The 140,545-nt window shown below is 48.1% G+C and overlaps 3 protein-coding genes across 4 annotated transcripts; 2 read left to right on the forward strand and 1 right to left on the reverse strand.

Moving 5' to 3' along the window:
* Positions 1-20,098: 20,098 nt before the first annotated feature.
* DOCK5 (dedicator of cytokinesis 5) lies at positions 20,099-88,972 on the forward strand (the record flags this gene model as incomplete). The annotated part of the gene is made up of 52 exons (XM_082298251.1): positions 20,099-20,141; positions 35,838-35,921; positions 41,482-41,522; positions 42,396-42,451; positions 43,226-43,322; positions 46,137-46,285; positions 46,970-47,105; positions 47,264-47,421; positions 48,069-48,150; positions 48,572-48,701; positions 49,504-49,576; positions 50,992-51,134; positions 51,732-51,857; positions 52,387-52,511; positions 52,603-52,701; positions 52,848-52,920; positions 53,730-53,833; positions 54,116-54,308; positions 55,057-55,154; positions 56,143-56,232; positions 56,597-56,697; positions 57,522-57,656; positions 58,359-58,470; positions 58,749-58,819; positions 59,860-59,966; positions 60,558-60,694; positions 61,392-61,487; positions 62,558-62,656; positions 64,823-64,917; positions 65,452-65,530; positions 65,740-65,840; positions 66,640-66,698; positions 67,157-67,311; positions 68,640-68,725; positions 69,231-69,387; positions 69,876-69,916; positions 70,020-70,110; positions 70,827-70,946; positions 71,964-72,053; positions 72,820-72,924; positions 74,244-74,385; positions 76,758-76,839; positions 77,014-77,098; positions 77,491-77,577; positions 78,003-78,179; positions 80,459-80,542; positions 81,409-81,546; positions 82,472-82,638; positions 83,337-83,514; positions 85,716-85,851; positions 86,846-86,943; positions 88,871-88,972. 52 exons carry the CDS (start codon positions 20,099-20,101, stop codon positions 88,970-88,972), a joined length of 5,613 nt encoding a protein of 1,870 aa, XP_082154377.1.
* Positions 88,973-98,387: 9,415 nt separating this feature from the next.
* KCTD9 (potassium channel tetramerization domain containing 9) lies at positions 98,388-105,968 on the reverse strand. 2 transcript variants are annotated; one of them, XM_082298432.1, is made up of 12 exons: positions 105,885-105,968; positions 104,761-104,882; positions 104,100-104,143; positions 103,833-103,929; positions 103,587-103,645; positions 102,830-102,958; positions 102,321-102,388; positions 102,135-102,230; positions 101,351-101,500; positions 100,995-101,100; positions 100,607-100,740; positions 98,388-100,423 (listed from the first exon to the last, which is right to left on the reverse strand). In XM_082298432.1, exons 1-12 carry the CDS (start codon positions 105,930-105,932, stop codon positions 100,307-100,309), a joined length of 1,170 nt encoding a protein of 389 aa, XP_082154558.1. In that variant the 5' UTR covers positions 105,933-105,968; the 3' UTR covers positions 98,388-100,306. The 2 variants fall into 2 exon arrangements, with proteins under 2 accessions (XP_082154558.1, XP_082154559.1); XM_082298433.1 differs by lacking the exon at positions 102,830-102,958.
* A 1,382-nt stretch (positions 105,969-107,350) lies between these two features.
* On the forward strand, positions 107,351-116,939 carry CDCA2 (cell division cycle associated 2; the record flags this gene model as incomplete). Its single annotated transcript, XM_082298290.1, is given in 16 exon segments — positions 107,351-107,861; positions 108,438-108,568; positions 109,161-109,278; positions 109,824-110,020; positions 110,235-110,313; positions 110,690-110,925; positions 111,522-111,609; positions 112,127-112,338; positions 112,746-112,824; positions 113,430-113,482; positions 114,118-114,258; positions 114,748-114,922; positions 115,431-115,642; positions 116,089-116,775; positions 116,777-116,830; positions 116,832-116,939. Coding segments are annotated over 16 exon segments (3,081 nt in total).
* Between the last annotated feature and the right edge of the window lie 23,606 nt (positions 116,940-140,545).

Here is a 140,545-nt window from a genome sequence, read left to right on the forward strand (position 1 = left end):
AAGGGCCAGCACATCCATTATTCCTGGGGACCAGGGGATGGGGCCTGGGCGAGGGACAGACGTGAGATGTGATGGATATTCCTGATTACGGCCCCAACAATGGCTGAGCAGAGGGATCCTGCTGGGCTTGGGCTCACCCTGAATTTAATGAGGCTCATCTGCCACCTCTGCACCCTGGCAGGGATGGGAAGGAGCAGGGTAAGGCCCGGTGTTGGATACTGGGGCACTGTCAGGGCACAGTTGTGCTGCTGTCCCTGAGAGGGGCAGAGCCACCAGCCCTGCCCGGGCTCCTGAACTGCCCCAGGGAGGGAGGCACCTCTGGGGCTCTGCAGTGACAGCTCCACACCTGGAAAAAACCCATCAGGTGTCCTTGGCTTCCAGCTCTCTTCCCCCACACAGGCCCTTCCTGCCCAGAGAGCAAAACATAAACTGTTCTGAGGCTGCTCTAATTAATCCTGACCTCCCAAAAGATGGGAATGAAATCAGATTTTATTCAGAATTTTTAGATAATTCAGGGGTTTTTTTACCAGCAGATGCACATTCCAGCCCAGAGAGCAAAACATAAACTGCTCTGGGGCTCCTCTAATTAATCCTTACCTCCCCAAAACTGGGAGTAAAATCCAGATTTATTGAGATTTTTTAGATAATTTAGGCTTTTTTACCAGCACACCCACTTTCCAGCTATTTGATGAGACATTTTCCTCCAAATGCTTTTTATTGGAGTGTTTCAGGCCTGTTCAGAGCCCTGACCTTGCTTTGCTTTTCAGAGCTGTTCTGTTGCTCCCATTATATTTTCCTGGTTTAGGGCTAAACCCCAGCGTGCCTCCAGAGGATAAATAATGTATGGAAGCAAGCAGGAAGCTGTCTAGAAGATAATTGCCTGTGGTCCAGTCATTTGGAGTCCCATTTCAGGTCACATTTCACTCCTGGAGGCCAATCCCACCAGCAGTGCTCGTGCCCAGGAGCTCTTTGGGATCAGGTCATTGCTGCTGCTCCCCTGTCCACCTTTTGGTCCATTGATCGCATGTGCAGCTGCAGGCCCCAATCAATCAATCAATCAATCAACCAATCAATCAATCAATCGGATCAGGCCCTGCAGCTGATCAATGGCTGCGTTTAAAAGCCTGCAGATTATGTTACAAGGGCACCTGCTCCTGTGGGCTCAGCAGATGTGGCTGCAGGCTGGGATTTGGCAGGCTGGAAATGGGATTAAAGATGGGCCAGGCTCTCCTGCACCCTGCCCTGCTCACTTCGCTGGCAGGGGGCTGTTCAAACCCCTTTTGGTGCCCTTCTGGCACAACCTGAAATTTGTTTGGGTTTTTTTTCCTTCTGTTCTGCTCTTTGCACAAAGCAAAAGGAATTTCCCATCGGAGAAGCTGCCCCAGCCCTGCCCTCGCTGATCAATATCACACACACAGTGACTAAACATCCACTGGGAAAGCAATTAACTCCCATTATTTTCCCTGAATCCCATCCTGGAGGTCCCAAGCAGTGCTGAGGAAGTGCAGCTGCGATGGAGCTGAGCAGTTCAGGGGATCTCTTACCAGCCACGACCAGGATTTATTTCCTTCCATTGGATGTGCAAAAATGTGCATTTTATTTTTGTCGATCAGCTGCTCTTTTGTCACTTTTGCACATGCTCATACGTGACATTTTGACATATTAATCATCTGCTGGAGGCTCATCCCAGTGGGAAGATGATATTAAAAAGCTGAGAATGAAATATGCACGTTTGTGGGAGTTTTGGAGGAGAACTCTACAAGCAGAGATTCCCCCTGAGATATTGGGAATTTATAAGGCAAGTAAACAATGGAAGATTTGCCCAAACTGACACAAAGCAGTGAGGAAGAGCAATAGGAACGTGGATGTTATTCCCAGTTATCCACTAATCACTGTCCCTCCTGAAATCCCACATAAAACCAGAGGAAATTCCACATAATTCTGTACAGGAGAACAACTCCAGCTGTGATCTCACCCATCAAGTGCTTCTCTCCCTCTTTACCCACAGCGTGCCCCAGTAAATCCCTACATCCTAAAGCACCTGAAGAAATTGGGACTCCTGAATTCTCTGGACTTTTAATTAGGGGCCTGACTTTAACTAGGGCCACAAACCTGCCTGAGTCTCTTACAATTCCATCCAGTTCAGGAGAATATTTTTGCTCCTGATTTCTCAAGCCAGCAGCAGTTTTCTGTGGAACAGGAACAGCCCTGTGCACCCCCATCTCCTCTGGGAGGGGCAGAAATGAAGAGAAACTTTTGGGGTTTTATGCCAAGTGCTTTTAATTCAGTAACAGCCATGACTGAGCCCCACAGACATTAAAATACCCTAAAAATCTGTTTGTTTCACACCATGTTTCAGCTCGGGGATCCTTTTCCCTCCAAACCCCAGTGCCTCACGCTGTTCCACAGCTGATGCTCCCTCCAGATCCTTCTTTCCCATTCATAACAAATTTGTTCTTTCGAAATGCAGAACAGTGGCAGGAACTGTGGTGGGGGGAGAATCCTGAGTCTGCCGCTGTGAGGAATCCTTATTTTCATAACGGGGGCTTCACGAACATGAAGGGGAAAGGAGGAGGGGGTTGGCTTTTCCTTACCAGGCTGCTGATAATTCCTATTCTCATCCATAACTGCCTGGAGCCCTCCCACTCCAGTGTCCATTGAATTCCAGCCTGATTTTTATAGATCCTGGGATTAAAGGAAGGGAATATCAGACCCAGGACCACAGGAACACTGCGAGTAAAGCTATAAAATGTTACAGGAAAAATCAAGGATTATGGAATCCTGGAATGGTTGGGGTGGGAAGGGACCTTAAAGCCCACCCAGTGCCACCCCTGCCATGGGCAGGGACACCTCCCACTGTCCCAGGCTGCTCCAACCTGGCCTTGGGCACTGCCAGGGATCCAGGGGCAGCCACAGCTGCTCTGGGAATTCCATCCCAGCCCCTCCCCGCCCTCCCAGGGAAGAATTTCTTCTAATATAAGAACCCTCATACGATTTGAATTTTTGTTACCAGGTGCCAAATCCTGCTTATTTTGCTTCTATTTTAGCCAAAAGGGTGTTGTGTGAGGAGACATTCAGGATGGATTTTGCCTTTTATCCTTCCCAAGACCATTTTTGCCCAGGCTGGCTGGCACAGCTGCACAGTGACGGCGCCTGAGCTGCCTGGAGATCGCCAGTGACAGCAGAACATGACACAGATAACAGCAAACAAACTGACCTCGTGTATCCCGTGTGCCACTGCACCAAACCACTCTGTTCTGCTGGAAACAGCTGCTTTCTTTCCCTGCTTTTCCCCCCCACTAGTCTTTAAATCCTTTATTCCTCTCTGAAAGACTCCCAGCAAAGGTGATTTATTCTGTGCAGTGTAAATTCACTCTTTCCCTACCACGCTCTGTTCCATCCTTGTCCTGTGTGCCCCACACTCCCTGTTCCAGCCACCTCAGGATCCTGACCTCATCCAGTCCCCACTTTAAATTAAATTACATCATGCCATGAAGTTTCTTTGGCAATTTTTTCTGGTTTGCTCCTTTGGGCATCGTAAGGCCCCAGTGAGGCCACGCCAAAGCTTCTCCTCTCCAGGCTGGACAATCCCAGCTCTCGCAGCCTTTCCTCCCACCAGAGCTGCTCCATCCCTCTGCTCATCCTGGAGCCTCCTCTGGGCTCTCTGCAGCAGCTCCCGTGCTGGGCTCAGGGCTGGGGCAGCTCTGCAGGTGGGGCCTCACCTGAGGGGCAGAATTTGGGGAATATTTCTGTGATTACTCTGCCCTGACTGGGACACTCCTGCAGGAGCCCCAGTCCCACCACCCCCTGAGCTCCACTGTCCCCCCAGCCTGACTCAGCAGGGACAGCCAGGCTCACCCATGGAGCCGAAAACCCGACCAAAACCCCCTGACAGGTTTTTATTTGTGCTGCTGGAGCTCCAGGAGTTGCTGTGAACACAACAGAGCCCGGTTTCCTGCACCAGGCTCCTGAGCCTGCCGTGTGCTGGAGGGCTCAGTGCCGCTCCTGCCTCTTCCCAGGGCATTCGCTTCGCTCCTTCCCTCTCCAGCTGGGGATGTTTCACCTCTCCCCTCACCCTGCTCTGCATTTCCCCCTGGTTTCGCCCTCCCGCAGCCCCAGGCTGTGAGCAGCAGGGCTGGCAGGGCTCTGGGTGTGCATCCTGCTCCTGTCCCTGCTGCAGAGGCGTTCACAAGCCCAGAGCTTCCTCAGCTGGGACTGCCCTTCACAGGGCAGTGAGGATAATGCTGCTCTGGCTCTTCCCAGATCCAAATCGGTTCTGACCTCGGGGGCTGCTCTAATTTATTGCCTGTGGCAGCTCTTGTACACCAGTGACAGATCAGGAGTAGGGAGCTGCAGAATCTCCTGTCCAGGTTTCCTCAGATCCTTGCACTGGGCTTTATCCAAGGAAGAGCAGCAATCCAGTGTGGGATAGATGGGTTTATTTGGTGATCTGACACAGATTCTTATCCTGAAAGAAATTCAGGTCAGTTGTGAAATTAGAAGTCAAAGACATTCCTTTAGGAGATGTTTCTCTGACTAACTTCAGCAAAGTTCCACTTTTCCTTCATCCTTGTGGTGAAAAGTATTTTCCGAAGCAGAACTGAATATACAAATAGCTGATTTTTCACCAAAAGCAAGGCCTGTGAGAGAGCTGGTGTGGAGCCTGTGCCTCGGTTTACCAGGTAAAGCAGCTGGGCTTGGGAAAACTGCAGAGTCATTCCTGCCTTGCAGTGGAGCTTTGCAGTGAGGATGCAGGAACTCGGCTTCCCAGGCAGGCGTTTCAAAGCCTGCAGCAAGGAGGCAAAAACAACAAACAAAAATATCCTTTCCATGCCCACATGCACATAAATATCTCTTGAAACTTTGTTTGGAGGAGAGGGGCAGTTACAGAGAACACAGGCCACTGCTATCTGGAGTTTCTGCCTCAAACCCTGCAGCTTTTCTGCTTTTTTTTTTTTTTTTTTTTTTTTTTTTTGAGGCAGTTTGCCCTGAAAAGAGTTAAGCTCTGGGTTTGACGCCAGCATTGCAGCAAGGGGATGAGCAAAGCTGAAGGGCAGCAGGGATGGATGTGCTGCATCTTCAACTGGGTGTGCCCAGCCACTTGCTGCAGTCTCTGCTGCAGTGAGGGCTCTGCTGCCTCATTAACCCTCTTCGGTTAATGAGAATTGCAGGTGATGTCACACTCAGACAGAGAATCTGTCTGGAGGTTGATGAGAAACAACAATTAGCCCGTGAAGGGTGGGAAACCTCCCCCAGCACATCCCCCAGCTCTGCCAACACCCAGCCCAGGGAAACTGCCCCTGATCCTGTGCGTTAGGGAGTTAAAAGGCACTGCTGGGCACAAAAAGGAGCCAGGCAGAGATTTCAGCACCCACAGCATCTTGCCCTGCTAGAACTCACACGGTCATCAAACATTTTCTGCAGAGTCTGCTGGATTTGGCACTTCCAAGGAGATTACTGGGCTGCTGAGTTTCCTTTGGGTTTTTAACACTCCCTTGAACTCATCTGATGTGTGGACATGAAAGGTGCTGCTTCTAAAAGTCCTGAGAAGCAGCTTTTAGAGGATTAGGAGAGAAATTATTTTGAAATTCTGTGTTACGCCTTCACAACTGCAGTGGCTGCTGGGCTGGGCTGGGCTGGGCTGGACTGGGCTGGACTGGGCTGGGCTGGACTGGGCTGGACTGGACTGGACTGAGCTGGGCTGGACTGGGCAGCCACTGGTGCTGTGAGGGTTGGTGATCCAAAGCTTTCCATGGGATGGTTTGGTGACCCAAAGGTTTCCATGGGGTGGTTTGGTGACCCAAAGGTTTCCATGGGATGGTTTGGTGATCCAAAGCTTTCCTCAGTCTCCTGAGGGCTCGTTCTCTTTCGATAAAAGCAGCCATCTGTGACAGAAATATCATATTAAAATCCCGGGGAATTTGTTTATTCTAAACCCGGGAGACAGCGTTTGCAGGTATTTTTAGACATCTCCTCAGCACACCTGGTAATTCCTTGCTGCTCAGACACCAGCGCTGCTCTCAGAACAATCCCAATGTCACCAGCTGCACTCTCTGCTCCAAATCTCATCCTTTTTTTAATTGAGGTTTTGATCACAATATGCATCTGAGACTTGATCTTCCCTCTGAGAAGCTGGAGATGGGTTTTTTTTAACCTAAATCCTAAAGTGATACTTAACCACAATAAAACTATAATTTAGTTGCTGCTTTAATAGCAGCCTGCACGCTCTCACACTCACGCCTGGGGCTCATGGGTATGCATGAGCTCCTGCAGGATGTGTGGGATCCAGACAAACCCCCCTGCTCCCGGGAAGGGCTGACTGCAGCATCAATCCCTGCAATTAGGGCAGGGCAGACGCCACCCCTGCCGCCTGTGAGGTGCTCGCTGTACTTTTGGCACTGGGAATGGGAGAAGTTGTTCCTCTCCCTCTGATGCTGTGAAAATTCACAATTCTGAAGCCCCGTGGAGACTTCAGAGGGGGCTGCAGGAAGCAGAGACGTTTCACTCAGCATTAGACAGCACTGACATTTCCAAAGGGATCGCAGAGCCAGGATCGGGGCGGGGTGGAACAGAGCGAACCGTTCCGGACCCCAGCGAGCACCAGGGTGAAATAAATGCTGCTGATTCATCCGTGCCTTCCCTTCCCTCGGACGAGCTCTGGTGCCACCAAGTGCCAGTTCCCCAGCCAGGAACCAGCCCTGCCTGCCTGACACACGCTCCCAGCTGATCCTTCCCGGTCTGTGTGGGATCGGAGCTAAAATAACCCTGAAACAGCACTAGGAAGGCTTGAAGTGGGGATTTACACCATGGATTCTTCCAGAGCCTTAAACCTGATTGCAAATCAGCTGTTAATAAGTTTTTATTAACGTTTATTAAGATTTAGGCACGTTCTGAGCTTAAATGTGACTGAAATGGCAGAAACAACAACTCAGGAGTTGACACAGCAGATCCTGCAGCACAGTTTAGACCCAAAAAAGTGCCAAATGCTTCATTGCTGACCGTGTCCTTCTCCTCCCAGCCAGAGCCTGGGCAGGTTACTCAGCAGAAATGTGCAGGGGTGGCCTGAGAGCCAACGGGGAGGGCGGTGCTGGGCTGGGTTTTGCATCCAGGCAAAGAGCTGGAAAGGATCATTCTCTTGGCCCCCAAAATCCAAATCGAAACAGAAAAGGAGGGAAGGTACAGCCTGAGATCGTGGCAGCTTTGAAGCACCGGTGGGTGAGACAATGCCACATCCCGGGGATGCACTGATCTTATGTAATGTCAGATGCAAGAGTGCCAGGACTGACGTCAACAGGGAGCTGGGACATTTTTAGGTGTTCGCTCCTGAGTCTCAAGTGGACTGGCTCTGCCAGCACTCTCTGTGCTGCTTGGCTTTGTTTCTCCACCCCTCAAGGTGATCCAGGCTTGTCCTGCATTCCTTCTGCTGTGCTCTGGGAAGGGAACAATGCCTGCGGTTCAGAGCTCAGGTAATACATAAATATGAACTCCTGCTGCTCCCTTCCCGTCAGCAGAGCTTTGCTGGATCGCACCATCTCCAGCAGTTGTGCCTTTCTTTAGCCCTTGATTCCTTTTGAACAAAATGTGGAATACTTTACACCGGCTCATGGTGGTGTGATATTACTACAGCAGTGCTGCTAATAAGACTGGATTGCTTTTGTATGAAATTAAACCAGTGTTAGCAGACAGCTCTGAGAGTTTGCAGCACATCCCTGCTGGAATGGGCACTTCAGTGGAGAATTTTTCCCCACAGTGGATTTTCTAATCACTGTTTTCACTGGCAGCTCCCACGTCAGTGAAGACTGGAAGCACCCACAGGACAGATAAGGCTCTCTGAATTTTCCTTTTCTGCTGTAGAAGAAAGGACAGAGTCCCTCAGACTTGGCAGAGTGGATCACGAACCTCCCCAGGAGCTCAGCCTGCTCCTGCAGTGCTGAACAAAACCTTTGCATGTTCACAGGGCTGGGGATCATAAAGTGACAGCTCCGCTCTGCTCTGCCTCTGCCTTCCCTGCCCTGAACCCATCCATTGTTGTGCCTGAGCCATCCCCCCAGCTGGGGCTCGCTGGGAGCTGAATCACGGCCCTGAACTGAGTCAGAGCGGGGCTGCAAGGGATGGGTTTGTGTCTTGTGAGGAACATTCAGAGGTGGGAGAGGTGTCAGTGCAGGCAGAGGGTGGGGCTGATTTACAGCAGCTCAGCTCCTCCACTCTCCTTCGCTTTCCAGTGCACGCTTTGGACCAGTAATTAGGGGCTGATGGAAGAAATGTGCATATTTAATGCAAGAAATCTGCTTGTTTTCTCTTAGCACAAAAGGCTCCATCCTCTCTGTGCAGTTTTGGGGGTTTTCCCCCATTTCTTAAGCAGTGTGTCTCTAATTCATGTCTGAAACCTGAGTTAATATCCCAGGCTGGAGGCTCTCATGTCTCTGCTTCTCTCACCACACAGGCTTGTTGAAGAAGCTGCCTGGATCTGGAATCTCACAGAGATTCTCTGAAAGCTGCTCCTGGGTCGGGCACTTTGCCTGACACTGACCAGAGACCTTGATTAATAAAGCAATGATATAATCAAGCCTTCCTGCCTCTCTCTGCAGCGTTGGTGAAATTAGGCTGCTGTGTCAGAGATAACTCTTATTTGGGCTGAGTTACTGGGGCAGGCTATTGACAAGCTGTTCATCTTCCATATCTCCACTAAACTCAATAATTAAAATCCCAACAAACAGGAAGACACGGAGAAGCTTTTCCTCACCCACTACAGCGAGTTCCAAGTTACCAGCAAGAAATTCTATTTTCTTTTCCTTGTTCCAGGCAGTGGGAACAGCTCTGAACGCCTGGCAACAGTGAGCTGACGTCAGCCCAGCACTCCTGAGCCTCAGAAGCTTTGTTAGGAATTCTCCTTGGAGAGAGCCACATCCAGCTCCTGCAGGGACTGCGCGGGTCTCATTCCCTGGGAGCAGAGGGGTGGGAACAGCTGCTGGGTCTGGCTGGATGGGGGTGATTAATTGGTGCTGGTGCTGGGCTGGAACAGCAAGAGCTGCTTCCCTGCAGGAGAAAGTCCCTTCTGGTCACACAATGACCCCTCCTGTGCGTGGCAGAGCCGCTGCTCTCACTAGCCCGTGCCAGCCAGTGCTTCCCAGTCTCTCCCAGTTCTGTAGGACCTGTGGAGTGAGCGACGCCTCGCCCAGCTGGCAGTGCCCTCTCCCAGTGCCTCCTGCCCTGCTGGGCTCCCACAGTGACTCAGAACGGGCGATTTTACTAAAAAAAACCCCAATTAATATTCGTGTCTGACATCCTCGAACCGAGGCGGGCTGGGTCTGGAGGGGAGCGCGCCGGGGGGATTTGTCACAGGGCTGGGAAGCTTGGGGGTTAAAACCCAGATGCTTTGTCACTGCTAAAGCTTCAGACGGCAGCTAAAGGCTTGGAAAAGTGAAGGTGTGGGCGTTGTACTCGATGTCCTCAGCGCTAAGGGATCGTGACTCTGCAGATGCACGGGAGGATGGGATCATTTTCCATCCCACCTCGTGTCCCTGTGCTGCAAGAGCTGGATTTTCATGCAGGAGAACATTAAACCTCTGCTCGCTCTTGCTGTTTGCCGCAGAAACCTCTGAGGCGAGCAGAGCCTTCAGAAATCCCTGCCGGCACCGAAGCACCGCTCGCTGCCCACAAACCGCTCATTTCCCAGGGATTTATGGAGCTGCTCCCGTCCCTCTCGCGGTGCTGCCGGCAGGGAACCGGCCCATGGCTCCCCAGCATCCCAGACCGGGCTGGGGCTGTGCCAGCCCCGCTCGGGGCTGCTCCCGCTGTGCGGAGCATCCTCTGCCCCAGGCTGGGCTCCGCCCCGCCGGCTCCGGGCTGCTCCTGCCTGCGCCGATCTCGTGGTGGCATCTGGCGTTCGACACCGGCAATAGCGGCTCCTCCCGGCCCTGGGGCAGCAGGAATTCCTAAAATAAAGCGCTTTCGGTCTCTTCGTGTGGAGAATATCCAGCCCCGGGCGCGGGCTGGAGGCTCAGACCTCTTAAAAGCAGCTGTAGGATAAGGGGGAATGGCCCAAAGCTGAAGGAGGGGAGGACTAGACGGGATGTAACGGAGAAATTCTTCCCTGTGAGGGTGAGGAGGGGCTGGGATGGAATTCCCAGAGGAGCTGTGGCTGCCCCTGGATCCCTGGAAGTGCCCAAGGCCAGGTTGGACGGGACTTGGAGCAGCCTGGGACAGTGGGAGGTGTCCCTGCCCATGGCAGGGGTGGCACTGGAGGGGATTTAAGGTCCCTCCCAATCCAAACCATTCCCTGATTCTGTGATTTCCAATTCTCTGCTCCTCCCTACATCCTTTGATTTTGGTATTTAGTGAGTCCTTTCTTAAATTTTGATCACTGATTCTCACCCTTGAGGCTTTGGGATCTCCACTGCCCTCAGCTCTGCTCTCCCTGGCCCCACAGCAGAGATTTTTCCTGCCTGGTGCAGCTGTAAAATTTTGCAAGCAGGGAGCACCAACATCACCCAGTATCACGCAGTATCACCCAGTATCACCCAGTATCACCCAGTATCACCCAAACCTGGATTTCGGGAATGGAGGAGTTCCCAGGAGAATCCATCCTCTGGAGAAACAAACCTGACTGCGCTTTTACAATCAATTTCCTTTAAAAATTAAAGCCTTTTCCAAGCCAGAGGGAACTGATTCATAGAGGACATTGAAAGCTCTCAAGTCTCTTATCAGCAGCACTGCAAGCAGCAGTAGCCTGGAAAAGAGGTTATTGTGCTGCTTTTGTTTCTCAGTTTTGGTTCTCTGCATTGGGAATGTGTCTCTTTCCTCTTCCTCAATGGGACAAAAGGGAAATAAAGTTAAATTAAAAAAAAATAGAAAGATGAAACTCATAAAAGGGGCCAGCATTGGATGAATGGAGAAATTCTTGGGGCTCTGAATGTATCATTGGTGTGCTCATTCATTCCTACACAAATGCAGCTGAGTCATAAAAAGCAGACAGACTTGATTTTTTTAAATTCTAAAATGTGCTTCTGCTTTTTCAGAGCATTTCTTACAAAGATCTCTAAGCTGCTTATGCAAATAAACCAAACCCTGCAAGCAAACACAGACAACTTGTGTTTACAGAGGATGCAAAGAAGATGCTGTCCTTGAGCTGTAAATTATTACTTCTGAAGAATTGCACAGAACCACTCATTATCTGCAGCAAAATCAGGCCCATCTGAGCTCCGTAGCTCCATCCTAAGTGGAGATCAGTCTGAGCCACAAAATCTGGGTTTTGTGTGGTTTTTTTGGGTCCTTTATTGTCTGTGATTAGGTTTAAAAACCACCTGAGCTCATCAGCTCTAAAATGTGGATTTTATTTTTCTTTTTAGCAGCATGGATTTGTTACTGAAGCAATAAATAAATGTGACAGCAGAGACCAGGAAGCAGCAAATCCTGGGAGAACACTCAGGTCCTTCCCTGCTGCTGCTCTCTGTCCATCACAATCCACAATTCCCATCCCAAACCAAAACCTGTGACCTTCCTTTAAAAAACAACCCCTAAACCAAGGCTGAACAATCATTTTTTTGGTATAAAATGCATTGGAATTCCTCAAGAAAAACACTTTACTCCCACAAGGAGCTGGAAAGGGACTTTGGGGTGCATGGCACGGGTGGCACTGGATGGTCTTTGAGGTCCCTTCAGACCATTCCATGATCCCAAGCACAATTCCGGTATAAATATGTGATTTTGGCTCTCTGCCCTCCTGACTGCCAAAATCAGAGGCTTCATTTTAAAGAAACACTTTTCACACAAACCTCCCAGGAGCACAGGGAAAAATAAAATAAAATAAAATAAAATAAAATAAAATAAAATAAAATAAAATAAAATAAAATAAAATAAAATAAAATAAAATAAAATATTACTGCTTTTAAAAAAGAGAATTATTGATTGCTATCCGATGAAGACAAGTCCCAAGAATTATTGGGAGCTCATTTCCAGCCTGGGAAATGTTGATTAAATCTGACCACACCACCCCCCTGCTGAGGACACTTTCGGGAACAAGGCATTAAAGATGTAAGAGCTGCATTAAATATAAAATAATCGATACCCAGGTCCCAGCTGTGATGGATGGACACCACGGGCACTGCAGGAGGCTCCTCCTCCCAGGCACTTCGGAATTAGCCAGGGCTTCTTAATGAAATCCTGCCAGCACTTCCTCCTTTTAATCTTCCCCATGGTCCAGGAAAAGGAGGGAGGGAGGAGCAGAATTACTGGCACAGGAGGTAAAATGTGAATTCAGAGTTTGGAATTCTCGTGGCACCCCAGGGTTTGGGGCAGTTGTGTCCCCGTGGCTCTGGTTGAGGGTACAGAGGTGCAGGAATAAGGAGAGGACTGGAAAAACTCCACCTGGACTCACACTGGTGTAAAAAAGCAGAGTTTCTCCCTAAGATGCCAAAAACTTCACTGAAATTTCATCTTAGTGGCCCAACCATCACTCCCAAGGACCATCTCAGCTCCTCAAGTGTTGGCCAAACACCTTTTTGTTCTCAGTGCTAAACCCAAACCCACCCCAGCTCTCCTTGCTGTGCAGGAATTAGGAATTCCCTCATCTTTTCCTCCATCCTTCAGCCTTTTTTCCAGGGAAACTCCTCCCCCAGGTCGGTGAGAAACACCAGGAGAGCAGAGTTTATTCTCCCATCAGGCAGCGAACTGAGCTCTGTCCTGTGGCTCTGATTACAAACTCAGTTTAGGTTCCAAGGTAAATGGGAACAATAGACCAGAAGAAGCCCCAGAGAACCTCAGCACAGAAATTCAGGATTTTATCAGGAATACATTCCCACCGAACATTTCTGTCCCCAGTAATTACTGAGGCTGAGGGCACAGGGGAGCCCAGGCACATTCTCAGTGTCATAAACCTCATCTTGCCCTAGGGACACTTCTGCTGTTCCAAATCCAGCAGAATTCCCTGCTCCCTTTGCACAGTTCCAAACCATCCATGGAGCTGCTCTGTGGGATTCCCTGCACAGAAACCAGTATTAGATAACACATGAATGTGGGGTTTTTTATATGGTTGGAAACAAGGAGCCAAACCCAACCCTGTGACATTTTAGTTGTGTAGAAATCAAGAGCTGGAGAAGAAAAGGAAAAGGAAAGGGAAAGGGAAAGGAAAAGGAAAAGGAAAAGGAAAAGGAAAAGGAAAAGGAAAAGGAAAAGGAAAAGGAAAAGGAAAAGGATCTTTATCTCCAAACATTTCATAATAAAAGCTGGGAGTAATAAAAGTCCATTTCTACCAGGCTTGTTCACTCTTTTATTTCCTAGAAATAGTCACAACTTCCAGCCCAAGAGTTTTGATGATGAGATTTTACCCAAGGCCACTGACTTGCAGAACCTCTCATCACACTCTCAGCAGCTTTCCAGACAGAGGGAACTGCAGCACAACCTTCTGCCAGCCTGGCTATGGGCTGCTCACGAGCAAAATGAAACAGTGCTTCTGTAGGGAACGATCCTGGCATCACGACTTCAAATGCACCAGTCAGGCGGAATTCATGTCACAGCCCTCCCTGGCACTGCTGAGACCAAGGTTTGGTGTGTGCAGTGTGAAGAGAAGGCAAAATAATTCCTGTCAGTGGAGCTGTGCTGATTCCACCCCGAGTGAGCCCCTGATCTGAGGAGCAAAGTCTGGCTTCCAGCAGGAGCTCAGTCAGGAGCCCTTTGCTGCTGCCCAGGAGGCTCTTCCCCAGCGCAGGGGGCAGAAATAAACGGAGAAAATTCCCAGGTGAGATCTCTGCATGCTCCACCACCTGGGGTATCGTTTCCCAACATGTTTCTCTTCAGGAATATCGGATTTGGGACTTCACACCTTGCTCCTGTAGCTGCTGGTGGCTTCCTCTCCCGGAGCTAGTGCAGATAAGGGAATTCCGGCGTTTATCTGGCATTGGCAGCACGGGACAGGCTCTGAAGCGCTGCACGTGTGCCGGGGCACCCTGCAAACATTGCCCTGAGCTTTGCTCCTAAAGCAAACGCTGATTTGTGTGATCGAGGCTTTGATTTGCATGGACAAAGGGAAATCACCATCTGGGGAAAGTGCTGACTGGCTGGGAAGGTTCTTCTGCCTTTCCTTAGAAAGAAGGGAAGGGAGGAGGGGCAGGGAAGCCACGCTTTGAAATTTTAATAAACTCAGCCATAAAAATACAAAGCGATTAAAATGGAAAGGCCAAGTGAAGGTTCCTCAGGAGCTGCTGCTCTGGCTGCCGGATGCATCAAGGCAGAGCCTTCCCCAGCTGCCCGAGGCTTGCTCAGCCCCCACTCCCGTGAAAGTGAGCGCGAGTCGGGTTCCACGAGTCAGGTGGCTTTGAAAATGTTTGCACGGAATCACGGACCGGCAAAGATGACATTTCAGGGAATATTCCTCTGGAGAAAAAGCCATGAACCTGTCTGACAATTCATTGCCCTGCTCAGCTCCGTGCAACCCCAATTTAACAGGGGCAAAAATGTCCTGAATCAACAGCTCTGCCCCACTGGGGCTGAGGGAATGCAGGGCTGGCTGCGAACCCAGGGAACTCCGTGGCACTGGGGCAGAATTCCAGGCCAGGTCCTGCTGATAAAGGGAATTAAAACCCTCTGGACCTCACAAAAAGTCTGTGCCTATTGTTGGAATGCCCATCCTGAAGTCACCAAAACTGGCAGGGTCCGGACTGTGCCGAGCCCAGCCTGAGGAGCCGCTGCTGGAGGCTCCAGCCCCGAAGTGTCCAAAGGAGGGGTGGGATTTGGGGATGTGCTGGGCACAGTGGGACGGGCTGAAGGTTGGGCTGGATGATCTTGGAGGTCTCTCCCAACCTCAGAGGTCTTTCCCAGCCTCAGTGATTCCGTGCCGGTGTCTCTGCAGCTCCCGGGTTGGAGCTGTGAGTGCTGGGGACGTGCAAAGCCAGGTCATCCTTAACTCAGACGCGCGCTAACAAACCCAGACCCCAAATTTACTGTTCCCGGATTCATTTCAGCAGGAATCTGAGGTACTTTTGAATTCCTACACGGCACCTTTCAGCATCATTAAGCACCTAAGCACCTTTACAGCTCTGTCCCCAGGAAATCTCCTGTCCACATCCTGCAATTTTTGGTGGTTTCACACAAAGGCGACAACTTTTTCAGAAGCACAAATCCCATTTCCAGCCGAGGAACAGGCAGAGGATGGTGTAACCCACAGGAGCTCATTTGCTGCAAGGTTTCTGTCTCCTGCAAACCCATGTCAGTGTGTTCCACCTTCCGGCAGGGATGGGAAGAAATCATTTCTTCACTGGAAGAAACAACAATTTTTTCTCTCCCCTGTCCAGCTGCAGATGGGAACAAGTTTGTCACACCGTGACTCCATCAGAGCTGGGTTGTGGTGCCTGTAAATTCAGTTTAATTAATGAATCTCTGCCCTGTCTCACAGCTCTGCTGGCCCCGGGGGAGCTGGTGGCAGGTAAAGAGTGGCTTTGCTGAAAAAACGTTTTGAAATATCCCTGTCACCTCAACAGAACACAACAGGAACTGCCGGGAGGGCACTGCAAACCAAGGGACAGAACGAACACTCAGACACTCGGGGTAACAAAATGTGCAGTGGAATATTCAGACAGAACAAATCTGGGCAATGAGATCGTCAGATAATATCTTAAACATCGTTCCATGATAAAACATGTCCAGGCAGATGGATGAACCCTCTGCTTTCTCCTACTTGTGGGGTATTTGCATATTTAATTGCTTATCTGCCCTACTCTGCTGCTTTCTCTGCATGGTTTCTGCTGGGGATTGAAAATTAACAGTTCGGTTCTTATCAGACCTGATCATCCATCTTCGAGAGGGGCTGACTTATTAAATTAATGAACAGATGGCTTTTGTTAAATTTTTTCATTGGCTTTATTTTATTTTTTCTCCAGTTTCCACATCCTTTCTCTGGCTCTAATACAAACTGGTTTATCCGAGGGCCCTCTTTGCTGTTTGTACATGCACAGAACCTGGCCCGAGAGGATCCAGGCTGATCCAGGAGAGTTCTCAAACGTTATCCCAGCAAAAAAACTTTTTTTCCCTTCCTTTCCCCATCGTTTTAGTGACACTTTACCCACTGTAGTTTTGATCTGGACACAGGAGGGCACCAGAATTCCATTCCTTAAACTTCAGCTGCGCCACAAAAAGCAGGGAGCATTTCAGCGAAGTCTGTAGGAACGGGGCTCCTTTGTAATGATTTAACTTCACATTTAGAAACTTAGGCACATTTAGAAATTTAGAGAAATGCTTTTATTTTGCAGCCTGATCGTTTGCAAATGTACTGCTCTTTCAGCTGTAAAGGACCCAGGAGTAAAATGACTTTTTCAGAGCACTAAAAATGAGGATGAACCTCAGTCACCCAAATTCTCCCCTGCTCTGATCTGTCCCGTGACCTCAGAATCGGGGCTTTGATGTGGTTGGGAGTTAATTTCTGCTGTAGCCTCAATTAGGATTTAATTATTTATCCTGTTCCTGCTCGGGGCAGAGCAGAACAGGCTCCCCATCAACAGCCCTGTGAAAGAACAGAGAAATAGAGAAGGAAAACATTGATTTGGTGATAAAAAATGAAATAAAAGGCTTTCTGAAAGAACCCCTCCTTTCAGTGAGGGCTGAGCTCGCTTCCTGACATTTGCAAATCCTCATATTTAATGGAACATTCCCCAGCTTCCCCCACTGGGGTAAAACCAGCCACTCCAGTTGCTACTTGCCTGCCTTTCATGCTTTGCTCTGGTTTTCATTTGCTGCCAAGAATTTGTTTCACCTGGACTGGAAAAACACTGGCACAGCTCAGGCAGCTTATCTAAAAATCAGAGATCTTACAGTAAAATCAGGGTCTGGGCTGTCAGCTCTGCTCCTGAGCAGAGAATTGGCAGCCAGAATTCAGGAGGGCTCGGAAAAGACTCAATGTCTCTATGAAAACTTTTCTTCTTTAATGACCTGGCCCCAGATCTCAGCACATTCCCCAGTCCCCTCCAGGACACCTCTCATGGAGCTGCTTCTCTTCTTTTTTGGGGTGCTGCTGCAGAAATCCACGCCCAGGCCAAGCAAAATGAAAGAAAGACAGAAAGACAGAAAAGACAGAAAGAAACAGAAGGAGACAGAAAGAGACAGAAAGAGACAGAAAGAGACAGAAAAAAACAGAAAAAAACAGAAAAACCAGAAAAAACCAGAAAAAACCAGAAAAAACCAGAAAAAACCAGAAAAAAACAGAAAAAAACAGAAAAAAACAGAAAAAAACAGAAAAAAACAGAAAGAGAAAGCAAGCTGCCTTTCCCAGGAAAGAAACAGCCGGTTTTGCCCTGCTGAGGAAAAGTGTTTTAACTGGGTTTAGGCGTTAGCACACACAGGGCACCTTGAATTCCAGCAAGGAATATTCAATTGAAAGCACTGAAACTTTTACATGATTTAACCCTTCGTGTGCTGCTCCAGCAGCCCTGGAGGGGTGGGTGGGTGTTGGACGGAGCGTTCCCAGGATGGAAGGGGATGCAGAGTGATCCAAAAACCCATTCTCCTCTGCATCTCTTGTTGCCACACACTGCAAAAAGGCCACAGAAAAGCCACATCCCAATCGCAGCAGGGAGTATTTTGGAATGCAGGTGGCCCAAGATCAGACCTAGAATATCCAATTTAATTGTCTTGATACCCCAGTGACATTGCTCTTCATGCGAAGGCCTCAAAGCCCTTTGCAATATTAAGTTTCCACTTATAACTCTTGGGTGAATCTTTCAGAGCAACAGGATTTGCAAACCATGGAAATATTTTCTCTTCACAAAGCTGGGATGCCCCATCCCACCGGGAGGGGACCTGGCAGGGCCTGAGCTCTCTGTGAGCCCCCAGCTCCAGGGAAACACAAGGATTGTGTTTAGTGGCACCCCTCAATCTTTAACCAGCAGAACTGGAGCTTTCTCTGCATGAGAACAATGATTTTATGTGCCAGAACAACATCTGAGCGTGGCTGGCTGTGCTGAGTTCGTGATTTATAAATAACAAATCAGTTAAGCAGCTCCAGCTTGCCAATCTTGTCTCCTTTTCCTGCTGTCCCTCCCTGCCACGCTCTGTGCTGAGGCCGCAGGTGCTGCTGGAGTTCCGCAGGAGCACCCTGAGCCCCTGGGCTGCCATGCCCAGGAGCACCCAGGGAGCAGATCCAGGAGCATCTCCTACGAGCAGCCCTCGGGACCAGATCCAAACATCATTTCAGGGAAGGGTTTGGCTGCCTGCTGCTGCCTGGGTGTGACACAACTGCACATGGCGCGTGAGTAACGCTCTGCGTGTGTGACGAACCCAGCTCCGTTCTCGGGAGGTGACAGATCAGCTCCATCGGTACAAAAACCAGTGCGTGGTGCAGTGAGACTGTGGCTAAGAGGGACATCGAGTGTCCTGTGTGCAGCTTTCTGCTGCCAAAGGACAGCTTTATTTGTTAGAGCAAATTGCTCATAATGAATTCTTATTTATGCTGCTCTGCCCCTTACAGGCGCCAGTGAAGAGGAAGGAAAAGTGAACTTACTGGAAACACAGGTGGGAGAGGAGGGAGTATGGAAAACTCCTCCTGAACACACCAGGCTGGAATCAGAGAGACCCAGAGTGATCTGCCCAGGGCACCCCGAGAGCTGGGCAATTACTCTGCCCTGGGGCCTCTCACTTGCAGTGAAAAATAATCAAAAATGTGATGATATCTCCAGCTCTTCACACTTTAGTGCAATTTAAAAAGTGGTCACGTGTTAAAACATTCTGAATTATCACTGTTCTCTTTGATGAGAGACAGAGGCGTCCTGTCCATGGCAGGGGGGTGGAAGGAGGTAAGATTTAAAGTCCCTTTCAGCCCCACTATTCCCTGATTCCATGGACTCCACAGGCACTAATACAGACCAGATCCAGCTGCTACAGCCCTGGAGAGATGGGGAGAACCTGGATCTGCTCTGTTTGGCCCTAAGGCTGGGGGAACAGTGTGATTTAACACCTCTCCAGGTGTTACCGAGCACCCCCGTCCCGGGCACTTTGCCAGCACAGCCCACACACCTGCAGCATCCAGCTAGCCCGGTTCTGGCCCCGCAGGACCCAGTTCGTGCTCAGCTGGTCCCCGTGTCCCCAGCTCGAGGTCCTTTAACTCAAACCCTCTCTGAAGTGGCAGCTCCCGGCCCTGGAGTGGAGCTTTAGGTCACCGAGTGCCGAGCCAATCTCTAGAACATCGCGTCTCCCGTGAAGTGCAGCCCTGTGACCATTTCCCAGATGCCCGGAGTGCTTCAGAGAAATCTCTTTGTTTTCTTACCTATTAATGAGTTACTTTTAACAGCGCAGCAGCCTTGGAGCAGCCTGGGCTGGTGGAAGGGGTTGGGACGAGATGGGCACCAAGGTCCCTTCCAACCCAAACCATCCCGTGATTCTGCAGGATCACAGAATGTCCTGAGTGGGAAGGAACCCACAGGGATCCTCGATCCAGCTCCTGGCCCTGCACAGACCCCCCAGCAATCCCACCCTGGGCATCCCTGGCAGCGCTGTCCAAACGCTCCTGGAGCAGCCTCGGGGCCGTGCCCATTCCCTGGGGAGCCCGGGCAGTGCCCAGCACCCTCTGGCACCCTCGGGGGGGAGAACCTTTCCCTGCTCTCCAGCCTTGCCCTGGTCTCCACGCTGTGACTGACTCAGTGAAACCCTACACTCACAGTGACAGCGGAGCCATTTCCGCACGCTCACCCCCCAAACCTTTTAAGCAGCAACATCGAAACCACGAACCGCCTCACCCGCGGCTCCGGCCGTGTCCGCTCCCAGGGAGGGGCCGGGCGGGGCAGGTGATGCCGGCGGGGCGGGGAGAGCCGCAACCTCCTCCTCCTCCTCTCCTTCCTTCTCTTTCTCCTCCTTCTCCTCCTCCTCCTCCTCCTCTCCTCCTCTCCTCCTCCCGCTCCTGCGCTCGGCGCGCTGGGGGCGGCTGCAAAGTTGGGCGTGTGCTGGGGAGTTTTTGGAGCGAGTTTTGGGGCAAGTTTGGGATCGCGTTTGGGAGCCAGGACCGGAGCATGGCTGAGCTGCCCGGGGCGCCCGGCCCGCGGCTCCAGCGCGGGGCTACGGCGGGCGAGGGGCCGCGCTGAGCGAACCCCCCGAGCCCCCTGAGACCCCCGGACCCGCCGGCATGGCCCGCTGGATCCCCACCAAGCGCGAGAAGTACGGGGTCGGTGAGTGAGTGCCAGCCGGGATGCTCCGGACCCGTGCGCCCTTTCCCTTCCCTTGCCTTGCCTTCCCTTCTCTCCCACCCCATCCCATCCCCTCCCATCTTCTCCCTTCCTTTCCCTCCAGTTCCATCCCTTCCCGGAGCCTTCCCCGCGCTCCCCGCGCCTCTCGGGCGGTTTCGTTCCCGGTCTGGGCATCGCTTTTCGGCTTCTTTCCCATTTCCAGTTCGCGCTGTGCCGCTCGCAGGTCCGGCAGTGTCCGCTCCCTGCACCCCTCGGGGTGGATGGAGGCGGTGGTGTGTGTCCAGCGCTGGCTTCCAGGAATCCCTCAAAGTTCAGGGCTGACTTTTATAATTTTGCCTCTCCAGTGTGTTTTACACTGAAAAAAAAGCTCTAACACAGCAGAAAAGGTTTGTCTACTGCTGTGGATGGAAGGAGATGTGGTTGGGAAAGGATAAGGAGGGTGTCATGGGCAAACTGAGGGCTCTGGGTGTCTTTGTCAGGGGCTGGAAATCGTGATTTAGGGTGAGGGATGGGGAAAGCTTGACTGGACGTGGCCCAGGCCAGGCTGGACGGGGCTTGGAGCAGCCTGGGATAGTGGAAGGTGTCCCTGCCCGTGTCAGAAGTGAAACTGGGTGAGCTGTAAGGTCCTTCCAGCCCAAATCATTCCCTGATTCTTTGACTGACACCTTGTACCCCCTGCCCTGCCCTCTGATTGAAAGGGTTTTGCTGAGCCTGGCTCACTTGTCTCTAACAGGAACAGAACAGCGGTGTTGCTGATAAAATTGTGCTTTGCTTGAGAGTATAAAACCCACAGGTTTGAGGTTGCTTGTGAGAATCGGGCAGGGAACAATTGTCAGGAAGCCACTAATGACACACGGAGCTCATGATAATTTATTTTACTGGAGAGTGATCTTCTGTGCTGCTGGTGCTCAGCAGTGGACTTCTCAACGTGAGAAAAGATTACTGATTTCATGCTTGCAAAGTGTTCATTGCCCCAGCTCCCATGGGGGTGTTCAGCCTGCGAGGTTGAAGGTGAAAAAACCTCACCGTGCTCGATTTTCACAGCGAATTTGTGCTGGGTGACCCCTCCACCCCTGGGAGGCCTTGCAGGGAAGCAGCTCAGCTGCTCTCAGGACTGCGGCTGGAGACATTTCCCTCAGCACAGCCTTATCTGGTTTCTCCAGGTAACTGGAAGGGTGTGGAGTGTTGAGCACCCTGAACTTTGTTTCTTGTCTCGTGGGGAGCAGCCCGCACTGTTTATCCGTGGCAGTGCGTGCTCAGCCCGCTGAGAGCGCTGCGGGCAGCCGTAATTCCCAAACTTCGGTGGGTAATCAGATAACCCATATCCTGCCGGGGCCATTGGCTGTGCTGGTGTTTTCTGAGCACACCTTGGAGCGAGGCTGTTCCACAGCCCAGAATGGCCTTGGGCAGCAGATGAATCAGAGGCACTCCTCTGGCTTCCTTTTATTTATTACCTTCCGGGGTGAGTTTCCGTGCTGGCCTCAGCCAGCTGCTCCCTGTGACAGCTCCTCTCCCAGGAAGGGCACTGGCTTGTGTGCAAGAGGGGTGGAGGGCAAAAAATGCCTCTTCCTGCGTGTTTCCACTCAAAAAGTGTGTGGTGGGATGTGCCCTGTGACTCCCGGGTGGTCAGCTGGGTGAAAAAGGTGCTTTTTGGGTGCACACAGACACCCAAGTGATACAGGGGCTGTCGTGCTGCAGCTCTGGGGTTTCATTTGCAGCCAGGGCTGATAAGGTTGACCCACAGGCAGTGACAGAATTATTCAGGCACTGCCTGGCTTTGTTTGACACACTTGCAATGGTAATTTTGTCAATTTGGTGTTTGCAGATTTGATGAGTTTCTTATCTGCAAGTGTGTCCCGTGCCGTGCTTGAGGGCCCCATTCTCGCTGGTTTGGAGGGGCTGGTGAGGATTGGGAGGGAGGCTTGAGCTGCTTGGGCTGGGACTGTGCCAGTGCTGAAGTGGCTGCAAGGAGGGGAATGCCCCGGTCTGTGCACGGTGGTGTCAGGTGGGACCTGTAAAGACACAACTTTTGTTCAGCGAGAAAAGACTGAGAGGAGATCTCCTCAATCCACATAAACCTCTCCAGAGGGTGTCAGGATGGTGCCAGACCCTACCCAGTGATGGCCATAAAACAAAACACAAGTTCCACCTCACCACGAGGAAGAACTTTTTCCATGGAGGTGGCAGAGCCCTGGAACAGCTCCAGGGAGGGCCTGGAGTCTCTCTCTCTGGTGACATCCCAAACCCACCTGGATGATTCCTGCTCCAGGTGACCCTGCCTGGGCAGAGGCTTGGACTGGATGAACTCCAGAGGTCCCTTCCACCCCTAAATATTCTGGGGTTCTATGAAAGGACGCCCAAATCATGGCTTTGGTGATCTCTGCTTTGGAAACTGCTGCAGAACTTCTTGGATTTATTTTAAACACGATCCTGGATGCCACGGCAATGGAGTGGGAAATTCCAGGAAGTCAGCAGTGTGATTCAGTGTCACTTGTCTGATTTCTGCCCTTCAGGAGGGTTTCTGTCCTGGGTTATATTTGACAGATCCATGGATTGTGAGTTCAAATGGGTTTGCTGGGTTTCAGTTTTGTCCTGAACTGGTTAAAGCTGGGGAGGGCTCCCTTCCCACAGATGGCAAAGGGCTGAGTTTGGAATGGCAGCAGGGAGTGCAAAACTGGGAATTGCACTGTTTTTCGGGAAGCAAACGTGAGAGACAGGCAGCTTGCAGCTCTTGGAGCTTCTCACTCGCAGTGAATTCTCAACCAAGCACCAGATGGGATTTGGGAAGGGACAGAAATGCTGTGGATCAGCTCCTGGGCAGCATCTCCTCCCTGAGCAACAGGGGCTTCTGGGTCTTACAGAGCCCCCTTGTGACAGGCTTCACCTCGGATTTAGGACTGAAGGAGCATCTTCTTGGGAAGCTGATCAGTTTTTGGGCCAGACTGAACAAAAGAACCTATTCTGCTCATGTGCTTCTCTCAAAAAGGAGTTGTCATTTGCAGAAATCCTTTCACAGAGACTCTTTTCAGTCAAAGAAACCTGTGCTCTGAGGGACAGAACACCTGAATGACTTCACAAGATTTTTAACTTTTATTATCTGTTTGTTTTAAAATTAACTTCGAGCATAAGGAACCAGTGATGTGATCACTTTCTTTTTCTGCTGGCAGTAACGTGGATTTGCACTGACTTTAGCTCCAGAGCTACACCTGGGTTGTAAAAGCAATTCTGTCATTACTCAGCTGTTCCTCACTCTGCGGGCTGAAGCCTGTTAATGGAATGAGAGAACCTGGAGTCTGTGGAATCCTAAATTAGTCTATAATAAATCCATTCTAAACAAGCAACCAGATCCCTTTTCCTGGCTCCTTCCTGCTGGAGTGGCCGAGTGCTGGGCCAGGGCAGGGAGCTGACCCAGCTCCAGAGCAGTTCAGGGGTGGCAGAGCTGGGTTTGTGTCCAGGGGGTTTCCAGGTGCCTGCAGTGATGATGGGTCAGGCACACGAGGTTCTTGTGGAACCTCTGACTATGAACCAACACGATGTGAAGTGTTTCTTCATCCTGTGCAGCCTGAATGGAAAATGCACCAATTGTTTGGTGAATACACAAATCTGAACTTCCAGGATCAGGAATTACTAACTCAGGTTTGGTTGGAAGAGCTCTGAGATGTGAAAACCAGAATAGTTTGAATGTTGGTGAAGGTGGTGGCTTGCACCTGGATGCACTGGCAGGGCTAGGGGGGATTCCACTGCCCTGAGGGAGGGGCTGGAGCTCTGTGCCAGGGGGGTTTTGGTTGGATTGTAGGAAAAGGCTCTTCCCCCGGGAAATGGGCACGGGCTGAGGCTGCCAGAGCTCCTCAAGGCTGCCAGAGCTCCAGGAGCGATTGGACACCACTGCCAGGGATGCACAGGGTGGGATTTTGGGGTGTCTGGGCAGGGACAGGGAGGGGGCTCTGATCCCTGTGGGTCCCTTCCAGCCCAGGACATTCCATGATTCCATGACCCTCATTTTTGGGGCAGTGGGGCTGTTCCACAGATTTGTTGTAGTGGGACTGGGGGGGGACCTGGCAGATATCCTGCAATTACCAGGAATTCCCTGTGCCTGGTTTTGGTGGCCTCTCACACACCCATGACACTCGTCCTGGCTGGCAGGAACAGAGCTCTGGGCTGCTTTTTTGGGAATAACCATTGAAGTCTTTCCTTTGTCAGATCCCACGAGGTGTTTGGGTTCCAGTCGGCTCCGTCACGGCTCAGGAATGGCAGCAATTCCTCAAACATGAGCCAGGGCCTGCCAGCCCCTGGGTGATGGATGGGAGCAGGGATGCAGGGGGTCAGGAGGGAGGGAGCTGCGGCAGGACCAGGTTTTCTCACTGATGGTTTGGTTTGTGGTGACTCCCGGGGTGCTGGGCCAGCAGCCCTGGCTCCCTGTCCCCATTCCAGGCACCTGCAGAGTTCTCTGCCCAGTCTGGGATCAAAGCACTCCCACAGTACCTGGAGTCAAATCATGTCAAATTAGGGCAAAATTTGTATTTGTCTCAACTTGCTCCTTGCTTTTTCCCTGCTGTTCCTGTTCTGAGCTGGAATCATGTCCACTGTTGTGCCTCTGGCTCCTGGCAGGGGCTCCAGAAGGATGGAAAAGCCTCTTCCCCCCATTCCTGCTGCAGAACTGACCACCTCCCTTCCTATCGATGCAAACACTGCTCATTTCCCCTGCCTTTTGCTTTATAATGATTTAGGGCTAAAAATTGTCTGATGGAGATGCCAACAAAATTCCCAACAGGGAAAAGCAAAACCTTGGCATTGTTAACAGCAAAAAAGGGAATCTTCACAGCAGATGAGACTTCATTTCTGATCTCGCTTCCCAGTTTTCATTGCTGTCTGCAGTTGATTTGATGTGAAATTTGGCTTGCTGCTTCTTGCTTCCACTGTCCTTTCTATTTTCTTTTTAATCCATATTAGCCAGGGCCTCTCTTCTCTTATTTTTGGAGATTTCTGCTCTGTTCTTTAAGTCATTCTGCATGAAATTAGTCCTGTGGACTTCAAAGGCATCAGTGCCATGAACAAGACTTGTAAATGTTCCATATCTTGCTCTTACTTTGAAAAGAAATATTTCCCCAAGTGTTTGTGACTTGTGGGTGCTTCAGTTCATGACCAGCATCCCCCTGGTGTTCAGGAGCTGTCCCACAGTTCATCTTTTTAACAATTAAATCCCTTCATGGGGCTCTGAAGGGGCATCTAGAACTGCTGGGTGCTTCTGGAGCTTGGGCTGAGCTCTCTCCTGCTGATTAAATGTGGTTTAATTGTTCTGAGGTGTCAGGAGATCGTAAGAACCAACTTCCCCCAGAGCTGGGTGTGGGACCAGGGCTGAATTTCACACCAATTCTTGATTATTCTGATGGTTCTTCCTCTGGCATGGGGGTTGTATTTGCCAACACAACTGAAAATGGGAGTTATGGGGAGGAAAAGCAAAATAAACACTGAGGAACAGAGAAAAACTTAAATATATTGGTCAAGAAACAGTGACTGTGTAATAATGGGTAACATTCTTTATCATAATGTGTAATACTCTTTAGCATTCGGATGTTGAAAAATGCACATCCCTCCTACCTGCAAACTGATTGAAAATCTACATTTTTTGCTTTTCAGCTTGCACTTTACTTGACTGGTAGGACATTTCTCTCCACTACTGCTTTTAGGGAAAAAAAGCCTGATTTCTGCCATTAAAGACACAACCACGGCCAAGCTTAAAACCACCTCAGGCCAAAGCCATAAACACCGTTTAAAAAGCCATTTACCCCCTTGCTGCCAGAGCTGAGGGGATGTTTCAGGTCCAGTGCATTTAACTGCTGATGGAATGCCTGAAATCCTGGAATGCCTGAAATCCTGCAGTGAATTTGGGTGCCTTTGCCAGCAAACCTGTGCTAATAAAACCAGCCCATAAATACAAGTTACTGAACAGTTTCTGGGCTGGCAGTCCGTGGCTGCCTTCATAAAGTGATGACGCTGCAGAGTTTTAGTTGGAGCGGTTGCTAAAATGATAAAAAAATGTCTTTTTGGTGCAGTACAGGCTGTTCTTCCCAGGGAGATCTCCCTGGGACTGAGGGGGAAGCACCAGGAAAGGATTCATTCCTCTGGCAGATGATGTCTGGCACATCATCACAGAGTGTAGCTAAACCCAGCAGTGGTTGTGCTGTGGGGAGGATTCTTTGCTCGCTGACACTGAATTTTGGGAGGTGTCAGCGAGCAAAGTGCAATCCAAGTGCCCCTCGTCCTGGGAAGTGCTGAACCTGAGCCAGAAGTTCATTAGGGTGCAGTGGAGATAATGATTCCTGCTCTTGGGAAGTTTGGAACTTTGATCCTCCATGGCAATAAAACCATTTGCGGCTTCAGCTCCAAAGTTCTGAGTGGCTCAGAATGTCACAAGCAAGTCGTGGCCAGGGTTTTTTTTATTAAAAGTGATTTTTTTTCCTGCTTTTTTAGCTTATTCCAGATCTGATTCTTGCAGCACTTCCATTCTCCTGCTCTGACAATGCCATGGGGGCTTCAAGCTGCAGAGAGATGGAGCTTGGTGTGAAGGAATAAAGTCGGGAAGGCTTCAGTGGTTAATTCTTCATCTCCTGGCGTCTCAAGCAGTTTAATTAAAGCTTATTGCAAATTTAGGAGTTGTTTGTTCTTCATTCTTCATGACAACAAAGGGATCAATATTCTTGTTTGGCTTTTTCCTTCCAGTGTAAGCCCTCCCTCCCCATGGCCAGCCAAGATTTCTGCTCCTCATTTTAATAGTATTCCATTCCTTGTTACCTGGGATAGATGGCAAGGGAAAAATACCTTGGAATTCTCATTTCTCTGGGAATGAGAAGCTGTGAACCAGTTTGGGCCGTGCCAGTTCAGTGCCAGGGCTGTTCTGCAGACAGGGATCAGTGACCCACAGGCCATTCAGGGAGGGTGAATCTGACCCAAAGCCCACCCTGAGTGAGCAGGACTGGAGGTGCAGAATTTACATCCCAATGCTCTGCGTGTTAGAAATTCTCTTTGTGTGACCCCTGCCAGCTCCAGAGAGCTCCAGGGTTTCCATAAAGGCGTTTCCCAGCGGAGCTAAAAACCTCCTTGGCGCTGAACCCCAAATTTCTCCAAACTGCAAACTTTGCCCTTTCACCTCAGCTCTGGCAGCAGGAGTGGAAATGTGTTCATGGCTTTGGGCTGAGGTGGTTTTAAGCTTGGCTGTGGTTGTGCCCGGAATGGCAGAAATCGGACTTTTTTCCCCTAAAAGCACGGGTTGAGAGAAATGTCCTGAGTCAAGTAGAGTGCAAGTTGAAGATCAAAAAATACTGATTTTCACTCAAAGTTTGCAGGAATTTGCAGTTTGGGCTGAGCCATGCTATGAATTCTTTCCTCAAACTGGAGCTGCTGTGTCGCCTCCCGAGCCCCTGGCTGGGAAGGGGAAGGTGTTGGAGCCCGTGGTACAAACTCCCAGCTGTGATTCAGGTGGGCTTTGTTGGCACAGGGGGTTCCTGAGCTTCTGCCTGGGGTTGGTGTTGGTTGGTTGATGGTTGTGATGCCAGCAAGGGACAGCGCTGGGATTTTAACTCGGGGACCCTTCTGGGGAAGTTTAGCCCAGAGGCACAGTTGGACCCTGTGCCCAAATGTTTCACTCCTTAAACGCCCCCAGCTCTGCCCCTCCCTGGCCCTGGAATGATGTGAACCGCAGAGCTCGGGATGGGAGCGCTCCCAGCACTGTGCAGTGGCACCTCCAAGTGTTCCTCCTCCTCCTTTGATGTTCTGCCCAGTGAGAACTGGGACAGTAATTTCAAGCCAGTGGCAATTCAGTTAATTCTTTTGAAAGTGCCACATGCTTTCAAGTTGGAAACGAGCTGAGTATCCAATTTATGGAGTGGTGGGGTCTTGCTTTTATGAAATTGCCTGACAATTTCATTGAAACAGTTATTTTTGTACTTACAGTATCCAAGCACAAATTGAACGTTTGGCTCGGAGGAAAAAAGGTAATTACAGAGTGACTTGGTGAAATCCAGTTGCAGTTGTGTGGGTGGTGTAAACAAACATCTGCATCTTCACTGGCCGTAAAAATGGAGATGAAATCAGAGGTTGCTTTTGTGGAAATGGATTTCAGAGCCCTGCTAGGGGTGTGCGGTTATTAAATCAGAGTTAGTGCCACAGTCCTGTGGGGTGTAAACCCCTTCTTGTGGAGGGGACAGCCCCAAGAACGGCTTTGTGTTCCAAGACTCTTTCTCCAAAGGAACAAAGGAAAGCTGCAATATTTGAAGTGTTCTGAGCTGCAGTGATGCCAGTGGGCTGCGCTGAACACAAACCGGGTTCTGCCCCCTTGTTTATTCTGTGGTCACGTTGGGACAATTTCATGGGGTCGGGGCGATTACTTTACAGAACAGGACAATGTTTTAATGTGTTTTTGGGAGAATACTGATCCTTCAGACTGGATGTTGGTGCTGGGATCTCAAAGAGGCAGAACAAAGCTGCAGGGCTTGGAGGAGCAATAACATCAGCACCTTTAACCCTGACAGGATCCCTGGCAGGGATCACCAGACCTGGACCTCTGCAGACAGAGTTCACCAGACTCTGCAGCCGTAAAAACTGTTAATGCTTAGGCTAAACTTCATTATTTATGAATAATGACATTTCCTTTTCATGTTTGGACACCGTTAGGGAGTTTCTGATCTCACTGGGAACAAAAGCTGGGACATTATCCCAAACCACAGCCTGGGGAATCGAAGGATCAGGGAACATCAAGTTGGAGGAGACCTCCAGGATCATCGGACCCAACCTTTCCTGGCCAAACCTCGAAGAGCACCTTAAACAGATCCATCAAACCTGATAAATGTACAGAAGTGTGAAGGGAGGCCAGGCTGTTTTTCCAGCTGTGTCTCTGCAAAGGGGAGCATTTCCTGGTGTTCCAAGGGGACTGGAATTGCAGGTCTGGGTTTTTGGTTGGGTTTTTTTTCTGAAATCAAGCCCTACATCTGGTTGGGTGCTGTAAATTCAGGAGCAGGTTGGCTCCTCCACTGGCAGCAGTGATTTATTTCTTCTCTGGCTCACAGCACTCCCTCTTACTCCAGACAGAAGATGAGACAGCTCATGTAGATTAATTCCTTATCTGAGCTTAAAACCCCCAGGGGCCCTTTGGAGTGAAAATAATAAAGGAAATGGAGAGCCCAGTGGAGAAAATGACACAGCAGAAGGTTTGTGTGTGTGTTCCTTGGTGTAAAATAAACCTGAGTGTCTGGGAGGGTCAGAGCCTGGGAGCAGCTGAAGTTTGGCTCCTTCCACCCCAAGCACACTCAGAGAGATGAAACAGTTTGTGCTGGGCTGAAATTCGTGCTGGTCCCCAAATCTGGGTGTTTAGGGTGTATCTGTGTCCTGGGTGCAGTTTAGGTGCACTCTGAGAACTGAATAGTCTTTCTTTTTACGCAGATACCGGGGTATGAACGCTTTGCAACAAATACTTGAGGGGAAGGTGACTGATGGGAATTCTGCAGACATGAAAACACGAATATGGTCTTTTTTCCCTTATAATCAGGATGTCTCGTGCTTCAGTGGTTCTGAGTCATCTCAGTTTGCCTGATTTGGAACTGAGAAGCTCTAATTAAAATCCAGGGACTCGTTTATCCAGAGTGCTGTTGTGGGGCTGCCTGTGGGTTTGGGGGAGTTTAAAGCTGTAAGAGACCATGGGATCATCCCATGGGAGCCCTCGTGTAACCTTGGGAAAGCCTCCCCATTCCCATGGGCTGGGCTTGGGAAGTTGTTTTTCCTAAAGCAATCCTGGCTTTAGGAGATTAAACCATGGAGCCCAGGATCTGATCCAGCCTCTGATGGGGACAGAGACAGGATTAGCCCAAAGATGATGAGGGCATGGCTGAAACCCTTCGCTGCTCCCAGTTTGGGAATCCGTTTGGTTTGGGCAGGACAGAGTCTGCAAAACCTGCGATTATTTGCCTGTCCCACTCCAAGGTCATCCATTTTCAGAGGAAATCAGGGAAAACTTTCAGACTTTGATCAAGTGTGCATCAATTCCTCGTCCTTCGTGAGCAGGGGACACCCTCATTGGGGTTTGTTTCCTGGAATGGTCTGAGGTTGGAAGGGTTGGAAGCCTCTGGAGGGCAGAGGCTCTTCCTGCTTTTCTCCTGGTTCTCCAGAAAAAGGGATGAATAGAAAACCCAACAGTTACAGCATCCAGATTAGCAAATTCATGTCACACCCTCCTGCAGAGGCAGGTGATGTAATTTCTGAGCCGATTTAATGCTCTTTTTTGAGATAACCAAGTTTAAAATTGTTGAGTGTATTCCTTGTGTGGGGTCAGCCTGGACCAGCGAGTACACAAGGTGTTAGAAGCCATAAAACCACAGAATTCCGGGGAGTTTAGGGTTGGAAAGAACCTTAAAGATCCTCTCATTCATTCCATGGGCAGGGACAGTCCACCTGCAGCTCCTCAGGGGCTGGACTCTGCTGCCTAATGATGGCTGTTAATTGAAGCGTTTCCAGCTGCATAATCCTGTTAATTCTGGATTACTGACGTCCTGAATGCTCAGCACTCACTTGGAACTTCTGGAGCTGATCTGAATGGCAGCATCCACCATCCAGGAGGGGGAACTTTTTCATACCAGTGACTCAGTGTCCATGTTTCCCAGTGCTGAACCATGAATTACTTTTTTTTTGTGAAGCAGAAGAAGTAGCCTGCCATCTAAATCTTAATTATGCTGCTCTCAGTTTGTCAGACACAAATTCCTGGGAAATTACCAGAATGTTTTTGCTCCAAACATCAAAAAGGCTTTGTTCCTCTGAAGAATTAATTCCTTGGGCAGTTCCTTGTTTTTTCAATAAAGCCTCTGTTTTTTGGCTGGATCTTGGCACCGGGGACCATCCCAGGCTCCTCCAAGCAGGGCTGTCCTGCAGAAAGGCCATTCCTGGGTGCTGCAGCAGCAATCAAATCCCTCTGGTTCTGTGCAGTGGGGTTTGGTGTGGGGCTGAGGGGTGGGATGAGCTGCAGCCTGGTTCCTGCAGCAGCCCTGAATGGGATCCTTTGTTCCCGGAGCAGCCCCAGCCCTCTGCTCCCAGAGGGTGGCAGGGGGAGCAGGACGTGGCATTTGGACGGGGTTGTGTCTTTGTGGTGGGTGGGGCAGGGGGGCTCTGAGCCAAGTCAGAGATAATGGATCTTGCAGGGGCTCTGTTTTCCGGGCCAATAATCCACATTTCAAGTGCACTCATTGAGAGAAAGATTCCATTTCCTTCTGATTTGAGTTGCACAGAGATTGTGAGTGACAGTTCCTGCTTTGTTCTCTTTTCATTTTGGGGCATTTTAGCTCAGCTTGGCTTTTAGGGCAGTCTTGAAAATGAGTTAATCTGTGGGAAAAATGGGTCTTGGAGTTAACAGAAACATGGAATCATGGAATGGTTGCGTTGGAAGAGACTTTACAGCTCATCCCATCCCACCCCTGCCATGGGCAGGGACGCTGCCCCTATGCCAGGCTGCTCCCGCCTGGCCTTGGACACTTCCAGGGATCCAGGGGCAGCTGCAGCTCCTCTGGGAATTCTGTCCCTGACCACCCTCAGAGGGAGGAATTCCTTCCCAATATCCCAATCTCACCCTGCCCTGTGGCAGTTTGAAGCCATTCCCCTGAAAATGCCACACCTACCCCTGGTTCCACTGAACCCCAGCTCAGGCTCCATGAGCTGCTCACAAACCTCTTTTAAATTGAGGCTTCTCCTGGGCTCTTGCACAAAGTGAAGCTTTGTGGATTTTTAAAGTGTGTTTGGGGTTTTTTATTTGCACTTTTTGTACTTCTTGTTTTGGGCCCCGTGCATGACATCGAGGCTCTGTTGTGTGTAAGGACCACTGTCAGTGTTCCATGACTCAGGAATATGTGCGGGACTGGCCTGGTGTCCTGGGGCTGTGAGGTGTTCCATGGCTCTGGAATGTGTGCAGGACTGGCCTGGTGTCCTGGGCGCTGTGAGGTGTTCCATGGCTCTGGAATGTGTGCAGGACTGGCCTGGTGTCCTGGGGCTGTGAGGTGTTCCATGGCTCTGGAATGTGTGCAGGACTGGCCTGGTGTCCTGGGCGCTGTGAGGTGTTCCATGGCTCTGGAATGTGTGCAGGACTGGCCTGGTGTCCTGGGCGCTGTGAGGTGTTCCATGGCTCTGGAATGTGTGCAGGACTGGCCTGGTGTCCTGGGGGCTGTGGGGTGTTCCATGGCTCTGGAATGTGTGCGGGACTGGCCTGGTGTCCTGGGGGCTGTGGGGTGTTCCATGGCTCTGGAATGTGTGCGGGACTGGCCTGGTGTCCTGGGGGCAGTGACAGAACTGAACCTGCTCCATAGGTCACCATTCCAAGCCCTGGGGAGCCCAGGCTCTGCCAGGGTTCCTTTGCCACCCGTGCGGTCCCTGTTTGTGGGGTGACTCTGGAGCAGAGCATCCCCCATGGTTGTGCAATGCCCTCACAGTTCCTCCGCCGTCCCTTCCGAGGAATCACGCTCTGCCCTGGAGCACGAGAACTGCTTGCTGCTTATCTTCACCTTCTGGCCCTGGCTGTGCCATAAAACCATCTGCTCACGGGATTAGCTGCTGCCCTTTCTGATCCTGATGGATTCCATAGGCTGGGTGCACGTGGAAAACACATTTCCTCACCCTTTGAACCAAACTGGAGCACTAAACCAAGCACAATGACGCATTGCCTCCAGTTGTGTTCGAAGAAATGATCATTTAACAAACCAAGGCTCGTGTTTTCCACCTCTGCCTCTTTATTTGGATTAAATTTCCTCAATTTTAGCGCTGCTTTTCATCCAGGATGATAAAAGGAGCAGGATCAACACTCTGAAGTGAATTTCAAAGGACAAAATCACAGCTGAAGTTTAGCTCGAAGCAAAAAGACTTAACTTCAGATATTGCTGCAAATTTGAATACAAAAGTCTCTGTATTATTTTTCCTTCTTCCTCTCTCGCTGCTCTGTCAGGATTTAAGCAAAGGGGTTCTATTTTTCCATGCCCATGTTTGTGATGGGAAGCTTCCTTTTCCTTTCAAGTCAGAGAGAGGTCACGGAGGGGGCTCAGCAGCACAAATCCCTGCAGATGGGATGGGTTTGGGACAGCGCTGACTTCCAGCAGCAGGAAGCATCACTTGCAGCCAGGGAAAATATGCCAGCAATTTGTCTTTTCTAATCTTGTACAGAACCGTCAGGGAGGAGGTTCTTCCACAGACAGTGACCCTCTGCTCTGGCTTAGTTCAGTCTGGCAAGGCAAGGAACGACAAAATTGACCTTTTTCTGTTCGTTTGGTTGGGTTTTTTTTGTTTGGTTTTGGTTTTTTTGATGTGGGAGTTCCTCCAGGCTGCACATGCTGCAGGTTGGGATGTGAAACCTGCCTGGTGGAGCAGGGAAGGGGAAGGGAAGGGGAGGGCAGGGTTTCGTTCTGTCTTGCGGCTGCCGTGATCTGTAGGAAGGGGAAGGGAACTGCTGGGTCCTCCCTGGTGCTCTTTGGGCTGAATTCACTCTGTGTTCCAGCAGAAAGGCCGGGCCTGTGTCCACCCACCTTTCCCTGGGCAGCAATTTATGGGAAAAATGCAGCGTGGTGTTTGTATAATGAGTGGTTGTCCCAGAAAAAGCCGGGGCATGCAGGAATTGCGTGTGGGAATCCCTGCGGTGTGACAGCCCTGCAGCACCACACGGAGCCGGGGCACCAGTCCAGAGGGGAACTCGGGGATGCTCCAGGGCTGGAGCCCCTCTGGAGCTGGGCTGGGAGAGCTGGGAATGCTCACCTGGAGAAGGGAAGGCTCCAGGGAGAGCTCCGAGCCCCTTGCAGGGCCTAAAGGGGCTCCAGGAGAGCTGGAGAGGGACTGGGGACAAGGGCTGGAGGGACAGGACCCAGGGAATGGCTTCCCACTGCCAGAGGGCAGGGATGGATGGGATATTGGGAAGGAATTCCTGGCTGTGAGGGTGGTGAAAGGCTGGGATGGAATTCCCAGAGCAGCTGTGGCTGCCCCTGGATCCCTGGAAGTGCCCAAGGCCAGGTTGGAGCAGCCTGGGACAGTGGGAGGTGTCCCTGCTATGGTGGGCCCAGACCATTCCAGGCTTCACATTCACGTTCAGCTTTGGCCAGGAACATTATCCAGATTTTTCTGTTGGAATGGGAATGGAATTTCTACTTCTGCGCCAGTTCTGGGGTCTTTAAGGTGTCTGAGCTGCACACCCAGCTCAGCAATCAGCCTTTAAAATCCTGGTTGACAGCCCCTTTGTGGGGAGGGAGAGGAAAGCGGGTGTGGAAGCAGCTCTTAGGAGCAGAAATGCAGTAAAATTCCTGTAATCCTGTGGAAATCATGGATTCAGTGCACTGTCCATGTGTCTGCGGCATAAACTGGCGCCACTGGGAGTGAACCCTGCCCTGCAGCACAGGAAGATGTCTCTGCCTGGGATCAGGGATCCTGCAGGGATTCTCATCCCTGGCCTGCTTGGTGGGATATTTTTAGCCGCAATGTTTTGAAGAAAGCTCCGATCTGGGAGTGAATTTCCGGCGTGGTGCAACCCCCAGGCTGTGCTGGAGCCTGGCCAGGAGCAAAGCACCTCATCCCCACGGAAATGGGAGGCATTTCATGGGAATTTCCTGGCAGAAGAGCTCTGGTTTTTATTTATTTATTTATTGATTTGATTTCCAGTCCAGAGCTCCTCAAACACAAACCTTGGGAGGTCTGAAGAATTCCCCCCTGAAAATGTTTGGGTGATTTTTTTGCTTTCTTAAAAACAAATGTGGTGCTTATTCACCTTTAAATTTGCTCAGGCAACAGCTTTGGATACATAAATGTGCGGATTTTGTGTGTGAGATTTCACTGCTGCATTTAGGATGCGATCTGTTCTTAAATCAGTGTTTTAAATAAATCAGCTGGTCTGGGTTTGATCTGCTCTGGCTTTGCTGATCAATTCCTGGAACCACAGCCAAGCATTTCACTGATTTTACGTCTTTTTAGTCAGTTTGAAAGCAAATTCAATTTCAGCTTTTTCCTCTGGTCCCCGCGGAGGGCTCTGCTCTGCCCAGAGAAACTCCAGCAAGTCCCAGGGAAAAGGCACTTCAGGAGTGTGAGCTCCTGCACTTAATCCTATTCCCCCTGGAAATCCCATAAGCATCCAGCTTAACTTTGTCTTTGGGAGGGATTAAATTTGCCGAGAATCCCAGGTTTTGGTGTTAAAATTGCTTCTTGGCTGGGCAGAGCCTTTAGCAGCAACAAGTGTGATTTGGGGTTGAAATGAGCGTGTTTTTGTCTGGAATTGGGTGGGTTTTGACGCCCCATTTCTGATGCTTTCTGATGCTGGAGTTACTCCTGTGAAACACAAAAAAATGGTGATTGTGGAACTGATCTGCTTGAGGTGGGGGTGACCTCTGTGGGCAGGATTTTGGCAAAGTGGGAATGTGCAGCTGCTCCAGAAGGTGTCACAGGCCTGTCTGGAAGGTAAAAACCCACCTTTGTTGTCTGTTAATAATATTTCTTCATGATAAAATCTGGAAAGAGGGAAGAATAATAGATGTAAATGATGTCCTTTTCCAGTGTATTCCAAACCCAGGGTGACTTAAATCACTTTATTCCTTTTCCCAAACCCTCCCCTGCCTCTGGAGAGCCCATTCCCAAACCTGATTCCTTCATGGCTCTGTTTTTCCCCTTTTTCTCCTCATTTTTCAGCCATCTACAACTACGAGGCCGCGCAGGACGTGGAGCTATCCCTGCAGGTGGGGGACACCGTTCACATCCTGGAGATGTATGAAGGTAGGTGCAGCTCTCAGGGGGGTTTGAGAGGAAAATAGGAACAAATCAAGTTTATTTTTCACATTTCAGATCTGTATTTTCAACTTCTGATACGCCCCAAAGCACAAATTTGGTGTGTAGTGGTTGCTGCATCCCCTTAATTTTTAAAATAGTGTTAAAAATGCAGAAATGCAGAGGATTTCTCATCTCTGTGCTGTTCCAGGCAGGGTTTATCGAGGTGAGGTTTCACCAATATCTCAAGGCAGCACTAAAAGAGAAAGAAACATTTGATTCTGGCTGTTCACTGCTATTTTCAGCCCACACCTCTTTGCTTTGGCTCCTCTTTGGGCCACGCCAGGCACTTGTGCTCATGGGGTGAACTGATCCCACTGGAAAATAAGAATAATAATTTAAAAAAAAATTCTTTTAACCTGAGTTAGTTTTTGATCTAAGTGGGTGACAGAAAAGGAGAGGGAAGGCCTGATTGTTTCAAAAGTTGTGTTGTTTTGAGCTGTAATATCACATACTGGCGTTCAATGTTCTTAAAATGCTCCAGTTATGGGGCTTCCATGCCCTTTTTAGACTTTTTTCCCCAATCCTTTACTGGGACATTTTTCATAATACCTTAATGTAAACCACAAAGAAAACAGAATTCTTATTTTAAAGATTAAAATGGCACTTGAGTGTTTCAAATCTCCGTATCAAATTTGACTCTTTGACAAAGATTTCAATCTTAGGGCTGGAACAGAGCCATTTAATCACTTTAAGGAATGTTCTGGTCACTGCTTCCCTCTCCAAAACTTAAAGTAGAAATCCAATTATTTTCACAAGCAGCATCGATTTGAAGGAAGATTCCGTGCCCAGGATCAGTGCTGGGAGCAGGGAGCTGCTGCTTCAGCAATTTGTTCTTGGCCAGTTGTTCCCTTTCCATCCTCTGGACCTGGCAGCAGCTCCCAGTTCAGGGAGATTCTGTCATGGCTTTACCCTGTGGTGGGGGGAGAGGGGGAAAAGGGAAATATCGCTGTGGGAAATGCTGATTTATGACCTGGTTCTGCAAAAAGACCCAGGGGAGAGGATAGAAAACTCCCTTGGGAAGAGGAGGCACACTGTACTTCCCAAAATTTGGGGGGGGATTTGCTTCTTTCTCGCTGTATTTTATTTTTTTATCACTGTTTAACCCTATTTCTTGTAATCAGCTCAGCAGAGACGGGAATAGGGAATGAGTACATAAATGGCATTCCTTAGGTGTTTTTTTTTTTTGGCCTGAAATATCCCAGTTTGGAGCTTTGTCAGGAGAAAATTGCCTGTGAACAGTTTGGGAAAGACGTGAATGTTTTCATACGTGAGGGGGAAAGGGGTTGTTCTCATGTGCTGAGCCATCAGTGGGGAACAGAAATCTGTGACCGAGGCACCTCGGAATTCCTGCAGGGCACCAAAAAATCTCTTTTCCCAGAAAGAGCAGCCAGAAATCCGGGCCAGACAGTTGTGAGTGTACAGGAGAAGATGCACAGATGGTGACTCTGCTGTGGGTCTGCCCTAATTCCCCATAAATTCACCTCAAACCTTCCCAACTCTGATACTCTGTCTGCCTGGGAGGAACTTCTCGGTCTTCCCCAGTCTCTTTTTCCGGAGATCGGCTCTCAGCTATGTTCCCAGCTCTCTGTGGGTCTGGTTTTGAGGATAAATGTTCTCACAGGAAGCTTTTTCTGCTCCTTTTCATGCTAATGCTGCCTGCTCACCAATAGAGCTGATAAAACCGGGTTTTGTTCTCTAATCACTGCTCTTATCTGGATACACAAACCTTGACTTAGGAAGAGTTTCCATGTCACCAGGGCGGTGGCTCTGTGGGAAGAACGGCTGGAGATGCCCTGTGGAGTCATTTTCTGGGGCTCGGAGAAGCCTCATGAAGTCATTTTGGGGGCTGGGAAATGCCCTATAAAGTGATTTTTTTGGGGGGCTGGGAGATGCCCTGTGGAGTCATTTTTTGGGGCTGGAAGACGCCCTTTGAAATAATTTTTTGAGTTTGGGAGGTGCCCTGTGGAGTCATTTTTGGGGGTCTGGGAGATGCCCTGTGGAGCCATTTTTGGGGGGCTGGGAGATGCCCTGTGGAGCCATTTTTTGGGGGGCTGGGAGATGCCCTGTGGAGCCATTTTTTGGGTCACTGTCAGTTATCCCTGGCTGAGGGCATTCCGTAGGCTGTCAGCGACATTCCTTAGGGAATTCAGGGGAGTTCTAGGATTGTCCGGGGGTTCTCATGTGGAGGTAGCAGCCCCTGGGAGCACCTTGGTGTCATTCCCCAGCTCGGGGTGCTCAGGAGCATCTCCCACGAGTCCCCACAGTGTCCCCAGGACTGTTCCTTCCCGGCCCTCCGGAGCATTCCTGCCTTTCCCCGTTTGCAGCAGCAGCAGTGGGTTTCTCAGCCAGGTGTCACACGTGGAGCTTTTTGTGCTCGGGGATTTGGCTCTGCCGGCCCTGCAGGGATCCAAGTGCACAGTTCCCTGTGGGGAGGTGGCAATCCCGGGGCTCTGCTGGGATTTGGTGTTAGCAGTAAATGTTATCGGGCTCCCGGGGCTGGGAGACACGGCACTGATAGAGCCGAGCTGCTGCAGGAGCTGGATGAGAGGCAGAGGCAATAAAGGGAATTTTGGGTGCGCTTTGGGGCAGCTGTGGGCTGCACAAACCTCTCCTGAGGTGGCTCCCAAACCCTCCGGGCAGTCCCTGCAGTCGGGAGCTGCTCCTGGGCTGCCTCTCAGTACCAGGAAACCCCTCTGAGTTGCACAATCCTCGCTCGGGTGTGCTGCCACACAGCAGCCTCTTGCAAAGGCTGGGATCACAAAATATCCTGAGGGGAAGTGACCCCCAGGGATCCTCCAGGCCAAGCCCTGGCCCTGCACTCACACCCCAAAATCCCACCCAGATTTGGGCAAGGCTCTGGCGCTGCCCTTCTGTCAGTTAAGTTCTGTTTTCCCCTGTTCTGAGCACACTTTGCCTCATGTTTTCCAAGCCCCAGTTGGGCTGATGCAGTTGGGGTGGATGCTGAGTGCACCAGAGGAGATAAGGGGGTGATAACCCAGGGGGTGATAACACAGAGGGTGATGAATTTTTCTTCCCTGCAGCTCCCCTGTGCCAGGGATCCATCAGGGGGTGACACCCCTGGAAATGCAGCTCCAGCTTGGACAAAGGACATAGGGAAGGACAGAGGGAAACCACAGGCTGAGGAGTTTGAACTGAAGGTTCCAAATATTCCCAGCACAAGCTGATGTCTGTGGAATCATGGAATGGTTTGGGTTGGAAGGAACTTTAAAATCATCCAGTGCCACCCCCTCCCATGGGCAAGGACACCTTCCCCTCTCCCAGGTTGCTCCAGTGTGGCCTTGGACACGTCCAGGGATGGAAAACCTTTCAGGGATGCTTCTCTGTGCCAGACACAATCTGTGTAGGGACACCTGAGAGCTCTCAGATCTTTTCTTGGATCGCTTTCCCTTTAAAGCAAATGCAGCCAAACCCTCTGCAGAGCCCAGGGCTGTTTGTTCAGGTCTCACACTGCAGAGCACATTTTACTCTCTGTGTCCGCAGAAGGGCACGAGGTGTTTGTACAAAATTTCTCCTTCCCCTGATAACAAGACAGGCAGTGCCTGCTCCTCTGCCTGCCAAGGATTCAGCGCTCTGCACGTGCTGCAGAATCCAAGAAAAGAAGGGAAACTTGCTGTCTCCAGGATTTTGGAGGCTGCTCCAGCGCAGGGAGTCTGTCCTTGAGCAGGGAGCTGGGAGGACACTTGGCTGTTGAGGGGAATCTCTCCTAATCCACAGGATTTATCATTATTATCATTAACTGTAGTATTTCAGGGAAGCTGTGGGAAAAGCCGTGCTGTGGGTGGAAGGAATGTGTGCTCGCTGACCCGTGGCAGTGTCTGCTTCTGCTGGAAAGGAGTTTACCTTGAATTGGTTCCTGCTTTCAGGGTGAAGCAATGCCCTGAGTGTGCTGTGGGACAGGACAGGGCCCCGAGGAGGAGGAACAAGGACCCTGTGGTCCAGCACGTGACTTGGGCTTGCATCACCAGGGAGAACTTATCATCGTTTGAGTATTTTCCTTAGATTTTCCTTTTCCGTACTGCATCAAATCCATGTAATGCAAGGTAAAACTGAGGACCTGGTCCGTTAAAAAAACCCCAACAAAACAACAACCCCAGATTTTTCGATATCGCCTTGCAAGTCTGCGTTTTTGTGTGTTTTCACTCAGATTTCGGTCTGAATGTTGTAGCAGCTGAAATTTTCCCTGTCAACGTCAACTGGAAAACCTTTCTCCATTTTTAGCCCATCTCTGCTTGGGGAAAACACTCAAACACTTAAACATTCTCTTGTTCCTCTGAAAATTTAAGCAGACTTGGGGTTTTTTTAAGAAGAAATCATGTAATTAATCGACCACTGCCCAAAGATTGATGTTCCTGTTAAAGTGATGGATCAAGTTATTGAAAATGGGAGCAGAATTCTGATAAAAGTCGCACGAGGTGCTTGCAGGAACAGCTTTGCATAATCAGGCCCAACATGCTTTTATGCAATGATTGCAAAATATTTTACAGGAATGGGGGCAATGCCAAGGGGCCCTCTGAAACAGGAGGAAGTTGTGCTGTCGAAGGGCTGAATGTGTCAAATGGGATTGGAATCACTCCTGATAAATTCCATGAGCTCTGTATCCCACCCTGAGTAATTTGTGCTTTCCCATTCAATTAATGACAGCTTGGATAAAAATAGAACCTAAATCTGCTCATCCCTAATCCAGGACCTCATCCATTGCTCCATGAGCAATGGGTAATCTTGTTTTCCTCCTGTGGAAAGAAATGGAATTTCTTCTTTCCTCCGAACTTATTACTGGATTATTGGAGGTTGTGTGGCTGCGGTTCTTCTAGAGAAAGAGGGACAGAACTGCACTCCAGAAAATAAATAAATGGCAAAACACAACCACATGCATGTAAGAATCCTCAATAAAATACAAATTAAACCATTCTAAGCTCTGATTTATGGTCGAGAAGTGTCAGACCATGGTTCCCTATGGAAACTTCTTTGATAAATACAGCAATATGGGGGGAACGACCACAAAACCACAAAAAAAAAAATTGAAAACAAACCCAAAGAAACCAGCCTCCCCTCCTCTCTTCTGTGCCTGATTATTCCCTTAAAGCTCTTTGCCTTCTTGATGCTGCCACTCAGCTGGACGTAATCTCCTTGGAGGGGCTTTAATGTCCCTCCCAACCCAACCCATTCCATGGAAATCCTCGTTAAACCCCAGGTGCCAAAGAGAGGAGAAATGTTGTCTCAGTGACCTTTGCCCCTGAGGCCTGGGCATCACAATTATTACTTTTATCGTACAGTTTTTAGCTCTTGCCAAGGTAATATTGATAAACAGGATTTGTGCCAGGGCAGGGAGCTCAGCTCCTGCAAACTGAGGTGTCTTCACAGGAGTGGGTCCCAAATGAGAAGATCAATGAATTGATGCTGTAGAAAGGTGGTGAGAATTACAATTTGTATTTAATTGCTGTCAGCAGGGAATAGTTAAATAAAATATCTGTGTTTGCTTTGCCAGGCTGGTACCGAGGATATACACTGCGAAATAAATCCAAGAAGGTACGACCTCACTTTTGGGTGACTCTAAATTTTAATCTCACACCTTTCCAGACCCCATCTGGTGCTGACAACTGCTGTATTTCTTGTCTTGACATCACACAGGACTCCTGGGCACTGTGTTCTTTCCTCTGACAGAAATAAATGGCCTTGAGCTGAAGGTTCAGAGCCATGAGTTGGGTATTCCTCCACTGGAAGCGCAAGGAATGCAGTTGGAACTTCCAAAATTAACTGTTCCCATTTCCATACACGAGTTTATTGCTTTATTATGATGCTCTGTGCACATCCAGCATTAGTTATATTTAATGGGAATATCAGAGTTTTGACTGGAAAGTATTCCAGAATTACACATCCCTGGGTCTGAGCCAAGCTGCTCGAAAAGCTGCTTGGGCTGGAAGCTGCCTGGAAATCCAGGTTTCCCTGGGAATGCTGGCACCTCTCTTGTGGTAGCATCCTCACAGCCTCTGTTTTCAGGGATAGAGAGGAGTAAAAAGCGAACAGAAAAGGATTCCAGCATTCCTGGAAGGTTTCTCTGTAACAACAAAAATTTGAGCATTTCTGCAGATGCCGGTGGTGGGAGCTTTGCTAGGGAGCACAGGGCAGCCTGACAGAGGACTCCAGCAACACGCCGTGGCAATGACTGTGAATTTTCAGGGATTTTCAACATTTCCTGCAGGAAGATGAGGGTTGTTAGGGCAAAACGAGGAATCAGCTTCTCTGAGTTGGCAGTATGGAACCTGCTGCTCCTCCCTGTCCTTTTTTCCTGGCATACTGGGACATTTCTCACTCCTTTCCCCTGCTTTGTATTAAATATATTCTTGTCACATCCTATCCCACAGCAGGATTGATTTATTTCATTTCTCTCTGTATTTTTAGGGCATTTTCCCAGAAACTTATATCCATTTAAAAGAGGCCATCGTGAAGGACCGGGGGTAGGTTGGCACTTCTTTGGCAGCAAAACCGAGGGAATTTCATTCCATTTAAACCCCAAAATAACCAATTTAAGTAGCTGTCGTTGTCACAAACATGAGGTGTACCTCCTGTGCTGGACTAGAGCTGCATAAATTCATTTTCAGAGCACTGACAAACCGGAGCAGTTGGGAGTAGGGGAGCAGGAGATGATTTGCAGAATGAAATGTCTCTGCTGGACAAGTCAGTAGTGGGGAGGGTCAGTCCAGCTCCTCTGGGGTCTCCTGCAAGTCATAACAGACTCCTGCTCGCAGCCAAGGCCCAGCAGGAGCGTGGATTCCTTCCTGTCTTGGAAAACACTGGAGGAAATGACTCCTCCTTGGATTCCTCGAGCTGGGTCTGTGCTCGTTAAGTGAGAGCAAAACAGCGGCTGCAAAGGAAGGAACTTTATAAAACACTTCTTTTTTTAACTTCTATTTTCAAGTGACTGTTACTGTTGCTAGTGGGGATTCTTCCAAACTTAATTTCTGTCTCTTTATCCTGATTTTGGGATGGATCCACTGGGAATAACAGGAGTGAAAGGAGCTTGAAGCATTTTGCATTAAAAATGAATGATGAATGTGGATGTGTGTGTTGAAAACAACTTTGGGGTCTTGACATCATGTGTGAGTGAATTGTGTGAAAATCAACCCCTCTGGTATTTCCATTTATATATTTATAAGAAAAGGGTGTTTTCTGTTAAGTTTTAACTCTGAGCGTGAAACCTTTCTCTGATTTTCTCCTTTTTCTCTCTCCAGGCAACACGAAACAGTGATTCCCAGTGAGCTGCCCCTTGGCCAGGAGCTCACCTCCACGCTGAGGGAGTGGGCAGTGATCTGGCACAAGCTGTACGTGGTGAGTTCTCCTCAGGGGTTGATGTTTTTCCCAGGTGAGCTGAGCTGGGCTCTGTGCAGGGCACTCTGTGCCTCTGGATGGTGCAGAACCAAATGGTAAAATGGGGCTTGAGAGGGGCTCAGAGTGTTCTGCTGGCAGGTGTGGGATCACAGGACTGAGGTGGGGTTCCCTGGGCTCAGAGAGCTGTGGGTGGCAGCCCTGGGGCAGCAGGGACTGGCACAGGTCATACTGGCACCGTGTCAGGGCTGGGTGGGAGTCACAGCTCACCTGGAAAATCCAGGCTCTGGCTTTGCCTGTCCTGTGTCAGCCCTGTGTGAGGGCAGGAAAACCCAGCTGGGCACAGAACTGTGGAGTTTGGGCCCAGCTTTAGGCAGGGCTGAGCTCTGCTGTGCCAGGAATGCTGCAGGTATCTCATGGACTGGCTGATCCCTACCCGGAGTGTCCTGGGCCCAAACAGGGAGCAGGCAAAGGGAGAGAATCGGGGATGTGTTGTGGGGGGAGATGCAACTTGTCAAAAGCCACATCATGGAATGTCCTGGGACCATCAATCCAGCCCCTGGCCCTGCACAGACACCCCAAAATCCCAGCCTGGGCATCCCTGGCAGCGCTGTCCAAACACTCCTGGAGCAGCCTCAGGGCCGTGCCCATTCCCTGGGGAGCCTGGGCAGTGCCCAGCACCCTCTGGGGGGAAGAACCTTTGCCTAAAATCCAAGCTGACCCTCCCTGACCCAGCTCCAGCCCTTCACTAGGTCGTGTCCCTGTCCCAGAGCAGGAGCTGCCTCACAGAAGGAATTTCTTGGCTGCTCCAAGGCCTCCCATGTTTGGAGCTCTCAGTGTCCTAAAGGAGCTCTCATGTCCTAAATCCCTGACCACAGGAGTCACCTCAGCAGTGTCACAAGCCAAGGGAAAATCCTCCAGTAGGTGCTCCTTGCTCAAAGAAATGAGCCCACAGTGAGTTGCCTTATTTTAAAGGTGATTAAGGCAAATTAAAAAGTCAAACTTGATTTTTCTTCAAGCGGTAATGAGTTCAGCCTGTGTAGAATGGGCTCCAGTGCTTTAATTAAGAAGAGAGAGTTTAAATGAGCTCTAATCACTCAGTGCACCCAGAGCAAATTTTCCTATTGGAAATTTCACCAGGCCACAAATACGTTGTGTTTGTGTGCCATGAAACCACAAGAATTTGTTCCACCCTCAATTTAATGAGAAGCTCTACGTGATGGTATTACTATGTAAAAATAGAGTTTTGTTCCCGACATTTTTTGTTTCTGAGTAACTTTCAGATCCCAGCCTCAGAATCTGTTTTTTTAATGAGCAGAAGTCTTTCATGTTCCTGTGCTTAACCAATATAAGTCTTAAAATAGGTTTGGAAAATATTGTGGTTTAAAATGGATTTGAGTTTATTTTATTTTCCCTGCAGTACGTAGTAAAAGAACTTTAAAAGAAGCTAAAGGAGGAAGGAGGCATTTGAGGAGAAAAAGGAAACATGAGGGGATTTTTAATTTTGGCAGCATTTCATTTCACTTCTTTAATTTCTGTGGGTTTCATTGCAGCATTGGCTTTATCTCCACTGCAAAATAAATATAAAAATGGGGAAAGATTTTAATTGCTTTAGTTAATAGGAATTAGCTGTGGAGATAACTCAGGTCAAATTGAGGTCTGCTCTGAAAATTCACACAAATTGCCTTCTCTTGTAGGTATTTTTATGAAAGAACATGTTTTTTCTTTGTTTATTAAATATATCTCTGATATCCTTTCTATGCAGCTAAAAACTCAAGTAGCCCCTGTCAGCAGCTTGGTGTTCACCCAGATCAAAGGGAAGATTGTTGTTGATCCCTTTAAGTGTGGGGGAAATAGGAGTGATTTCTATAATTCATGTTGGGATGAGAATGGGGAAATAACTGAAACTGGCTTCTCTTTGTGCTGTGGGGGAGCAGGGGGGGTTTGCAGTTCACCATTAACAGCTCCAGAGCCCAGTGAGCACCAGCAAAGGGCCACTGGCTGGGGGGAGATGGGCCCCAAACCCTCCCCACGGCATTTTAGAGCTGAACGACCTCATCCTGTCCCAGTAATTCCAAATTTGTGGCACTTCCCTGTGAAAAGAGTCAGAATCCTCCCAGGAACTGCCTCACTGTGGTGGCAGAGAGGGGGTGAGGCCTGGGCTCCCTTTTAATGGTTTAAATTACTTACCTGAAACATCTAAAAGCTTATTTACTTCCCTGAGCACATATTGCCACAAGCAGGGTGGGTTTCCTCACATCCACGTTGGATTACAGCCCTCGAGCTTGGAGGTGCAGGAACAAGGTGTGTGGATGGGACTGATTTTATGAGGGTGCAACCAGGAAAGGGCCTGGGAAGTATTTTCATTGATTAGAGATGATAACAGAAGGGATGGCAGGAGGGAACTCTTCACCAAGCAGGTTTTGATGTCTTGTTCAGAGTCCTAGAACACAGTTGTGAACGTTTAACATCATTTCTCTGTCCCTTTTATAAAAAAAAGCCTCCACTGGAGCAGTCTGGAAGTGCTGGAAAGCACCAGAGGCCTATTTTTAGTGGGTGAGGTTTTTCTGAAATAATGTCCCAGCGAAAGGTGAAGCCCTTAAAGACACTTAAAGATCTTAAAGGCACTTAAACCTTGGCAGTGCCAAGTGCTGCAGAATTTACTGCATGGGCCTGATCTTGTGGTGTCATAAAGGGCCAGGTATTTTTAGTTAAATAAAACTCATGTGCTTCTGGAGCTGCACACATTTTGGAAGGGCTGCTGAGCTGAGGTTTCCAGGTTTGCCTTGCTTAATATTGCCTCTTTTTTGCCTGCAGAACAACAAGACCACTCAGTTCAGGCACGTGCAGCAGCTCACCTACAGCCTGATAGAGTGGAGATCCCAAATCCTCTCCGGGACCCTGCCCAAGGATGAACTGGCTGAGCTCAAGAAGAAAGTCACTGCCAAGATTGACTATGGCAACAGGTGAGCTCCAAACTGTGCCTGGAAGGCAGGGGAGATTCCCAAACCCCACGAGAGGCTCTTAATGCAAAACTAGGCACTGAAGTAGGCTCAAATTTTTCCTTGGGAAGGGTGAAATGCCTGCTTTGAGTCCCCATGACAACGTGGCCACCTGGCAGTTGGTCCTTGATATGCCACGGATCTCTGTGCCTTGGCAGGAATTCTCCTCTCTTAATTCTGCAAAAATCCTGGCACGTGGTGGCCTTTTCCTTGGAGCCCAGTTTGTGCCTGGATTTGGATGGTGGTGAGGAAATACTCTGCTTTATCAGCAGCTGAGGGGCAGGATTCCATAGGAATCCTCGGTGGTTTGCAGTCTCCAGGACTCATTTATTTGCTGTCAGCCTTGGTGCAGGTCCAAGAATAACAATCAGATGCAGGCCATGAGCTTGGTAAATACTCATTCACCTTTGAAACAAAGCCATTTAAGCAGGAATAAGGGAGATGTCACTTTAGGATGGAGTTACCCAACTAATTCCTTCTCCCTTTATTGGGAAAATGGGGGAGAGATGTATTTTGAGCCAGGAAAACCAGCAGTGAGTGAGGTTATTACAAGGAGTGGGGTTGCTGAGCACTGGCAGCCCTGGGCAGTGATTTGATCTTTGCTTCTTACACATTCTGGCATTTTTTTTGTCTCCTGGGGCTGTCCAGGATCCTGGGCCTGGACCTGGTTGTCCGAGATGACAACGGGAACATCCTGGACCCAGATGAAACCAGCACCATCTCCCTCTTCAAGGCCCACGAAACTGCATCCAAGAGGATTGATGAGAGGATCCAGGAGGAGAAGGTACCTCTGGTGTCCCTGATTTGCCCTCTTCAGTCACTGTGCCCACTGTATTTTATATTCCTCTTGATGTTGTGCTCCTTTGGCAGCAGAACCAAATTCTCCTGTGTTTGTTCATCGTGGAAATACAAAATTTAATGGAAATATGAAAATCTTTGCAGTCCCTGCAGCAGAGTTTGGACCTCCGGGGGCAGCCAGTATTCAACTCCACACACACGTACAGCCTCTATGTGAACTTCAAGAACTTTGTCTGCAACATTGGGGAAGATGCAGAGCTGCTGATGAGCCTCTACGACCCTGATCTCTCCAAATTCATCAGGTAGGGGCTTTGTTTTGTAGATTCTTAAGGAATTTAGTCAAGGTGATCATTCTGAAGAAGTCAACAGGGGTTAGAAAGGGAGATCCAGCAGATGTTTCCGAGTTCTGTTAGTTGTTGCCTCAGTTGGGGGAAAATTAGTTCCAATTACTCTGGAATTAGTTTCAGAGAGATAGGAAGTCCAGGCCCTACTTCTTAAAGCTGAGCATTTCTGTGAAACACCAGCCAAAATCCTAGATAGTCTTTATATTCTTAATTATCCCTGCTGGGGTCACAAGCCTTGATGAAGCATCTGATTAACTGTTTCCCAGTAAATCATGGATTTACATGGTGTGTGCTGTCCAGTCAGTGCCAGTTCACATCTAAAGAGCTGGGGAAGATATGAGGAGCTTTATCAGGGAGGCAGTTCCCTGTCAGGAACACTTGTGTGTCCATCGCTGCAGTTATCAGGAGCTGGAATTGTCCAGGCAAGCAGCTGCCAGGGCTCAACCCATCCTGCCTCCAGTAAATGAGTCACTTCCAAGGCATTTTGGGATAAAGGATTTGTCAAATATTCCTAAAAGATCAAAATACTTTGGGGCTTTTGCCAGGAAATGGGGAGTGTCAGGTGTTGATCAATTTAAATTTCTTTTTTCTCCCTTTCTTTGCAGTGAAAATTACCTGGTTCGTTGGGGCAGCAATGGGATGCCTAAAGAAATTGAGAAACTGAATAACCTCCAAGCAGTGTTTACTGTAAGTCCAGAGAATCTCCCAGGATGGGTTGGATTGGGAGGGACCTAAATCCCATCCAGTGCCACCCCTCCCCTGGGCAGGGACACCTCCCACTGTCCCAAGGTGCTCCAACCTGGCCTTGGGCACTGCCAGGGATCCAGGAACAGCCCCAGCTGCTCTGGGAATTCCATCCCAGCCCCTCCCCACCCTCACAGAGAAGGATTCCTTCCCAATATCTGTGTATCCCTGCCCTGTGGCAGTGGGAAACCATTCCCTGTGTCCTGGCACTATGAATGTCTCTCCATCCCCCTCACGGTCTCCTTCCAGATCCAGAAGGCCACAATTGTTACCTGTATATAACCCAACAAAACCTCTCTCTCCCTGCGTCTTCCTTTCCACTCAGAAAGAACACTGATGGAACTTGATTTGAAATCTTTTTTAGGACTTGAGCAGTTCTGACCTGATCAGGCCCAGGATCAGCCTGGTGTGCCAGATCGTGCGGGTGGGGCACATGGAGCTGAAGGACGGCAAGAAGCACACCTGCGGGCTCCGCAGGCCCTTCGGCGTGGCAGGTGGGGCCTCATGCCTGGGGGACACCAGCACGGCCCAGTAAACCCAGGGAGGGACTGGGACAGTGGGCTGGGAGCTGGGAACTGTGTGCTGTAAATGCCAGCACAGCTGGGAGCTGCCAGGGGCAGCATCTCTGCTGCAGAGCGGAGAAATTGTCCCCTGCAGGACCTTCAATGAAGGTTGTAGCCGGAGATCAAACACTGTCACTGCTCACTTTTGTCTCCTCCTACAGAGATAAGGGGCTGCCACGGCAGCAGCAGACTTATCAGGGCCTTATCAGAGAGGGATTTGCTCCTCATGGGATAAAGCTGCGGGTTCTAAAGGACCCAGACTCCCAATTCTTATTTTATTCCTGGGATTTCTTGTGAAGGGACTTGCTCGAAATCAAGGGTGGAAATCAATTTGCAAAGAAGCAGCATTTGAATATAAGTGAAATTTCTTTGCCTTGAAATGCCCCAGTCCCACCTGGTTTTTCTTAGAGGGTGTGTTTTACCAGAGTGTATTCAGGTTATTCACACTCACTGCTGAGGGCTGACCTGCACATCAACAAAAAGTTAAAATGAGAGTGATGCCCTCTCTTGCTGTCACAGAACCCCAGATTTTTTTGGGGGTTGGAAAGAACGTTAAATCCCATCCCGTTCCACCCCTGCCATGGCAGGAACTCCTTCCACTATCCCAGGTCGCTCAGAGCCCTTGTTTTGAGTGACACTGGCCCAAGATAAACCCTTGTTGTTTCTATTCTGAGAGGGGAAAGCTTTCTGTGGGTTCCTGGCAGCTCTGAGCGATGCTCTGGTGTCGTTGCAGTGATGGACATCACTGACATCATCCATGGCAAGGTGGACGACGAGGAAAAGCAGCATTTTATCCCCTTCCAGCAGTGAGTACTGGGCTCCAGAGCTCTCCCCACCTCTGGCTAAAGCAGTTGTCCTTTGGGGAAGGGCAGATTTGTGTGGGAGCCTGGCAGAGCCCCAGGGGCTCTACAAACAGATCAGCTGATAGCAGGAGTCAGCCCTTTGCAGGGGGAGGTTTCTGTCACCCCTCAGGAGCTTTTGTTCCCCTCGGTCTCTGTGACAGACTCAATTGCTTGGGGACTTTGGCAGGGCAGCTGGAATCTCTGTGGGGTGAGGAAGAGGAGCACAGAGCAAAATAATGCTGTGGGGCCTGGGGGATGAGACTTTCAAAATTATTGGGGTGTTGAAGGGCAGGATTTTCAGAGAGACTGAGAGGGACCCAGCTCTTTGTCACTGCTGTGTGGGACCCCTGCGCTGCCCCTCCCCTTCCCACAGTTCCTTCTCAGGGTCAGTCAGTAGGGAAGGGATTTCTCCCTCTTCTTGGGGAAGAAATTCCAGCCCCAATGAGTTCTGCATTTCTGCACTGAGAGTTAGACTCGTGTGTTTGTTCTGCCTGCTCTGACTGCTCACGTTCTTTGGCACGTTGGAGTAATGAAAATGGAGCTTGTTTGGGTAGACTCAGCCTTGTTGTTACAGCCCTAAATATAGCAAAGCATTGGCTGCAGCTATTTGTTATTACAAGGTATTTTCAGGGGAGATTTGGGGTTCTTCCTCTGCCCTTTTAGGGCCTGCAAGGATGGCTTTTCCCTCGAAGATTGATGTTAGTCTGCTACTTTTTTTCTGTGTGTTTGTTTGGTTATTTTTTATTTGTTTAGGGTTTTTTGGTTGGTTTGTTTTTAATTGTTTTGGTTTGGGTTTTTTGTTGGTTTTTTTTTTTTTGCTTGTTTGTTGGATTCGGTTTTTGTTTTGTTGGTTTGGGGTTTTTTCCCATTTTTTTTGTGCTCTAATGAGGCTGAGTTCAGACCCCCAGCTGGACACCAGGATGGGCAGCCTGTGGAGACCTCGTTTGTCCCCCATTATTGATGCTGTGGGTACAGTCAGGGTCAAGATCCAAACCTCAATAGTCTTGTTTGTGACTAGGGATGGGTTCATCACTTAGGTGATCTCACATCAGGCATTAATTTATATTTATTTATATTAATTTACCAGTGGTTAATCTGCATAGGAACAGCTCTGAGGCAAACCTGAAGTCAGGGCTTAAACCCTCAGGTCAGTGTTACTGACCTTAGGCTTGAGGGATAAACTGTGATGCATTTCCTAGTTTGAAGGTTAAGTGGATTTTGCGCAGGTGAAGGAATGCAAATCCCCATGGAATCCTTTAAAAACCCTCACATTTGTTTGGAAAACAAACAAATTTGCTGTTGGCCAACCCTCTCCTTGTATGTGGTTTGTGTCAGTCTATCCTGCTTCCTGATCCCGTTTTTGTGGCCCTCCTGCCCAGGATTGCCATGGAGACCTACATCAGGCAGCGCCAGCTCATCATGTCCCCCCTGATCACCTCCCACGTCATCGGCGAGAACGAGCCCCTCACCTCTGTCTTCAACAAAGTCATCGCTGCCAAGGAGGTCAACCACAAAGGCCAAGGTGTGACCCGGACTGGGGAGGGTTCCCTGCTCTCCAGGGGAATAAATGCGTGGTGAAAGTCCAGGGATCAAGGTTTAGTGGAGCTCAGTCCCTTCCCCGAGCCCAGTGTGTGCTCTGTGCCATGGCTGTCCCTTTGTCACCCCACCACGTGGAGCTCAAATCCAGATAAAACCAGATAAAACTTGCGTGGGAACAGCTCCTCCGGCTCCTCTCTTGCTTGCTAGTAATATGTGTAAGGTCAATATATTTTAACACCTTTAAAATAAAACCGTTTTATGGGCTTGAAATATTGGTAAAATTGGATATTTGTGTATCCCAAATGGTTTTGGGGTTAAATCACATTATTCCAGGTTTTTTTGGTCTTCCTTGGGTCAAAGACACACAATATTAATCTCTGAAAGTTTGGGGTTTACTTCAGAGAATCTTCTTGCCCAGTAAAGTCTTACTCAGCATTAGGGAGGTGGAGAACTGGGCAAGAGAGAACCAGCTGGGGACATGGAGTTCTCATGAAAGCACAGTTTTCTGGAAGCACAGGCTTAAATTTCATGGGCTTGTGACATTTTTTGCAGTAAACAAGTGTTATCTCCCTTTTCTTAGGTCTCTGGGTCTCTCTGAAGCTGCTCCCTGGGGATCTGGCTCAGGTTCAGAAGGATTTTTCCCACCTCGTAGACAGATCCACTGCAGTGGCTCGAAAAATGGGGTTCCCTGAGATCATCCTTCCTGGTAGGTCCCGTGTGCCTCCGCATTCCAGGGAGTGAAAGAGCCACCTGAAATTCTAGAATTCCTGTCACAAAAAGATTTATTAAAAAAAGAAGATTAATTTTTATCTGGAAACTTCTTCTTTTTCTTCAAATTTCCAGATTTTTTTTATTTTTTTGTAACAAGAAGTGAAAACATGAGTTTCCTTTCTTATGGTAAAGTGATGGTTTATGGAGTTTTTGGGAGAAAATTCTCTTTAGTCAAAGGGATTTTTTTGCATATGGCTTTGACCCACCCGTTCAGAGTGGATTTAACCCTACAGGGCTCATTAAGTTAAAAAAATACATAAGGACAGAGGTTTATAAAAAGGAAAATGGTTCTTTTTAAAAGATTTTGTGTAATTTGAGATGGGGATGAAATAATTTTATGTCGGGTGTCGTTAATTAGCAAAAAGTTAAGAAGAAAATGAGGATAACGTGGCAGCCAAGGATGTTAATGTTAACCTGTTGAACTGGGAATGAGAAACCAGCTCGTTGAACACTGGGAATTGCAGGTGATGTTCGGAATGACATCTACGTCACCCTGATCCAGGGGGAGTTTGACAAAGGCAAGAAGAAAACCCCCAAGAACGTCGAGGTCACCATGTCTGTGCACGACGAGGACGGCAACCTGCAGGAGGTAGGACAACCTCTGACACCCTCTGAAGATTTACCATCAAAATGCTCCATTTTTACCTTTCTCCCCCATCCCCTTGTGGTTTTGCCCAAAGAAAGCCATCCACCCTGGTGCTGGCTACGAGGGAGTCTCTGAGTACAAGTCCGTGGTGTATTACCAAGTCAAGCAGCCCTGCTGGTACGAGACCGTCAAGGTACGGCTCTGTCATTTCCTGTGCTCCTGCCTCCGTGTAGAAACCAGGACTCCTTTAGAACCAGCAGCTGCCTCAGCACCAGAACGTGCTGGGGAGTGGCTGGGGACAGGGGAAATGCTGTGTTTTCATCGTGCTCTCCCCTGCAGGTGGCCATTGCCATAGAGGAAGTCAGTCGCTGCCACCTGAGGTTCACGTTCCGTCACCGCTCGTCCCAGGAGTGTGAGTACCAGGGAGGGACACCTGCAGGGTGGCTGTGCTCTTCCCACTCCCACTGAGTGTAGAACTTGCATTGCTGTTCCCAGTGTTGTGGATTTTTTTTTTTTTTTTTTTTGCTGAGTTTACTTAGTCCTGGTTTTGTGGGAAGTAAAAAAAAAAAAAAAGGCATTCAGATTGTTTGTAGCTGAAGTTTGGTGCTGGTCTTCTTCTGAAACTGAAATTTGATAAGGAGCAATATTTTAGCCCCCCAAAAGACAGTTATCAATGTTTGTTACTGCTTTGGCTTCTCAGTGTAGGGTGTTGCTTTCAATTTATTTCACAAAATTCACTGCAAGGCCTGGTGGGCTCCTAATGATCTTCCTATAGGAGGATTTGTAATTAGGTTAATGAAAGGCTGATGAGAGAGTTAGACCCAGAAATTCCATCAGATCACTTCAGAGCCCTGAAACTGGATCAATGATGTGAGACTCAGCCATTGAAAGGCTCTCAAAGGCACCTGGTTATGGAGGCAGTGATGTCCTTCCACATCCACAGCTCACAAACCCAAATCCCAACCAAAATATCCATAGAATTCTGTATCATTGAATTGTTAAGGTTAGAAAAGACCTGGAAGATGAAGGCGTCCAACCATTAATCTGTTCATCTATCAGCACAAAAACCTCTGAAACTGTGTGTGAGATGCTCCAGTGAGGATGTGTTTGTGTAGCTGCAGTTAGCTGTTCAACAGAGCTGCTGATGTGGTTGGAGGGCTGCATCTTGGATTGTAGGATGTGAATAAGACAATTCCTAATGAAGATTTCTCCTGTTGGCAGCCAGGGACAGGTCTGAGAGAGCTTTTGGCGTGGGCTTTGTGAAGCTGATGAACGCAGATGGAACGACACTGCAGGATGGCAAACACAATTTGATTGTGTACAAGGTAACCTGGGCATTTCCAGCCTTGTCTCGTGTTTAACTCATCACAACTCTCTCCTGGCTGATTTTCCAAGCAGTAGAAAGCTGCAAAAGGGGGGGGTGAGGGGGTGGGTGGGAAATCCTCCTAAATTCCACAGCTTTGGAAAGAGCTCAGTTCATCTGAGGTATGGGCACTTTATTCCCTGATATCAGAAATCCAAACACTGATAGAGATTAAAAAGTGCTTAAACCCCATTCTGCTTTTCACTGGGACGTGACCCTTCTCTCTGCTGTGTCCAACCAACAGGGTGACAACAAGAAAATGGAAGATGCCAAGAGTTATTTGACCCTTCCTTGCACCAAAACGGAGATGGAGGAGAAGGAGGCTCCTTCAGGGAAAAACCTGCACCCTCTGGCCAACTTCACCCCCACCAAGGACAGCACAAAGGACAGCTTCCAGATTGCCACGGTCATCTGCTCCACCAAACTCACCCAGAACGGTAGGCCTTGTGCTGGGAGTTGAAATGCACAGGGCATTTTCTTCAGGCAGGTTTTTGTGTGTGGGCAGAGAGCTTCAGCTTCAATTTTGCTGCTCGTGTGTCAGTGGCAGCCCTGTCCCATCAGGCTGCCAGAACAAGCTCCCAGGATGTTTGTGCAGCCTCTGGAAACCATTTCACACAATTATTGGATCCAGACTGCCGGTGTTAAACCCAACAAGTTCGCTGGCACGTGTGGAAATGTCGCCTGTCAGTGATAGTGTTTTGTCAGAATTATAAGTATTGAAGGTTAATTCCCTTCTTTCCTCTGCCTGTTCAGAGAGCAGCAGCTGGGACTGAGCTCCCCAGGTGATGATGTGAATTAACTTTGCCTTGCTGCCAAAGGGCTCAAAATAAAGAGTGATCTGTGAATGAGCCCAGCATGTGCTGGTAAATGATGGGAGATTTCCAGTAGCTCTGGAAGGCTCTTGGGATAAGCCATACACTCTAATAAAATTCCTGGCTGGAGATACCTGCTCTTGAGTCCATAAAAAATGTGTTATCAGATGGCAGCCAGGTTCCCATTTATAGCAGAGCTTCTCTCTCTTGCCAAGACAAAAGAAGCACCTCAAGGTAACATTCTGTACCTCAGGGTGACTTTTCCTTGTGCACTGACTCTAAAAATAACCCCCAGCCTTGCTCTGGGCTGCTGTGCAGCCGTTCAGTCAGCTGGCAGCTGTGATTGCTGACTGCTGCTTTGTGTCCTTGCCAGTTGACCTGCTGGGATTGCTGAACTGGCGCTCCAACTCCCACAACATCGCCCACAACCTCAGGAAGCTCATGGAGGTGGAAGGAGGAGAAATTGTGAAGGTATTCATAGGGATTTGAGCCTCCTTGGTGCACAGACTCCCGTGTGTCAGCCTTTGTTGGACCCAAAAGGTGTCTGGGTAGGCTGGGAGGGCAGTTCTGGGTGCTGCAATGGGAGAATCATCAAAGCATGGAATGGTTTGGCTTGGAAGGGACCTTCAAATCAGCTTTTTCCACCCCCTGCCGTGGGCAGGGACACCTTCCACTATTCCAGGGTGCTCCAACCTGGCCTTGGACACTTCCAGGGATGGGGCAGCCACAGCTGCTCTGGGAACCTGTGCTCCACCTCTCGTTAGTGGAATTCACCAGAATTACAGAACTTAAATATTCCGGGGATCAGGGAGAGGGCGGTGACTTTATTTTCCCCTTTATCCTTATGGAATGACAGATACATCCAAAGGCTAACTTAATTTTCAACTCCTTTGTGATTGAGGAGGGACTTGCTGTGAATCTGGGAACAGAGACAGCCCAAAGATCTCACAGAACACTGCGGGGAATGGACCTGAAATGGGGGGAATTCCCACAGAAAATGGTCTGGCGGAGGAGTCAGGAGGAGGTCTTTACCTGCAGAGAGGGGTTCCAAGAGTGAATGTGCTGGGATTATGCAAGGTCCTGGTTTTATGGAGCAGCTGAACCACTGCAGTTAATGCAGTGTCCCTGCAGACAGGCTGTGTGCAGGGTCCTGCCTCGGGACAGGGTTGGGGCTGGCTGGGAGAGTTCAGGATTTTTATCCTGGGGGATGAAAAGGCGATAGAGCAGCAAAGTGGGGCCATTCAGGGCTGATCAGAAAAGATCTGCCTTGCTATAGAGGTGATCCTGCCAATCATGGCATGAGCACAGGGCTCAGATCCCTTTGTAGATGTTTTCTCATGGACAGGTTTTACAGTCCAGCCGGGCTGGAAGGGGAGAAATGATCCAACTCCTGCTCTTGTGCAGGATGCCAGAGGCAGCTGCCTTTCCCCACCCTTTTACTGCTCCTTTTCCCCTCTAGTTTTTGCCAGACACCCTCGATGCACTTTTCAACATCATGATGGAAATGTCAGAAAATGAAACCTATGATTTCCTGGTGTTCGATGCCCTGGTGAGTGAATCTTCTGTGGGTTCAGAATTTGTTTTCAGCCACATTTCCAGTCTGTTCCTGGTGATTCCTTTAGATGAGCAGTTGGTATTTTGCTCTAGAGATAAGTTATATTTAAACACTTCTTAAGGCTTTTTCAGGACTGAAATGCACTCAGGTTTTTTAGTAACCACAGTGAAAACAGCAATAAATTGCACACACAGAGTATTTAGTGACTGTTAGAACATGAATAACTCTCTGTAGCATTAATGCAGCTGGTAAAACAAAGAAAAACTATAACCCAGCAAAACAAATGGAATTAGAGGTTGTTCTGTTTGAGTTAGACTGTGCAGCTCTGTGCATCTGTTTCCTTCTGGACTTTTGGCAGGTATTTATTATTTCTTTGATTGGAGACATCAAGTTCCAGCATTTCAATGCTGTGCTTGAGACTTACATCTACAAACACTTCAGTGCAACCCTGGCCTATGTGTGAGTATTGGTCCCAGACCTTGGTGTCTCCCAGCAGTGTCACTGAGGGCTTTGGGGATGACATCAGCTCTTGGTGATGTACTTGATTAGGTAATTTTTGATGATGTTAATGTGATAAAGGCAGCAGAGAGCAGACTTCCATCCCTTCTCTGCTTTCAGGAGAGAAAAAGTCCTTCTTGATGCTCTTTTTGCCCTGTAAAAAGTTCTGTTGTGAGAATTTTTCCTGTCAAAACAGACAGAAAAGACACTTCTGTCATGGTTCTTGGCTTTCCAGCCCCTTGATCAAGCACCCCTCAGCCAAAGGTCATCACCCTTGTGGTAACAGAAGTGAAAAGTTAAAACTGAGGCCAAGAGGGAGGGCAAAGCCAGAAACCAAACTGCTTTTCCTCTCTGAAAATCTCCTCTTAATTTTTACTGATCCCCATGAATTCCTGGGTGTCACCCTGAAGGAAACACAATTTGAAGTCCCCATCTCCTGGAATGTTTCTTCCCTGCCCTGCCACACGATCTCTGCTTCCATGGATTTCCTTTCCTCCCTCTGCCCCACACATGGGAATGCTCACACGGGGAGAGGGCATCAGGCCCTCCCCCTGGGGATGGGTTTTCCAGCTTCCTGGACAGCTCCTTTTAGGGAAAAAGAAAAGCAGATCAAGAGGGTGGAATTTGTAGACTTCAGCCCAAGATTTCAGGAGGAAATGGGCTGCGAGGAGGAGCCCCTGTGGTGTTCATGGGGCTGCAGTTCCTCTCTGGGCTAAGGAAGCTGGGCTTGCACAGGAACTGAGCCCTGCCTGGATTGGTTCCCATTTTTTGTTCTATTTCCAAAGGAAACTCACCAAAGTCCTGAACTGCTACGTGGGGAATGCTGAGGACTCCAGCAAGACAGAGCTGCTCTTTGCAGCCCTGAAAGCCCTGAAGTACCTGTTCAGGTTCATCGTGCAGTCACGGGTGCTGTACCTGAGGTGGGTCCAGCCCTTCATCCCTGTGCCTCCTCTGGGAAACCCACTGGAGTTTCTTCCAGTAAACACCACTAAAGGGGATACTCTTCACCAAATCCTTTATGGCTGACTTATTAAGAGGATCTTTCTGCCCTTTGTCTGCAGCTGGAACAAATAAATTGAGCAAAAATTAAAATATCAGATTGGAAGGAGAAAAACCTTTCAGTCCCCCTTAGCATGCAAGGAGCAGCACATAGTAGAGCTGAAAAGGAACCCAATTTTTATTTTTATAAAGTAAAATGTGGAATTTCCTCCTCATTTTCAGAAACTTTAAGAAACAAATACACAAATACTTAAATTGTTAGGTAAGGTGGGGATGGTCCATTCTCCAGCTGGGGTAAAATCAATGACGGTGGTTTAATTGCAGCTTCACATCATCTTTTCAGAGATTCCCAGTGAGGGTTTGAAACCCTTCATTCATGTCCCTTCTGGATTTTTTTTCCTGTTTAATACTTGGAACCCAAGCAGGATTTGCTGCAGTGGCAGCTTAAAAAGTGCAGTTTTCCCCCTATGACAGATTCCAGCAGGAAATGACTGCAAAATCCCCAGTTCCATTTTTACTCCCATGTCTTTGAGGAAGGAGATGGCATTAAGACGTTGTTCCACAGGATGAAATCCTGTTTCAGCTGCTGGATTTCTGTGTGTAACTGGCCCTGTTCTTTGCAGTGTTTATGGGAAAAGCGAGGATGGGAATGAATTCAATGATGCAATTCGCCAGCTCTTCCTCTCCTTCAACGTCCTCATGGACCGGCCCCTGGAGGAGGCTGTCAAGATCAAGGTGAGCAGAATTTCCAGGGAAAAGTAAAAATCTTCAGTTAGATCAACTGGTGCAGTTGGGAAGGGGCTGGGCCAGAAAAAGGAATGAGAGAATTGTCCATGAATCCCTTCTCCTCCACCTTTCCCACTCTGCAGTGCAGCTCTGGGGTGGCTGGAAGGCTCTGTGGATGCATAAATTTGATTTTAAACCAGTTCTCTACAGTTGTTCCCATATTTACTCTTGACAAAAACTGGATTTCCCATGTGTGTTTCATGTCCTTGGTTTTTTTCTTCTTTCAGGGGGCAGCTTTAAAGTATTTGCCAAGCATCATAAATGATGTCAAACTGGTATTTGACCCTGTTGAGCTCAGGTAACTATATTAAGTTTGTTGGTCCTCTAAACTCAGCTCATCTGGTGGGAAGGTTTTTGGAAACTTGGCACTGGATAATTTTAGGGTCCCTTCCCACCCAGATTATTCCAGGATTCTGTGATCCTTACAGGCACCTTGAGATTTTACTGAAAACCAAAATCTGAGGGCAGTGAAGTTGAAATCTTGTGCAAGTTTCCACCAGTTCTTGGTGAATGCTCCTGTAAAGTGTGGCAAAGGCAGAGCCTTGGCTGGGAAAACAGAAGTTGTGTTTATCCAGGAAATTCTCAGCCCTGTGGATTCCTGGTTTTGGTGCTCAGAGCTTTGCCCAGAGCTGCCCAGCCCTGTCTCCTTGTCCTGACACAAATGATTTGCTGGGAAGCAGCAGACAGGCAACAAATGTCCATGGAATTTAATTTAAGGGAATCTCGGGTTGGAGTGAGTCATCTCTCCTGATGAAAGGGGTGTCTGGAAGGAGGATGTGCTTTCACTGCTGTGGATGTTGCAGGTTTCACCAGTGGGCTGCTGAGTCTGTTCCAAATGATCTGTTCAGGCTCCTGTGTTCTCTGTGTGTGACAGCTGCTGTGACTACCCCGTGCTGGCACTGCAGGCCACAGAGCACTGCCTGGTTATGGGGTTTGTGATGTACCTGGTGTGTCCTGGGGTAAAAGCTTCATTGCAAGAGGTTTAAGCCTGCAGCTCCTGAACACTGCTCAGTTTTACTTCAAGTCCTGTGCTAAGCTTCTTGAAAATAAGTCAGGGCTCTGTAGTAATTTGCCTGTTGGATGGAATTCCCAGAGCAGCTGTGGCTGTCCCATCCCTGGAAGTGCCCAAGGCCAGGTTGGAGCAGCCTGGGACAGTGGGAGGTGTCCCTGCCCCTGGCAGGGGTGGCACTGGATGGGATTTAAGTCCCTTCCAACCCAACCCATTCTGGGATTCTGTGATTCCATGGCTGGCCCAGGCAGGGCAGTGTCAGTGTGGGATGGATGGGGTGATGCTGGGTGGGAATGCTGACCCTCTGCTCCCTCTGCTCTGTACCCCAGTGTCCTCTTCAGCAAGTTCATCCAGAGCATTCCTGACAACCAGCTGGTCCGGCAGAAGCTGAACTGCCTGACCAAGATTGTGGAGAGTGACCTGTTCAAACAGGCTGGTGAGTGGCACTTGGAAGGCTCTGGGTTCTGCCAGGGGCCACACACCCTTAAAAACGAGTTCCCCTGGCAGTCATCCACCATTAAACCCATCCCTAGAAACATTCCTTGCCTTGGAAGGGTTTTTGCTGTTCAGGATGTATGCAATGCCCAATATGTGGGATCCTGATCCAGGGTGGTGATTTAGAAAGAGGGAGAAGCTGAGTGTGCTGTTTGATGGAATACACAGAATTTATAAATGAAAGGGCAGGGATGGATGGGATATTGGGATGGAATTCCCAGAGCAGCTGTGGCTGCCCCTGGATGCCTGGAAGTGCCCAAGGCCAGGCTGGAGCAGCCTGGGACAGTGGGAGGCATCCCTGCCCTGGCAGGGGTGGGATGAGATGATCTTTGTGGTCCCTCCCTACCCAACCCAACCCAACCCATTCTGGGATTCCAGGATTCAAAGTACAGATCATTTATGACTCTCTCCAGTCCGTTTGTTGTAACTCCAGTGGCTTTAGGCAAGTTCTGGTGTCCCAGATGAAATTCCTGTGTGGTGCCCATGCCCAGGGCGTGCTGAGGCTCTGCTCTGTCCCCGTGTCACTTTGCAGAGTGCAGAGATGCCCTCCTGCCCCTGCTCATCGATCAGCTGAGTGGGCAGCTGGATGACAACTCCAGCAAGCCCGACCACGAGGCCAGCTCCCAGCTCCTGAGCAGTGTCCTGGAAGTCCTGGACCGCAAAGATGTGGTGAGCACGAGCTCTCAGGGGTGCCAGTTCAGCTCCTTTCTTCTTTTGAGAAGTTACAGTAAAGAAACATCCTTAACTTACACTTTAATGAGTCAGAACTGTGATATTTACAGCAATTGTGGTGCATTGCTGTGCAGTTCTTTGTAGTGGCTCTGTCTGAAATGGAGCCAGGAAAGGTTGAATTTGTTGTTGTCACTACTAGAAGCATTCACTTCCCTTTCTAGGGACCAAAATGTCATCCCAGCTGCTGTGGTGGCTTGTTCAGTAATTTGGAGCAAGTCAAAGAAGTATTACAGAAGTATTAGGAAAGTATTTTATGATATAAAAAGGAGGAGGTTGCTCGTTCTCCCCTCATGAAACAGGGACGATGATCACTGTTCAGCCACCAAAACACACTTCCCCCTCTGGCCATGGGAACTGTTCTGAGTGGCTGTGAGCAGAGGGGTTTGAACTGTGCAGAGAAAACTAATCAAAGCCCCAGAACGAGCTGATGAAGCTGGGACAGATGCATTAAGGGAATCCTCCACCAAGGGAATCCCCGAGTGTTCGAGTTGATCTCTCGTGTGTTTAAATCTCCTTTTTCTGCTTCCCCTAATGACAATTAAGCGCTTCCAGGGCAGTCCTCCCACACAGGGAGCTCTCCCTGAAGGCTGTGCACGAGGAATGGTCTCCAATGTCCCTTGCTGGCTGTCCCCAGGGTGCCACTGCTCTGCACATCCAGCTGATGATGGAGCGGCTGCTGCGCCGGATCAACCGCACGGTGATCGGGATGAGCCGCCAGTCCCCGCACATCGTGAGAGCCTCCCCTGCCTGCCCTGCTCCTCCAGCACCTTTTACAGTGGGATTCCTTCCCCTGGAGCCTTCTCTGCCTGCCCTGCTCCTCCAGCACCCTCTGCCACTGTGATTCCTTCCCCTGGAGCCTTCTCTGCCTGCCCTGCTCCCCCAGCACCCTCTGCCACTGGGGTTCCTTCCCTTGGGAGCCTCCCCTGCCTGCCCTGCTCCCCCAGCACCCTCTGCCACTGGGATTCCTTCCCCTGGGAGCCTCCCCTGCACCCCCAGCACCTTTTACAGTGGTGCATACAGTTTTACATCCCTTCCCCTGGGAGCTTTCAGTGGGCAGCAGTGGGTGATGAACTCGTCTCTCCCTCCCCTGCAGAGCTGCTGTGCCCCCAGCCGTGGCTCCTGGTGGTTTTCTGAGGATTGGGATTCAGGTTTACCCTGCTCCAGTTAGAGCTGGGTCACTGGGGGTGATTTCATGTCCCTTTGGGTCTCTGTGCACAGAATTTGGTGTCACTGCAGTCCCTAACAGGATTTTTGCTGCATTTTGTCACCTGGGCTCAACAGGATGGGGCACCCCCGGGGCATTTCTGACTCCTGTGTGGCACTTGAGGGGTGTAAGCAGCTGGGGTGTTCTAATTTGCCCTGTATTTCCTGTACAGAAGGATGGGAAAGCCAGGAGCTGGGGATTTACCTGATTTTTGCTAACTCTGGGGTCACTTCAGTGTGCCATCCATGAGAATTGCAGCTCCCATGTTAAATCTGAAAATCAGAGTCAGCTTGGAAAAGAGCTTTAAGATCTGATGAAGTGGATCAATATTTATAAAATAAAATTCCCTGTTTGAAGGATGTGTTTCTCTTGTGATCCCCTGGGGAGAAAGAAAGCAACACCCAGATTTCATGCTTGAATTTTAGGAATTCTTACCTGGTTTAGAGGACCAAACAGTCTCAGGTTGATGTCAGGACATAGATAAACAGGATTGTGATCAGTGATACTTGATTAGGTCACACTGACGTGCCACACTTGGAACTTACAGTGCTTAACCCAGGAAAATAACCCAATATTTTATGTTTTTCCCATCCCAGGGTATTTTCGTGGCCTGCATGACGGCCATCCTGAGGCAGATGGAGGATTTCCATTACAGCCATTACATCAACACTTTCAAAACCAGGCAGGACATCATTGTAAGTCAGCCTGGCTGGGGAATTACCTCAGCCCACCCAGCATCACCACGCTCTGCTCTGCAGGGTCATTTCCGTGCTGAGGGTGGGGTGATCAAACCATCAGCAGTGGCTCCTGTGGCACAGTTTCTGGGAATTTATTCGTGTCACCCTTGCTGGGCATCTGGGGGGGGTTGCTGGCTCAGCAGAGCCCAGGAACAGCATTTGTGGCATTGAAGAAAAACGTTTTTAATGAGTTAAAAAAATGTTTGGTTTGAGTCAGGAACCAGAAGAGGGAATGAAGATGGGAAGGAAAAGCATTTCCCCCTCTCTGGCTCTCACTTTGTGCCCCTGTTCTCTTTATCTAAGTCTCTCCCCTCCTCTGGAGTTTGATTAAATGTTTGAATCTTGCTTTAGTGGCAGCAGTGCAGAAAGTTCCCAAAATGTTAGAAATTTACCTCCCCAAAGACTGGTATGAAACCAGGTGAAAATTACATTTCTGAGGGTTTTTTCTGCTTAAAATCAGCAGATTTCCCCCCAAACTCCCCCAAATGGCCCAAACCAGTATTTTAGCAAGTCCCCAGTGCACAGCACGAGAACCTTTGGAGCTTTTTGTCCCTTTGTTCCTTGTTCTGCAATTGGGAAGTGGCTGTTTATTGAAATACCAGCTGGGAAGGACCTGGAGTTGTGTTCTTCCTGTACCCAATCCCAAATGGGTTTGGGATCCCGTTTGGGGAGCCAAGGTGATCTCTTTTCTCCCTGTGCAGTTGGAATTAGAGAATTTCACAGAAATCCCTTGCAAAATCAGCTGTTGCTCCAGCGTGGAGCAACACAGCCATCTACAGGTCACACTCTGTGTGGGTTCAGAGCTGGCTTTATCTTGCTCAAATGATTTGTTGTGAAGGAAGGGAAGAAGAAAAAAAAGCCCTTCAAAAAATGAGGGAGATTCAGGAATTCTGGCAGTGTTCATCCAGTGAGAAGATTTTCAGGAGGGTTATGGAAAATAACAATTTCTAATCTAGTTTTTATTCACACTTCAATCTACAGGAGCAAGCCCCCCTTTGTAGTGGTGTGGTAATTGTTACTACCAACAGAAAATTCTGTTTTACTGCAAGAACTGCTCTTATTTTTGTTGTTCATTATTTGTTTCGTTGGTGCTGCTATTTTCAGCCCTGGCTTGCCATCATTCCCCGGTTGGTTTTGCACTTCTAGGAGTTAATTCGTATCCTCAAGGTGCCCATGTCAAGTCCAACCCTCTCCATCAGGCTCTGATTTAATAATGCCAAAAGGGTTTTTACTGAGGCAGCACCAAGTGCTCCATTTCTCCATCGATATCTTGCCAATTCTTCAGCCCAATCTGTTCAGCTCAACAGATTTTTTTGCTGGTGATCATTTCAAGGGGATGGTTCCTCCTGTGACCTTCTTTGTGTCCCTCTGGTTTTTGAATCTTAATGTGCTGCTGCAGAGAATAGAATTGATTTAAGAGCTCAGAGGTGGCTTTTGTGTCTGCAGAGACCACAAGGAGGAGATCAGTATTCCTGATATTCCCTTCTCTTGCTTATCTCTGTTCTTTCTCCTTTTTATTTTCCCCTCAGTCTGCAATTCAGCCTTGCTTTTTCCAAGTTTGAAGTCTTGTCTGGAGGGGGTTTGTGAAAAAAGTGTCTTTTTTACAATAATGTAGAGTAATTCTAAATCACATTTCTGATGTTATATTCAGTCCCTCTCCTAAACTGTCCTTAAACTGGACCAGGAAAGGTTTAAGTAATTAGTGAGTGAAAATACATTACAGTTTCAGGCTGTCTAGATCACTCTGTTGCACTGTCAGCACGCAGAGATTTGGGAACAAACCCTGCAATATTGGTTTTGCTCTCTAATCCAGGACTCCCTCCAGCACAGCTTAATGCGAAACAGCAAAGACAGATTTAATTAAACAGATCAACATTCTGTGCAATTATTTCTCCTTGTGCAGCTGGATGGATGAGATGTCAGGAGTAATTTCATTATTGGGCCATGCTCACACAATGAGAGACCCCTCTGAGGAGGGGCAGGGCATTGATTGCCAATCAGCATGGTCGTTAATCAATGCAATTGCAAACATTTGCATTTCGTGAGGTCACAGCATCATCTCCCTGTAATTCCATGGACAAAAAACCACCACGTGCAACCTGATGGGTTTTGTTCTTCCAACAGGACTTCCTGATGGAAACGTTCATTATGTTCAAGGATCTGATTGGGAAGAACGTGTATGCGGCTGACTGGATGGTCATGAACATGATGCAGAGCAGGTACAGGGTTAAGCCTGGGTTAAGCCTGGCTTTGGAGCCTCCCTGGGCCTGAAAGGAGGTTGGCTCACACAAGGAGGTTTATTTTCTTCAGCCACTTCAGGCTGATTTAAATCAGATTTCAGCCAGTTTTAGTTCCAGTCCGTTTCCACTGGTGGAACTGGAAACCTTTCTCCCACCCAGAGGAACGTAATCCAACCGTGGGGTCTTTTGGACAACTTAAACCAGAGAAGCCTTTTTGGTCTCAGTTCTGGGGGAACCACATGGAAAACCTAAAGCTAGAACTGGGCAATGCTTAACCTCTCCTCCAGAGAGGAAGTTTTCCCTGAAATCCAACCTGAGCCTCCCCAATGCAACTTGAGGCTGTTACACCAAGGAATAACTTGGAATGTTCCCTGATTTAGAGGAATTCCTGCCTTTTCTGGGAGCATCTCTTGCTGTGTCCTGACCTTGCACGTAGGAGCCATAAACCAAGAGCTGCAGTGTGGTTTATTTTGTTTCAGGAATCACCTTTATTTGATGTTTTTGTCTCTTCAGGGTTTTCCTCCGGGCAGTGAACCAATTCACCTCTGTCCTCAACCGCTTCTTCCTGGATCAAGCAAATTTTGAACTCCAGGTGATTGACCTGTTTTTGCTGGATTTTCTTTTCTGGATTTTCCCTGGATCCAGGGATCCCAGACCTGAAATGCAGGGAGAAAAACTAAATCTCACTGTAGTTCCCCTCCCCTGGAGGGAGCTGTGCATTTGGGACTGGGCAGCTTCTTTTGTGCCTGTTCTTGCTTTTCCTTTTTCTCCTCCCATTTTAATCCCCTTTTTCTTCCCCAGCTCTGGAATAACTATTTCCACTTGGCAGTGGCTTTCCTCACTCACGAGTCCCTCCAGCTGGAGACCTTCTCCCAGGCCAAACGCAACAAAATCATCAAGAAGTGAGTTCACATTTCAGACCTGCCAGGCCCTTTCTGCTGTCAGGAAGCTCCGTTTGGGCTGTTCCAGACACCCCCACGCAGCCCCAGGATGGGAGGAGGTGCCATGGAAATGCTGATAAAGGCAGGGTGATAAGGGGGTGACCAGGACAAGATGTCAGGGCTTTAAATTGTGGCTGTTTTAAGTCTGGTCAGGCAGATCTTGAACTGTTTTAGCTCCTTGCCAGGATTCTGTCCACTGGAAGGTCTGTAATGGAAAGGTTGTCGTGATTCCCAAAATTCCCCGATGCAATTCCTCAGCCTTTATGGAAGGCAGGTAAGAGGAATCCTAAAAGCCTCCAACTTTTTAGTCCCCCACCTTGTATTTTCCTGAAAGCAAGAGCACCTCAGAGGCATTGACAGCCCCAAACCAGCAGTTCTTAATCACTGAGCAGCTTTTACCTCTTCATTTCCTTGGAATCCGGTGCCTGGATATCTCTGAGCATCTGGACACAGACTTTTGTTAGGGTTTGTCCCTTTTTTTCTGCAGAAGTGGCTTGAAGAAGCCAGACAGTGAAATCTTTCTGCATTGCCTTGATGTCAGCAGCCAAAGCTTTAGGGGAAAACACCCAAATCCAACCAGACTGGGGTGGAATTGCAGGAAGCAGCAGGGCTGCAGCTCTCAGGAAATTCTGCTCTCAGGACTCTGCAGTCCCCTCAGAGTGAGCCATTTGTGGCTTTGCCATTCACTTCTCCAACAACATTCCAGGGATCATTTCAATGCTTGGCCTTTGTCATCTCTTCCTTTTACTGCTTTTTCTAGGTATGGGGACATGAGGAAAGAAATTGGCTTCAAAATCAGGGATATGTGGTATAACCTGGGTGAGTTCCAGCTAAGGAATTATCTTTATTCCAGCTCTCAAGCTGGCTTTCAAATCCTTTATTTCTTTACAAAAGCTGCACATGTTTAATGTGGGGAAATGCACCTGAAGTTCAGCTCGTTCAGCACACAAAACCTCTTTTTTCTGTGAATAACTTGGAAAAGCTGATTTTTTCCTCACATCAGCTGCTGAGATAATTTCTTAGATTCCCTCTAAAGGATGTTGTGCCATGTAAAGGATGAGTGGGATTTTTCAGAGAGCCTTTTCTGTGATTCACAATTCAGCTCAATTATTTCCTTGGACTCTTCCTGAATTTTGGAGCTGTAACCTGTTAATTCTGCCTTAAGCAGTAACCACAGAAAATCCACGTTCTGAGCAGTTTGTTCTGTGACTATTGTGCTTCAACACTGGAAACCCAAATGCTGCCACTGGATGTATTTGACTTTAAATTTCTTGCAGGTCCTCACAAAATAAAATTCATCCCAGCAATGGTGGGGCCAATCCTGGAGGTGACCCTGGTCCCAGAGCCTGAGCTGAGGAAAGCAACAATTCCCATCTTTTTTGACATGATGCAGTGTGAGTTCAACTTCAGTGGCAACAGGAACTTCCACAAGGTAAGGGAATGCCTTATATAACCAATATATTTATTATAATACTATGTATTGATATTCAATGCAATATAATGTGAAATATATATATATACAATATGTAAAAAGATACAATACTTTATATAGAATATGGTCTGTATTGTATGTAATCTTACATTCTATATGCATATAAAAATTATATATATATAAATACATTTATACGAATATATGCTACGTGTATTTACAATAGATACACAATAGTGGTATCTTCACTACAAATGTCCCACATTGTCCACTGGACAAAAGAAGAGAATATTTAAACAAAACAAACAAACAAAAAAACCCACCCAAAATTGTGCCAAGCCCCTTGGGAAGTCACCGTGGTTTGTAGGGGTCAGGACTTTGCAGTTCTGTCCCTGACTGGGCCTTTCCATGACTTGGATAATCCCTGAATTCCCCTTTTTTCACCCTTCCCTGCATTTGCAGAGGTGTCAGTGCCCACCTCTAAATTGGGAAACAATTTGAAGACCCTCAGAGGGTCTAAAAAGTAATTTTAGCTATTTATTTACCTTTATAATAACAACATAAATCCCCCCAGGACAGACTTTTAGCTGTCAAGTTACTCCACAGAAAACTGCTGGGCAGTCAAATATTAGGATTATGTGGTTGCTTAATTACACCTGATGCCTTGAGAGGCCACCTAAAACAGAGCCTGGACAGGAGTAAGGAAATAAGGTGGGTATTTATGTGAAAGGCCTCCAAAGGTACCCCTGGGAGCCAGAGGCCACTGCCCAGATGGGCCCCAAGGTGGACCCCAGGTCACGAGTTCTTCACACTTTTATAGGTTTGGTTCTTTGCATAGCAGGGTTAATTCCCCAATTAAAGCTTCAGTTAATGATGGAGTTTCCCCAAGCTCAGCCCCTTCTCAAAGGCTTTTGGTTTACACATTTTGGGCCTAGGACAGTCTGGGTGTCCTTGGAGAGCAGGCCCAGAGAGGCTTTGTTATGTCTGCCCAGCACAGAGAGCAGAAGTGAACAGGCTGCAGGAAACTCCAGAGTTACACAGCAGGCAGTGCAGGGCTTGAAAATATAAAAGCTCAAACCTAAGGCATCACACCAGAGCGTGACTCTGTGGGGTGGGAGAGGGAGGACTTGCATTTCCTTGCTCCAATCTTCTCATTTTGGATTTTTACCCTTTTTATTCCGCCCCAGCACTGAGAACAGCCTGCCCTCAGCCTGTGAACCCAGCGTGTGCTGGTGGGGAGGGTCAGGAACAAACACCCCCAGGGGGTTCTGGTGCCAGCCCCTGCTCCTGAGGGCTGTTCTCTGTTTGATTGGGGGTTTTTGCCTTTCCAGTTTGAAAACGAGCTGATCACCAAGCTGGACCAGGAGGTGGAGGGGGGCCGAGGGGATGAGCAGTACAAGATCCTGCTGGAGAAACTGTGAGTTTTATAAAGCACCTGGAGGCTCTTTTATCTTTTTTTTTTTTTTATGCTTAATTGGGCTGCTTTTTTAATGCAAAGAGGCCCCAATTCATTAATTACTCCAGTGAGCAGGGAGCTGGTGCAGCTGCAGTGATCTCAGTGCTGTGCAGGTGTTCTGGGGCTGATTGCCCAAAAATGAGGGGTTTATTCTGCACTTTTAACTGCCCTAAACTGGAGATGGAATTCAGAATCAGCTGCCAAACTGGGGAGGGCGCTGCAGGTGGAAGAGCAGGCTCAAAGTTAAAGCAAAATCAGAACATTTTAGCAGCAAAACCTCAATTTTTTAGATCAACAAGTGCTGTCCTGCCCTGCCTGAGCTGGGTGTCTCAGGTGTGTGTGTCCAGCACGGAGTGTCCATCCAGGGAAGCACTGGAAATTTGGGGTAATTCACCCCGAAATCCCATTTACCACCACCCAGAGCCACAGCTGAGCCTTCCCCTCTGTCCCTTGGGTGTCCCTGCAGGCTCCTGGAGCACTGCAGGAAGCACAAGTACCTGGCAGCCTCGGGAGAGGTGTTTGCCCTGCTGGTCAGCAGCCTCCTGGAGAACCTGCTGGACTACAGGACCATCATGCACGACGAGAGCAAGGAGAACCGCATGAGCTGCACTGTCAACGTGCTGGTAGGGCCTTGGGACACCTCCCCTGGGCTTCTCTACGCCCCCTTGGAATTATTTTTCATCTGGGGGAGGATTTTAATCAGTTCCTCATGCCATTTTTGGTTAATGATGTGCCCAAATCAGGCTCTGGAGGTGTAAACACAGAAAGATGGCCAGTCCAAAATCAAGTCATTGGCTGATCCTGCTAATCTGGAACCCTGGAACACAGGCAGGAAAGATGCCTGGCTGGTGGTTGGGATCTCTGTTCCCCTGTAAAGAGCCTGTATGACTTCAGACAAGCCATTTCCCTGATCTGGCCCTTTTTTGGAGGTGCTGGTGCCCCCCTGGCATTAAGGGATGGTCTCAGGGGGTGGATCCACCTGAGCAGCCAAAATGACAGCAAATATCCCTGAAATGCCTAAAACTGCTGCTCAGGGTAATTGTCTGGAGAAGATTCTGCAAATCTGTGGTGCTTTACACTGCCAGTGCTTGACTTCTTCTGTTGTTGGCAGAATTTTTACAAGGAGAAGAAGCGAGAGGACATTTACATCAGGTAGGCTGTGTCCCTCCATGAGCCTGGCAAAAGCCTTTATTCCTGGGTGTTCCCTGGGATACAGGAGCCCTTCACACCAAGGAATTGCTTTTCCTTTGCTCAGGTACCTGTACAAACTCAGGGACCTGCACACAGACTGTGAGAACTTCACAGAGGCCGCCTACACCCTGCTCCTGCATGCAGAGCTGCTCCAGGTGTGCCAGGGTTTGGGATTTAAATGAACCACAAACAGCTCAGAATAACCAAATCACTTATTTTTCTATTTTTAATGTGACTTTGAATCATGTAGGTACCAGTGGTCATTAAGGGGCTTCACAATGTTGCAGTTTCTACAGCAAAATAATTACAACTATGAGCTATATATAATAATATAATGGTATATATGAAATGATATAATTATATATATAATTATAATATAATATTATATATATAATATATTATATAATATATATGTAATATAATATTATATATATTATAGATATATTATATTATAATATATTATTATTATATGTATTATATTATTATATATTATGTATTACATATAATATATATTATATATATTGTATATATATATAAATTATATATAAATGATATAATTATATTATATAATGATATTATGGTATATAAATAATGATGTACATGCAATATATAATAATGGTATATTATAAAATATATAAAATAGGTGATATAATTAAATAATAATGATAAAAAAGAATTATTAAAAAATAATTAGTAGCATCAATCTGTACATCCTCCTGCTGCTGCAGTGAGCTGGGAGGAAATGTCTCAGGTTTATATCCCTGCAAAACTTCCTTTGCATTGATGAGGGATTTGTTTTGAATCACCCACTGTAAGGATTTATCTGGAAACGTTCCATTTGTTTCACCTTTGCCTTTTTTCCCTGTCCCAGTGGTCAGAGGAGCCCTGTGTCCCTCACCTGCTGCAGAGGGACACCTACTACGTGTACTCCCAGCAGGAGCTCAAGGAGAAGCTCTACCAGGAGATCATCTCCTTCTTTGACAGGGGCAAAGTGAGTGTCTCACCCTGCTCCTACAGCAGACCTGCCTTGGGAAGTTCCCTTTGGTTTGTGTTTAGTATTTCCTTACTGGTGAACTCCTGGCTCAGTGGTTGTGGCTGGCTGAGGTTGGTTAAAAGGGTAAAAGCAGGTGTGGTTCCACACCAGGCCTGGCTTTTTGGCAGGGATCCCAGTGCTGGCCTGAGCAGGGCCTGTGTTAGTCTGGGGATATTTGATTCCTAATTCTGTGTTGGCCAAAGACTGTCTGGAAGATGAACCTGTTCAGGGGTCTGGGTAGGTGGGGAATCTGCAGGTGTTTTTCTTCCTTCCCCTGGCAGTGGCTCATGTTGGGTTTTGGGGATTGCAGGGAGAGTGGCTCCCCTGGCTGACGCTGACCCTGGGAGCTGCACCTTGGAGAGAGGGTTCTGCCAGGGTGAAATGGCTTTAAGCTGAGACAAGGGAAATTCAGATGGGATACGGGGAAGGGATTGCTCCCTGTGAGGGGCTGGGATGGAATTCCCACAGCAGCTGTGGCTGCCCCTGGATCCCTGGAAGTGCCCAGGGCCAGGCTGGAGCACCCTGGGATGGTGGGAGGTGTCCCTGGGCATGACAGGGCTGGCACTGGGCTTTAAGGTGCCTTCCCACCTGAATTCCATGATGAGACAAACCCAAGGAACCCCTGTCCAAGTGCTGCTGTAGGAGGAGACCACCTGGGCTTCTCTCTCTGCTGTTCAGACCTGTCCTTCCTCCTCGCAGTGCTCAGTTTGCCCTGGCAGGATCACAAGGGAGACCTGGCTTTGTAAATCACTTTCAGATCTCCAGATCACAAGATCTGTATGACTGCAATAATCCCTGCAAAAAAAATGCACAGCACAGAGTCTGAGAGAAACCTGGCAGAGCATGAAAGTAGTGCCTGAGTTAAAATCAGCTGCATTTTTGTTTACCTAGCTGTGCTAATGAAGGCTTTTAACTGAGTCTTTTATGTTGCTTGTGCTCTTCTTCCCCTCCTGCCTCTCCTCACCCTCCATGGAGATGTGGGAAAAAGCCATTCAGCTGAGCAAGGAGCTGGCTGACATGTATGAAAACAAGATCTTTGACTACGAGGGACTTGGGAATCTCCTGGTAAGGCTTTTTTTCTCCGTTTCCAGCAGGCTGCTGACTGCTTAAATTAATATTGTTCAGCAGGATAAGCCTAAAATAAATGTATGTTAAAGACAAACAAACCAACTTAACCCCATGGCTTTGTAAGCTTAGTAGTAGAATAAATATTTTCATAGTTTCTTTTGACCTTCTGATTAGCATGACAAAACCATGTGCAGATATTTAGAATTCTTGATTTTAACCAAATGAAGTTAACAACCAAGGTGCATTTTCAGGCTCCATGAATCTCATCACCTTGTTATTTCTGTGGTAAAACTGCTGGGCATGAACACAGGGCTATAGAATCCTCTTGGCTCTGAATTCTGTTTTTTAGTGGTTAAGGATGGAACCAGATGGTCTTTATGTTCTCTCATAGCAGAATCATCTGCCCAGTTTTATTTCTGCCAGTTCTCTGACATTTGTCACCATTTGTGTCTGCTCACTTTCAGAATATATTTATATTTCATTTGTTTTCCCACAGTGAAGGATTTCAAGTATCCTTCTGGAATCCTAAAACCCGTGGCATTGTTCTCATGTCTGCAGACCAGGAAATGAAGTTGGTTCTGGCCCAGACAAAGCAAATATTTAATCAAGTAAATGGATAAGGATGAGAGACTTCATCAAAACAGCAATTGTGGAATGTGTTCTGAGGGCAGAGCTCAGAGATCAGGAACTGTCCCTGGGAATGTGAGCTGGCAGTGTCCTGGACTATTCCACAGTGAAAGTCTGGTGTGTTTTTCTTTTCCAGAAAAAAAGAGCTACTTTTTATGAGAATATCATGAAGGCCATGAGACCTCAGCCCGAGTACTTTGCTGTTGGATACTATGGACAGGGTTTTCCCTCTTTCCTGCGGGTAAGGATCCTTCCACACCCAATTTCTGGAGTGCTGGAGACCCTAAAAGTCACAACTTTTGCAGAGCTTCCAAGAAAATTCGGTGCCAAACTCCTTCTCCTTTCAGTGGCACTGACAGATCCAAATCCCAGGAGTGTTTTGGAGCATTTCAATGTCCCCAAAGAGACAAGTCAGAGATGAAATTCTGTGTGTTACCAGCTTGAGTGGAGTCAGGGTGTTACAGAAGGGTTTTTGGATGACTGATGAGTTCTTCTGTGGATTTAAACAGAATTTACCTTTTGTATTTGTGCTCCCTCTGAAATGTGACTGTTGCTGTTAGGAAATGTTCAGCCTCTGAAGAATTTATCCTATTGCTTTCCAGCTTCAACCAACCAAATTTTCAGGCCAGGGATCATTTTAGTGATCAGGGGGAGTTTGTCCCACGCAGAAGAATTAAAGTGCAAAGGTGCTTCTTCTGTGAGCCAGCTGCTGAGCACTGCTGGACCTGTGTGGAGGACAGCAATGACTCAGCTCCAGGGTCAGCAAGGCTGAAAATATTCCTGTTATTTAAAATTCAGGGCCGTTTTACCTTTTCAGACTGGAGCTGTTTGAAGTTCTGGCCTTCAGGGGAAGCCAAGCTTAATAAAAGAGAGAAATGTTAAGTTAGAACTGTGAGGGGGGGATGGCATGGAAAGCTTTCAACTGCAGGTCATGTTTTGGAATCCATCCCTTCCAGAAACCACTGCCAGGTGGAGAAATAATTGGCCATGGTCTGGTGTTGGGTGCGTGGAGCAAAACAGCCAGGGCTGGACACTGATGGTCAGGAACGGGACTGAGGTGAAATTCCCATCTGTGCCCAGGGAGATCCCTCAGGGAACTCACACCAGGGGCTGGCAGGGAGCAGGCAGGTCCCTGTATTTAAGAATTTCTTGGCACATTTATTCTCTTACCAAAAATCCGCCCCTGGCTGAGAGTCCCTGTGCCGAACCCGTGAGTTTGTGCAGTGCAAGGAGGCGTGAGCAGCTCGGTGACACTGGCATGTGTTTGTGGGGACATCATGTCCCTGCTCATTGCAGGTGGCCTTTAAAAGCTCCTTTCCAACTCTCTTTGATGAATGTCTGTGGAGAAATGCCTTTTTTAGACAAATCTGAGGTTCCCTTGCCAGACCTGGCTCCCGGGAGTTGCTGCGCCCTCATTGCTGCCCGCATTCCTTCCCTCACCCCTTCTGTCTGTCCAGCTGGGATCAACCCTTCCCATAAACCAGCTCTGGGGGTGTCTGGAAAGCTCTGTCCCACTGCTTTTGTTGAGTTTTAATTCCCTTTTTCTTCTCCTGCCCACAGAATAAGATTTTCATCTACCGTGGCAAGGAGTACGAGCGGAGGGAGGATTTTAACCTGAAGCTGCTGACCCAGTTCCCCAGTGCTGAGAAGATGACCAGCACTGCCCCTCCAGCAGAGGAGATCAAGGCTTCCCCCAAACAGTGTATCTTTTGGGTTTAGGGCCTTTTGGCACATCCCAGAGCTGCCTCTTCCCCACAGTAACACAGCTGGTGAACAGCAGTAATGATAAGCGAGGGGATTATTGCTCCAGGCACTGGGCATGGAAATGGGGCTGTTCAGAGTTGCAAGGGTGGATTTAAAGGTAGTTTGAGGCTGTCAGAGTTAAACAAGTTGCTGTCAGGGTGAGGAACAGACTTCAGGGAGGATTTCCTGAGTTCTCACTCAGGTAATGCCGACTGCTCTGGCCATGGTGGGACCCAGTTGGGTGTTTCTGGGTGAAAGATGTGGAATACAGGCTGTGAAAGTGGGATAAAAAGTGATGGACACTCCTTTCTTCCTTGCAGGCAATTAGCATTTATGAAGTGCTGGGGTTTGTGTGCTTCTTCCCCTAAAAGTCTCATGGTAAAAAGTGCAAAGTCATTATTTCCCTGAAAGTCATTGGGCGCACAGCCCTTACTATTTTTTAATTCTTATTTTTCCCCTTGCTGCTGGGACTGCAGGCTGTGTCCCAAGCTCCCCACCAGGCTTGAGATCCTCTTAACTGTGAGTGTGACCCTGTGGAGGTGCTCCAGATTGCTGCCGGTGACTTCAGTGCGTGGCTCCTGGGGGATGCACACCAGGCAAACCAAGTTCCTGAGCTCCCAGCCTGTGTTCAGCAGGCCAGGCTGGAGAAGCTGAAGGTCCATTTGGCCCCTCAGACCCTGTGCACAAAGGCCCAGCTCTAGCAGTGATAGCAGATGCTTCCCTTGCAGTCGTCCTGCCAAGCACTGAACCCACATAGGAAATTAAAATCCATTCAAGACCAAACTTGGTATCAAAAACGCCTCTTCTGTTGCTGCTTTGTTTCAGCTGCTTCCTTTGCATCTGTTTGTGTTTGTTCTGATGTTTCTGGCTCGGGATGAACCCGAGCTGCAGAATTTGGATGCAGATCTGAACCGTCCCGAAGGTTTGGGGGTGTTGGGTTCCGGGTCTCTGGCACAGCCCCGGGATGAGGGGGAGCAGCTGCAGGGCTTGGATGTGGGACAGGTCCTGCCTGGACTCCCACAAACACCTCCTGAGGAGATGAGGAGTGCCCAGATCTCTGTTGTGTTAGGCAGGCCTTGCTCCTTCTGGGGTTGGTTTTACTTTCAGGCTCTTTTTAACCTCCTTTGTCTCATGCTCTTTTTTATTACTTCAGTTGGGATTTTTTGCTCTTTTATGACAAAATACCTCGTTGTTCTTTCGGTGGTAATGTGCTGGGGGTACCAGGTGAGCTGTGCTGAGCCTCAGGGGTTCCCTGCACCCCAAAGCAGCCCAGTCCCCAGCAGCTGAGCACTGGGAGCTGTGCAGGGGCCCAGCAGGGCACCCAGCCCAAGCTAATGAGCTCTCCTGAGACAAAGAATTCATCAGCTGGGGCTCAGAGCCTGATCTAAAGTGCCTCTGTGGGTTTGGGCTCAGCCTGGCTGGTGGCCACCTGGCTCCTCGCTGCAGGCAGGGGGACTTTGGCTCTCAAAACGCTCTTCAGAGCTGCCCTCAGTGAGTTCAAGGATGTATGGGGGCTGCCTTCACCCCCCACTAAAACACTGGCACTTCAGAGGGCAGGGGATTCACAGAAATCATCCGCTCACGGGGGTCAGGTTGGTTAAGCTTTGCTTTGCCAGCCGGGATTTGCTTCTGTAAAGCCTCACACAGTCCTTAAAGCAGAGCTTGGGAGGAACGTGATCAGCTGTGGTGCTTGGGGATAAAAGTACCAGGATTTTATAATGTCTGTCATTATTCACAGGTGCAAAAGCTGAGGCTGAAGCAGCTATTCCTGGATTAAAGCAATTCTTTTATTCAGTTGGCTTCATCAGTCTAAAAAGTGGGAGAGAAGGAGGGGCAGCCTCTGGTAAATAACTGGGGCGAGAGAGAAGAGCCAGATGCATCCACAGAACCTCCTGCAGAACCTTGTTTCCCTTTTTCCTGTCTCCCAAAGTAGAAATCAGTGGTGCCCAGGATTCCCAAGCATTTTCACCAGGGAATTTCAGCACTTGGGAGTGTCCAAGGCCAGCCTGGGATAGTGGAAGTGTCCCTGTCCATGGTGGGCAGTGGAACTGCATGAATTTTGAGGTCTTTTCCAACCCAAACCGTTCTGGGATTCTGTGATGATTATTTATAAAGTCCTTTTCTTTTTGGGTTTTTAATTCACAAGGAGCCTACAAACTGCAAGATGCAACATAATGCCTGTGATTGGTGATGACTTAGTCAGGTTTGAAGAAAAATACTTAACGAGAGCACAGGGAATTGTGGAGAAGTCTGACAGGAAGGGTTTTTCTCTCCCTTTCCTGTTTTCCCAGAAGGGTTCCTGGTTTTTCGTCCTTAACCAGAGCTGCTCAGATGTGCAGTGCTTCATTGTGAAGCCTGTGATGAACCTGCCACTGAATTACAAAGATAAACCTGTTCCTGAACAGATCTTAAAGTAATTTATTTTCCTTTTCCCTCAACATTTTCTTTGTGTTTTCCCCACTAACTTGGGCCTTTGTGTCCTGTGTAAATTGTGTGAAGTCCTCCCCACAGGCTGTGAGGAAACTGTTGAACATTTGAGTGAGGGTGGGAGCTGAGGAAAATCACCTTTTACTCTGCTTCTCCCCAGCTACTACAGAGCCAACGAGGTGCAGCAATTCACCCACTCCAGGCCTGTCAGGAAAGGAGAGAAAGATCCAGACAATGAGTTTGCTGTGAGTCCTTTGCCTTTTGTTTGTTTTGGTGGTGGCATTTTGACCAAACTGTCACCTTTTCCCTCTCACTGTGGCCATGGAGGTTGGGAATTAAAATGTAGGAGACACAAAAGGCATTGCAGTCTCCGTGTGAAGCTGGGAATGATGTCAAGGGGCTCCATAGCTGGAGTTCTAACATTTAAATCCATCAGAATCCATAAATGTGGTGCTGTGTGAGCCCAGCTTCCTCCAGAGCCCAGCAAGGGGCTCCATCCCAGTCAGGGAAGGTGGAAATGGCTGTGGAATTCCTGCCAGCTTGTTCTGGAAGCCTCATCCCACACAGGAGAGCATTGAACTTCAAGACCAATATTTTCCTTGTATCTCAGGTGTCTTTTTTTTCCTTCTCTGAGCAGAACATGTGGATAGAAAGGACAACCTACACAACAGCTTATTCATTTCCAGGCATCCTCAAGTGGTTCGAGGTCAAACAGGTCACAACGGTGAGTTCTCCACGGGGGCTGGATCTCCAATCCCTCATGGAATAGAGCCTTGGAACACTTGGGAATGTTAATCCTTCTGCTGTTGGATGTGGCACGGATAAAAGCAAATTATTTCGTTTCTTACTCAGTGGAGAGGAATAAATCACAGAACCGTGGAATCCCGGGATGGTTTGGGTTGGGAGGGACCTTAAAATCATCCAGTGCCAGCCCTGCCATGCCCAGGGACATCTCCCACTGTCCCAGGCTGCTCCAACCTGGCCTTGGGCACTGCCAGGGATCCAGGGGCAGCCCCAGCTGCTCTGGGAATTCCATCCCAGCCCCTCCCCACCCTCACAGGGGAGAATTTCTCCCTAAAAATTGAACGAAGGTTTGAAAGGTTTATTCTGTGACTAATGAAGGTTCATTCTGTTTCTCCTCTCCCTCAGGAGGAGATCAGCCCCCTGGAGAATGCCATAGAGACCATGGAGCTCACCAACGAGAAGATCACCAACATTGTCCAGCAGCACATCTGGGACCGGAGCCTGCCCGTGCACCCCCTGTCCATGCTGCTCAACGGCATCGTGGACCCCGCGGTCATGGGGGGCTACACCAACTATGAGAAGGTGTCTGTCACATCCAGGGAGCCCCTCTGCAGGGCTGGGAGAGCTGGGGGTGCTCACCTGGAGAAGGGAAATTCCAGGGAGAGCTCCGAGCCCCTGGCAGGGCCTAAAGGGGCTCCAGGAGAGCTGGAGAGGGACTGGGGACAAGGGATGGAGGGACAGGACACAGGGAATGGCTTCCCACTGCCAGAGGGCAGGGATGGATGGGATCTTGGGAAGGAATTCCTGGCTGGGAGGGGCTGGGCTGGAATTCCCAGAGCAGCTGTGGCTGCCCCTGGATCCCTGGAAGTGCCCAAGGCCAGGCTGGAGAGGTCTTGGAGCAGCCTGGTCCTTAAAGTCCCTTCCAGCCCAAAGCATTCCAGGACTCTGATCTGGAGCTCGGTTTCCTGAGCTCTGCAGTGTGGAAGGCCCAGGCTGGGCCCTGGGAGGTTCCAGACACGGCACTTTCGGGGTCTGTGTGTGCAGAGCTCAGACAGGAGGAGAAAAGAGCAAAGAACAGGGATTTGTCCTGGCTGCAAGGTGGAAGTGCTCAGGTTCTGTGCTCTGCAGGGCCAGGGGGAGGAAGGATCCAGCTCTTCTGGGCCCCTTTCCAGTGGGATAAGAACCTGCTCCTGCCCTGTGGGGCACAGAGGTGCTTGGGCAGCCCAGGGAACAAAGGAAAGCCAAAACCGGACATTTCTCCCATGTATTGATAGGGAATGATAAGGCAAAGACAACAACATCTCTGTCTTTGGAATCTTGGACAGAGCAGAGAATTCAGGGAGAAAGCAGCATTTCCTGTGCAGGTTTACTCAGCTGACTTCACTTGAGCAGTGTGGGTTGTTCTTTTCTGTGCTGTTTGACTGAAGCTGTTGGTTCCCTCCACCTCATGATGAGGTTCCCAGCACAAAAGGCGCTGCTGGTTTCCCCAGACAGGGTGGGATGTGGTAAAACACATTTAATTCTCCTCAGCTGTGTCCCCATCCATGAAATGAGGTGCACAAGTTAATTGGGAGAGGGGCTGATTGATCTGGGCTCTAACTCTGCTGATTCCAGAGGAGTTTGGAAGCTTTGCCAGGGCTGAATTTGGCCCTGAATCCTCCCATTTTATGAATTAAGGTTGACATCAAGTTTAGAATTACGAAAGTGGGAAAGCAGTTAAAACTAGAAAACACAGAGTCTCTGCAGCCACATCTGGAAATACTCATTGCTGGTTCATATTTTCCTATTTCAGCTGCAGATCAGAGCAGAACATTTGGCTTTTGTGGGCAGCTAAAATCGGAGTTTTAATTGTTTCATCGTAGCCAAAAGCCGAAGTTGGGGTTTTTAACATCTTTCCTCTTGCAATAATTAAGCACTTTCAAGGAAAATCCTCTGGGACCAACCCAGCAGCCCTTTCCCAGGCTCACCTCCATCCCTTCAGGATCAAACCCCCAGCCCTATAAACCTTGTACTCCAGTTTTACAGAAGTAAAAAAAAATAAATTCAGAGGCTGAAATAGTTCAGAGACGCAATGAAAAACTTATTAGGGGGTTTATCTAGGAAAAAAAAGAGAAGTTAAATTATTCTGACCAGGAATTGGGATCCATTTCAATGGGATACAGCATGGGAATTGGCACAGTTTTCAGTTCAGAAAAGTGGATTTGTGTTTGTTCAACTTCAAACCAAGACCAGATCCTGCTGATTTGAGGTAAACCCGGGAGAAGTGGAGACTGAAGGTGCTTTGTTGGAGGAAGCCGGGAGCCCAAATCCCAGCGTGGTCTCTATTTCTGCTGAACCTTTGTAACCAGCCCCAGTTGGAAATGGGGGATTTAAGGGCTGAAATCAAGGGAATTGCAGTAGGAGCTGCCCTGCTCTCCCTGGGGCAGCTGAGGTGGTTTGGGTGGGCGGTGGGGCACTGACTGCTGCAAGACAAAGGGGCTTTTTGAAGTCAGAACTTGAGGTTTTGGGTCTGCCACTCACGTTTAAGTGAGAAGTAGAAGTGATGGAACCTCAGTTACTCAGGTCAGTACTGGTTTGAGAGAAGGGGATCGGGACTGAGCAAAATTTTTCTGATGCAGTAACTGTTTCTCCGTGTGCTTCACTGGAAAAAATTGTAATTTTTTTAACATAAAAAAAGAGGGGTTTGTTCCCTTTTCCCAACAAATAACTCTGGTTCTTTGTTCCTCAGCTGGGTGCCAGCAAAATTTGGCTTTAATACGAGGAATAATGGCAGCAAATTGCTTTTGAAGGATCTCCCCCTCAGAGCTGCCTGAGGGAGCAGTGTCTGTGTCACCTGTGTCACCTCCTCTCTTTGCTTCCAGGCCTTCTTCACAGAGAAATATCTCCAGGAACATCCTGAAGATCAAGACAAAATCGAGTTGCTCAAGCAACAAATCGCTATTCAGGTATGGAATTGGGGGAAAGCTGGAAGCACTGGGGAGGGCAGATGTTTCCTCAGCATTGCTGGGGTGTTAACACAGATCAGTGTCACAAGAACAACCTGGATTTATGGACAGTTCGTTTTTATTTTAAGAAAACTTCTGTGTGCTAAAATTGTGGCCTAAGATACTCCATGTGCTCTGAAATATTTGCCAATGCGGGATGGCTTTTCCCTCATGAATATTAAAATATCTGTTACCTCTTCTTGAAACCATCAGAGCTACTGGTTTGTCAGCCCTGACCATTAGGATTGGTCTGTTTGGACCCAAATGGCGCTGAAAAATTGCGCTGTTTTCTTGGGATGCAAATTCCATCCCTGCAGAGCAGTTTGTGCTCGTTGCCACAGCCAGCAGAGCCTGGTTAAAGCCTCCTCACAGGCACACAGCTCTGAGAAGGGATCTATTCCAGGATTTAACATGCATTTTCCAAAGCAGCGGAGGAGATGGAATCATGGAGTTGTGGAATGGTTTGGGTGGGAAGGGGCCTTACAGCCCATCCAGTGCCAGCCCTGCCGTGGGCAGGGACACCTTCCCCATCCCAGGGTGCTCCAAGCCCCGTCCAGCCTGGCCCTGGAACTGTGCTGTAAATGGGGAAAATGTTGATGTTTGTTCCAGACCTGGAGCTCCAGCACTGAAGTTCCCTCACTATCCCCAGCTCCAAGTCAGCAGCTGAGCTCCCTTCCTGTGTCACTGTTTATTTTCCTCTCTGCAAACCCAAAACACGTTGATTGAAATCCTTTCATTCTATCTGAGCTGTTTAACTCGCACTCTGGGGAGCAGCAGGGCTGGTCTGTGCTCCTGCAGCTCATTCTGCTCCTCCCTCCCTCCCTCAGATGCCTCTCCTGGCAGAGGGGATCCGGATCCACGGCGAGAAGCTGACGGAGCAGCTGAAGCCCCTTCACGAGAGGCTCACAGCCTGCTTCAGGGAGCTCAGGAGGAAGGTGGAGAAGCAGTACGGGGTCATCACTTTGGTGAGGGAACCTGGTTTTTCCATGTTTTGCCCCAAAGGAAGCCAACTCCCCCTTTTCTACCCTTGGGTGGGTGTGAGGTGGTTTCACAGAATCCCAGAATCAGCAAGGTTGGGAAAGACCTTTGAGACCACTGAGTCCAAGCTGTGACCTAAAACCTCCTTGTCCCCAGCCCAGAGCTCTGAGTGCCACCTCCAGCCCTTGCTTGGTCACCTCCAGGGATGGGCACTCCAAACCTCCCTGGGCAATTCCAAGGCCTGGCCACCCTTTCCATGGGGAAATTCCCGCTGCTGTCCACCCTGAGCCTCCCCTGGCCCAGCCTGAGGTCGTTCCCTCTCCTCCTGTCCCTGTTCCCTGCCAGCAGAGCCCAACCCCCCCGGCTGCCCCCTCCTGTCAGGGACTTGTGCAGAGCCACAAGGTCCCCCCTGATCCCCCTTTGCTCCAGCCTGAGCCCCTTCCCAGCTCCCTCAGGAGTTCTCCAGCCCCTCCCCAGCTTTGTTCCCTTCCCTGGATCCACTCCAGCCCCTCCATGTCCCTCCTAAAGGGGCCCAGAACTGGACACAGCACTCGAGGTGTGACTTCCCCAGTGCCCAGTACAGGGGACAATCCCTGCCCTGGTCCTGCTGGCCACTCCATTCCTGATCCAGCCCAGGTGCCACTGGCCTTTTTGGCCACATGGGCACACCTGGGCTCATGTCCAGCTGCTGTCCATCAGTCCCTCCAGGTCCCTTTGTGTCCAGCCCCTCTGTCCCCAGCCTGGGGGTTGTGACCAAAGTGCAGGACCCTGGCTCCTGTTAAAGCTGCTATCCCTGGATCCAGCCCCTGGATCCAGCCTGCCCAGGTCCCCCTGCAGAGCTGCCCTGCCCCAGCCTTGCTGTCAGCTGCGGATCTGCTGGTGGTGGAGGTTTCTCACGGTGTTTTCCTGCAGCCCCCGGCGCTGACCGAGAGGAAGCCGAGCAGGTCGGGCTCGGTGGTGCTGCCCTACATCATGTCCTCCACCCTCAGGAGGCTCTCGGTCACCTCCGTGGCCTCGTCCGTGGCCTCCACCTCATCCACCTCGTCCGACAGCGCTTCCTCCAGGCCGGGCTCGGACGGGTCAGTGATTGACAGTGATTGACAGCGGGGGGGATGGGCCTTAGCATCAGTTACTCTGAAAATCAAGATTGATTCCATGGAAATACTGTTAAAAATGTTGATGGAGGTGGGTGTTGTTAGTCCGTTTTACAGACAGGAGTTTGGAGCACAAACAGTGGGAACTGAACCCCCCCACGGCTGCCCCAGTAATCCCCAGTGCATCCCAGGTGCCCACTGCCTCTGTTTCCCAGGAAAACAGGGCTGTGAGGCACCACAAGGTTCATTTTGGTGAGCCAAGAGGTGAATAAGGCACACAGCACTTGCTGCACCCTGTCTGCAGCTGCATCCATGGCATGGGAAGGAGCTGCCATGCCTGGGGACATTCCCTGCTGCCGCTTGTCTGTACACTGAATTTACAGCTGGGATAACCAGAGTTTGGGTGATTTGTTCAAGGTCAGTGAGACTCATGGCTGAGCATGAATTGCAGCTCTGGCTCCCTCTGCAAGCAGATCACACTTTACCTTGGACAAAAAACATGCAATACTTGGAATTCCAGAGGTAACAGCACAAATTCCACTGGAAAATTCATGGTCCTACCTCACTTTTTCACAATAAATAATCCCTTACACAAACTGAGAGATCACAGCTTTTTACCAAACAGCCCTTTCCAGGTCTGATGGACTCGTGTTTCATGTTTTTCTCACTCTTTCTGGCCACAGATCCACCCTGGAGCCTCTCTTGGAGCGGAGAATATCCACATCTTCCAGAGCTGAGGAGCTGCCCGTGAAAGATGAGGGTGACAACAGGATTAGCAAACTCAAGAGGAAGGAGTGGAGCATTAGCAAGTCTCAGGTTATTGTGGAGAAGGAGCCAGAGACAGAACTGACATCCAAAATGGTAAAAAAGTCACCATAACAATGACAGCAATAATAAAACCCTCAGCAGGAGCGGGGAGTGTTTCCACTGCTCTCAGCCATGCTGCTCAGGGGAGCTTCATTAAACTGTGGGAGGGGTTCAAATACCAAGAAGCCTCGGTCATCTGAGTAATTCTCTTTGTTTAATTTGGAAAATGCGTGTCACAGGCCCAAGTGCAGCTTGGCTGGAGGTCCAGGCTGGGAGCAGGAGGCCCTGGTGGCTCAGGGAGGTGCTGAAGGGAGCAGAGCCCTGCGGTGCTCTCAGCGCCATGGCAAAGCCTGGCTTTTGTTGGAGCCAGGAGCCCTGCTCAGCCAGGCAGGGATCCAGCTGCCTGGCCAGATGGGCAGCTGCTGTCAGGCAGCACAAACCAAGTGTCCTGTGAGGTGCAGAGCACTTGGGTGGATCAGGGAGTTGGGTAAAGATGCTCTGGTGGTTCAGTCACCAGTTCTGGCAACGTGGATCTGCCAGGCCGTGCTGTGCTCCAGAGCCCTGTGAGGGCAGGGTGGCCGTTCCTTGAGGAATAAACCAGAATCTGCACCCCCAGAGGAGGCTGGGATGAGGAATAGGCTGGAGGCTCTTGGGCTCTAAGGCTCACAGTGGGGTTCAGAGTGGTCACCCAAAGCACAGGGATGAGTTTCAGCCCACAGGCAGAGCTGCATGACCTTGGGGTACTGTCCTGATGGGTGTAAAACTCTGTCACACCCTGGGATAGTGTCCTGAGGGGTGTAAAACTGTGTCATGCCTTGGGATACTGTCCTGAGGGGTGTAAAACTGTCACACCCCAGGATACTGTCCTGGTGGATGTCAGAACTGTGTCTCACCCCGGGATACTGTCCTGAGGGGTGGAAAACTGTGTCACGCCTTGGGATACTGTCCTGATGGGTGTAAAACTGTGTCTCACCCCAGGATACTGTCCTGATGGGTGTAAAGCTCTGTTACACCCTCAGGCTGAGAGAATTGGGCACCTGGATATTTCAGTGCCCCTAATCTCACTTATTTTGGCTGCTAATCTGATTTAGCACAGGCTCATTTTTCTCAATAACGAGAAAACGTGAATTCCTGTATTTCCCTTTCCTCTCCCAAGTTCTCAGCTGGATCTGGCACGGATGGGTTATGCTGATCCGTTTTCAGGAATTCTCATCAGGTCTGAGGGATGCTGCCAGCTCTTGGAGGCTGCAGGGCATTTCTAAGAAGGGGATCTGTGGCTCCAGGGTGCTGTCATTGGTCCTGACAGGATTTCCAGCCCAGGAAACCCGGGGTTGTGGATGCTGGTGCTGCAGGAGGCCTGGCCCTCTGCCTCTGGAATCGCTGTTGGATGAAATCCCCAGTATCTGGGAAGGGAAGGAGCAGTCCAGGGTTCCAGTCCTGCTCCAGGACACTGCATAGCCCAGGAAAAGCTGCTCTCCTCCATGGCTCCACAGTGAGCACAGGAGCTGGACAGAGGAATTTTCTGGAGCTCTGGACTGAGCTGTGTGGGAGCTGGAAAGCCAGAGGGAAGCAAAGACTTTCTGTCTGGGCTTTTTGTGTTTTATATCCACCAGTGTGTGGTCCCCTCCGTGCAGGGAGAAATCCTGAGCTGCTCAGGGATGGAGAATTGACCTCTGAAAAATAGAGTTTGTGTGTTTAAGTGACAGCCTGCTCTGGAAAGCAATAAACTAATATTGAAAAGGACCCCGATATTCCTGCACTGGACTTTTGGGGCCACCCTGAGGTGGCCTCGAGAGAAGAGCACAGGGCATGTGACACTGGAAGGAGCTGGATGCAAATTCCCACGTGCAAAGGATTTGCTGTGTAAAGCCTAAACCAGCCTCATTCCACAGCCCTCGGGAGCTGGAGGATACCAGCAGCCCTGACCTGCACCCAGGATTTCATTGGTTTTTAGTTCTCGGAAAGACTTCACCCTCACTCCCCTCCAGAATTTATTCACAGAACTGCAGCAGCTTTTCAGCCTGACACCTTCCCTTCCTAATTAACACCCTGAGGCCATTAAAAGCAGTTCAGTGGTGCCCAGGGAGTGCCAGGGGAAGCTGGGCTGTGTCCGGGGCTGTCTTTTGACACGGCCAAGCCAGGGCAGGGCTTTCGCTCCTGTTCCCCTTCCTCGCTCCCGGTTCCTGCGGTGCTGGGCCAGCTCGGCTTCGCTGTGGGTGACCACTGAAGGGTTTGGCCATCTCTGCTCCCTCCAGGGCCCGGCAGGGAAGGCACAGAGGCCCAAGAGTCTGCAGCTGGGAGACAACAGGCTGACCTTGCTGCAGGGCTCCTCGCTGCAGCAACCCACCCGCAGCCCTCCGCCCATCACCCCCAAAACCCCCCGGACCCAGAGTAAGTCCTGCTGCTGGAAGAGGGTGGGAATGACTCTGTTTGCTGAGGGAACCACGCTGGGGAGGGACGGAGGGAGGGAGGAGCTGCTCTGAGTTAGATCCCAGAGTGACCCAACCCAGGGCTGCTGGTGTCTGCAGACATTTTTGTCAGATAACAGAACCCTTTTTTTTCCCCTTCCCCCCTTTTTTTTCCCCTTCCCCCCTTTTTTTCTCCCTTCCCCCCTTTTTTTCTCCCTTCCCCCCTTTTTTTCTCCCTTCCCCCCTTTTTTCCCCCTTCCCCCCTTTTTTTCCCCCTTCCCCCCTTTTTTTCCCCCTTCCCCCCTTTTTTTCCCCCTTCCCCCCTTTTTTTCCCCCTTCCCCCCTTTTTTTCCCCCTTCCCCCCTTTTTTTCCCCCTTCCCCCCTTTTTTTCCCCCTTCCCCCCTTTTTTTCCCCCTTCCCCCCTTTTTTTCCCCCTTCCCCCCTTTTTTTCCCCCTTCCCCCCTTTTTTTCCCCCTTCCCCCCTTTTTTTCCCCCTTCCCCCCTTTTTTTCCCCCTTCCCCCCTTTTTTTCCCCCTTCCCCCCTTTTTTTCCCCCTTCCCCCCTTTTTTTCCCCCTTCCCCCCTTTTTTTCCCCCTTCCCCCCTTTTTTTCCCCCTTCCCCCCTTTTTTTCCCCCTTCCCCCCTTTTTTCCCCCTTCCCCCCTTTTTTTCCCCCTTCCCCCCTTTTTTTCCCCCTTCCCCCCTTTTTTTCCCCCTTCCCCCCTTTTTTCCCCCTTCCCCCTTTTTTTCCCCCCTCCCTCTTTTTTCCCCCCTCCCTCTTTTTTTCTCCCTTCCCCCTTTATTTCCCCCCTCCCCCTTTATTTCCCCCCCTCCCCCTTTATTTCCCCCCACCCCCTTTATTTCCCCCCACCCCTTATCCCCCCCCTTTTTCCCCTTTGCCCCATTTCATCTTATTTTCTTTCTTCTTTTTTCCTCACTTTTCCACATTTCTTCTCTCCTTGTTGTTGTTGCTTCCAGGCTTCCCCTCCTTGCAGGCTGACGGACTGGCCACACCACCCCCCCCTCCACCCAAAAGCAAACCCTACGAGAGCAGCACCCCCAGGAGCTCAGCGGAGGTGAGGAGCTGGGAGCTGATGGGTTCCTGGGCAGCAGCTTCCCAGGCACCACTGGAGTTTTCCAAGCTGTTCTTGGGGTGCTGCTGCTTGAAACTTTTCTCATCCTTTTGCTGCTTCGCTCCCTGAAACCACAAAAGAAGGAAAAAAGGGGGGGTTTTTGCCTCAGGAGAAGGTAGTGGAGTGCAGTGCCTGGATTGTTGTTTTTTCCAAGTGGGAGTTGTGTTGGCCTTGGTCAGGAAAATGGTGTGTGGGGTGGGAAGAGAGGTGGAAAATAAACCAGCAGCAAAAGTTTCAAAAACACGACGAGCCAAAAGTAGAGCAATCATTTGGGCTGAACAAGAAGTGGGGGGGGGGGGGAAATTCACCATTTTCAGAGGTGATCAGCATCTCCTTCTAAGCCCCAGCTCAGAAGAATCTGATTTTTCAGCCATTGGTGACTTTGAAAAGGCTGTATTTAAATCCTGGCCTTTGTCTCAATTCCATGAAGTGATTTCCTTGTAGGAATTTCGAGTTTTCCCTGTTTCAGTGCTGCATCACTGATGTTTCTCATACACTTCGGTGTCTCCAGGCTGTCTGGAATCCCTGACACGCAAATATTGTGCCAGAATCATTTCACCTGCCCCTGACATGAAGGGGTTGGTGATGCCAGACTAATTCCTTAGCAGTGGGAAGCAAAGAAAGGATCCTTCTGTGACTGGGAGGGATGGTGCCTCCCCAAAACCTGTTAGGAATCCCCTTCTGCAACTGAAAGGGATGGGTGTCCTCCCCAGCCCAGCCTCCAGAGAGGATTTGGGGAGTGCCTGAGTGAGATAAACTGGGATTTGTCCGAAAGGAATTTGAAGAGTGAGCACACTTAACCACGTTAGCAGCACAGAGAGACAAGGAAACAGCTCATCCCTTAATTCTGTGATGTGATGCTGGAGTAAAGCCTTGAATTATGGGATAAGGAGGAAGTTTTTCTCCTTTGCCCTTCATTTGGCTGGGATTGACGGTGTGGCTGCTGTGGTGCTGTGCCCAGCAGAGAGATCCCAGCTCCAGGGGTGCTGTGGGAGTCACTGGATCAAGAGGATTAATGAAAGAACCTCCTTCCCCAGAGTCCTGTAAGGAAACTAATTACTGCCATGTCCTGGCCTGCAGCATCCCCTTGGCTGGCAGCCAGAGGGAAAGGGTTCACAGGGCTGTGAAGGGAGATTGGGAAGGATTTTCTGAAGGGTTTTGTTACTTGCACTTGTAAAGTTGGGTCTGTCTTCCTTTGGTTAAAACAGTCCTGAAATGTTGAGTTTTGGCTGAGAAGGGGGTCCTGAAATGTTGAGTTTTGGCTGGGGGAGTGGTGAACCACACAAGCTCCTGGCTCTCCTGGCCTTTCCCATCTCATTTATTTGCAGGATGCCCCTTCAAACAGGCAGAGACAACTTGAAAAACCCCATTAGTGCAGTTTTCTGCAAGAACAAGAAGCACCCTCCAAGCCCCTCTGCAGGCAGGCAGGATGTGCCTGGTTGAACTGGAACTGCCCTTGCTCCCATCGTAGGGTGTTGAGTTTTACCAGTCTGATTCTGAAGCATTTTACAGCCTCTTTGTGCATCATCCAGCCAGCAAGAGCAAAAAAACCTGAATTTTGAAACCTGGGAGGAAATGGGCTTGTTGCCATTTTACTGATCACCAAAAAGTGGAATCAATGCTAAAGTTGGGCTGCAGGCAGAAGCAATTAAAGTCTATCCAAAGCTTATTTTAGCAACTAAAACATTTCAGCTTCTGTTATCTCCTGGGGATCTGTCCTTGTTTGCCCCATCACATGGAGCTGAGGCTGGATTTGAAGATTCGCTCCTCAAAGAACCATCAGGACCTTTTGGATTTCTCATTTGGTGAAGCAGAACGCCTTCTGCTTGCCAGCAATGGTTTATTTTTCTGTGTGTTTCCATCTCCTCAGGTTGCTCCACCGCTGCCCAGCAGACGCGAGGCCAAACCTCCCCCTCCACCCCCAAAAACCAGGAAATCCAGCGTGGTGTCCTCGGAGCAGGGGCTGCAGTGAGGATTTGGGGTCCCAGCAACGCCCAGCGTGCAGTGGCTGCTTTATTTCCACGGACCCTGCAGCCCGGTGATCTCCCCTGCCATCCCAGCGCTTCCCATGGAGCTGTCTTGGGAAATGCCACAGAGGAACTTGGCTGGGGCTGCATTCCCTCCCCTCTGCCTGTGCAGTACTGACACACTAATCCAGACATCTCCCTGCTGGAATTCTTCTCTGTCCTGCTCTTGTCTGTCCCGAGTCGCTTCCCTGCTGCAATCCCAGCAGCTCCTTCCCAGTGTAACTGGGAATCCCGGGGCGCTCTCACTGGTGGTTCCCCCCAGGCGCTGGGGTTTCCTGCCTGGGTCAGGCTCTCTGCTCAGTTCATGCCTGGTTTGGTGCAAGATCTCATTTTGTGCTTTTTAGTGGGGTGGAGAAAATCTCTGCTGTGAATGTTGGAGATGACAGAGGCTGCACTTCGGCCAGGACTGGTACCGCCTGCACTGGTACCAGGGCTGGACTGGTACCGCCTGCACTGGTACCAGGGCTTTACTGGTACCAGTTCCATAAACAGCCTGTGGCCTGTTTATTTATCATCAATACTGATGAAGATTTTGCTTTCTCTTCCAGGAAATAATTTTGTTAATTCTGTCATTTTGCTTCTGATGATCTTGTAGAAGTTGGGAAGAGCCACTGAAACCCTGCAGAGGGTGTTGCTCAGAGCAGGAAATACAGTTATTGTTGGGCTGGGGGGTTGCAGGCCTTTATTTTGCTCCCCTGACTGAAATGGGTCTCTGACCTTACTGAAACCCAAAGTTTGTTAAATCTAATGAGAAGTTTCCTCAGCAAAGGCTTTTTCAGGGAAAGCCAAACTCAGCCCAACAAAAAGCACCCCCAGGAGGGTTTTGTTCAGACTGAAGTTGTCATTTTCTTTTGTCCTTCCCTATTCTTTTGACACCAGTGTGACTCCAGGAGCTGCTGTGCTTCCTGCCCAGCTCTGGAGACAGATTGCCCTCATCCCAGAGTCATCCCAGAGTCATCCCAGATTCCCATCACCTCCAGGTTGGAGCCGCTTTGGAGGTGGCACTGCAGTCACATCCCATCCATCCCAGCCCGATGGCTGCACGCACTTCCAGCTGTCTCCGGGCTGCTGCTTCTCAGGGGAAATCTTGGGAATCTTCCTGGACACCCTGGCCAGGCTTCCCCCTCTCCGGGGCGTTGTAGGATGTGTCAGCTCCTCGTTGTGTTCCTGGACACAAACAGCGCTTGATTTGAAAACCGCTGGGTTTTTTTGTCTTTGCATTTCCTGGCCGCTGCCCTCCGGCTCAGCCGAGCCCAGATCCCCGGAGCTGCTCGTGAACAGCAGCTTTTGTCTGGGTGAGAATTCCGCTTCAGGCAGAGCAGCAGGATGTGGTCTGAGTTGTCTGAAGGGCGTCTTAGCAGCACCTATTGCTAATTCAGTGCCTTCCATCCACCTCTTGCCTCAGTGCTGGGCGCTTTTCAGAGCGGGTTGGGTTTAACTCCCTGGGTAAATCAGCAGGAACAGAGGAGGGATCCCAGGAATGGTTTCACTGGTGAGGGCAAACAGACTGAGCTGCCAGGTTCGGGTGTTCTGGTTCCAAGTGACTTTGGAGTTCTCTTTTCCAGCCTTTTTGTTCTGCTTTAACAACCTTAACACGTGAAGGGACCTTGTGCATCCAGGTTTTTTCCTGGAGAAGGGAACCACTCCATGCAAAAAGCCCTCACAGGAGGAGGCCTGGCCTTGGGAAGAATTTTTCAGCTGATCTTCATCCACCTTTTTGCTCTTTAGCTCGGGGAGATTTGGCTCTGGCTGCATTTTTTGCAGTTCCAGACCAGGATTTTGAGCAGAATCCTTGGCATGTCAGGGGTTAATTATCCCTCGCTTCCTTCCCTTCCTTGGACGGTGCCAGTGCCAGGGGTGAGAGCAGCTGCAGCTCTGCTCTGCTTGGAAACTGCTCCTCTCACCCTTAAACCTCACCTGCGTGTGCTGCTCACCAGCTCAGGCTTTGCCTCTCCCTCCCGGTGCTGCCCAGTTGGGCACTGGGATGGGCACCCTCTGAACTGGGAGCTGGGGAACAGCTGACACAGAAGAGTTCAGAACAAGGTTTCCATCCCAAGATATTTTGGGCATTTTCACCGGCAGATTTGCCCAAAAGGAATCTAAATTTGGTTCATTTTTTTCCCCCTTTCTCAGCATTATTTATGTCCTAAAGCTTGCAAACTTGTCCCACCCCTTCCTGTGTCCCCAGCCTGGTGTCCAGCACTCTCACCTGAGCGTGGGCAGGGTTCTGTTCTGGCTGACAAAAGTTGGCATGGCTGGCTCAGAGGTGCAAGATGGAATTTCTGTTCTGTACCCAGATGACTCAGGGTTTTGGGCCAGATTTAGGGGAAAAAAATCATCCAGGTGTCAGATTTGACACATTTGAGTGTGGGAGTAAGAACAGGGCGTTTGACTGATGCTAAATCAGTGGAATTAAGTGCCCACTCATCGGACAAATCCCACCAGACCCCTGATTTTTTCAGTGTTTGTTCTTTGCTCGGGTACCTGTCTGACGTAAGTTGTGAGATTTAATTTTCAGAGACAATTTAAAGTGTCTCTGTTTCATTTTTCGAATGAGAATCATCTCTTCAGGTTAATTAGGTGCTTTTGGAAATGTCTCTAATTGTTTCAGACTGGAGGGTTAAAAATGGGAATGGGGCAGTCCGTAATGATGATCTCTGCACACCACAAATTGCAGCAATTTCTACCCAATTCATGGTTTTGATTAAAATCTCAGAGTTAAAACATCCACTCTGCAGAGGAGACAAACCTAATCCCATTTCAGAGCCAGGCTGTTCAAAGCTGCTGTGAAATTTCGAGTCTTTGAGGATTTCATTTTTTCTCCTTTGGAGAAATGTGCTCAACACTTGTTTTCTGGAGCTTTTAATTAAAATTTGTCATGCTGTGATAAATTCCTTTAAAACTGCGACAGGCTCTAATCCACATCAGAGGCAGAGGGGAGCAGGCAGCTTTGCCTTTCAGTGGATTATTGGATTAGGAAAGGACACAGATTCCAGGGAGAGCAGCTCTGTGATCTGCAGAGAGCTCCAGGATGGATGTGCAGAGGGTTTTTGGGAACCTGCATCCCAGAAACTCCCCCTGCCAGCCCAGTGTTTGCTCCAGAGTCACACTCAGTTGGACCTGCAGTGACAACACCTCAGATTTTCCTCTCCTTATTTATTTTTATCATTGTAAATGGAAATAATAAGTTTAAATCTGTAATTTAACTAATTTTTTATATAGTGAAAACATTCCTGACTCATCTCTGCTACCTTCTTTTGATTATTTTTAATTAAAAACTTTATCCTGTTTTTACTGTTGCAGACCAAATTCTCTGGTGGATCAGGGTGAGCTTTCCCAAGGACTACAGCAGGGAGGAAAAATAAACAAATAATGTGATTTTATGGCTGTTCAGAAGCACGGGGTTCACCTGATTCTGCTCTCCAAACATTCATTAAAGCACCTTTAGGGCAGTGTGGGCACTAAAGGGGGTACTCAAAGGTGGTTCACACCTTAACCTGTTTTTCAGGTCCCTGTGCTGCTGGTTGGTGTTTTCAGGCAGGGGTGGAAGCGCCTCAGCAGCTCCAGAGTCCACCCCAATCATTTCATTCACTGCTTCTCACTGTGCTACCGCACAGGTTTAATCACTGTAAGCCCTGGGCCGTGTTCCTTGTGAATTCAGGAGGAGTTGGGTGCTGTGGAAGGACTTTCTGTGTGTTCTGGGATCGTGGGTTGGTGGTTTCATTGCAAACCCACTTTTGCAGACTGAAAATACATTTTTTATTTTATTTTCCCCCTCTTTGTTTTACTCCTCTGCAACCGAATCAGTGAAAAGTACAGCTTTAAAGTGGCTCTGGAGAGAGCAGGAGCTTTGGGAAGGGCTCTGCAGCTCTCTGGGCAGGTGCCACGTGCATCACTAAGTCTGTAAAGCGAGGTGTACACATTTTCGTGGGTTTTTAAAATGTATTGACCGTTGTAAAGTTTGTAAATACATTTTTAAAATAAATGTAGTTTTTATGACTGAACCAGAAAAAAGAGCAGTAAAAGTCTTTCTTCCATGGCCCACTGACGGACGGGGGAAGATAATCCCAAAAGTAAGTTTATTCTTATCTTTTATCAAAGTTTTCTTGCTGTTGTACCCAGAGGGGAGTGGGATGAAGCCCTGGCTTTGTCTGTTCATGTGGAACAAAAGTTGTCGCATCCAGATTGTCCCTGCAGGCCCCAAAGCAGGCCCTGCTCTGCTGCTCCCACCCCAGCTTGGGATGTGGCTGCTTTTACAGAAATCCCATCGTCTACACAACCATTTTCCACTATTTTAATGCAGTTTCAGGGTATTTATTCACACATTGATCCAAGCAAAGACCATTTGAGGAGGAATTGATTTTACACGGTTTTGAAACCTCACTCTGGGTCTGTTGCTCCATTTGGCTCTGGCGTTCAACCTTCTTTGGGGTTAAACCTTCTTTGGGGTTAAACCTTCTTTCTTCTGCCTTCTGCCTCCACCAGCCTCTCCTGTAACCACACACCAAATGCTGGTTTCAAAGAGCAGAAATGGCTTTGAGGATGGAATTTTCAGGTGCCTAAAATACCACAGAGCTGAAGCCCTGGGGTGTTCTGGATGGAGATGAACTGGGTGAGTATCTGGGTGAAATCTGGGTTTTATTCCCTGAAGTGCCTCAGTGAGGGGGGTTTTTGTGCTCCCTCCCACCTTCCCCAGGAAATGATGATAATTGGTGTTTTCCCATGGGATGGAACATTTCCAGCCACTCCCCTTTCTTCCCTGCTTAATATTCCTGTAGCAACTCCAGGAATGTGCTAGGTGGGAAAAGCTGGGTGTGGAAAACGTTGTTTTTAGTGTCATTAAGCAGCAAGAAATCAGAAGTTTCTGGGCAAACCTCAGGATCTGGTGGGGTTTGGTCCTTTCAGCTCTGCAAAGTCAGGCCAAGTTTCCCTCTGTGAGCCAGAAGGAACTCATTTCAAATATCCTGGTAATTACTTTGGTGTGTTTTCCTGCCTAACATCATCTCTTGCAGTACAAAAAATACTTAAATACAGTAAATTACTGCTGCTGCCTTTCACTGTGCAGGCAGTGCTGCTGCAAGTCGTGGGCCACGACTCCACGTTCAGTACAAGCAGGATGAAAGACGAGCTAAAATCCTATTTATTTTGGTAGTTTCTGCATGAAAATCCAGTGGAATTCAGGCTCTGCCTTACTGGTGCTGAGTTCATGAGCCTTTTCCAGGCCTGGCTCCTTGGTGAGAGGCTGGAGAGCCTTTCAGGCACTCAAGAGCTTTGGGGTTTGGCTTCAACTTGAAGCTGAGATTGAGCTTTTGGGATGGCACAGGGACCCTTCCCAGGAAGTGGGGCCATCTGGCCCCATCAAGGTGCTGCTGGGTTAATGAAAAAGCCCATTTTAGCCCGAGCAGGCTCATTCTGTGTCAGTTCACTCAGCTGTGAGGTCTCTGCTGTCACTGTGCTGCAGCAGCTCATGGAAATGCATTTCCCAGCCCGGGGGCCCTGGGAGCAGCAGCTTCCATCTGGCCCTGTCCTGCAGCGGGCAGGGACAGCCCCGGCTCGGCAGCTGCCCCTGCTCAGGGCTTGGTTTGGGTTAATTCAGAGAGGAAACACCAGGGCTACACCAGGAGCTTTGGAGTGATGGATCCCTGTCCTGGCAGTGTCCCAGGGAGGGATTGGGAATGGTGCAGGTGACAGGGAGGGAGCGGTGCAGGTAATTTTGTCCAGGGGGAGTGTCCCTGTCCATGGGATGAGGTGGATTTTAGGTCCCTTCCAATCCAAACCATCCTGGGATTCCATGGTAAGGGCAGAGCCAGTATTTCCTCATGTGAACTGAGCTTCAATCCCTCTTCCTCCTCCTCCACCACTGTTCTGCCCTCCCCCCCCCCCCCCCAAATGTATTTTCTTTAAATTTTCCAATAGTGATGACAGAAAAACCACATTACTCACCATGGCTTCCTTCAGGTCCCTGATCCTGGAGTTCTGGTACGAGCCTGGGCACTCCCTCTGCTGCACCTCCCCTAATTCTGCCATCTCATTTGCAATCTGTGTTGGAAAAGTGACACAAGGAACTGATACAACCATCAGGAAAGGAGATTTGTCTGCCAAAAGCGACTCTACCCCACTTTTCCCCTACACAACTGAAATTCACCTTTTCCTCACAAACCCCGGGATGCTGGAATGAGGAGGAACTAGACGTGGAGTACTGATTGGGAAAGAGGGGAAAACCACTGGTGGACAGAACCTTCCACATGTGCTTTGTCATTTAATTGCTGAGCATCCACCACGTGCGAATTGCCAAAATTTTAAGGGAGGTGGAGGAATTGTCATAAAATAACCCATCAGAATATTGGAATTTCGGGAGAGGGTGGAATCAGGCTTAACCTGGACCTCAGAGCTGCATCTCTCCCTTGGAGCTGGCTGCCCAAACCCTCTGGCTGCTGTTCTTTGTGCCAGGCTGACAAATGGCACCTCGCCCCTTATTTTCTAAATCCTACTTAAAACAATTGTTTATCCCCAGATCTGGGGGTGGCTGGTGGACAGACACGCAGACAGGTGTAGAGGGAAGCCTCTGTCACTTTTTGGCTGCATCTTTTGCAGGCCAGGGTTGTCTCCCAGCCCAGCACCCACCTCTTGGAATGGTCCCAGCAGGTCCCCGGCGCTCCTCTTCCCCCCTGGCTGGAGGCCGTAGGACCAGTGCTGAGCCAGGCACAGCCCCACACACAGCACACCCAGCAGGGCACTGGCCACGATCCTCCTGGACTTCTCCATCCTGGAGAGAGAAAACAGCCCCTTGCTGGTCATAAAGGCATCACAGCTCCATTGGTGTCGTGGAGAGGGAAGGAAACGCGGCATTTTCGGATCCCAGAACCGTGGAATGTGCTGAGCTGGAAGGGACCCACAAGGATTGTGGAATTCCAGCTCCTGGCCCTGCACAGACACCCCAAAAAATCCCACCCTGAGCCTGCTCCAGTTCTGATCTGCACCTCCTGGGTGGGAGCCGCAGCTGGGTTTGCAGCCTGTCAAAGTGTGGATTAGCTCACTAGAAGGAGGTTGGACATCTGAGAAATCTGGATGAAGATCTGAATTAGGATTTTTGAGTTCCAGGCATTTGAGGACCTCAAAGGTTGCATTCCCTGGTGGTGTTTGGCAGATGTGTTCAGCTGGTTTCTGCTCTGATGTCCCTGCTCCTTAAAATCTGCCCTTTGCAGCCTCTTCTAATCCAAGGGGTTTTTTAATAGGAGCATCTGTAAGCCCTGGCTCAGTAAAAAGGCAGTGTGGGATGTTGTTCCAGCACGTTACCTGCTGCCTCAGAGAGGTTGTGCAGTAACTCCAGCTCTGCTCCTCTGGAAAATGTCCTGGAAATGTGCTCTCACCTCACTCTTTATAACCAAGAGCCCCAGTGCCTCCCCTTTCCCAGCAGGAGATTCCATCCAGTTCCCTCTCCCGGGCTGCACTTTGGGCGCTCCTGTTACAGAGACCGTCACGCAGCACCAGTAAAGCCCATAATTGGAACACCCCGGTGCAGCAATTAAATTCAGCTGTTTTCTCTAAGAGCCATAAAAGTAACAGCCTTGCTTTTAAGAGGTTGTAAATCCCACACTGGGATCCAGCTGATCCTGCTGGGAAATGCAGGAGCTTTTCTGTCAGTGACTTCTGGTTCCTTCAGAAAAAGTTCTTGGGTGTTTGAATTTGTTGAGGGTGTGAAATGGGTGAGGAATTGAGCTCAGTTTTTAAGAATCCTGGAATGGTTTGAGTGGGAAAGGACCTCAAATTCATCTATTCCCACCCCTGCCATGGGCAGGGACACCTTCCCCTATCCCAGGCTGCTCCAACCTGGCCTTGGACACTTCCAGGGATGGAGAATCCACGATCCAGGCAACATCTTTATTTCTATCAGGCATGAAGGAAAAAACCCCTTTGGTGCTCAAACAGGAGCCTGTGGTTGCACAAGTGCCCAGAGCAGTTTGAAACCCTCCCCCTCCTCATTTAAATCAAGGTGCTTTGGTGTTCTTTGCTCTGTAAAATGCCAGGTGGGATCAAACTGGACAAGTCTGTGATTGTGAATGTACTTTGCTGGCACGATGGAGTTTCTGGGGTGAATGGGATTCCCAAATCCTTTTTAGAAGGGCCTGGAGTGACAGGACAAGGGGGAATGGGGTTAACCTGACAGAGAGGAGGGTTAGGTTGGGAAAGAATATGTAGTATTTGGTTTATAGTAGGAATAATTCCTCCCCTGTGAGGGTGGAAGGGGCTGGGATGGAATTCCCAGAGCAGCTGGGGCTGCCCCTGGATCCCTGGAGGTGCCCAAGGCCAGGTTGGACAGGGCTTGGAGCACCCTGGGACAGTGGAAGGTGCTGGAGATGGAATTGATGGAAATGATCTTTAAGGCCTCTTCTAACCCAAACCGTTCCATGATTCCCTGTTTTTAAATCTTGAGAGTTTGTGCACTGCAGATTTATAAAGATTTATTTGCATGCAGCAGGTCAATTCAGTAATTTTGACAGCAGAAATGGTGTTTTGGGGTTTTTTTACCAACCTGGCAGCTCCTCTGTTCCCTGTTCTCCAAACATCCTCTGCTCCGGCTCCCCCAACCTCTTGGAGCTTTAACAGATTAAAGTAATTCAGTAAGTCAGTAATTCCGGGAGGATTTGGTGACTCTTAGCAGAGTCATTCCTCCTGCCCCAACGCTCCTCCCACTCACGGCGAGGGCGGCCAGCACCGAGCTCTGATCAAGCTGTGAAAACAGCTGGGTTCAGGGGAGCAGTGCTCCAGTTCCTCTGGCGTGGGCACCAGGATTCACACAGGGATCCCTGTGTTTGGGGCTCCTTCCTTCCCTGGCGAGCCTTGCAAAGATGAGCATTATTCAAAGGTGAAAGATTCGGACATTTTTTAAAGAGCTTTGCCCAATAATTGCACCTCATTAACCACCACTTAACCTGGCTCTAATGATCTGTCCTGAACAGCTCTGAACTTTTTCTCCACAGGTTTCTGGTGCAGCCACAGGAACTGGACTTTTCTGATCTTTGGGTCCCTTCCAGCTCAGGATATTCCATGATTCTCTGATTATTCTGCCTCCAGCTATTTTATTAATATGAAGGGTAGAGACAAAAAAGCTGAGAAGTCTTGGAGAGGAATGACAAACCAAAAAAAATTCCATGCAAATTCTCCCAATTAATGGCTCAGAACACTGCAGGAACCCCCACAGCACATTTGTTTTTCCAGCCACTATTTTATGCTTAAAACCAAAAAAATTCTTGTTCTTCTCACACAAGCCAGGTAAGATTTGGGGGTTTTATTCAAATGAAGACAACCAAGCCACTTTTCTCTTTCACACTTTTTATTAATGCAACTTAAATTAGGCTGGAACCTGCAAATTCTGCACAGGGCTCTTTACACAGCTCCGTCCTGGCAAAAGAGGTACCTCAAATCCAGCTGTGAGTGATGGTGCCACATGCTGTGATTGCTCCATAGTGCTCCAGTGAAAGTTCAAAGAGGTTTTATACACAGTGATTATGAAAATAGAGATATATATATATATATATTTTCCATACAATAGTTTTACTTCTGCCAGCTACAAAATATGATAAAGAAAAATAATTCATTTGTTTCTCTAGCCCTAGGAATCTTCTACTGCAACAGACACAACATTCCCACTGAAAGCCATGAGGTGGGAGAAAGGACTCTGAAGTCACACTGGAACATTTCCCTGGAATCTACAGGTCATTTCTCCAAGGATCTAGTGTTGTCCTAGAGCCTGATCCAGAGGGATCTGCAGGAAATAATCCCAGTTCTGAACCTCGTAGCTCTGGGATTTTGAGCCCTGCATGGTCACGTCACACACGCCTGAGTCAAACCAACTTGGAAAGGAGGGAGAATGCTGCAATTCCCCCCAAACACATCATCTGCTGACCCCAGATCATCACTGATCCTCCCAGACTGGTGGCAAAGCAGCATTTTTGTAACAACTGAGACAACGAGACTTGAGGACAGAAAATTGCACTGCAAGGGAGAGACAACCCCCAAAGAACTGTGGAACTCCAGCTCCTGTGGGACTCCAGCTGGGATCCACTGTTCTTACTCCTCCTGTGTATTTCTACAGTAACAGCTTGATTTCCTTAGATTCAAGGTTAGTTTTAACTTTGGGGTGGTTTAAGCATCTGAGGTAAGTTCTTGATGCACCTTCTCTCTCTTTTTTTTGGTATAGTTTCTTCGTGTGCTTTTTGATTGTGTGTAAAATAAAGGTGGTGTGAGCCGAGAACTCCATGGATCCTACGGGGAAGCAGCTCCTTATCCACGGCTGGGGGTGCTGAGGCCTCTGCCCTGCACAGCTCACCCACACCAGCAGCTCCACCTGCTTTCTGCACGGGCACAGCAGGTGTGGGAGGGCACAGGGGGCACCTGGCCCCAGGCAGGATGCTCCTACACCACCTGAGGCAGCCCAAACGAACAGGGAGATCCAGCTGGGAGACAGACGATGCCCAAGCTTTCAGGGGGTCTTTGCATAGTAAATGGAAGGGAAAGGGGAAGATTCACCTGCTGAGCTCATGAGGGGAGGGTGGAGCAGGAGCTGGGGCCCCTCTGCCTCTCTCTGCTTTGGTGACAGCTCTGCCCTTTCCTCTCTATGCTGAATTCACCCCAAAGGGTGAAAACTCTGCAGGAACCCCAGCTGGGAGTGGTCAGGACATGTGAAAGGAGGATTTTTCTCACCAGCTGTGACGGACAGTGCACCTCCACACTCGTTTGGAGAGGATTAATTAAAGACATCCAATTTCTGAGCAGGGATGTTCCCACCAGCTGCCACCCCAGCAGAGCCCTGAGCACCCCCTGGGGACACTGAGCCACCCCTGGCACGGACACAGACTGCAACTACACCTGTAAACCTGAACTTGGTTGCTACTGTACAGGAGTAACATTTTCTATCCATATTGCAGCTACAGATTCAATAAATAGAATTGCATATATTGTGCTTTATAAATTAAAATGCATTCCAAAGTGAGGCAATGCTAAACAATGAAACCATTGAACCTTTCCCCCCTCCAAAGCAGCCACACTCTGGTTTCAGCACCAGCCCACTTCTTCACTCTGCTCACAGAGGTGCAAACTCCCTGTTGGTACCTCTGAAAACAAGAAGTCCCGCCCCAAAAGTGATCAAAAAGAGTTTACCTAGGCACTACTGCAAATGTAAGGTGGCTAACAACCATGACTTGAACTCAGGAAGGGGAGGAGGTGAAGAAAGTCACGATGAATGTTTGGATTCCTTCCTCTCCAGCAGGTTCTGGCACCTATCTGACACTCTGGGACATGTGCAGGGGTGTCAGCATCTCCTCAAAGATGGCTCCTTTCACGTTAGAGCCCCTCAAATTTGCTTCTTGTAGGTCACAACCTGATAGATCACAATTCTGAAGGGGGAAAGGAAAATTAATGTTAATTAAATAGACCCAGAACTCTGTTCAGAAGTTTAACTCCATTTACCTTAACTCCATTCAACTTTGCAGCTGGAGAAAAGCCAGCAATCCCCCAAATTACCAGCTTTTTGCATACATATATGTATTTATATGTATAGGAAATGAATCCTAACTCACTTCCAAGTCAGTCCCTGCCAGCGTGGCTCCTCTGAGGTTGCAGTTCTTTAGTTTGGCGTTTTTCAGCGTGGCCACCCGCAGGTTGATCCCCGTCATCTGACTGCCCTCCATGTCCACCCCCTTCAGGTTGGCACCTGCAACACACCCACACAGGAGGTTTGGAGGAAAATCAGCCAGAAAGGCAGCAGCTCCACATGATGCTTCCTCAGAGCTGGGTAAACTGGGAGAGGTCAAGGCAGAACTGGGAATTTAACGATTATCTGGGCAGAACCAGCCCAGAGCTGCGGGCTTTTCCCGTGGATTGTACAAACACAGCTGAACTTTGGCCACACAAATGTACAGGCACAGGGCTGTTCCCATGAATAACTAACAGGCAAAAACGTCTTACCTTCCAAATTAGCTTTAAGGCCTGATGGATCTTCAAAGTTGCAGCCTTTCAGGGATGCTCCCTCTGCGTTGGAACACAGCATCTTCACCCCCTGCAGGTTTGCACACTGGCAGAGACAGGATGGGAGTCACGAGGGTGTGAAGAGAAATACCAAAGATCAGCAGAACACAGATCTGAGTTCTGCATTGCAACTGAACCCCCCCCAAAAGCACAACCCCCGTTACTGTGAGGAAGTGGGGAAGCATTGGGAGTGGAACAACCACAGAAAACATGGGGAAACTGATTCTTTGTTCCAATCCCTGTTTTTTGGGACAACTCCAGGGCAGGCCAGGTTCCCCAGGGTGCAGCATCCTTACATCCAGCACAGATCCTGAGAGGTCAGCTCTCTCCAGGTTGGCACAGCACAGGTTGGCGTGGGACAGGTTGCAGCGGCTCAGGTTGGCCATCTTGAAGTTGATGTAGCGAAGATCCAGGCGGGAAAGGTCGGCTCCACTGAAATTCAGACCCTGGAAAAGCCAGTGAACCCCCCCAAAATGGTCACAGAAGGGAAAGGGGAGGTCTGGACACAAAGGAGTTAGAAGAAACATGTCTGGGTAGTTGTGTATATAAATCTATACAGATAAACAGATGTACTGAAACACTTCCAGTACCTGAAAGGGGCTGATAAAAAGATGGGAGAGATTTTTTATAGGGACAGAGAGTGCCAGGAGAAGGGGCAATGGATTTAGAGATCAGGTTTAGATGGGATATTGGGAAGGATTTCCTCCCTGTGAGGGTGGGAGGGGCTGGGATAGAATTCCCAGGGAAGCTGTGGCTGCCCCTGGATCCCTGAAGTGTCCAAGGCCAGGCTGGAGCAAGCTGGGACAGTGGGAGGTGTCCCTGCCCAAGGCAGAGTGGAACAAGATTATCCTTAAGGTCCCTTCCAACCCCAACCATTCCATGGTTCCATACAAATATTCACTCACAAGATCATTTATTCCATTACATAACACCAGGGAAATATAAGTGCAAAGCTCTCACGATCTGGATTTGTCCTTAAAACAGGCTGTGGTTTTAGACTGTAAGAGGGCAGGGTTGGATTAGGTGCCAGGAAGCAATTCCTGGAGTTTTGTTGGAAAGACAAAGCCTGAGTTCCCTCACCTGACAGCGCAGCTCGGACTTGGTGGGCGTTGCCAGCAGGAATCGGACAAACTCCTTCCGGGAGATGGGAGAGTGATCCTCAGCTGGCTGGGAGTTCTGGGGAGAGGCGTTTCACAGGGACAGCACTCAGTTACACATTCTGGGGAGAGCAGGACCTGCATCCCAGTGTTACAGAGAGCAAGCTACCTTAATAGCAACTTCCAGGTGCTCGATGAGCGAGTCGATCCCAAAAAACCTGGCTTCTTCCAAAACCCCTACAAACAAAGCAGTGCTGGTTATTCCAGGGAATTGCTGATCCAGAGAGCAGCACCCTTCTCTCCCCTTACTGGAGAACAACCACACACATTACACTGGATGTAACTGGGGAGAGAGGAAAGGTTTGCTTGCAGCTAAAAGGAAAAACATAACTCAGACACAACATTTCCAACACCAGCAATAGGTTAAAGAGATCAACTCCAGAATTCCAGCTATTAATCCAGTATGGATTTTTTAATGCTCCAAAGAGAAATAGCAGCCTGTCCTCATTAAAGCAAGCACATGGAGCTGCACTGCCGAGAATAAATCCACCAAAGGAAAACTCCCAACCACGGGAAGGAGCACACAAAGCTCCCTCTGGCTTCACCACGGGCACTTGAGGGCAAAGCTTTAATTCCAAGGAGGAATAATTTAGGAGATGTCAGACAGGTAATACCTACCTAGCAAATTAATGCCATCATTTACAATGAGCTGTCCGTGACGCAAATAGTTCAAAATGGGCTCAAAATACTCGGGACTGCGGTCAATGAGGAAAGCTCCTCTAGGATCTTGCTTATTCCCCCAAGCATCTGTTTCCACAACATATATATATATAAAATTACTTTTGCTGTAGTCATAGAAGAGCATTTGCTTCAGTTTTCAGAGTTTTTAATTACTGAAGGGGACTGGAATAGCAAACATTCCACTTGGAAGGGTGGTTCGGAGAGAGAAGGAAGGAAAAGAGAAGTGGGGGGGGAGGAAATCAGCTTAAAACGAACTTGTTCCTGCTCTGAATAACTCAATTTATTATCACATACAAAACAATCATGGCTAGATAAAAGCAGCACTAAGATTTTAGCCTGATTGTCTCCCCAAGGCTGCCTCGTGCAGAGTTTGCTCATTGGCTCTGCTGCCAAAACTGAGGAAGATGCAACAAGATGAAAACTTCGAATCAAATAAACAAACAAAAAAAGGACCCAAACTATTAACAGTGCATGGGAGGTGTATTTGCAGTTTGTGAGATGATCAGCATGAGGTGGTGAAATGATAAACACAGAGAAATAAAGTTATTAAAAAATAATTCTCTGTCCTGATTTGGTACTTTAACATACTTTGGATATTTTAGTTTATGGACAGGAGTCTCAGCTTGACAGTGCCTTTTGCCCACTTTGCTAATTAATTACTTAAAAATAATCAAGTTTATCTCAGTATACTCACCTTTGTCTTTAAACATGTGTGCCAACATACTGTCAGGTTCTTTGTTAACCAAAGTGCTCCTAGAAAACAAAAGCAGCCCAATTTTATTTTCCCTTCATCTGTAAATGTTAAAGAATTAATTTCTTGCAAAACTGTGGTGGCAAATACAGAGAAAGCTGCAGGAGTCAGAGACCTCCTCCTTCACAGTAAGTTATTTTTTAAGGTCTTTTGCTTTATTGAAATGAAGTTTTTGAAGACCATTTTTACCGGGTGGTGGTGAAGTATCTGCCTCCCACATTGAGAGTCAGCCAGTCTGTGTGGGACCCTGTCAGCTCCTCCTGAGCTCTCCCATCACTCTGAGGATCTGCAGAGAAGAAACAAAGAAATAATTGGAGAAATTGTGACTATTCCTTAATAAATTCCCTATGGAAATAGGTATCTTCTGAAAACACCACAAAATAAAGTCTTTGCTTTATATGAAAGCAAAATAAACTCTATTAAATAAAAGGTTAAAGATAAGAAATATAGGCTCACCAATGAAGGGCTCCCCTTCACAGACAAACAAAACATCATCATCCCTGAGAGAGGAGGGGGCAGAGGGAAGAGAAAAAGAAAGTTAATAATAATTTATTGTTCATCTAACTGACAGTGGAACCTCTCCTGATTACTTTCAGGTAAATTATGACCAGTGGCCATTAGCTGGAACTTCTATATCTGGTTTTTATCTGTATTTTGCAGGTTCTTGTGCATTGGAATGGACTGACTTCACCAGAGATTTTATCTGTAGCAGCCAGGTAGAGACCACTTGTGTACTCAATTAATTCTTACAAAAGAGTTGCTTTTCTCTCCAATCTGGGACCATTCTGTGAGGCCAAAGCAATGGGAGAATTTGTCTCCTTTATAGAACCCCCCCCCCCCCATTCCAGGGCTGACTGGAATAGTGGGGATTTCATGGCACAAACATTGCCCTGGAATCAACATAGGAGGAGGTGAAAAGGCCTCAAACACAGCTTGTATCAAGTTCTGAACCAATAAAAGGTTTGAAGCTCAAAAGACATGAAAGGACCTTTGGGCACCCTGGCTGGGAATGATCATATCTGATTTTAGGGAAAGCACTGGTTATTGATGAAGGAGGATTAACAGGTTAGTCTCTTAATCCACATCCCTGATTTGCCTTTTCCTGGCTGATCCTTACCTAATCAAAGCAATATCATCAATGAGCCCCCCTTTCCCATTGTAAACACTGGTGGCTTTTATCCCAAGCTTGTTGCTGGCCACAGAGAGCAAATCTGAGAGAGTCCCATACACAGCCACGACCTGGGAGAGAGAGGAGAGAGGACGCTGTGAATAAAAACAAACCCATGAAACCGTGCTCCAAAAGCTCTGCCTCTTCAGACTTACCAGGGCTATTAGGGGGAGCAAAACCCATTTGGACCTTGACCAAAAAAACAAGGGAAAACACCAACTTTGGTGTTGGAACAGAAAAATCGGGTGACTTGCACAGCTCCCAACAAAACTCACTGCAACAGCAGTGAGAGAATAAATGCTGGTGCTGTAAGAATATAATGCCGTTATTTATTTCTCTGAAGAAACAGTGTTACTTGTTCTGTTCCAAGGCTCTCCCAAATCTACTTCCCTCCCTAAAAACAAGGATTAAAGGGCAGGCACACGAACTGTCTGCACTCAGGATAAGGATGGGAAAATCAGGATCATGGACACGATTCAGCAGAACTGCAAGGTTTGAATGCGGTCACATGAACTTCTGCCCTCAAGATCCCGGTGGAAATAGCGGGATCATGGACAGAATTAACAGAAATACACATTAAAGCACAGTCACATCAACTTCTGCACTCGGAATGTGGATGGAAACAACAAGATCACGGGCTCTGTGTGGAACTGCATCCCAGGGCCTTTTCCTCTACTGGACAAGCACTGGTTGGGCCTAAAAATCCCTATATTCAGTCTTGAGACGATTTTAGCGACGTTTGAAACAATTAATCACGATTATTCCCAGGGTACCCCCACGCAGGGTCAGTCTTCCTCCAGAGCCCTCATCCCCCAGGCTGCGCCTGACACGAGCAGCCGGGCGTGACTCCCTAAAGCCACGAAGCGCCTCCACCCGCGACAAATCCCCGCCTGTCGCGATTCCCTCGCGATTCCCTCCACAGGCAGTGAGGGGGGGGAACCCCGCGCCCCGCTCCCCTCCGGCACCGCGCGGCGCAGGCCCGGCTGCCCCGGGAGGCTGCGGAGAGGGCAGGGCCGGGCAGGGGGCCCGTGAGGAGCGGGACCGGCCGCGGGCCGCCCCCAGCCCGGCCTCACCTTCCCGTTGCGGGCGCTGCCGTTGACGAACAGCGTCACCCGCCTCATGCTGCGCCCGCCGCCGCGCCGCCACCCGGAAGGGGCGGGCGCTGACGGGCAGGCCCCGCGGCCAATCAGCGCCGCGCGGCGCCCCTTGCCCGCCCAATGGGCAGCGAGGAGGCGGGGCAAAGCCGGGGCGGCAGCCAATCGTGGCTGGAATGAGCCTCTATATTTGCATAAGCCCTCTGTGATTGGCTGCCGCCCGTCACGTGCGCGCGGGCCGTTGAATGAATTCATTTAATTATTTTTTTTCCCCCCCCGTACCAGAGCGGTGCTGTGACCTAACGGCTCGCGATCCCTCCGCCGGCTCAAAGAGTCCCCCCTATCCCCGCCAAACCCCGCGGACCCCCGGGCAGAGCAGCGGGGCGGGGTCGCCCCCCACGACCCGCCCTTGCTGCGGTACTGCTGGAGCCGCGGTGGCTGCGGTGGGCGCGGGGGGTGGGCGAAGGGGCGGGGGCGCGGAGGGATCCGCGGGGGCGTGGCGCGGTTTGAAAGTGTGAGGCGGGCCGGGCGCGGCGGGTGAGGGGCCGAGGTGAGGGCGGCGAGGCGGGGGAGCCCTGGGCGGGGAACCCTCGGGGGTGTCCGGGAGGCTGCGGGGGGTACGCGGGGTGCGAGTGCCCAGGGGGTGCTGCAGGCCAAGGGAGCCCCGGGTTGGGTGTTTTTCCTTCGTCTGGTGGCTGTAATTGTGAGCATCGGCCTCCTCCGCTGAGGCCTGAAAGCACAAAGGAAGAAAGGAAAAAAAAAAAGAAAGGAAAAGGTTGCTCACGCGTTGTTAGGCAGCGTAATTGTGGTGATTTTTTTTCTATAAGTGCAAGTATTTGCAGAAGTTTCAGAGTCACGTTATTGAGTTGCACGTCATTCGCTTCAAATCCAAGAAACTAACTGCAAAAAAGTATCAGCCTTTTAAGGTTCCTGGTTAAAAGTTAGCGGTGTTAAAAAAATGCATTACTAATGTTGTTTCTTGTGCTGGTTGCTTTCCAAGACTTGCCTTCTCTTTCTGTAGATACTAATTAGTGTTATTAAAAATAGTATTAAACTGCTAATATTTGTTGTAACAGAGCAAAACAGTCACTCTGTGACTGTGATTAATTATTTCCTGCATGTATTTTATACTAATGTGAAGTTTGACAGAGGGAAATCACAGCCTTGTGTCTCTTTATCCTGTCTATAATGTGGGTTTTTATTGTTCTGTGTTTTTCTTTCTGTCCCAGCCCCTTGTGTCCTTTCCCTGCAGCTTTTGGGGGATAGATTTCCGTTCCCACCCCGCTGTTAAACACCTTGTCCAGGAAAAATGTGGGTTTGGGAGAAGCTTGAATATGCTAGTGAGCTCTGCTCTTAGCAAATATTAATTATTTTTCTTTTTAATAGGAAGCTGTAATTACAGGAGCAAAGGCTGAGTGAATGTTCCTTAAAAGAAGTCACAAACAATGCTCAGAGGATCTAAAACTCCCCTGAAAGTTAAAGAAAATGAGAGTGGTTGTCCTGAAGAGAAGAAAAAGGCCTCTTTCCCTCTGTCAGAAGACCAAAAGAGCTGCAAAGTGACCAAATCCAAAGTCATCAGACCATCCAAGAAGGAGAATTTCACTGATGGGAGCCAGACACCGCCACAAAAACGTGCCCTGAAGTGCCCCAAAGGCCCCGAGGAGGATTCGTGTCACCCCCGGGGGGTTGGTGTGAGCTGGCAGCCCCCTGGGAGCTGTTTTGGGGCACTCGGTGGGGAGGTGCTCAGTGAACCCCCCTTGCCTTTGGACACGAAGCAGGATTTTTCCTGTGGCCAAGCTGTTCCCTTGGGAAATGACTTCTACTCCACCCCTGAGAGGGACAAAGTGGAACCTGATTTTGGACTATGTGAACAGAGGAAAAGACCTGTTGATTCTGCTGCTGTGACAACTGCTGAGTTTGGGATTGCTCAAGAAAGTTTTACCAAACGACCCACGGGTGAGGCTGGGGTGACAAATGACTTTTGCCCTTCTCAGAGGGGCTTCTCCAGGTTGTTTAGTCCAACCTCGTGCCAAAAAGCTCCAATTTAGGGCAGGTTCAGGTGATCAAGAGTTTGAATATGCCCAGGAGCACACCCTGAGAGGCTGTTGCTGCAACGTCCTTGTAGGATATGCCATATATAGGATCATTATACCATTTGACTGTATAGGATATATCCTACATAGTTGAATGCTCCCTGTTTACCTCTCCTCACTGGAGGATGTGTCTGAGTTTCACAAGGGAATTGCAAGACAAATTCTGCCAGTATTGGTAGACACTTCCTTAACAAGCAATTGAAAAACTAAAAGACAGACTTGGTTTGTGATTAGTTAAATGTTAACCTGGTTTTAGGCACTTAATTTCATTGTTCAGGGAGGTTTCTTGGGCTGAGCAGGTAACTTTGTATCTTAGAATAAGTAGTGTTAATCACCCTTAAAAATGATAAAAAATTACCATTAAAGCTTTAGATATTACAAGATACTTTTCTGGTGATGTGCTTTTTCTTTTTAACCTCTCTTGTTGTCTCCTTTTCAGGGACTTCCCCAGCTTCACTAAAATTTAGGAGAAGATCAACCGTTGGATTGAGGGGATCACCAGAAAACAACACCCTGATCCGGTACCTGGCCCAGCACAGGAGCAGCAGGCAGAAAGAAGCTTTCACACAGGTGAGAGTCCTTCCCAAATACCTGAGGTGGGACTTTAATTCCCTCCTGGAACCAACTTGTGCTGGGAGAAGGGGAGGCAAGTCTTGGGAAGAATCCAGCAGAAGGGATAACCATGGCCTTAATTTGCTGGTGTCCCTTGGTCACCTGCCTTCAGGATAAGGGGGTGTTCCAGGTTCTGGTTCCTCTCTGTAGAGGCTGGGATTTCTTCTCTGTGTTGAGCTTGCTGCTGATTTTAACTTTTGTTACTTTCCTGTGTTTGCTGCGCTTCATTTTTGCATAATGAAAGTGTTGCTGGTCCCAAGTGAAGTCAATCTTAGCACAAGTGACTTGGTTACAATCACATTTGTTCATAGCTTGAACTATCCTGGGCTGTCAGAAAGCAAATTCTGGACTAGAGGAACAGATTAAATGCAATAAAATGTAACAGATTTCTGGGTGAAGTTCCTTTTTTCCTTATTTTACCATCCAGCTACAACTGCAGCCAGATTAAATACAACATTCTTTGTATTTTATGTCGAAGTACCAATACAAAACATTAAAGCTCAAATGGTGAGGGAGGAAATGCCTGATGGGGTTAATTTTGTTTTGGCAGATCAGTCCCTTTAAACATGCAAATGTGAGGTCGCTGAAGGACAAGATCGATGCTTTTCAGACCTCCTTTGGATCCCTGCAAGAAGCTGAGGGGGAGGCTTCCCAGGAAGGAGGTTCCTGTAAGTTGATTAAATATTCTGATCAGTGATTGATCTTAAATATCAGCTCTTCCTTTAGGCTAAAAGGTATGAAACTAAAACCACTCCTTATAGAACAAAATATTCTTCCTTTACAAGGCTTGGCACAGGTGTTTGCGCTTGGCTTGGGGTTTGTTTTGTTTGTTTAAACTGTCTTAATGCATCCTGAATAGTGGTTTCTCAGAAAACTTGTATTTTTGGGACTCTTTCCTTAGTTTTAGTTCCTGGATTTGTACTCTTTGATGTATTTCTCACTAAGCATTCATGTTTTCACATTTCTTTCCATGAAACTGAGAATGGTTTTTATTTTACTTCTCTGCTGTTGCTGGTCTTAATAACATTTATATGAAAAGAATCACTTACTTTGTTTTGAAAGTAGATCTAAAAAATGTGTTCTTCTCCCTGCCTAGAACATTACCTGACTTTTTGCACCTCTTGATGAAGAAACACAAAAAGAGAATTCACTGAAAAACCTGAAGTTTGTCTTTGTGGTTTGTTTGGGTTCTGTTTATTTTTAATCGATGCAGCTCAGAACAAAGCACCTTTTAAAAAAGAGCCAAACCTGGAGCAGTGGAGTGAAGAGTTCATGTTGGGCAACAGAGGAGCTGCTTTGAAAGAAAATTTAAGTGAGAATGGGACCAAGAGCAGCAGGAGTGGCCCCAGGATCTGCAGCATCTTGTCCCCACACCGAGCTGTGACTGTCACTGGCCCTGCTGCTGCAAAGGTGCTTTGAGCTGGGGAGAAACTTCTCAATTAGACATTAAAATAGGCAATTTTTTCATTTGCCATGTCTAATCCTTCTAAGCATTTAGCCTGGGTGCTTTGGGAAAATAAATTCAACTGAAGTAGTGGATGATTGAGAAAACTCTGAAATCTTTGTGGGATTAAAACCCTCCATAGTTTGTGCTGTTGTAAAAATCCTGTAACTTTTTCTTTAGGAATGGGTTTATGAGCAGCAAAATCCTATTAAATCCTTGGAGACTGCTGTAACTGGAGATATCCTGGAAACAGGCCATGGTAAGAGGATTCAGCACTGTTACAACCTTTGTTAAACTCTCATTAGGAAATAAAAATACTGGCATATTTGTCAGGAAGTGTTTCAGCTGATATTTGTCATCTTGTCTACAATTTAGGATGCAGTAGAAACCTGATGGAACTTTTCCTTCATGCAGTGCTCCTTTTTTTTTTTTGTATGTTTTACAAATTTCTGAAAATAGCAAATGTGCATGTGACACAAAAAGCCAGAATTTACAGACTTGATGGATTTTTGGGGGATGTTTCTGCACAGGTTCTGTGGAGATGTGTGCCCTTCTACAGCTCATGTTTTTAGTACTCAAGTTCTCTCAATTTTCCTTCAGCCTTTCAGTGTCACTGCTCTCTCCTTGCTCTAAAGGCCACAGGTGTGGGCACAGCGCTGGTGGCACGGGCAGTGATGCTGTGGCAGATCTCAGCACAAGGAAGGTTGGGTTTGTGGAAGGTGTGAGCCTGGGAATGCTGGATGGAAGCCAAGCCCCCGTGACACCGCCCCGAACAGGGAATATTCCCAGCAGTGACCTCTCCCAGAGCGGCTCCCTGCTCAGATCCATCCTGAAGAAAACCCCCGGGAGGGAGCTCCTGGACAGCTCAGAGGTTGGCTCAGTGCTTGGGCTTAAAGATGCTTTGGTGACTGATTGATGGGGATTGGGAATGATTTGGAAATGATTGAAGGCTGCTTGGTCATCTTGGAAGCTTTGCTTGGAGCTTTCATGTTGTGAGAGGATCTGTAGTGACCTGATTGTACCTTCCAGGACCTGAAGGGGTGACAGGAAAGATGGAGAGAGACTTTACAGAGGTCTGCAGTGCCAGGACACAGGGAATGGCTTCCCACTGCCACAGGGCAGGGATGGATGGGATATTGGAAAGGAATTCCTCCATGTGAGGGTGGGGAGGGGCTGGGCTGGAATTCCCAGAGCAGCTGGGGCTGCCCCTGGATCCCTGGAAGTGCCCAAGGCCAGGCTGGAGCAGCCTGGGACAGTGGGAGATGTCCCTGCCCAGGGCAGGGGTGGCACTGGGTGGGCTTTAAGGTCCCTTCCCACCCAGTTCATTCCATGAAATGAATGTTTTTGAGTTTTATTCATGCAGCAAACAATTAGATAGGTTTAAACAAAACAATTGATTATTAAATGCTGCTTAGAGGACAATATTTTAATTAAATTGTATTGAACTGTATCATTTAAATTTGACAGGGATACTCCAACAGTGCCATTGACAGAGGAGGAGGTGGATCTGCTGCAGTCTCTGATTGTGTAAAAGCCTTTGAAACATTGCAAGCAGGTCAGATTCCCCTTTGTAAGAAAAAAGAAAAAAACCTTGGTTTTCTTTATTTTTTTTTAAATAGGTGAAGTATTATGTGGGATCATAAGGTTTTGTCTCTTTGCTAAATCTGGTTATTGGAATGCATTAATCACCACTGAATGCATATCCTGCTGATGACATGGAAAACAAGATTGCCAAGGAAAGGAATGTCTATTAAAAAAAACTAATGCCACTCCAAAACTTCAGAAAGTCTCGTACACCAGAATAGAATCCCTGATTTTTAAAGGAATTTTACACTTTTCAACTGAAACGTGGGGAACAGGTGGTCACTTTTAGTCTGTTTCTTCCTTAATTTTTTTATAGTGTAATAAATCGAGGCTGAAAATCCTGGCTGGCCTCACAGGCCCTGTAAAGGTTGTGTTTTGCTGTTTGTTGGGGTGGGGATTTTTAGGGGAATATTAAAATCCCTTGCAAAGCCTCTGCTCTGTGCCAGCTTCCCCTTCACTCAGCTGTTTATTTCATTTTATTCCAACAGAGAGAACTGAGAGTCAGAGCTCCAAAACACCAAAGAAGAAAAAAGTGACTTTTGGGGAAGTTCTGAGCCCTGAAATCTTTGATCAGACCCTGCCTGCCAACACCCCCTTACGCAGAGGAGCCTCCCCAGGGTGTCCTCAGGGGCAGATCCCCTGTGCAAGGCCAGGCCTCTCTGAAGAGCCTTTGCCCCAGCTGGATTTTGGCTGGGATGATGTGAGTTTGTTGTTTGAAGTGGCAAAACCCCCTCTACTCCCTGTGAATGGTCAATTCTTGTGTAATTCCCCCCCAGCCTGCTTGGTTTTGCAAAGAAATTGCTGAAATACTAAAGTAGAGTCTGCTTGGAGTTCTGGAGTCACACTGAGAAGTTGAGTTTTTAGGAATTCTGAGCAGCTCTTTGGCCTGGAGGTGTTCTAGAAGGTGTCTGAACCTTGAAGTGGTTTTCCCTTCACTTTTTCTTATATTTTGATGCTCTGTTTCTTTTTGCCACACAGAGCAAGGGTGTTTTCTTTAAGGAAACAAAATAAAACCGCTTTGTCTGCTCCAAACACTGATGGAAAAGATGTTTTTCAGGATATATCTGGTAGAGTTTATTGCTAAAAAATGTCATTTTTTGTTTGAAGGAAGGTGTTGAGCCTCTCCAAGAATTCCTGGAAGGATCTGTTGCTGTAGAAACCCCTTCACCTGTTGAAAATGCAGAAGGTAACCCCAACTTGTGTTTTTATCTGAATCTTTGTGTACCTGAAAATTGAGAGTTGAGGGGTTTGGTTTATTTTTTTGTCTGTTTGTTTTGGTTTTTTTAAATACAGAAGATATATTTCAATGATGCTAAAATTTGAATGGTAGCATCTAAATTTCAATGCTTTCTTCTGAAGATCTTTGCAGTGTTTACCTGACTTCAGGTTAATTGGATCTTATTTACACTTGTGGTATTTTTCTATGAATATTTTACTGCTTAAAGTAGTTTTTTTTTAGAATCTTGATTCTGATACTGTAATTTTTATGATTTTTAAACAGCAAGCCCAACAGCAAAAGAGTTGAAAGTGGGCTGTGCATATTTATCTATGAAAGCTGTGACTGTGCTGATTATTGTTACCAAATCCTCACAAGCTGAGTTTTCCTGTGTTTTGTAGAGCAAGGTATAATTTTTTTATCTTGCCATGCTTGATGGTCCTCAAGATTAAGTTTCTACTCGAGACTAAGGTGGCTGGAGTGCATAATACCAGAAATGATATAGATAATTTCCTTAAAATGGGATTAACTTGCATTGGAAATGATTAAAAATCCTTTTTTATTTTCATTTATAGTAGCAGAGACTGACAAACCTGACATGATAACTCTTTCTTCTACTAAAAGGAGGGTGAGTTTCTTTAGTGGTAACATTTATTTGGTTTTTTTTGAACTTCCTCAGGTGGAATTGTTCTCTTTTATCCCTCTTGATGCTTAAAAGTGTTTTTGCAGCCTCAGGTATGAGGATTATCTATATCCAGGATATGGAAATACCTCCTGTTAGTGCCTTCAGGAAATGAGATTTTTCAGTGGAAATGATTTTCCAGTTATTAAAAATACAGCCTGATACTTAAATTGACAATTCCTATTGAATTTTCCAGGAGCTTTTCCAAACAGTCTGACAAAATGTTTTGGTTGCTGGAATTTCAAGGCACAGAATTGATTGTACAACAAGAAATGCTTTCAGGTTTCAGTGTTGGACAGCTCTGGTGGGAGGGGAAGGCAAAAAATAGAGGAATATAAAAAAAGTATTTCTTAAAAGAAATAACTGACAATGAAAATTTACAGTGTCTTCATTATTACACAGATAGGACGGGATTGTACTGTGTGAAACGAGTCTGTAATGTTTGACTTCCAGTTCTGTCAGCCCCTAACGAGGTGATAGATATAATTAATTCCAGTTTGATTCTTGTGCCTGTTGGACTCTGGTGGGTTTTTATGAGCAGCAGGTGCCACCCAACCACCCCAAATCCTGTTCCTCTGCAGTGCAGAGCAGTGGCAGAGGACGCTGATTGTGGCAGCTCGGGAGCCACAAACACTGAGAATGACAAAGACACTAAAAATCCAAGAAGGAACAAGATTCAGAGGCAGAAGAATCCAACCACAGCTGCTCCCAAAAAGACCCAGGTGAGTGCCAACCACTGCACTTGCTGAATTCTGCCTTTATTTTTATTTTTATTTCTCTCTCCTTGTGTTTTACAGGATTATTTTAATCTTCCTGTTGCTGCCAATACTTTTCTTCTTCATCCCCATCTTGTTTCCCTGCGTTTCCTGCCCCATCCCTCTTCCTTACTGACCTGAGGGCTTGAATTTTTGTAGGGCAAAAAGGATCTTTTTGGAGAGAGGTGTTTGTGGGTCCCTTTTCAGACTTGAGGGCCAAGAAATGAGTTTGTGATTCTTCTCTAACCAAGTTCTTGCAGAACCATGTTAGGAAAGTCATTCTTCTTTGCTTTAAGTTTTTAGATTATTCTGTAGATGGCAGAAGAAGTGGAACTTTCCTTTTAAGGGGAGCAGTTGTCATCCATCAAAATCCAGTAATGGGGTCACTGATTGAAAAATACTGTAATGGATGATTAAAATTTCACTGTGCTTTATTCTCCTTCTCAATCTTTTCAGAAAACAAAATACCCAAGCTATGGGAGAAGAAGAAAGAAAAAAGTCAAGAAATCTTTATATGGGGAAAGAGAAATGGCTTCCAAGAAACCCCTTCTCAGTCCTATCCTTGAAATTCCAGAGGTTTTCTCTTCTGTCTCATCTCCAAACTCATCAAAGGCAGATGCACTTTTTACAGGTAATTTGGGTTTTAGTTTTATTTTGCTTTTCTCTCTGTTTCTTCTGATGTTTTATTTCAACAGTTACATAAAAAACCTGTTTGTGGTTACCTTGAGTTCATTGGTAATGAGCCCATGAAATCTTTTCTGCCTTTAATTGCTTCTGTAATAGCAGAGGCTGGAGGATCTGATAGATTATTCATGTCCAGCTGATCAATTCAATTCTTGTTGGACTCCAGTATAAATCTGATTAAAAAATCCCCTACTTTACTTCACGTACTGATATTTTCATAGCCTTTAAAGCTGGTGAGTTGGGCATGAGGAGTTCAGGGATGTGCAGAGATTTCTGTTGGGTTTTTTTCCCCTGCTTATCTGGGGTGGTTGTTTAGAAGGTTATTTTTATACAAGTAAATAAGTAAAATAATATATATAATATATAAAATAAGTAAAATACTGTGAAGCTTTTCTTGTAACGCATAAAAGAATTTGTATATTCATTTAAGTAACCATGTGTTTGCTGTCACTCAGAGGGTGCAGGTTTGGGTGATCCCAAATCCAGGAATGCCTGCAAGGACACTCCCCAGGAGCCAGTGGCTGGAAGGGTGCGAGGGAAGGAGCTCTGTGCAGCTGCTGTGTGCCCAGGCCCTGGGCTCCTGGAGGAGGCAGCAGCCACCAGCTCTGGCACTGGAGACTCTGAGGTGCCAGGGAGCCTGGAGTGTGCTCCTGGCACTGCTGCTGAGGTAACTGATGGGCTTAGGGATCACAGAAGTGATGTTTGGGGGGAAAAAACCAGAGAGTGAAATAAACTGCGGAACAGGCAGCCTGGAGGCCGTGGAACCTCCATCCTTGGAAGGAGGTGTTGAGCATTCAGAACTCAGCTGAGCCTCTCAGCACCCTGGGCCTGTGGAAGGTGTCCCAGCCCATGGCAGGGGCTGGAATGGGATCATCTTTAAGGTCCCTTCCAACCCTGGCCATTCCAGGATTCTCTGCTTCCCAAGCAACCTCAGTTTGGCCTCACACCGAAACGGATTCCAGCCGGCAGGACTCCCTGTCAGTTGTTGGGATTTGGGAAACTGACTTGGTGAGGAGAACAGTAGCCAGCTCAGCTGTTTGAAACTGGCTTCTCATGGATTATCTTTTGCCTATATTTAAAAAAAATTAAGAATTATTTTTTTTATCCCCCCAGCTTTCAAAGACTGTGCCAGATGCAGAAGGTGATTTGGATACCTCTGAGTATTTCCAGCCAGGTGAAGAGACTCCACGTGAAAAAGAAGCAAAAGAAAGCAGTTCCTTGTTAGAAAAGAAGGAATTACAAGGAAATCTCCTACGTGGGCTGGAAGTTCTGGAACAACAGGATGTACAGGAGGGTGCCCAGAGAACCGAGTGTCCTCAGAAGGATTCTGTCAGAGGTGATCCAGCAAGGGGAAGAAGAAGAAGAAGCGGCAGTGCCTTCTACTTCCCTCCAGCTGGAAACCTGGAAGTACCTGGGACTGATGTTGCAGTTTCCTGTTACAGTGTGGAAGAAGTTCTGTCAGCTCCCCGGCAGAAGGAGGGATCCCCCCAGCCCTGCAGGAGGAAGAGCAGTGCCAGTGCTGAGGGCAGGGTGAGGCGCAGCATGAGGCTGAGCAAGGATGCAGCAAGTGAAGGACTTGCATGGGTTCAGCTTCTCAGTGAGATTCCCAAGCAGCCTCCCCTCCCAGCTGCTGCTCCCAAAGCCAGGAGAAGCATCAGCACATCCATCCTGGCAGGATCCGAGAATGTTCACCACAGGGAGCAAAACCTCCTCCGCTTCCCTGCCCCAGGGAAGGAGAACGAGGGCTCTGCTCCTCCTGCTGCTGGTCCTGGCAGGAGGGGCAGAAGGAGAAGCATCTGTTGAAGCCACAGCTCGAAAAACACCCTGGGCTCCCACCCAGAGAAGGAGAAACACCAAATTCTGGGTGTGGGAAGGACAGGAGTAACCAAAAACACTCGGAAGAAGCAGAAACTCTTGAACTGCAATTGAAAGAGGTCTCCGGCAGCTCTGATTTTCTGAAGTGAAGGTGGCTCTTAGAGCCTTGTGTGTGTTCTCAAGTGCAGTTTTCTTCTCTTTCCTGCTTATATTCCTCACTTATTTTCTTACTCATTTTCTGGATAACTTAGAACTCATTTTCCTTGTCTTGGTGCCTGCAATGCTGGAAGATCTGACCTGTGGGAGACTGGCTCAGAGCACTGGTCTGGTACAGTTATGGCAGGTAATGAAGAGAATAAAAAATTCTCCCAGATAAATGTGGGTTTGTCTTTAGCAGTTAAACCATGGTGTAAGATGTGTCCTTCCAGCTACAGTTGCTCAAAGGGTTTATTTCCCATGTGCTTGACCATTCCCTATAAACTGCTCTTGAAATCTGCCTATATTTTCCTCTAGATTGCAAAAATACACCAGAAAGAGATTGTCTGCAAATAATAAAGGAATCACTTCTTGAGAGGGAAGATGAGGAAGTGGGGAACTTGATTCCATCTTCTGGAATGACTTTGGGCATGAGCAGAGGTGGAGTTCCTTCAAGTAGGACTTTGTGTTAGAATTCATGAATTTTCTGATGTAAAGGGTGGCCATTAAACAAACAAAAAAAAAGCTTTAAAATCTTTATTATGTATAAAATTCACCTGGAAAATGAAATTGGCCGAGGGGAGAGAACCATTCCTCACCAGGAAAGCTGTGCTTCCTTCCCAGCCTTGTGTGTGTGTCCTGACTCCAGCTGCCGTTGGCCAGGCCTTACCCTGTCATCTTCCTGTTTGCATTTTCTGCTTGGAACAATGGAATAAAGAGTGAGCACTGGAGGTGGTCTGCTCCAAGGTTTGCTGCTGCTTTCATTTGTTATCCTGAGGTGTTCCAGCCCAGAGTGATCCCAGTGCCAGCGTGCAGGAAATGGCTTTGTGTCCAGCACAGTCCCTTCTGTGACCTGGGTTTTACCATGAGTGATGTGGGATAAAATCCATGATGTACTTGGCTGCTTTTATAGAGCTTGAAAGCAACCAGAGCAGTTGGATTTTTATGCCTCTTTCTCCCAAGACAAGAATTCCTAAAGCAGCTTGAAAGAAACTCCACTACTTAAGTGCTGTTTGAGTTACAGAATCATTGAGGTTGGAAAAGAGCTTTAAGATCAGAGTCCAGCACTGCCCTGTGGCCCATAAACCATGTCCCCAAGTGCCACATCTATGTGTCTTAAATCCCTCCAAAAACAGTTGCCTTGATGTTTGATCTGGGGATTTGCTTTTGGGGTTAGGTTTGGAAGCAGACTGGGGAGAGTTCTTGGGTTGGATGCTGTGCTTGGCTGCCAGGAGAGGGCAGGCTGGGCTGAGCTTTCTGCTCGGAAGGGAACTGGAAGATAATATCATGGACAAAATCTCTGAGAGGCTTATCAATTCAGTAAGGCTAAAATTAAAAACTTAAAAATGAGTAAGTAAATTAGTCATAGCTGCTACTTTTACTGTTCAAAGCAAAGCAACTGAACCATGCACTGGATCAACTGGAAAAGTGAAATGATGATGGGCTGGAACCAGGTGTGAGTTTTAGATGGCAATTGCTTTGTGTGCTTTAACAGAGTCAAGTTGTACTTGAGCTGTGTCTGGGTGTCTCTGTGCAGCTTTTAGGTACCAAATCCAGCACTGGGTGACTCTGGGGCTGTCACATCCTGAATGTCAGACTGGAATAGTGAGATCAAAGAGTTGTCCTGGAGGAAGAGGCAATAAATTCCTGTGTTTGATACAGGAGGGTTTAATCCCAGCTGCTGCCCAGAGCTCGTTCTGTGGGCTGCTGTCCTGAGTTCAGCCACAGCAGCATAGGGAGCTCCCCTCGGGGTTCCCCAGGTGCACTTCAGCTCAAGGTGGGAGTGAAGGCAGGAAGAGAGAAGAACAAAGGTAAGGAGAGGAAAACCAAGCTTGGATTTTCCTCCTGGCACAGCTGGGTGGAAAAGGGTTGTTAGGGCTTATTTGTGGAGGCTTGATGGCAGTTGTAGAGTAAGGGAACCTACAAGAAATGAAGAGGTTGCAGTTCTTTCCAAGAGATCTTTCTACTTCTTTATGGTGCTTTTTAGTTCCTTTTTTCCTTCTCTGGATAGAATTTGTCCTCAAAATAATTCCTCTCTTTTATCTGGAGAGGACTTGAGCAAGGCCTCAGCTGTGCAGAAGGTGCAGAGGTGGGGGCAATAATCTGTTCTCCATATCTTCCCTGAGAAGGACAAGAAACGTGTTTAAATCAGAGCAAAGTGTCTCTGTTAAACATTAAGGAAAAGTTCTTGCAGCTGAGCAGGGGAATACAGTGCCTGGGGAGGTGTGGAATCTCCATCACTGGAGGCCTTTAGGAGCAGATTAAACAAATACCTGTCAGGAATGACAGATGATCCTTCCTGGGGTAGGGATAGGCTGGGGTGGCCTCTGGAGGGCTCTGGCTGTGTTTTCTGCTTGTGGAGGTTGCAGGAGCTGATGTGGGGCTTGCTGAACAGTCCAGCCCTGGGATGGAATCTCTGGTGGAGCAGGGGAGCTGGGGAATGGCTCAGCTGGGGGAACTGGGAATTTGGGAGAGCTCCTCACACAAGGCCTGTGCAGCTTCTTGGGCCTTTAAACACCCCGATCTCACCTGAGCTGCTGCTCTGCCTCAGAGCAGGACCTCAATGAACTCCTGAAAGTGTGGAACCTACACCTGGTGCCTGTGGGTCCCACAGGGAGTGGGACCAGCAGTGCTGGGCCATGTTCACATCTGCTTTTCCAAAATCAACATTTCCCTCAGAATGACCAGCAGCTTTTCTGGAGCTGTGTCTTGTCTTAGTGGTGGGTATAGGAAATAAAGTCAAGGGGTGTGAGAGCAGAGAGGTGTCAGGACTTTATCAGGTTCTGGTTTCCAGCTCTGCCTGAAGGAGATTCCAGTGGTTTTATCCCATTTTTGTGTGCTGAGCTCCAGCTCAGCCTGTGTTTTGTAGCAGCATCTAAATAAATCCATGGCATTGCCACTTCTCTTTCCTTACTCTTCCAAAGGGAGACCCTTCTCCCTTCAGAGGGCTTTTATAAAGATGAATTTGTGTTTAAAAGTACTTCTCTACTTTAATTTGTGTGGACTTTAAATGACTCAGCAGATACCAGCCAGCCCAGGGTGTGCACTGGTGAATAATTGCATTTAGCAGCTCGCCACATAATTACTGCTCTGACTGGCAGGGAGGACAAGTGCTGGGCCTGGAAAGGCTGATTGTTTGCTTCTCTGTAATTATGATGTTGTTAATAAGTGAGAGTAATTACACATCACTTTTGTGAAGTACAGTGGTGATAGATTTTCAGAGCTGGGTATCTGCCAGCTATTTCACAGTTGGAAAAGTCTCTGCTTCACTTTGCTCAAGGTACAAAGAGCAGCACTTACCCCAAGTTCTCCAGTAGGTTTTCAAGGGAAAGTGTTAATGTTTCCCAGGAATTATTTGATGCCAATATTTCGCCTTAATTAAAGTGCACATAAGTTATAAAAGTGGGGATGAGATGGCCAAACTTCTCCCATATGAGTTAAGGGAAGTAAAAGTGTTCTCATCTTGACATGGTAAGCAGGGGGGAAAAAATAACAAGAACTGTGTTGCTTTATTTATTTCACTTTAAAATAACCAATTTTAAATAAATCTGGTTTTCAGCTTCTTTTTCTCTACTTTCTCCTGACTAATGAGCGATAGAAGACGCTGAAACACCTGAGTGCTGCCTATAAATGTCACTGTTGTGGGTTCATCTGGGCCAGATGTTGTTTAGAAATGTTTAAAAGTTTGTGCTCGAATCTTCCTCCTCCTCACTGTGAATCCTCACTCTCTTAGGCCTGGAAAGACTTTAGTGATGAACAGGGAAGCAAATAGCAGCAGATTCTTAGAGCTGTGGACAAGGAGGTGGAGAAAGGTGGGAAATTCCCCTGAAGAAGGGCAAGGATGGCTTCAACATACAGGAACAGGAGTGGGCAGGGAAAGAAATTGCATTTTCAAGCTGCCAACAGGTAGGTGAGCACTGGAAATAAATATAAAATAGTGGGCTATTCCTTCAACACGGTTTTAAAATGAGGAAGTAAAATCAAAATATTTTAAGTTGAAACAAGGTCCAATTTCCCCAAGTCCCAGCGGGAGGAGCTGGAGCTGGGCCTGTGACTGGGAGACAAGCAGCCTAATGTATTAGTTTTGTAATTAACTCCTGTAAATTGTGCATAACAGAGCAATTAACTACTTTAGCCAGGCTTGGGAGGGGGGAGCAGGAAAACCTGTGTGCTCTGGGAGTGAGGGCATGGAACAGATTCCCTAAGCCAGACCTGAAAAACCTGGTGTTAGTCTTGGGTTATTTCCAGTGACCCCTTGACTCCCATCTTCCTGCCCCCTGCCCGGCTTTGGGGCTGGTCAGGCAGCTCTGTTTTTGGAAGGCAGAGGAGACAGATATAATGAATGGCTTTTATTGTGCAATATTTCAACCCCTTTTTGACTGCCTTCGGATGGGATGGAAAATGTTCCACCCCACGCCGCAGCCAAGATAAATAAAACGTATTCCCCAAACCTGGCTGTGTGTTTCACTCAAACTGGCAGTAGTTAGAGCTCCACTCTTAAACAAGAATTTAGTTTGACAATTTTTAGGCCTTGTTCAGCTGAATGTAACAGCCAAAGAAAATACTTGAGGAAAAAAAAATTAAATAATACATATATTTACAGCTTGCAGGTGGCATTAATTTTTTGGGGGTCAGACTTTTCAGGTTTAAGGATCCCTGTTAAGTTGGGCTGTAGTGTAGGTTTTTAAAAAACATTCTTAATTGTCTTCTTTCTTTTTAAATTAGTTTTTTTTATGAGAATAGTCACTCTGAAGGAAAATACATTTTATGTAGCTCCCTGATGGGTGATAAATAGTTGTGATTCAAGGCTTTAAGAGTTTAGGGTCTACCAAGAACCTGAAAAAGCTGCAGCCACAAGCCCCAGCAAAGGAGCAGTAAAAGCTCTTGACAGAAGCCTGCAAAGGACTGGCCTCCAACTCCACTGAGTTGGGTTTAAATTCTTTATGGAGCTTTTACTGCTGGGTTTCAGCATTGCCAAGCAGTGCAGGGAAGCCCTGGCACTCTGCAGCTGAGATATTCCATGTTGTGCAGTGTGTTTTATGGTCTGCACAATCCTATTTATTAATAATAATAACAATAGCACCTTTTAATTCAGTCACTGTGCCCAGAGCTCTCTGAGGGTTCAAACAAGGAAGGACTAAAATGGAATTATCAAACCAGCCACCCCCCACCCTGCAAACAGAGCTTTTATTCCTCACAATCCCTCTCTACAAGCAAAACCCCCTTCGAACAGCTAAAATGCAAAGTTTAATGTTTTAAACTAGATAAATGAGCCTGCTTTTTGAAATCCTGGTGATGAAATCACTAAAGGTTACCAAGTGCTTCAAAGTCTGAGGAGAAGCTGCAGCACAAATGGTGCCTGTTCCTCAAAAGCCCTGATGATGCACTCAGCTAAACAAGGTAGGAATTGGAACATTGGGATTTTTATCCCCTCCGTGCTCTGGGTTTGGGCTCGTGCTGTTCTGGAACCGAGCTGTTGCTCCATTTCCTTGCTCCTTGTCTTGCCAGCACTTGGAACATCAGGGTGGAAAACAGGGATCCGACATCCCCATCCCTTAAATCACTTGGGTTACACTGGAGATAGAAACCTCACCCTGCCATAAATAACCTGCCCGTGGCACCCAAATGTTTGGACAAACAAGGGCCTTCAGTCCCACGTTCAGCGGGTCAGAAATGCTGGGTTCTGGCAGTAAATAATATTCACTAATGCAAATCTATTAAGGTTCTAAGGGAATTCACATTTGAACTGGGATTTGGAGCTGTTGAGTGGCCTCGGGTGTGCCATTGAGGAGAAAGTAATTGTGTGGGTACAAATATTAATGAGGAATAAAAAGCTCATTTTACTCTTTCCTCAAGAAAAAAAACCCTTAAAGTGCCCAGGGTGTGTTTTGCAAGGAGAGCTCTGTAAGGTTTATGTAAGGAGTAGGTAATGTGAACATGGAGCTGATATCAGTGCTAAGCATGACATAATCCCAGCCATGGAATATAATCCCTAAATGTTCATTTTACATTTGTTTTTCCCAGCTCTCCCCCTGCTTGCTCCTCACAGAGCTCCTGTTGTCCTGGGTTTTCCTGCATCCCTTGCCTCGGGTTTGGAGTGTGCTGCCTCCTGCTCTGCCTCTCTTGAATCTCTGTGTCCCCAATGCTTCCTCCTCTGCTCCAACACCAATGTCCAGCTCTTCCAGTCAGCAAAGTGACACATTTGTTCAGAGAGATGGTCCAGAACGGGAAGCAGGCAGTTGGGAGCACAGGGACGATGTGTACACACGAGCTGAGCAATGAAAGCTTGGCTGGCAGGAACTTTCCCTGCTCCTTGGCACGGTGCCCCCTCCTAGACCACAGAAAGCCTCAGTCCCAGCCAGAGCCGTAGTGTTCAGTGCCTTGGAACTGCACCTTTGCTCAGGAGTTAAGGAAATGATCAGGCTTTAGGCAGAATTAAACTGTGGTTTCCTCCTGACACACAGAATAGTCCGAGCCTTAAATTGTTCCTCTTTTATTAGCAAAACAAATCTCTCCTTCTGAAAATGTCTTTTTTTCCCTCATTCCGTGAAGGACTGGGGACTTGGGCTGGTCTTCTTAAGGAAAAGCCTTAAACTAAATCCTAAAACTTTCCATTTCCATCTTTTTATCCAGCCTTGCTTTCAGCCTTGAGTGCAGCACAACTGGTGTGTCTGTGCCAAAAGCTGTTTAAACAATATTAAGATGTTTTCTTCAAACTTCTCCCTAGGAAGATACTCTTTTTCGAGAGGAATGTTTTCCCTGGAGCATTACATCATGAGCTGGTTCAGTTCTTGGAGTAAGAAATTGGACCAAATGGTGGGGAAGGTCTCCAGGGGAAACATATTTCTGCTGTTAAGTATTCCCCCCAGGAAGCTTAGAAACCACTCACATATTCCCATTCTGTCCACAGTTAGCCTTTCACCTTGCTGCAGCTGAGCACAGGGAAAGAGGGGCTGGACTCTTTTTGAGGAAATTTGAACCTTCTTTGTTTTTGTCATTACATTTCCCCCTCTCTCCTCGTACCCTGTGATCCGAGCTGGGGTGATGGCTTCTCTCATTCCTCTGACAGTGACGCTGCTCAAGGTGCTCTGGGTCTGTGTGCAAGCTGCTAATGAAATCTTAATTAGGGGAAACTTCCTTGGAAACTCTGGATTTAGGAGGCTTTTTGAGGATTAAAAGGAGAGGAACCTCTGAGAAGAGCAGAGGATGGAGGGATTTGGGTGGATTAATGGGACAATGTGAACCATGTTGAGCTGGAGCAGGATTGTTTCCTCCTGTGTGGGGAACATTTCCCCATCAACTCTGGAGGCTCCTGATAAGGTTTCCTGTATCAAATGAAACTCTCAGAATGAGGAAAAATATACTCCTTAAATGGAGTAGCACACATCAACAGGTTTTTTATTATTATGACTTTTTTCTCATATGGCAGCTCTGCTCTGCAAAATTATTCTGAGGGCTGGTAAGCTGCAATTCACACTTTGGTTTGAAGGTAGTCAAGAACCTGAGAGCAAGCTGGGCTTGGAAAGTTTGGAATTGTTCATCTTCAGCTCACACCATTTCCTTAGAGGACAGCTGATGAAAATATAAACCAGAGGAATAAAACTTGGAAGAAAAACTCCCTGGGCAAAAATACCCCAGAGCAGGGCAGGGAGTGGTTCGGGAGTGGCTTCAGTTGGGCTGTGGGGATGAATTGGAGGAACCTGAGTTGTGTGACCCAGATTGGATATGAAAATTCTCTCTGTGCCCATCAAACCAAACCTTTTGTTTGGCACCTTCAATCACAACTGAGGAAAAACAAAACCAGGAAAAACTTAATTAAATTTGGTTTTCTCATTCAAAGGTTCTGATACTTGAAGATCATAAGAGGTTGAAGAGAAGGTCAAGCCCTGCAGATGCTTCCTCCATTTTTATTTGATATCTAATATTTCTTAAAAGTGGGGTTTTGCTGGTTTTTTAAGGAAAAAAATCACAGACAAATTTTTAACTGTTCCTGACAAGAGGGCCCATGAAGCTGGGGCAGCTGCTGAAGGCCTGGCACTGGAATTGGTGACTGAGAATTGGCACAGGGCTGGGGAAGACTTTGGCCAAACCATGTTTCAGCTCTGTAATGATGTTAAACTCACAGTAATTACCCTGTGCTCGTTACTGCAGGATCCAGGTTATGAGGTCATTCCATAACAAAGTGGGGAGCAGATAATTTAATTTAATGGAAGTGTTCTGGGCTTGGAGCAGTGGGAGGTGTCCCTGCCCATGGCAGGGGTGGCACTGGATGGGCTTTAATGCCCCTTCCCACCCAAACCATTCCATGACTCCGTGAAGTTTGGATTCTCCTGCCACTTGGATTTTAATTCACAAACTCATTCTGATTGCAGCAAAGCCTTTGTTTGAACATTTCCCAGAATCTGTGGCTCAAAAACCACTTTGTAAAACTCGGAGCTCTGTGGATGTGAAGCCAAAGGGCCACTCCACCTTCCTGCTGCTGGGATCTGAATGGGGAAAGATGAATGTGCAAACATAGATTTCCTTTGGCTTCCTTTCTCAGCCATTTTTTCAGTGCAGAACAAACTTTTTCAAAGTGATTACACCAGATGATTTAACAGCACGGCCAAATAGTCCCTGTTGATTAAGATGGATGGGAGCTGTATTTGGAGCAATTGTAATTAAGACTCCCGTGGCAAGCAAGGAAAAATAACAAATGAATCTAATAAGAGCTTATGGGGGAACTCTTAAATTGAAAAGTGTTCTGAAAATCCCAAATTCTGTAACCCTGTAACACTTTTAGTTTATTAAGGCTTTCAGAATTATTAAAAACTCAAACTTGGAGTTTGTATTTTGATATTTGTCTCTTGAAAATCTTAAAAAAAAAATATAGCATGAAAATCTGAATTTTTCAACACAGAATAGACATTTTCAGTTAAATTTCTTTGAGGTGAACTATGCTTGTGGTCTGGTTTTAATACTTTTTTTACCTGATCCATGGAAGAAAATGTCTTTATCACAAAAACTTTTGATTCCTGTATTGCATTGTCTGTCTTGGTCAGGAATACACTGAAATAAATGCAAAATTTAAATTTTCTCTCTCAAAATACACTGAAATTGAAGTCTGCATGGTTTGATGGGCATCACAAGGGCTCCTGCTCCTCCCCTTTTCTTCTCACACCATTCCAGAGCCCTCTTGACAACCCTTTTGCATTTCAGTGCCTCAGATTCTACCCATGTAAAATGAGGTGTCCCCTCTTGAAGGCAGTAGAAATTATCTTTAACTTGTGCAGAAATTCTTTTATTCTCACATTTGAACTATTTCTGTGCCGTTTCTGTCTCTGGGGGCAGAGGTGAAGTCACAGCACTCCCGGCCCTGCTCTTCAGGTGCAACAACAGAAAAAAACCCCAACAATTTAAAGGCTGGGGCTACTTTTAGAAGAGAGGTGGCTTGTTCAGCTTTTGCAAGTCCTTAAGATAATGTCCTTTAGATCCGTGATTGATTTATTTGATATTTATGCAGTTGGCAGGGGGATTTGAAATATAACATAAGCACTTCCTGAGATGTCAGGGCTGCGATGTTCGTGGTCTGAACAAGGATGTAATTCATATCTGCAGGTGCTTACTCCAGTATCAAACACTCCAATAACATCATGCCTGTGGAATCTGGAGCTCCCCAGTGTCCCATTTGTATCCTGATATGCCCACGTCTTTCCTATGTGTGTTTTTCTTTCTTAAGGAGCTCTCATTTCCTTCAATAGGATATGTTTTATTTCATCCTTTTTCCTGCATTTACTCATATTAATGTCACCGCGTGCACTGGTAATAGCTGGGCTTGGAAATAACCCGTGTATCCCTGCAAACACGGGCCTGAAACCCAATGCCTGGGATACTTTATTAGCACAGAATTGATGTTTTAGTGAAGGGAGGGGATCGTTCCTTGCTGGACTCTGATCTAAGCCCTCTGAAGGAGCGTCCAGCAGGCTCAGCCCCAGCACGTTCTGCTGGGCAGGGTTGGAGTCCTGGCACGGAAGATTTTGGAGGGTTTTTTTTCTGCTAAACGGCTGTGAAATTTGGAACTGGGTGCTGCCAGTTTGTCCTGTGGAATGGGTTGGTTGGAAGGAATCTTAGAGCTCATCCAGTGCCACCCCCAGGGACACCTTCCACTGTCCCAGGGTGCTCCAAGCCCTGTCCAACCCGGCCTTGGGCGCTTCCAGGGATCCAGGGGCAGCCACAGCTGCTCTGGGAATTCCCTCCCAGCCCCTCCTCACCCTCACAGGGGGGAATTTCTCCACAATATCCAATCTAGAGGAATTTGCACCTTTCTAACAGGGAGAGGCTGTAGGTACCTTTGGACTTCTCTTAGGGGAATTTATTCAGAGTGGAAATGACAGAGGGCAGATGAGGGGCTCAGCTGCTGGGGCGTTTCTGGGCACTTTCAGGTCTCTCTCAGGGCTGGATTTTCAGCCCTACAGCTGACAAGGAGTTTTCCTTGCCCTTTGTGTGCCATGAGATACCTTTTTGTACCTCCTTTCCCTCAGCCCTTTCTCCTATCTTGCTCCCCTTACGAGCACTGAGTTCAGTTCACAAATTCTTTAAGCACCAGCATCTCTGCATTCGTTTTGCAAACCCCATTTGCACGTTTGGTGAGATGCAGTGATCAGGTCCTGGGAACAGAAGGGCTGGTCAGCATTCCCCTGAACCTGCAGTGTCCCTTTTCCAGCTGCTCTGTGGGTCTGAGCCTTAATGAGTCACCTTAGACAAGGAACAAGTCCCTGCTTAGAAGGATTTGAGCCTTACACAGGTTATGGAGCTGATTCCAGGCATGACAGGACCCAGGGAAGGGCTGGAGCTGGATCAGGGAGGCTCTGGTTGGATTTTGGGAAAGGCTCTTCCCCCAGAGGGTGCTGGGCACTGCCCAGGCTCCCCAGGGAATGGGCACAGCCCCGAGGCTGCTCCAGGAGCGTTGGGACAGCGCTGCCAGGGATGCCCAGGCTGGGATTTTGGGGTGTCTGGGCAGGGCCAGGAGCTGGGCTGGATGATCCTTGGGGGTCCCTTCCAGCTCAGGACATTCCACGATCCCATTACAGGGATCCCATCCCTGCAGCTCCAAAGTGCCACAGTTATTTCTCACTCTGGAGGCCCCTTTGGAGCAGCATTTTTATTAAATATTCCGGAGTGTTCAGTCACGAAATCTTTTTATTTCCTGTCATTATCTTGGTACAATCATGAGCGCCTCTTTTATTATTTTTATGGATGTGCTCATCAGCTGTAGCTTTTCCCATCCCAGTGGGAATTTCCCTGCCCTGAAAAGCTGAACCTCACACTATCTGGTAGAAACTGAATTTTTTCCCAGCTGGTGAGTGCAGCACCAGCATCTCCCATTAACAGAGCTCTGCTGGGGGAAATATTACAAACTATAATCTGCTGGAACAACCCACTGGGGTGAGTTTGTGCTTCCCTGGAAACTCTCACAGGTGCCCCTGCTGGGACACGGCAATGAACAGAAATAAAGGAATAAATATTGATTAAAGGGTCTTGCTTGCAACTTGAACTTGTGTTTTACAAGGCAGAAAATCCCTTTTTATACATTTTGCTATAAAACTGGCCTAAGTTTAATGTTTGTTTGTGGCATGAAGAGATTTTTGTCATCAGTCTTTAGCTGGAGGAGGAACCCCACAGTAACAGTGGAAGCAGCCCCTTTTTTCCTTTTTATTTCCACATCAAGTAGATTTTTTTTTCCTGAGACATTTTTGCATTAGGCTCTGTATAAATTGGATTAATTTGGGATTAATCGTTGCTGTGTTAGGCTGACTTCACCAGAGGCTGTTTGCTTTGTTCTTATCTGTTAATTTTCTACACAGGAAGGTCCAAAGTGTGAATCATTTCACAAAATACACCTGTAGAGGATGTGTAGCCCTGTCAGAGCTCTGTGACAAAGTCACTGCAGATAAACTGCCTTCTTCCAAAAAACTTGAATTAAAGAGAAGCACTTCTGGGCTGCACAGGAGCTGTGCCCCAAAATGGCCTTTATCCAACTTGGTATGGCAGAGCAGTGCCACTGAGATGTGCTCTGGGCTGGGAGGAGGGAAGTGCCCTTGTGAGGGGTGAGGAACACCCATTACTGGGGTTATAATGTACTTCCTCCCCAGATGGGGCTGGGCAGAGGCAAACCCAGAGTTTTCATGTTCTTTCCCTCTCACAGTTTATAAATAGCAAAACTGCAATTTCCTGCTGTCCCCCAGGGCAGCTGTCACAGTGGCCAGTGGCAAAGGGCCAAGCTGGACTCGGGACTAAGCCCCGGTGCCACATCATCCTCACCTGCCCCAGCCCAAGCTCTGCTTCAGCTGGGCCTAAATAGCTCTGCCTTTCTCAAATTTCCCCCGTCTTCCATCACCACCCAACTTGGCTTTTCATTTTAAACCTTTTCTCCACATCCAGCCTAGAAAATGGGCAAGTTTTGCTCTGAGCAGGTGAGGACAGGGAATCCAAGATCTCTGCTCTGAGCGGGGAATGAAACCAAGCAAAGAGGATTTAATTTAATTTCCTCTCTTCAGCAGGTGGAACAAGTGTGCCTGCCTGCCTAAAACACACTTTCCAGTGCTCCCCTCCGTGGAGCCTCTTCTTCCTCTTTAGGTTTTCCCTTTATCTGGCAAGACTTCATCCCTCCAGAGAAGTAAGCAAATGCACTTTTTTATTTTGTCTTTGTAAGTGTTTCAGATATCCTGGAGCTCCTCATTCTGGGAGAGGACAGGTTTTCCCTTCACAATTACTGAACGTGCTGAAGGGAAGTGGAGGAATAAACAAGGATAAAATTTAAACTTCCAGGAGTGCCCAGGGCCTGCCCTCCCTCAGGGGTGTGCAGCCCAAAACGGCCCCTCAGCTGGCAAATCTCTGCAGACAGCACCTTCTGAAAGGTTAAATATTGTGAAAAGGGACATTGGGACATGCTGGCCTGTCCTTTTTGGGTGGATTTACCAGTCAGGGAGCAAGGAATAGTTAGAAATGTTATACACAAGCAGAGGAATCAACAGCACTGATTAAATGACTCTGATGAACCCAAAACAGATGCAGAAATTCATGCTTTTAACCACCCCTTTCACTGCAGATGTGGCTACAATCCCAGATACACTAAAATTCAGGAAGGAAAATGATGGAGGGGCCATGGTGTGGCTTTGTGCGTAAATAAAACCATAATTTTAGGTGTTAGTGAGGGGGTTTGTCTCCTGCCCTGCAGTGGTTCTGCTCAGGGGGTGCTCAGAGCTGTCTGATGGGTTTTGGCTGGCCATGAAACCAGTTCCTTGGAGTGATTCCCTGGCTGAACAAAGCCTGAAATAAGGAAGGATCCAGCTCTGGTACCAGCGTTACCCTGATCCAGCTTTGGGGTCCATTTAGGCTGATTTCCTTCTTGGCCATTGTGGAGGATCATGGATTCTCTCCAAAGCCTTGACTGCCAAGATTTTGCCCAGCTGCAGTCCCAGTTTACCCCCTGGGTTCCCAGGCTCTCCAGAGCAGTCTCCATCCCCAGCAAGCCGCCACGCCCACGTTCAGATCCCCCCAAATTCCAATGTGAGCTCTCCTTTCAGCCCTCTGCAATTAGGACAGGGGGGATTGGGGTGTTTGGTCATCCAGGACATGAACCACACGTGACTTCAGGTTTGAATGGATTTAAAATGGGAATTTGAGCTTTGGAGGACACGGTTTTGCTTTTGCTGTGTGCCTGGATGGAGCCAAACCCACCCAAATGAGCCAGCACCATCCAGCTCCTCACACCGCCAAGCTGGAAGTGATCTTTGGGGGTGGAGGGGAAATGAAAAGTTATTAAAAGCAGGAGAGCTCTCAAGGACCCCAACTTTTCCTTTCATTCTTATGAAGAAGCTCTGAATCCAACAGGGAAAAAGCACTGGGAATAATTATCCAAAATGGGTGGCATAAACCCGAGCAGAATGTAATACATCAGTTTTAAAGCTGCTCATCTCAAACTGTGAGTTAGATTTATTTGACCTGCATTTGGGAGCAAATATTAATGAAAGGGTGAAGGCAGCTTATGGCTCTTTCAGTTCTTTCATTTCCCACTAGATGTCTCCGGCAGAAAAACTAATTAGGAATGTTCTTGATTTAATTTGGGGAAAAAATTGGATGAAGCTTTTTTTTTATTATTATTATTATTATTATTTATTTTAAAGTCTTGCAGCTTAACCCTTGATCTTTCTTCAGTAACTACTTCAGCCTCGAGTATGACGAGGCTGCTTAGAAATGACTCAATTGATGAATATTGGGGGGTTTTAAGCAACAAAGAGTTGTCCAAGTATTAGGAGAAAGAAATCTTCATTCCCACCAAATCTTTGGCTGTAGCATCAGAGTGGGAGAGAAGTTACATCTTCAGGAATTGGTGAAACCTCCCTGTTTTTTTTTTATTTATCCCTAGATTGGCAACGTGTGTTTGAGCTTGGATCTCCTTTTGGAGTTTCTCTTTCAAGAGCAGCTTTATAAAAAAAAAATCTGTGTGAATCCACAGAAATGGTTTCTTTTGTCTCACTTGCTGTTTGTTAAAATTACTGGGGCTTTAAGTAGATGTAAAGATGCACCCACATGGCTCTGGCTGCAGAATTGAGGCTTCATCCTAGCAAAGAGCCCACTTTCCCTGGCATTCTCCTGTTGCCTGTGGATAGGAAGCCTTTAGGAGGGGGGTGGCACTTTGGGGAACAGTGGTTTGATCCTGAGGAGTCACTGACCTGCTCACACATCATTCCAAACAAGCTTGGTTGTGTTTCCTTCTGTTTTAAGGCTGGCTCTTGGTATTATCGGGGTGATACCTTCACCTGCTGAGTATTTCACTGAAAGAATTCAAGAATTTATGTTTGGAACAAGCAAAAATCCATCTTCACTCCCGGCATTTTGGAGGTGAGGGATGAATTCCAAATGTCAAGCTGGACTAAGGCACAGGGAGCTCCTTCAGTGAGTGGTGAATTTGCTTTTCCTTTGTCTTTTCCCAGCCCAGGGTTTGTCAGTCTGGACCAGGTGTGGAATTTGTCCCTTGGCTTTGGCCTGGACTCATGGTTTGGGGTTTTAGGGAAGATCAAGGTGTATTTTGGAAACCCCAGTAAACCCAGGAATCCCTGGCCCAGCAGGAGTGTTAGGATGCAGGCATGGAGAAGGCTTTAAATAAAAGCCAGGAGTAATAATAATAATAATAATAATAATCAGCAAACAACCCCCCCTCTGCCAGTCACCATAAGAAAAGGTGTTCCCTGGGAAATGAATACTTGCCCTCTGTGGACTGCACAGCATCTGCTGCTGTGTCCTGCTGTCACTGCCATTTCAAAATGGTGACTTAAATTCCAGCACTATAAGGAAAAGCATCAAAAATTGGGCTTAAAGGTACAAAACAACCTAAACTGAAATGTCTTTGTAGCTGTTACCTAAATACAGGCTTACGATGGACGGCAGAAAAAAGTGAGCAAAAAATTCTTCTCTGCAGAGAACCACAAATCTTTTTTTCCCAATTAAAGACAGTGAACCACAAACAAATGTTTCAAAAGAGGCGATGACATTTTTCTTTATTTTATCCCTTTATTTTGCTCTGGTGTTCTTGCTGCTGGGTGCTAGGATGCAATTTGTGGGGAATGAATGTTCTGTGGTCAATTTTGTATTAAACATCTCAAAGATCATTTCCCAAAATGGTCAGGGAAAATTCTTGATGTCTAATTTGATTGGATTTAATACTCCTAAATTTCATCTCTCTGGGTTCAAGCTGTGTAATATTCTGAGTTTAAGCTGGGTAATGTTTGTGAGCAGTTGATTTCACTGAATGTGCTGGAAAAAAATATTTCAAATTTTTAATGAATTTTTCCATTTGTCTTTGCTTGGGTTTTAAAATTTGGCTGCTTAGCTAGGAGTGGAGTTCCTAGAAAGTCTGATCTTTCCCATTTAATGGCTTCACTGCTGTTTGCTCATGCAAATATGAAATGAGGGAGGTGATTCCTTCCAATCCACCTCAGGGAATCACAGGCTCCCAATTCAGTGACGCACCTGGGCTGGTGGCTGCACTCCCGAGGTGTTGAGAACAGCCTGATTTATTTTGCCTTTTGGCAGCATTTTCAAACTCCAACTTGGAGCTGCACTGGCAGTGCTTGGGTTGTTTGGGGCACAGGCAAAACAGGCTCTTACCTGCCTGGGAGAGGCCTCACCTGAGCTGGGGGAGGTGTGGGGGGTACAGGAAAGCCCATGGAATTCAGCTGGATCAGAAGGCAAATATCAGTGATTTACAGCCAGAGTGGGCACTGCACCAGCAGGACAGAGCTGGGACACGAGGGACCTCGGGAGGGACAGACCTGGGCTGGGTAAAGAGTGCAGCTCGTGGAGCCATGGAATGGTTCTGCTTGGAGGGACATTAAAACCCATCCAGTGCCCCTCCTGCCATGGGCAGGGACACCTCCCACTGTCCCAGGGTGCTCCAAGCCCTGGCCTTGGGCACTTCCCAGCTTCTCTGGGAATTCCATGGAGCCCCTTGCCACCCTCACAGGGAGGAATTTCTCCCCACTATCCCGCCCAACCCTGCCCTCTGGCAGTTTAAAACCATTGCCCCTTGTCCTGTCACTCTGTGTCCCTATCAAAAGTCCCTCTCCCTTCTTTTTTCAGCCCCTGCTTTGTTCCCTGGGCAGTTTTGGTTTTTGTTTTGCTGATCAAACAGCACCAGCAGCCAAAACCCAAGGAACCAAAGCACCAGCACGAGCCATCCTTTTCCTTCCCTTCCTTCAACTTCCTTTCAGTTCTCTTTCCTGTACAATTTATTGCCTTTCAAACCGGCCCCTGTCCTGCAGTTTGGCCAGTCAGTCCCAGTCCCAGCACTGGTTCTGGGCTGCTGGGGAAGGGGAGGGCTCCGGGTGCATCCGCAGCCCCTGCGATCCCCAGGCTTGGCAGGAGGCTGTGGGCACCATTCTAATTAGATAATAGAATAATTTCATATGCAATTGGAAGTGCTGCAGGGGGAAGAGAGGAGAGGTGTTTGGGAAAGTGGATTGTAATTACTTGAGCTGGAATTTGGCCAGGACATGGGGGTTACTCTTGCGAAGAGCACCGGGGGAGCTCCAATGAGCACAAGGAGTCGGGGTCTCAGTCAAATCCTGATTTAGGAGACGCAGCTCTCACAGCCTGGTGCCCGCCCAGAGCACCCGACCAGCACTGAGCAGAGCCACCAGAAAAACCACAAGCAATTTTCCATGATAGAGGTGAAAAGGAAATAGAGGGGAACTGGGAATGGTTTTTATTCTGCCCCAAATCGTCCTTGACATTTTCTGCCATGCTTTCCCCATGAAACAAAAAAGATTTGATGGTGTGGGAGCTGAAATTTGAAGTCTGGTGGCTAAAATGATCTGATGGTTACATGAGGGACCTCAAAAATTGTGACTTTGGCACCAGTTTCAGTGGAAGATGAGCTGTGTGACTTGATAGAAACCCCCAGCCTAAAATCAGCCTTGATCCAGCTGAGCAGCTCAGAAATTTGAATTTTCAGAAGATGCTGGTGTCAGTAAGGGAGGCTATGACTTTCACTCTCCAGAAAAGGACCTCTCTTATTTTCATCTTTACTGCTAGTCAGGAAGATATATACTCCCCAAATAATGGCAGTTTCCTTGTGCTGGAGTTATAGTGGCTTTGTGATACAATAAACAGCACCCTGTCATAAGTCTGGGATAAAAAATGGCCTGACATTTCTTTAAAAGTAAAGAGAAACACCACTGCAGCGATGACCTCTGGGCAAGGGCACAGATGTTTTGCATGGTGGGGGAAACTGTGGTTCCAGGCTTATCCACGAGGATATATTGCTCACTTTTCACAAAGAGTTTTCCTGAGAAATTACAGTACATCAAAAAAGAGAGCCCCGGCTCAGCCTTTAGTGCTCATTTTTTAAGTGACACAAAGCAGAATAAACGGGGCAGGGTGGGTTGGTGACTTTTTGTTCTCCCTTCTGTTCACTCACTTTGCACTTTTAAAAACATTCTCAAGTCCCTCATGATCCCAACTGGATGGAATTTTGAAGAATAAAATGGAGAAGGTTTGTAATTCAGCACAAGTTTGGAGAATTGCCCTGAGTGTTTGGATATTTATCAGGACATCTGCAGGAGCTGAGTGGGGGATCTTGCCATGGCAGTTTATTTATTGGATTCCTTGCATTTCCGGCACGTGGGAAATCAACTGGTGGGGTTCAGTGCCACCATCCAGCCCTGAAGTGCTGTTTGGGGTGTGCTGTCCTGGCTGAAAGGTTGCAGGTGGTGTGGATGGATTTCCACCACCTCATCTCTGCTCAGGGAGGGCGATTTAACTTCGTGCTGGTGGCTCCAGTGGTGCGTTTGACCCTGGATGCCCAGATACTGATGCATCATCACCGAGGAACTCGCTGGGGTCACCAAAACCCATTTCCCTGGGGATTTTCAGCTTCCCTGCTCCTTTCCCCTGGGGCTCTGTGCAGGTGGGCTCCTGCTCCTGTGTCAGCTGGGGCTGAGGCTCACAGAACTCCCTGAGCTCGGGGAGATGGGGAAAACTTTGCTGATTTCCCAGCTGAAAATGTTCCTGGACACTTCAAGCACGTGGAACTCAGTGTGCCAGGAATCCTCCAGTTCCCTCTGGCAGAGTGAGGATTCAGAGTGATGAATTTGAGATGAAATAGCTGTGATAATTCCCTTTTCAAACTGCCTAATTTAGGTATGAGGGTAATCCAAAACCTGGGCTGGTTTATCTTCATATGCTGAGCTGGAAACTCTGTTGGTTCAACAGCTGCTCTGTGGATATTTGGAGATCTCCAAAACCAAGAGCTAGAGCTGAGCTCAGGAGCCCTTTTCCCAGGCTAGAGCCCGCAGGTAGTGGCAGCTGGGAGAGAAATGGCTATAAATGAAGATTTTTGGTGACTTCTCCAGGTTGCCACGGCTGTTTCCCCACGTTTCTCCAAGGAACACGTTCAGCTGTAGCGCTGCAAGGCCATTTTCCACTTCCAGCCCCACTCCTGGGGTGGATCCCTGCCTTGTAGGGTCTGTGTTTGGAGAAGAAAAGTTGATTTGTACATAGACTAAGAAGCTTTTCTTCCCCAAACAGCACCTCAAGAAATGTTGTGGAGGACACACAAAGAATGTTGAATTCCTTTTAAATCCCAAAATCATAGAGCAAAGCCAGGAAAAAACACAGATCCAGGGATTTTGCTCCAGTGTTTTATGTGTCAGACCAGGCTTTTTCAGGTGTTTCCAGCCTGGTGGCAAAGGAAGGTGACCAAAGCCCAGACTCTGCTGAACAAAATGTTCCTTGGTGAGCCCTCCCTGGAACCTGGGGGATTTTTGCAGAGTAAGGAACTCAGGAGAGCAGGGATGTCCTGCAAGAGACACTTTGATGCTGGTCCAGCACCCAGCAGGGAGTGACCACTGCTCTCTGAGCCTGTCCCACTGCTTATCAGAACCAATTTTATCAGTTCTATCAGAACCAGTTCTGATTGCCTTTGCCGCCAAATAACAGAATTTTAGTTACCACGTGGGACCAGCAAAGCTCATAACCCCAAACTCATCTGTCACAATTTAACGTGGGATGCCCTCCCTGGCAGGGTGGAAATGATCATCCCCATGGCCTGGGGCCAGAAAATAATGGGGAAACGTCTTCCCTGCTTCTAAAGCACTGCCCATTGGACAGGGATTGACTCCCTGACACCCTGTTTAAAGGATAAACAGTGTTAGACATCAATGTGCTTGTTCTGGAGATCCGGGGGGTTCGGTGTGGGCTAACAGGGGTTGATTGAGTCACTTCTAATGATAATTCTTCTTTTTTTCTTTAAATTCTCTTTATTTAATTTTTAATTTTTTCTTTAATTTTTATCTTTAAATATTTTCATCTTTAAACATTTTTCTTTAAATTTTTTTCTTTAAAAGTTTTTTTCTTTAAACATTTTTTCTTTGAATGATTTTTTTCTCCGTTTTTTCCTTAAATTTTTTTTCTTTAAATTATTTTTCATGTTTCTTCATTTTAATGATTTTACTTTACATGTAGATTTTTCTATGGCTTTGGGGCTTCCTTTGATTGACTAAATATGAATGAATCTCTGTTGGAATTTATATCAGTGCCTGACTCATGGCATCTTCCTTACATCTTCCTCAGTCCTCATTTTTCTAATGTGCTGTCATTGATTTTGTGATCTTTTTGTCCTTGTGCTGGCACCAAAATTCAGACGATTCTTTTAAAAATAGCATGTTAATAATAGTTAACTTCTAGTAGGAGTCTCCACTTGGGAAGTTCAAGGGTTTTAATAAATGAAGTTAATAAATAAACCAAGGATGAGTTGCAATTTTTTCTGTGGGGAAACTGAGGCAGGGAGACTTTTTGGGGTCATCTGGCAGGTGATGTAAATGTCTGAGCTGTTTTTATTGGCAGACACGGAGCCAATCTGTGATTTAACCCAACATCCATAAATCTCCAGGGGTAGGATTGGGAATAACAACTCCTCCAGGCCCACCTCCTGCTTCCCTCTCTCGCTGTTGTGAACTGGGGACTCAAAAAGGGGCAAAAAACTTCCTATTTTACAGAATTACCACAGCCCGTGGCCTGGCATTGAAAAAATTACATTAAAAACTTTTCATCCCTGGGTAACCTGGGAGAGGAAGGGCCAGGAGGGAACTTGGATCACACTGTTAATGACAAAAGAAAACTTTCATCTTTCCCAATGAACGTTAATTTAGCGCCCTTTAAAATGTCTCAGTTCGGGTTTTCACCCCTTGACCACGAAATTGCAGAGTAAACCCTTTGTTTGCCATTTGGCACAAGTTTCATCTGCTTTCCCCTTCTCTTTCATCTCCCAGCCAGTTCTTCAAACTAATTAAAGGAACTTAGACTTGACCCAGGCTGTCCTTTCAATGGATTTTTCAGTCAACAGGAAAAAAAAAATCCCTTTATCTGAAAAGCAAACAACAAGCAGCTGATAACACAGTGGAATAGGAGTTCAGAGATAATCCAAAGGGAAAGATACTGAGTTTTGTCGAGAAGGGGATTTTGGGCCTTTCCTCGGAGCTGGGATTTTGGTGTATATTTTTCATCCACGAGATGGCAACAACCAGCCACCGACAGAGCCCTCGGCGCTTGAATTTGGGCTTCCCCCCTTTTTCTCGGGCACTTTCTGGGAAGCTTCAGCACAGAGTGACCTTTGCTGCCTTGGGCTCTGCCGAGAAGTGTCTGAGCCGTGTCCGACGCGCTGCCTTTGTTTGAAGAGACGCTGCCAGGGCGTTGTGCTCTGCCTCTGCCAGCCCTGGGGGAGGTGGCCAGCAGAACAGATCCTCTGAAAGCCATTTCCTCCCCCTGCACATGCGGGGTTGTTGGGGAAGAGCTGTTGTTCCACGTGCTGAGGAAGAGGCTGCGCTGAGGATTGGCCTGGGGGGGCTCTTGGCCCAGCCTCCATTCCCCACCTGTGAAACCGGGGTGCTCAAAATCCGGTTTTGTGAAATAGCGAGGAAAGTTTGAATATCCAGGGAAGGGAATGGAGCTGGGGAAGGGGCTGGAGAACTCCTGAGGGATCTGGGAAGGGGCTCAGGCTGGAGCAAAGGAGGATCAGGGGGGACCTTGTGACTCTGCACAAGCCCCTGACAGGAGGGGGCAGCCGGGGGGGTCGGGCTCTGCTGGCAGGGAACAGGGACAGGAGGAGAGGGAACGGCCTCAGGCTGGGCCAGGGGAGGCTCAGGGTGGACAGCAGCGGGAATTTCCTCATGGAAAGGGTGCTCAGGCCTTGGAATTGCCCAGGGAGGTTTGGAGTGCCCATCCCTGGAGGTGTCCAAGGAAGGCCTGGGCGGGTGACAAGGTGGGGATCAGGCACAGGTTGGACTCGATGGTTTTTGAGGGCTTTTCCCCATGATTCCTTGTGATTCCGTGATTCCATAATGTTGCTGTATGAGGAAGATGACTGAGCACGTGCTTTTGTTTGCTTTATGTTTTGGAAAGTCGTGTGAAGGGAATTTAAAGGCCTGACTGGATGAAAGATGCTGTGGAATGGCAAAATACTCAATACTTGTATATCCCTGAGAATCCAAAGCAGTGTGAGGAGCACCTTCCCTGCAACTGCCCTGGCAGGAATTTCTCTGTTGAGGCATTAACACCTTCCAGGATGTTCTGCCACAAGAGCCAAGGGAGTATTTTCAGTGTTTTCTTCAGGTGGACTTGAGCATTTTCCGTGTAGACCTGGGACCATCATCTCTCATCCCTTGATCTACACAAGGCCAGGCTAGAAATGGGAAATTCTGCCCATTTCCACAACTCTTTTGCAGCTGAGGGAACCTTGTGCCTTTCCCCTGTGTGGATTGAGCTGTGTGTTATCACTTTAAAACCAACAGGCTCTGGGGTGGGGAGGGAGGTGTGGAGCCTTCAATAATTAGACTGGAGAGTGCCCAGGGACACCACAAATGAATCTTCACTGAAAGATGGGCTGAATATTTTAACTGAATGCACACAGCTGGTGGGCTTGTTCCCCACCACGAGGCCCAAAGCTGCTCACCTTGTGCAGGGAAGTCCTGGGCAGTTCCAGGTGTTGTTGGTATTTTAACCAATTTTGGAGACTCCTCAAAACTGAACATGGGGCCTGGTGGAGGGAACGTGTGTTCAAACCATTTAAAATAATTAAAAAGTGTAAAACAAGTGAGCAAAGGTATCAAACCAACCCCTTCAGTGTGGTGAACTCTGCAGTGTTTGGTGTGAACACCATGGGCAGGGACACCTCCCACTGTCCCAGGCTGCTCCAAAGCCCATCCAACCTGGCTTTGGGCGCTTCCGGGGATCCAAGGGCAGCCACAGCTGCTCTGAGAATTCCATCCCAGCCCCTCTCCACCCTCACAGCCAAGAATTCCTTCCTAGTGTCCCACCTAAACCTACTCTCTTTCAGTTTGAATCCATCCTCCCTTGTCCTGTCACTCCATCCCTTGTAAATTGTCAATAGGAAAAGGAAAATAATAGCAAAAACTAAGAAACAGTTAAATCCTATGCTTCTTTCTTATGTTTGACATCACTTTTTTTCCTTTGTGCCTCAGAGTCTCGTCTCGAAAACTTGCTGTGGTTTTATTTTCCCTTCCCTTCAAAATTCTCTGGGATTTGCAGGTGAAGAGTCCAAAGTTTATCTCTGATGATCTGAATGTTCCTTTTGGGAAGGAGGAAGCCATTGACATCTGGCCCAAATCTCCATTGCTCTGTAAAGATGTTTGGATCCTGAATTAAAGCTGTCAGGCCCTTGGAATTGTGCAGTAGAATCTGCACTTCGCAGCTGGACTCGGTGAGGGGATTTTTTGGAATTCTGGGAAAGGTCTGGATTGAATATTTGGTCTTGGTCTTTAACTGGTAGAGGTTGAGGGTGGTGTTTTAAGGTTCAGCAGTTCAGGGGGTGTTTTATTTGCTCAGTAACGGAGCAGAGCAATGTTCTGGCAGAGTTTTCATTTGAGAACCTGGGGGTGCTAAAACCTGGTCGTGATTTGAGGCCTGGGATGGTGTTTTGGGGTGGGGAGCAGGGGGAAAAACAGGGAAAAAGTGTCCAGAGCACCCTCAGCTATGGAAAGGAATCTCTGGCAGTTGGGTGCAG

This window comes from Coloeus monedula, assembly GCF_965178545.1.
Source record: "Coloeus monedula genome assembly, chromosome: 28".
NCBI lineage: Eukaryota > Metazoa > Chordata > Aves > Passeriformes > Corvidae > Coloeus > Coloeus monedula.

Coding starts and splice junctions, on each gene's coding strand:
- KCTD9 (XM_082298432.1), bottom strand. CDS start 105,932: ATGAGGCGGGTGACGCTGTTCGTCAACGGCAGCGCCCGCAACGGGAAG. Junction 102,959..103,586: donor ACACATGTTTAAAGACAAAG/GTGAGTATACTG, acceptor TTGTGGAAACAG/ATGCTTGGGGGAATAAGCAA. Junction 100,741..100,994: donor CCTTAAAGCTAATTTGGAAG/GTAAGACGTTTT, acceptor GGTGTGTTGCAG/GTGCCAACCTGAAGGGGGTG.